The 122,714-nt window shown below is 48.7% G+C and overlaps 3 protein-coding genes and 1 long non-coding RNA gene across 11 annotated transcripts in view; 2 read left to right on the top strand and 2 right to left on the bottom strand.

Annotated features, from left to right (window-relative positions):
- Positions 1–8,782: 8,782 nt before the first annotated feature.
- Positions 8,783–93,670, bottom strand: CARMIL3 (capping protein regulator and myosin 1 linker 3). 6 transcript variants are annotated; one of them, XM_080979599.1, is made up of 41 exons: positions 92,964–93,664; positions 74,713–74,807; positions 70,257–70,307; positions 68,448–68,507; positions 67,403–67,524; positions 63,724–63,821; positions 59,028–59,098; positions 58,200–58,273; positions 55,743–55,818; positions 54,063–54,151; positions 50,567–50,661; positions 50,378–50,464; positions 47,970–48,079; positions 47,166–47,243; positions 45,825–45,901; positions 45,211–45,315; positions 42,534–42,603; positions 42,225–42,306; positions 41,344–41,440; positions 39,802–39,856; positions 37,576–37,748; positions 35,873–35,941; positions 35,343–35,436; positions 34,423–34,521; positions 34,103–34,231; positions 32,486–32,599; positions 30,315–30,490; positions 28,694–28,781; positions 27,607–27,735; positions 27,459–27,522; positions 26,079–26,293; positions 23,970–24,082; positions 21,621–21,948; positions 21,369–21,503; positions 20,410–20,476; positions 19,282–19,371; positions 17,710–17,843; positions 13,745–13,946; positions 11,308–11,418; positions 9,607–9,723; positions 8,783–9,488 (listed from the first exon to the last, which is right to left on the bottom strand). In XM_080979599.1, the coding sequence occupies exons 1-41, from the start codon at positions 93,001–93,003 to the stop codon at positions 9,361–9,363; spliced, it is 4,407 nt and encodes a 1,468-aa protein (XP_080835725.1). In that variant the 5' UTR covers positions 93,004–93,664; the 3' UTR covers positions 8,783–9,360. The 6 variants fall into 6 exon arrangements, with proteins under 6 accessions (XP_080835725.1, XP_080835726.1, XP_080835727.1 ...); XM_080979600.1 differs by having other exon boundaries at positions 13,802–13,946; positions 92,964–93,663; XM_080979601.1 differs by having other exon boundaries at positions 8,783–9,472; positions 92,964–93,662.
- On the bottom strand, positions 22,181–23,446 carry LOC308462430. The gene is made up of 2 exons (XR_013979155.1): positions 22,715–23,446; positions 22,181–22,362 (listed from the first exon to the last, which is right to left on the bottom strand). It is a non-coding gene; the product is annotated as an uncharacterized lncRNA (long non-coding RNA).
- An 8,486-nt stretch (positions 93,671–102,156) lies between the features above and the next one.
- LOC308462327 (dehydrogenase/reductase SDR family member 4-like) lies at positions 102,157–119,453 on the top strand. Of its 2 annotated transcripts, XM_080979983.1 has the most exons (9): positions 102,157–102,289; positions 102,524–102,698; positions 105,083–105,260; positions 107,440–107,541; positions 108,565–108,635; positions 109,784–109,835; positions 111,080–111,214; positions 112,347–112,402; positions 118,072–119,453. In XM_080979983.1, the coding sequence occupies exons 2-9, from the start codon at positions 102,565–102,567 to the stop codon at positions 118,184–118,186; spliced, it is 843 nt and encodes a 280-aa protein (XP_080836109.1). In that variant the 5' UTR covers positions 102,157–102,289; positions 102,524–102,564; the 3' UTR covers positions 118,187–119,453. The 2 variants fall into 2 exon arrangements, with proteins under 2 accessions (XP_080836109.1, XP_080836108.1); XM_080979982.1 differs by lacking the exon at positions 102,157–102,289 and having other exon boundaries at positions 102,296–102,698.
- A 43-nt stretch (positions 119,454–119,496) lies between these two features.
- JPH4 (junctophilin 4) overlaps positions 119,497–122,714 on the top strand; it is a 24,965-nt gene continuing 21,747 nt past the window's right edge. The window contains exons 1-2 of one of the 2 annotated variants that reach the window (XM_080979754.1): positions 119,497–119,630; positions 121,599–122,714. The exon at positions 121,599–122,714 is cut by the window's right edge and continues 652 nt beyond it. The gene's annotated coding sequence lies outside the window, so the exon portion shown is untranslated. The other variant, XM_080979753.1, reaches the window with a different exon arrangement.

Below are 122,714 nucleotides of genomic sequence, written 5' to 3'. Positions count from 1 at the left end.
AGTGTCCCCACCCCCATCGTTCAGCCTGGATACTGAGGTCCAACTCCGAGGGCCTTCTGGTGCTTCCCTCCCTGCGAGAAGTGAGGTTACAGGGAACCAGACAGAGGGCCTTCTCGGTGGTGGCGCCCACCCTGTGGAACGCCCTCCCAGCAGATGTCAAGGAAATAAACAACTACCTTTTAGAAGACTTTTAGAAGACCTGACTGTTTAGGGAAGTTTTTAATGCTGTGACATCACATTGGTGGGGAAGGAGAGAAGGTAGGAAGGACTCGAACCCACAACCCTGAGATTAAGAGTCTCCTGCTCTACCCTAGTCCCTGCATGTGAAAAAGCACTTTCTTTTATTTGTCCCAAACCTTCTGACGCTCAGCTTCATTCGGTGACCCGGGTTCGAGCGCTGTGAGGCAGGGTCTCCGGCATCCATGCACGCACATGATTCCTTAAGGCACCATGCGGTGCACAGCTCCTTCTTCCTCACCCTGCAGCCGCCAAGGAAGATTTTGAACGATTGAGAACCTCTTTCAGGACAACTTATGGTTTCCTGAGCATATCTGCCATGGGAGCATATTCACCCAGTGCTTTTCCAGCTGCACTGGCTCCCGGTGGACTACAGGGTCAGATTTAAGGTGCTGCTTTTGACCTTTAAAGCCCTTCACGGCCTAGGACCCTCGTACCTACAGGACCGCCTCTCCCGGTATGCCCCATGGAGGACCTTAAGGCCCATATATAGCAACATCCTAGAGGTCCCGGGCCCTAAGGAAGTCAGATTAGCCTCAACCAGAGCCAGGGCCTTCTCAACACTGGCTCCAGCCTGGTGGAACGCTCTGCCTCATGAGACCAGGGCCCTGCAGGATCTGATTTCTTTCCGCAGGGCCTGTAAGACGGAGTTGTTCCACCTGGCCTTTGGCTTAGAATCAGTTTGATTCCCTCCCCCTCTTTCTTTTCCCTTTCTCCTCCTATGAAGAGGCTGCATCCTAATGTTTTAATGTTGTATCTTAATCTTTTAAATTGTATTTTAATCAACTTGTTTTTATTATTGGTTGTTAGCCGCCTTGAGCCCGGACTTGGCTGGGGAGGGCAGGGTATAAATAAAAAAATATTATGATTATGATTATTATTATCTTTACCCAGAAGGGCATAACGCCCTACTCTTGGTTTTGAAGCTGGCAGGAGACAGGGCAAGCAGAAGGAAAACGAGAGCATTGTGTTCAGAGTCTTCCTTTGCACCTCTACAAAATCAAATTCAGAGGCTTCTGAATCAGAGCTGCTGAAAATCTCAGGAGGGGACATGGTTCCTGTCAGGGCCAGATTTAGGTTTGATGAGGCCCTCAGCTACTGAAGGTAATGGGGCCCTTTATATGTCCAGCTGTCCTTGTCAACAACAAATTGCCACTGTTTTTTTGTGTTGAACATATGCTATATGGTCATTTATGGACCTAACACGTATCTAAAGCCATTTGCACATAACAAAATATGTATTTTATCAAAGTAATTGTCGAACTGAAATACAATGAAGAAGAAGTATATTAATAGTGAAATACAATTAAGAAGAAGTGTATTAATAGTGAAATAATTATTGAGCTCTAACTGAAAATGATTTTTTATTCATAACAAACTTAATAATGCAAACGAATTGGCATTTGGCAATAACTTTCTAGGGGAAAGTGCACCTTGGTTTTGGAACACTTTGGTTTTGGAACAGACTTCCGAAACGGATTAAGTTTGAGAACCAAGGTGCCACTGTGTATAGCAATGAGCAAACCAGTGATATTTTAGGGAGCAGGCTAGCATGCGGGGCCCATGACTTACATCACAGGAGCCTGCACAACACAAAACACTGTTGCTGTATGTAGGTTTAATTTTATTTTATTTTTATCTTATATTTTGGAAATGTACATCCAGTTTTTTTTTCCTTTAAATTTTTGGGGGGCCCCAAGAGAGTGGGGCCCTAAGCTACAGCTTGTTTAGCTTATATGTAAACCCGGCACTGGTTCCTGTGCTCGGATCCTGTTGGCGAGTTTCCCACTGGAATATCCAGCTGGCTACCGCAAGAACAGGATGCTGGACTAGATGGGTCGTTCGCCTGATCCAGCACGCTCATGGTATGCTCTCATGTTGTTCCACCTCCAGTTTCAGAAGGGTCTTGAAAAATTCAAAAGCTCACTCGCTGCTGTGGCCTGGCCCAAACAAATGACCTATTTATTGAGCGTTCGCCCTGATCTGCTTGCTGAACTATATCACAGAGGCTTCATTATAGCTGCACGTTTGTTCTGATTTGTTCGTAGGGATTGTTATACAGCAGTGACAAAGCTCCCAATCGTCCCAAATTTGCCAGGACCACCACAAAAAGCCCTTAAGCCGCCAAAGCTACTTCCTCTGCCATAAGGTAAAGGTAAAGGGACCCCTGACCATTAGGTCCAGTCGCAGCCGACTCTGGGGTTGCGGCACTCATCTCGCTTTATTGGTCGAGGGAGCCGGCATACAGCTTTCGGGTCATGTGGCCAGCAGGGCTAAGCCGCTTCTGGCGAACCAGAGCAGCGCACGGAAACTCCTGCCAGAGTGGTACCTATTTATCTACTTGTACTTTGATGTGCTTTCGAACTGCTAGGTTGGCAGGAGCAGGGACCGAGCAACGGGAGCTCACCCCGTCGCAGGGATTCGAACAACCGATCTTCTGATCAGCAAGTCCTAGGCTCTGTGGTTTAACCCACAGCGCCACACACGTCCCTTTTCCTGTGCCTTCGGGTGTCCCAAATTAAGCTGCCCTTAAAGGGGCAATGGCAAAGTTGCTGGTGGCTTACAGTTTCAGCATGTTGTTGTTGAGTCGTTTAGTAGTGTCCGACTCTTCACAACCCCCTGGACCAGAGCACACCAGGCACTCCTGTCTTCCACTGCCTCCCGCAGTTTGGTCAAACTCATGTTCGTAGCTTCGAGAACACTTTGGCCACGTGAAAAAATGTTCGGGGACGGTGTGAAGCTGGATCGGTGAGGGGGCAGGGCCTGAGGAGAGAGGCTAGAGGGTGGGGAGAGTCCAAAGACCCAAATGGAGAGTTTTGGGGGCTGTGATTTTGCCCCTGAGCCTAGGAAATCTGACAGGAATGGGATATATGTTGATTTTTTTAGGGCCGGCTCTATGAGTGAGGCAGCCACCCCAGGCAGATGGTTTGAGGCCTCTGAAAGCAAAAGGCAGCAAATTGCTAATTATTGCTGTATTTGTATTTTCCCCCACCTGGGAGTGAGACAGGCACTTGGGGGAATGACTGGCGTCCCGGTGCCAAAATAACTTGGCCTGCCTTAGATATTATGCAACTTGAGTTTGTGCTGGAGAGGGAGGGGGGGTCACTTTGCTCCAGCGGCAAAATATCTGCCTATCTGGAAAAAAAAGTATCCAGATAGTTGAGGTGGGTGATTGGGAAGAGATTGTTGCAAGAGTGTCCCATTTCAGTCAGGATAGCCTAACTTTTTTGTGCATGTAACAACAGCTTCTAGGATTCTCAATGCACAAAAAATGGAAGGAAGAATAGGTGCCCAAGAAAGAAGAACAGATAAGTCAGGTGCTGGACTCTGCAAAATGGCTGAAGTTAACAGCTAAAATAAGAGAATCGAACAATGATTGCTTTGTGGAGGAATGGAAGACCTTTTTGGACTATTTAAGGAAATGCTATAGATCATGGGTAGGCAAACTAAGGCCCAGGGGCCGGATCCAGCCCAATTGCCTTCTCAATCTGGCCCACGGACGGTCTGGGAATCAGCATATTTTTACATGAGTAGAATGTGTCCTTTTATTTAAAATGCATCTCTGGGTTATTTGTGGGGCATAGAAATTCGTTCATATTTTTTCCTTCAAAATATAGTCCGGCCCCCCACAAGGTCTGAGGGACAGTGGACCGGCCCCCTGCTGAAAAAGTTCGCTGACCCCTGCTATAGCGTGATGGACTTGAGAGCAGGATTTGAAATATGAGCAACGGAAGGAATTAGAAAATACAGTATTGATGTGTCGGGATAAGGAAAATAAGGCATTGTGCAGCAGAGGGGGGAATTAAAACACTAGAAAATGGGGTAGGAACTCGCAAAAAGACAAATTTATTATGTATTAAAGTATATATGTTAATTTTTTGAGAATTCAATAAAAAAATTACGTTATAACAAAGGATAGTCTAATGTCTGTCACCCAGGTTCTGGTAACCTCTAGGTTAGATGACTGAAATGTGTTTATACAAAGTGCTGCCTCCGAAGGAGGTTTGGAAACTTCAGCTGGTGCAAAATTTTGCAGCTCACCGGAGCAAGACAGTTTGAGCATTTTACACCAATCCTGGTCAGACCACACTGGCTGCCAGTTAGTTTCCAGGGCCAATTCAAAGTGCTGGTTTTGACCTATTAAGCCTTAAATGGCTCAGGACCACAATACCTCAAGGGCCGCCTCTTTCCATATGAACCGACCGGGACTCTGCGATCATCTTCTGAGGCCCTTCTTTGTGTGCCTCCCCCACAGGAAGTTTGCCTTTAAAGCCAAATTGACCCAATTTGTGCTCTCCAAAACAACACAAGAACCAAAACGCAGCCTTCCTTCGAAATTTGCACTTATCCAAAATTTGCTGTACAGTTCTCCAGCCAACAAGGGTTTGCAAAAATGAATATATTAGAGGGAATGAAAGCATAAATAATGAACGCACTGAAGAAAATGTCACAGAAAAATATGCATTCTGTTAGGAGAAACTGCCTGTACAATGTGTACCTTGGTCAAAGCTGCATACGAAAAAAGGGGGTTACTAGAAGAAATCTGCACAGAAAGGCTAAAGAATTTTTGTGAGGAGTTTTTAGAAGAGAATTTGTAAATTGCCGCAATAATGTGGAGAAATGGGCTTAATACTGGAACAAAGAGACACGGAGAGAACGGAAACTGTCCCTCTGGACACCTCCTGTTCAAAGAATCAGTTTGCAGGTAGATTCGGAGAGAGTGACTGCCGGCCAGAGTATGTAATATGGGCCTGTACTGAGATCGCCTGAGGCCGTTTTCTCTGCCCCGTGATGGCCTGAGGGTCCCATGATAGAACATGTTTAAGAGTAAGTGGAGCAGAAGGAGAGAGAGAAAGAAAAAAGAGGAAAAGAGGAGATATCAAAGAGAGGGGAGAAAAAAACATGAAAGGAAGAATGCAGAACAAATTCTATGCCTTCCTTTTAACAATACCGCTCCTGCCACCTGCTGGCCATTTGGTGGCACTGCAGCCATGTTGTTTATCTCTCAACCAGCCTTCCCAAGCGCAGGGTCTTCCAGATGTTTGGGGCTGGAAGGAGCTGCAACCCCAGGAATCTCAAGGGCACCAGATTGGGGAAGGGTGCTCTTCTTTGGGGCCTCTTAGCTGCACTGACCCATGCACTCAGCAATGGGCACCGTGATGTTTAATCAAATGCCAAATTTGGGGGGAGGGGTTGGTCTCTGGGTCCCTGCTAAATTAGGTATGAATTAAGGGTGGCGCTGTGGGTTAAACCACAGAGCCTAGGACTTGCCGATCAGAAGGTCGGCGGTTCGAATCCCCGTTACAGGGTGAGCTCCCGTTGCTGAGTCCCTACTCCTGCCAACCTAGCAGTTCGAAAGCACCTCAAAGTGCAAGTAGATAAATAGGTACCGCTCCGGCGGGAAGGTAAACGGCGTTTCCATGTGCTGCTCTGGTTCGCCAGAAGGGGCTTAGTCATGTTGGCCACATGACCCGGAAGCTGTACGCCGGCTCCCTCGGCCAATAAAGCGAGATGAGAGCCACAATCCCAGAGTCGGCCACGAGTGGACCTAATGGTCAGGGGTCCCTTTACCTTTAGGTATGAATTAGATATGAATTAAGTATGCTGAATTAGGTATGAAACCCAGAGTCCTGCAACATGGATAGATTCAGAGAAGGGAGAGTCCCTCACAGGGGAGCTGGGCTGCAGACTTTATGGCCGGGCAATTCGCACCACAAGGTCCCTCGCAAGCAACCTTCCTTCCTGACCTGAAATGAGATCTATGATGCCCTTTCGTTAAAAAGGGTGGCATGGGATGAGAGGGGCAGAGTGTAGGTTGGACCTATGAGGGTTGCCATATTTTGAAGAGCACAAAAGAGGGCGCTATGACGACTCTCCTTTTAAATCCCCCCTACAATATGTAGGGGGATGTGGATGGCGCTGTGGGTTAAACCACAGAGCCTAGGGCTTGCCGATCAGAAGGTCAGCGGTTTGAATCCCCGCGACGGGGTGAGCTCCTGTTGCTCGGTCCCTGCTCCTGCCAACCTAGCAGTTCGAAAGCACGTCAAAGTGCAAGTAGATAAATAGGTACCGCTCCGGTGGGAAGGTAAACGGCATTTCGGTGCGCTGCTCTGGTTTGCCAGAAGCGGCTTAGTCCTGCTGGCCACATGACCCGGAAGCTGTACGCCGGCTCCCTCGGCCAATAAAGTGAGATGAGCGCTGCAACCCCAGAGTCGGTCACGACTGGACCTAACGGTCAGGGGTCCCTTTACCTTTACAATATGTAGGCGATAGAAGCTGTGATATATTGCTGAGGGGGGCAGGAGAAGAGGAGAGGAAAGCAAGTCTTCAACCACCAGTTATGTCTAGGTCTTACCCAGAAAGTATAGCCAAAAACATTTTGGCAAATATGTATATATAAAAAACCCACCCAGAAAGAAATTTAGCCCGGAAAAGAGGACCTGTCCTGGAAAAAGAGGACACATGGCAACCCTAGACCTACAGAGCTGGGGGCAGTTTACAATTTCCGAAAGTGGGCAGTACGACCCCCAACCTATCCCGGGGGGCAGTGGCATTACTGGGGGGAGTGCTAGGAGGCAAGGGGGCGGAATGGGGGCACTGGATGTGAGTCCCTCCCAGTGCATCAATCTCTTCCAGATCTAAAGCCTAGATCAGGGTTTCCCAGCCTTGGGTCTCAAACTGTTGTTGGACTACAATTCCCATCATCCCTCGCTAGCGGGACCATCGGCCTAGAGGGAAAAAACTTTTTCCTCCCTTTGTATTACCACCCTTTTCGTTTTCAAAGCTATTTCCTCTGGTCACATTGTTGCAGGAATTTTTATAATGATTTGAAAGGGGGGGTTGCCCCTCCAGCACGCAGTGTGTACCCCAACCCCTTTGTTCACACACAATGTCTCCTCAAAGCACCACGTAATGCACGACACCACACAATTTCCAGCAGTTGTTCCACTCAGGGAAAAGATGGCTACCGAAGGGGGGGACTGGGGGGACTGGGAAAAGACAACCATAATCCCTGAAACATAGGATTATGTACACAGCAGCCTCTTGCATAAGAGATACCGGTAATCACTGGCATCCTGGCAAATGGGTGCCAGACAGGTATAATCCTGTGGACAACAGTAAACCATCCAGGAATGGATTAGGTTATTGGTCGGGACAAAGAGGTGTGATTAACCAGGCCTGGGAAACCAGGAACTTGTAAATAATTTTTTTGTCTTACTTGATGGGTGTGAGGTGGATTCAGCTGCCTTGATAGCACAGTCAAGAAAGCAATTTTCTCGTTGTCGTTTGGGCTGGACTGTAAGAGGCCCACACTACCCAGAAAAGCTGTGCTGGACGGCACAACGGAGGCAGCAAAATATGCCTTATTTTCTGCCTTCGCTGCCACTAAGGAGGCTCAGGGATGAGCCCCCCCCCCAGTGTCCGATTGCTTTTGGCCAGAGTTTTCCTCCATGTTTTAGTTTGGAGAATAGGAGAGTAAGCAGCGACACGATAGAACTTTATAAAATTATTCGCAGATGAAAGAAAGCGTTTCTCCTCTTGTAAATACAAGGACTCGCACTCAGAGCCAGAGATGCTTCTGAATGCCAGTGGCTGGAGAGCGGTCTTGTGTTCGAATCCTGATTGCAGGTTTCCCACTAGATGGGCCACAGGCCCCGATCCTGCAGGGCTCTTCTTATCTTGGAAAAAGGAAACTGGGGTAGGCAGAATTTTTCTGTGCAGACTCCTCACCCCCAAGTTAGCTCAATAGCCATTTAATCAGCGGTCAGTGACAGACCTTGCTCAAAAGTAGAGGCCTTTGATTCAGTTTGCATCTCAAGGACACCAGAGCAACGTGCGAAACGACATACAGGGAACCTTTGAAATTTGCACCGGTCCGAATTTTGCAACGGCGTTCTCTGGCCAAGCGAGGCGTACAAAAATGTGTGTGCACAAGGGCAAAAGCGTGCCTGTCAATGCGCAGCTTCGTGGAAGCAGACGAAAAGGCAACATATCAGGGCGAATCGCCTTGCAAAAACGCCAAGTTGCATATAAAACAGTAGGAGAAATTTGCACAAAAAGACTGAGGGCGTGAGAATTTTTAAAAAAGTGTATGAATTGCAAACAGGTGCAAAAATGTGGGGGGCTGAAAAATGCGAAACTGAGAGAACCTGCAAAGGCAGGGGACTCTCCTTCACTGGAGGTTTTTAGAGAGAGGTTGGATAGTCACAGGCCAAGAACGATTCAGCTGGGAGTCCTGCATTTTAGGGGGTTGGACTAGATGACCCCGGGACCCTTTCCAACTCGACAATTCCATGAGAAACTGAATTTGGCATAGTGACCCACCCCTGCTCAAAAGGAAGTAAACTCAAATTATCGACCTGCCCACTGGACTTGCAAAAGCCTCTGTAGGTGACAAGGGGGCAGGGATATTAAACTCAGACTCGCGGCCCCACGTTGGGTGAACGATTCCTCACGGTCTTTTTCCAACGCTACCATTCTAGGGAGGGTCTTTTTCCTTCCCGGCGCGTTCCCCAAAGCAGGCAGGACGCCCCAGCAACACCCGACAAGCTTCTCACTTTTATTTATTTCCATATATAATTTATTATGATTCTTTTTCTCTATCCCTTTTGTACAAGCTTAAAATAGAACGGTAAGAATGTAGGGGAGGGGGGGAGGAGGCGCGAAATGCGAGGGGCCGGCAGATTATGAAGAGGACTTTGGAGGGGGGGCAGCAAAGGCGTTGGGGGGGCAGGGGAAAATGGTGCATATTTCACCCGAGTCTCGACAACACCCCAAGTATTATGGGCAAAAGGGAGCAGGAGGTGGGAGGGGGTGGTTCATTGTGGCTTTTCTCTCTCTCACCCCCCCCGATTTTCAAAAGGGGTGGCGGCGGTGTCCCTAGTCCCTCTGGGGCACGAGGGTCGGGGGTGGCTCCGACCCAGAAGCGAGGGAAGGATACAGGCACAAACGGAGGAGGGCGGGGAAGGAGGAAGGGTGGTTGGGGTCAGGTTCAGCAGCACTGGAGACCCAACAGGTCTCGACGGACAGTTTCTCTAGGGCAGGAGGTCAGCCCCTCTTCTGAGGGAGGGGGAGAGCTGAGGGCAGCGGGAGGAGGACCCCCCAAACCTCTGCCCCCCTCTCTCATGTTTCTTCACTCGTTCCACCAGGAGATGAAAGGGCATCGCAGCTTCCGGTGGTGGCGGCGACGTCGAGGGATCTCCTGTCCATCATTCTGTCCCAGATTCGGGAGTTCCTGAAGAAAGAGGGAGCTGTAAAGTTGTAAGGGGGAGAAGAGAGAGGAGTGGGGCAGGGGGGAAGAAAAAACCGAGCGTGAATCATTTTCGTCGGCCCCCACGCTACGGGCAAAGGAAGGTGCTGGAATCTTACCGACGGTCCGGTCCGGAGGAAGGAGAGGGTGGGAAACAGCGGGGCGGGAGTTCCAGCTGTGCAGGCCGCATTCAGGGGGGGCGGGAGGGGGGTCAGGCAGGGGTGTGTCGCTGGCACCTGGTGGGGGGGGAAGGAAGGTGGTGAAGGAGGACGGGGAGAAAGGGAGAGACGAGAGGAAGTTAGCCACGGGGACCAAGCGTTCTGCGCGTGAGCAGAGGAGGTTTTTGGGTCGCGTGGTCAGATCGGCTGTGCTGTGGGGGTGCCATGGCCATTCTGCAGAATGGAGTGCGAGAGGTGGGGTGTTTTAGCGTTGCACACGGCACCACTGCTATGGGAGAGCCCAAAGTTCGCCAGTGGTACGTGAGATATCGCAACACTTTAAAAATAATTTAAAGTGTCCTCAAGGGAGGATTCATGCAAGCTAGGGAGGAATAATAGTAATAACGATGATGATGATATAGAGCTATACCATGGTACCTCTGGTTGTGAACGGGATCCGTTCCGGAGGCCCGTTCGCAACATGAAAAGAATGCAACCCGCGGCGGCACGCCTGCGCACGCGCGGGTTGCGATTCACCGCTTCTGCGCATGCACATGACGTCATTTTGCGCTTCTGCGCATGCGCGAGCGGCGAAACCCGGAAGTAACCATTTCCGGTACTTCCGGGTCACCGCAGGACGTAACCTGAAAGAACGTAAGACGAAGCGGACGTAACATGAGGTATGACTGTATAGGGAAGTTTTTAATATTTGATGTTTTATGGTGTTTTAGTATTTTGCTGGAAGCCGCCCAGAGAGGCTGGGGGAACCCAGTCCGATGGGCAGCACGTTAAATAATAAAATCATCATTAATAATATCCCAACTTTCATCCAAGGAGCTTAAGGTGGCAGCCTGTATTGTTCTCCTCCTTCCCATTTTATTGCCACAACAACCCTGCGAGATTAGGTTGAGAGTAGGGATTTGAACCCTGCTCTCTCCCAGGCCTTAGTGCAGCACTCTAACCACTGCACCACACTGCCCTGCTCCCCAGTGACTAGCCCATGGACATCCCAGGTTCCCTCCCACTGTACCCACCCACCCCCAATTGGACTCCTGCCACTCTGGGCTTGCGGGGGGCGGCACTGCTCTTACACTTGGGCCCTGCTGGTTGCCTTTCCATTGGGGGTGCCCATTTGGCCCCCATGAGAAGTGGGCAAGTTTGGGAACTTCCGGGGTGGCGCCATCGGTAATGGCTGCTTCTCTCTAATTCTCTCTCTAAGTTTGGACCCCGCTTTGGCCTGCATCTGACCCCTTCTCCCGGTCCTGCCTCAGGGGGCTTCAAATGGGTACGTTGTGAGCAGAGTACAGAGGGAAACGGAAAGGCCTCTCCACAGCTAGCCTGGCACCAAAATGGAGCCTCCAGCTTCCAAGGCATTGTATCTGGCAAGGGCCGCTTTGGGAAAGCAAGCCGGCGAGAGTTTTCTTGCTTTCCTTCTCTCGGTGGAAGGGCCTCAATCTCCGAACGGCCTCTGCCAGATGCTTGGGGGGGGCGAAGAGCCATGCTCTAAATGTCCTTTAAGTGCCTGGTGTGTTTACAGCCCAGCAGAAGCAACAGGCAGACAGCGGGGGAATGTGCAGCCCCCCCTTTTAGCTCCCCCCCCGCTCCCCTTCCAGGTCCCATGCCAGGAAGCAGGATCCGTGCTTGTAGGAAGAAGGGCTTCACCTCCAGAGCCTGGGTTTCGGCCCCGATCCGATTCCAGCTTGTCGCACGACTGTGCCCGGCGCGTCCTCTTTGGTTTGAGGGGGGCTGCCTTCCTTCCCCCCTCAGGGTCCCCTGGAAGGGGAAAAAAACGGGAGGATCAGCAAGCCTTGCGTCTCCTGTCCCCCATCTCTGCCGCGCTTTCCAGAACCGCAAGGTGGGAATTGGGCCAGCTTACGGTATTTAAAGGCCGCCCCCTCTCCGGGAAAGACCCCCGGAGGAGAATTAGGAGATGTACTCATGGCGAACGTTGCCATTAATTTATTGGCTCATTGTATTTGCAAGAAATAAGCACACCAAGAACTCAGGCCGATGTAAGTTTCAGTAGTGGGAGTGGTCCCTGCTCACAAGTCAATAGTCAATAACAAAAACTAATCCATTCAAGGGTAGGGATGAGGTGGCGCTGTGGGTTAAACCACAGAGCCTAGGACTTGCCAATCAGAAGGTCGGCGGTTCGAATCCCTGTGACGGGGTGAGCTCCCATTGCACGGTCCCTGCTCCTGTCAACCTAGCAGTTCGAAAGCACATCAAAGTGCAAGTAGATAAATAGGTACCGCTCCGGCGGGAAGGTAAACAGCATTTCCATGCGCTGCTCTGGTTTGCCAGAAGCGGCTTAGTCATGCTGGCCACATGACCCGGAAGCTGTACGCCGGCTCCTTCGGCCAGTAAAGCGAGATGAGCTCCGCAACCCCAGAGTTGGTCACGACTGAACCTAATGGTCGGGGGTCCCTTTACCCTTTACTAATCCATTCAAAAGTATGTATTCTGACAAGAATTACAAACTCAAATAGAGATTACAAATTCTAACAAAGATTACAAACTCTAACTCATAAAGATATGTATAACACAATAATTCGTTACAAAGCTTTTCCCTTTTTCACACGACAATAATGTTGATCCTTATAATTTATCAGTTTATAGATGGAGACTCAGTTTCAATCATTGAACAGAAGACAGAAGCCAATTATGGATTAGAAGCCAGTAACGAATTATTGTGTTGTGAGTAGGGACCACTCCCACTACTGAAACGTACATTGGCCCGAGTTCTTGGTGTGCTTATTTCTTGGTATATTTAATAACAAGAACTCCAACTTATTTATCATTGTATTTGCAGCCTGACTTTTCTACCCAAGAGCTCAGTGTGGCGGGCGACGTTCTCCTTCTCCCCTTATTAATCCCAATAACAACCTGCGAGGCATCTCAGGCCGAGGGAGGCAGGGGCCGCCCCAAGGTTGGCCAGCGAGCCTCAAGGCTGAGAGTGGCAGAGTTAGAAGGGACCCCGATGGTCATCTATTCCAACCCCTGCAACGCAGGAATCTTTCTACCCAACGTGGGGCTCGAATCCACGTCTGTGAGGTTCAGAGCCTCACGCTCCACCGACTGAGCAAGGAGAAGGGGATTTGAGGCCTGGTCTCACAGAGGCCCTAACCCGACACTCTAACCCGGTCAGTCTCAAAAGGTTTTTCTCTGGGCCACGCCTTTCAGAATAAAATACATTGAACTTTGTAATTGATAAGCAATATACTGGAAAGCAAAAAACACACAACACAACGCAGCTGGTATTGTCCTCTGTTATCACTCAGTACTCTACTGTTCTCATTTGGAAAAAGGATCTATCCGTATTCTGCAAACAATAAAAACAAAATATTTTGATACGAAAGGTAAAGGGACCCCTGACCATTAGGTCCAGTTGTGACTGACTCTGGGGTTGCGGCGCTCATCTCGCTTTACTGGCCGAGGGAGCCGGCATACAGCTTCCGGGTCATGTGGCCAGCATGACTAAGCCGCTTCTGGCGAACCAGAGCAGCGCTCGGAAACGCCGTTTACCTTCCCGCCGGAGCAGTACCTATTTATCTACTTGCACTTTGACGTCTTTCGAACTGCTAGGTTGGCAGGAGCAGGGACTGAGCAACGGGAGCTCACCCCGTCGCGGGGATTCAAACCACCGACCTTCTGATCAGCAAGTCCTAGGCTCTGAGGCTTAACCCACAGCGCCACCTGCGTCCTACAGCATGCGAAAATGTTTACATGATTGTCCTTGAATCTTTCTGCCACGCTCGCCGTCCTCTCTGGCGCCACACCCTTTGCGAACCACTGCTCTAACCACTGCCCCACACTGCCACTCCAAAAGCTTTCGTGAAAGGGCTGCAGCTCGGTGGCTGCTTTTCAGGCAGAAGGCCCCAGGTCCAGTCCCTGATGGCATTTCCAGGTAGGGCTGGGAGAGACGGCCTGCCTGAAAAGCCCTGGAGAGATGTTCGCAGGAGCCCACTTTATGGCAGGGAGGGAAACAGCCACGGACCAAGCAGAATCCGTGGCCCCCAGAAGGAGTTCCTTCCGCCAGAAACTCCCAGGGGGAGAGGAGAAGGCCCAGTCGGGTCCTGCCACCCCAGTCTCACGTCACCTTCGTTCTCCCGCTCCTCAGCTCTGCGTCGGGGTTGGGCAATTGGGGGGGACGTACGTGTTTCCTCCGGGACTGCCCCTCCTCCTGCGCCGCCTGCTTCCTCGTTGCTGCGGCTCCTCTCGGGCTGGCTGGGGGGCTTCCGGCCCCGGGGGAGGGCGACGGGCTTGGGAGGCCGAGGGGCGGGCGGGGGATCCCTGAATTGCTGCAAAAAAAAAAAAAAAAAGGAGAATCGTGGAGTCAAACAGATCGTATTGTCAGAAGTGTATTTTGCAGAAGGGTTCTGTGAAACGCAGAAGCCTGCAGGGAATTCTGCCAATCTCAGCAGGGTCAATGTAAGGAACCACCACCACTACCACTACAACCACCATTATTATTATTATTATAGCTTTTTTCCTTTAAAAATGTTTAGGGGTACTTTCATTTTGACTCAAGAAAATCACCATCTTATAGTTCAAATTGGGGGAAAATGAATACAGTCAATGGACAAAAGTACAAAGGTTCACAAAATGTTTAGCGGTATGCGTACCCCTGTGTACCACCGGGGGGGGGAGGCACTGATTATTATTATTATTACTATTACTGTTATTGTTATTTGTTATTATTATTATTCTGCCCTCTACCTGTAGATCTCAGGGCAGTTCACAACATAAAAATTACAATACAGTGGTACTTCAGGTTGCGAATGGGATCCGTTCTGGAGCCCCGTTCACAACATGAGCAGAACGCAACCGGCATCTGTGCATGTGCAGGTCACGATTCGACGCTTCTGCGCATGCGTGTGACGTCATTTTGAGCATCTGCGCATGCGCAAGCGGCAAAACTCGGAAGTAACCCTTTCCGGTACTTCCAAGCCGCCCCGGGACGCAGAAAACGCTCAACCTGAAGCAAACGCAACACGAGGTATGACCGTATGAAAAAAACCACAGAATACGTAACGAAAACAAAGACAACTCAATAATCTTGCCTTCCACAACACATTTAAAAGGGCATCAGCCAAAGGCCTGCTTAAATTTGTGAGATGTTCCTGGCAGCCTCCTAAGCGGGGCTGGTGAAATCTGTGCCCCTGCAGTTGCTGTTTTATCCCCAGCAGCCCACACGGCCGATGGTCAGGGGATGATGGGAGTTGTAGTCCAACATCTGGCAGGCCGGGACCAGCTTCGGTTGGGTGAATTTTGCTGACATATGTCTTGCTAATAACTTTTCTGGGTGCTTCTAGGGAACCAGTTTGCTGAGTGTGGATGTTGATTGATCTGATGGGAAATTAGATGGGCTGTTTAAAGGGCATTTGTCGTAATTCCTTCATGGGGAGGTGAGAAGGACTTGCTTTGGCGTGCCACACTTTTGCCCTGCGCTTCCCCTGTTACTTTCCTCATAGCAAAAAAAAGAAGAAGCCCAATTTCTTGAGTTCGTTGTGCAGCAGCTACCAGTCAGCCCTCATGATGCAACCTGAGTCAGCCGATATGTGACTGAATCCGTCCCGAAAATAGCAATGGTCTTTGTGGAAGGAAGGTATTGATTTTACTGCATGCAGTGCACTTAAAGAAAATGTTATGAAAATGATGTATAGATGGTATTTAACACCAGCTACACTTGCTAAAATGTACAAGACAAGAACCAATGAGTGTCGGAAATGTAAAGAAAGGGAAGGTATCTTCTACCACATGTAGTGGACTTGCAAAGAGGTAAAGGCTTTCTGGGAAATGGTATATAACGAGCTAAAGAAAATATTTAAAAATACTTTTGTTAAAAAAACCAGAAGCCTTTTTATTGGGTATAGCGGGTGAAGAGATACCAAGGGAAGATAAAAGACTGTTTACGTATGCAACAACTGTGGCAAGAATTATTTTAGCCCCAAAATGGAAACAACAAGAAGGACCAACGAAAGAAGAGTGGCAGATGAAGATAATGGACTTTGCAGAACTCGCAAAGCTGACAGGAAAAATCCGAAACCAGCAAGATCAAGTAGTCCAAAAGGACTGGGGTAAGTTTATATGGTATCTAAAATATTATTGTAAGCAATTAACATCACTTTCAGGGTTATCCGAAGACTTGTAAGGAGAAGTTTTCTACCTTTCTATATTTATTTAAATTTTGAGTTACAGTGGTACCTCGGGTTACAGACGCTTCAGGTTACAGACTCCGCTAACCCAGAAATAGTACCTCAGGTTAAGAACTTTGCTTCAGGATAAGAACAGAAATTGTGCTCCGGCAGCAGTGGGAGACCCCATTAGCTAAAGTGGTGATTCAGGTTAAGAACAGTTTCAGGTTAAGAGGTAACCCGAGGTACCACTGTATTATGCAATGAGTGCAATCAGAATTGGGAAATGTACAAAAAGGCAATGACATAAAGGTTAATTTTGAAAGCCATGAGGCGGGAGGGAAGGAAGATAGGCTCTAAAGCGTCAGGGAGGTAAAGTGGATAAAAGAAAATAGCGATGGTGTGGAAACGCCGTCCACACCAGGTACCAGGATCCAGTTTCGCCTGTGACCCCCCCTCACAGGGAGGTGTGCTTAAACGTAGAGCGCAATGTGGCTTGAGATGGGAGCAAAGAAATTGCCTGCTAGCAATTCGAGATTGGTATGGAAATGAGAGCTGGACCATAAAGAAGGCTGATCGCCGAAGAATTGCTGCTTTTGAATTCTGGTGCTGGAGGAGACTCTTGAGAGTCCCATGGACTGCAAGAAGATCAGACCTCTCCATTCTGAAGGAAATCAGCCCTGAGTGCTCACTGGAAGGACAGATCCTGAAGCTGAGGCTCCAAGACTTTGGCCACCTCATGAGAAGAGAAGAAGACTCCCTGGAAAAGACCCTGATGTTGGGGAAGATGGAGGGCACAAGGAGAAGGGGACGACAGAGGACGAGATGGTTGGACAGTGTTCTCGAAGCTACCAGCATGAGTCTGACCAAACTGCGGGAGGCAGTGGAAGACAGGAGTGCCTGGTGTGCTCTGGTCCAGAGGGTCACGAAGAGTCAGACATGACTAAACGACTAAACAACAACAAGGGGGAAGGGAGGGAAGCCAACAGTAGATGGCGCCAAACTAGCGGCAGAGCCAACTCATTCTCGCTTGGCTCCTGTCCACCCGCTGCTGAGTTCTATGACGGCAAAAAACCAACTGAATTGGGGGTGGGGGGGGGCAAGGAGAGAAAATCAGTACTACAGGCCCAGTTCGCCTGCAGTTTTCACTCTCCCAGAGGGGACTGTTTTCAACTGTTTTCATCTGGCTGTCAGGCCTTCTTGCTGTTAATGTTGTGCCGTGTCTTTAATTTCCCTCACAGCATATTAGTGTCACCTGTGGCTAACTATATTATGTTCTTTACAACTTTATACTAGCATCAGTGACTACAGTATCATATGAGCACTGATTCAGAGCATATTTTAGTTGTACATATTGTATTATGAGCTTTATTTTATTCAGACGCAGGTTTCATCACATGTATATTGCAATTTCAGGTTGTTAATAATAATAATAAATAAATAATTTTATACCCCGCCCTCCCCGGTCAGAGCAGGGCTCAGGGCGGCTAACGCCAGTAAAATTACAGTAAAAACATAAGGGGGGGGGCAATTTTAAATACAGGTTAAAATGCAGCCTCATTTTAAAAGTAGCCCATAGATCAAAACCATAAGGGGAGGGAAGACATAAGGGTCAGACTGAGTCCAAGCCAAATTGAACTGCATCCTTCTCATATTAATTCTTACAAGTCTGGCTGACGAAGAATTGATCAAGATTGGCTGATGAAGCATTGAACGAAACAGATTGGTTATCCGGAAACTCTGTTCCGGCAATATTCGGCGACAGATTATGTATATATCCTATTTTGAATTATTCTACCGTGACTGGGGAAGAAGATTGAGAGACCTTGGCTGTATTTCTGATCATTTGTATTAGTCTATAAATAGCGTTTAGTGCCATTGTTATTGGCCATCGTGTTGTGTTACATTGTTCAGCAGGGCTGCTTGCCTTGGCTGGCGGCGTCGGTCGGTCCTTCTCGGAGGTCGGTGTTGCCACGGCAACGGCCCTTTCGTCCGTTTCTTCTGGGGGGGTGTCTCTGAGGGGTTCCTGTCCCCTGCTCTCCCTCAGCGAGCTTTCTTCAGCTGTTGGCGACCAGGAGTAGGAAAATGAGGTGCATGTGGCAAATCCTTTTTTAAAAAATATTTCCTTCTACCTAGTAGAAGCGTAAAGGGATGTCTGGGGGGGAAGAACCTGGTGGCAGGAGCTGCCCTGCCTTGTTGATTCCTGCATTGCAGAGGGTTGAGCTAGATGACCCTCAGAGGTCCCTTCCAACTCTACAACTTATGATTCCATGAATTCTGATTCAGGGCTGCCAGTTCTGCTCCTGGGAAATGGAGGAACTGCTTTTCATCAAGGGGCAAGATAGCTGCTGGCATTGGCTAACTAACATTGGCTGAAACTTAAGGAGTTGTGCTTCGGCTTGCTTTTCCTCCTCCCTCCGCACCCGCCTTTCCTTGCGTACTGTGTCTTTTTAAGAGACTGTGCGCCTGAGGGAAGGGGCTGCCTTAGAGCCGCTCTGAGAGTCTTTTTAGCTGAAGAACGGGGAATTAATGCTGTAAATATACAGGTGAAACTTGGAAAATTAGAATATCGTGGAAAAGTTCATTTAGTTCAGTAATTCAACTTAAAAGGTGAAACTAATATATGAGATAGACTCATGACATGCAAAGCGAGATATGTCAAGCCTTTATTTGTTATAATTGTGATGATTATGGGGTGCAGCTGATGAAAACCCCAAACTAACAATCTCAGAAAATTAGAATAGTAAATGAAGCAAAACAAGGATTGCAAATAGAGCAATATTGGACCTCTGAGAAGTAAAAGCATGCAGCTGATGACATGGCTCCCCAAATCTCTTTTCTGATGAGAGCAGCTTTGGCATCTCATTTGGAAACCAAGGATCCAGAGTCTGGAGGAAGAACGGGGAGACACACAATGCCAGATGCTTGAAGTCCAGGGTGAAGTTTCCACAGTCTGTGTTGATTTGGGGAGCCATGTCATCAGCTGGTGTTGGTCCACTGTGCTTCATTAAGTCCAGGGTCAACGCATCCATCCACCAGAAGATTTTGGAGAATTCATGCTTCCTTCCGCAGATGAGCTTTATGGGGATGCTGACTTCATTTTCCAGTAGGACTTTGGCAGCTGCCCACACTGCCAAAAGTACCAAAACCTGGTTCAATGCCCATGGGATTACTGTGCTTGGTTGGCCTGAAAGCCTTGACATATCTCGCTTTGCATGTCATGAGTCTATCTCATATATTAGTTTCACCTTTTAAGTTGAATTACTGAAATAAATGAACTTTTCCATGATATTCTGATTTTCTGAGTTTCACCTGTAGATACAAACACAGCACAGGAGACCCAGGCTAAGGGGGCTCTGGACGAGGGAGCTGCTTGTTTTAGGGGACAGGGTGAGGCCGGCTCCCTAAAACAAGAACCAAGCATCACATTGAAGAGCATCACATCTGAGCCGTCGGCAGTGATCTTACCCAGGAAACTCACAAAACCTCACATGCCCACCTATGTCCCAGCTGGCTTCTGCCCGGCGAATGGTGGCAAAGCTTGGCTTGGTGCTCTGCAGTGGGGGGTGAGGTCTCCACCCCGCTTGCCCTGTGGGGTTCAGAAAACAGAAAAGTCCATCTTTCTATCTCAGCCAGAGCTGCAGTCCTGCACGCACACACTTAAAACATGGGGCCGAAATTGCAGTTGTAGGTATTCTAGATCCAAATACCGAATTTTTTGCTCTGTAAGACACACTTTTCCCCTCCTAAAAAGTAAGGGGAAATGTGTGTGCATCTTATGCCTGCACAGCTATCCCAGAAGCCAGAGCAGCGAGAGGGATCACTGCGCCCCCTCTTGCTGCTCTAGCTTCTGGCTTAGCCACGCTCTGTCCCTTCCCCCACCTCCCGGAAAAGCCCCCAAGAGCGTGTGTGCGGCTCTTGGGGGCTTTTCCCTGAGGATGGAGAAGGGCTACCCATTAGTGACGGGCTGTGAAAGGGAGTGCTGAGCAGAGCCTGGGATGCATACAGACTGCTCAGTGCTCCCCTTAAAGAATTCCCCCCCCCTTGCATTCCCCCTCTAAAAACTAGGTGCGTCTTACGGTCAGGTGCGTCTTATGGAGCGAAAAATACGGTACATCCCCTCCCCAGTTCTTCAAGTTGTTCAAAGAATTCCACCACCACCACCCCGTGCAAAATAATAATAATAAATCAGATCATTCTAAAACCTGTGGTTTTGATCGTTTTTGGGGGGAAGGGGGAAAGGGTACACACATTTATTTATTTTGCAAGCAAGACTAAAATTCTTGGGGCACAATTCAGCCTAGTTTGCGCACCTTTGAGTCCCCATGGGCTGCTCAGCTCCCTCACTGAGCTCGGTAGGACCCCCAGAGGGCTTAATTTTGGCAGAATCGTGCCCCTGGGATTTAAAGCGCCCCGAGAAAACTGAACTGGAGGGGGGGGTTAATATTGAAACAAGGCAAATTTCAAGATGCATGAAACGTCCCGACTGATGCAGAAGGAAGCGTCTTCTGCTCAGTCCAGTTCATAGCATCTTATTAAGATTTTTGCTTGGGGGGGGGCAGTGGGAGGGGGACGAGGAAGGAGCGAAGATCGATGGAGAAGGGTTGTTGGGTTGTGGGGTGCTGACCTGAGTCGTCCGAAGAGCGCCTTCTTTGCTGCTCCCTCATGCTGCCTCCTCGCCCCAGGTCCACGCTCTAGAACCGGAAGAGGAAGCAGGTGGGTTAAGAACGTCGGAGGAGGCTGGTTGCTGGATCAGGCCCAAGGGGGAGGGGAGGGGTCATCTAAGTCCAGCATCCCTGTTCTCACAGCGGCCAAACAGGGGTCCCAATGGGAAGTTCGCAAGCAGAACTTCAGGGCAACAGCGAAACTCTCCTTTTTGCATACTAATTATTATTATTATTATTATTATTAAAGCCTTTTTGAGACAGACAGATTTAAAAGGGGGAAATGATAAAAAAGAGAAGTGATGAGAAAGAAAGAAAGAAAGAAAACAGAAGAAAAGAAAAAGGGCTTCCAATTCTGTCTGTTGCATAAAATGAATTATTCAAAACATTTTCTCCACGACAACAACAACATCCAACTACTCCACTTTCTGTAGAATGTTTTATTAATCTTTTCATACGCTTTCACAATAATCTTCATATCAAATAATTATATTGTTCCGCAAGACGACTTCCCGTACCCATCTCCACAGTGTTTTTCCTCAAACCTTTCCTTCCCAAACCTTTATATCTTTATCCATTACAAAAACTTTCTCTGTTATAGTTATTTTATCATTTTCCTTCTGCTGCTTTCATCTCGAATCCTGCCCGCGACCTCATTTGACTCTAATACTATTCCACTTCCCATAGACCGGTATTTTCCCAGTCATCAAACGCAACTATCACATGCTGATCTCCCGTTTTCACACAAAAAATTCCCCAAAAGGGGTTTCAATTGATGATATTGATAGAAACAGCGACACTCTCCCTCTCCTGGGGACTGGGCATTCAGAGGCAAACAGCCTCAGGTTGCTAAAGTGGCCGGCAGCCACTGACAACTCGAATTTGCCTAGCCCCGCCTCCTCCCCAGTAAGCCACCAATTACCTCCAGCTTGGCATCCAGGCTCCACCCCTTAGCACGTCCCATTCCGGGCAGGGCCACGCCTTGGACCCGCGACGGCTGCAGGAGCTCCGCCCCTTTGGAGTCTGGCTCCGCCCTCCCCGTGTCAGGATTGGAGCTCTTTTTGCGGCATGGGCGGGAAGAGAAGAGAGCAGAGCGAATGAAACGCAAGAACTCCTTGGACAGCCCCCTGCTTTCTACCCTCCCGCCATTCCCGGGAGCAGAGACTTCCTTTACCTGCTTAGCCCTGCTGGGCAGACCCTTCACCCCACTTCTGGGGCCGAGGACCCCCATTCCCGGAAGGGGCACAGCCGTCCCCAGGCCATCCTGCCCCAGCCGCCTCTCCTCCTCTTGGCTGCCCGAGGGGCGCAGGGGGGGCTTCTGGTCGTCCCCACCCGTGGGTGGCGGGGGAGGGCTGGGGGGCAGGTCCTCGGGGTCTCGCTCCCCCTTGATGCTGCGATGTTTGCGGAAGTGGAAGAGGCCCCTCCTCCTCTTCTTCTGGAGGGGCGGGAGAGGGTCGGAGGGTCCCGGCCTCACCCCACAGCCCTTGGGCGTCCGAGGGTACCTGCGAGAGGGAAAAGGCGAAGGAACTGAGGGAGGGGAATCTCAGCTGCAATTCCTGCATTGCAGGGGAGTTGGGCTGGATGACCCTCGGGGTCCCATTCAGTTCTATGATTCTTGAGCGCTGCAGTGGCTGCAGAGGGGAGAGCCACGGGGCCCCCTGGACTAGCACTTTTCCAAAATTCTCCATTGTGGAGGTGCAATAAAAAGGACGTCTGGGGCGTCTAGATTGCAAATTCTGATACGATACGATAATCTTTATTGTCATTGTCCCATACAGAACAACGAAATTGAAAAAAATCTACATTGGACATTCAAAAACCAACAAGCCTGCTATCCCAGCTATCCCAGCCTGGTTAACCCCCCTAAAAACTCTGATACCTCATAATTAAATACAATATACTCCCATAGAGACTACCTTAAGGTAAAGGGACCCCTGACCATTAGGTCCAGTCGTGGCCGACTCTGGGGTTGCGGCGCTCATCTCGCTTTATTGGCCAAGGGAGCCAATACAGCTTCTGGGTCATGTGGCCAGCATGACTAAGCCGCTTCTGGCGAACCAGAGTGGCGCACGTTTACCTTCCCGCTGGAGCGGTACCTATTTATCTACTTGCACTTTGATGTGCTTTTGAACTGCTAGGTTGGCAGGAGCAGGGACTGAGCAACGAGAGCTCACCCGGTTGCGGGGATTCGAACCGCTACCTTCTGATCGGCAAGCCCTAGGCTCTGTGGTTTAACCCACAGCGCCACCCACGTCCCATAGAGACTACCTTACACTGTGTTTAAAACCCAAACCGCATTTGGGTAGAAACTGTTTCCTAGGCGGCTAGTCCTAGTCTTTATAACCCTGTACCTTCTTCCTGAAGGCAGAAGCTGAAAGAGATCATTTCCGGGGTGCGCACTATCCTGCGCTATCTCTGCAGCTTTCTTGTGACACCTGGAAGCATAGATTCCAGGGGGTGGGGAAGGGGGCGATGCCTAACTACTGTTGTCTATGCTCTGGTAACCTCAAGGTTAGATTACTGCAGTGCGCAGGGCTGCCTCTGAAGATGGTTCGGAAACTTCAGCTGGTACAGAATTCAGCGGCCAGGTTGCTCACCGGAGCAAGACGGTTTGAGGATATTACACTGATCCGGGTCCGACTGCACTGGCTACCGATGAGTTTCTGGGCCCAATTCAAAGTGCTGTTTTTGACCTATAAAGCCTTAAACGGCTCAGGACCGCAATACCTCAAGGACCACCTCTCCCCTTATGTACCATCCTGGACCCTGAGATCACCTTCTGAGGCCCTTCTTTGTGTGCCTCCTCCTCGAGAGGTCCGGAGGGTGGCAACACGAGAACGGGGCCTTCTCTGCAGTGGCTCCCTATCCGTGGAATGCTCTCCCCAGGGAAGTTTGCCAGGCGCCTTCATTATACACCTTTAGGCGCCAGGCAAAAACATTCCTTTTTAACCAGGCCTTTGGTTGATGTGATTGACATCCTACGCCCTTTTAAAATGTGTTTTTATGAGGGTGGGGCTATAAGGTTGTTGTTTTTATTTTTATTCGGTATTTTGTAGTTTTATATCTTGATTTTGAGACCTCCAGATAATAATAATAATAATAATACATTTTTAATTATACCCCGCCCTCCCCGGCCAGAGCCAGGCTCAGGGCGGCTAACACCAGTAAAATTACAATAAAAACATAACAGGGGGGGAAAGAAGAAGAAAAAACCAATTTAAAATACAGGTTAAAATGCAATTTCCAATGCAGCCTCATTTTAATAGTAGTCCATAAATCAAAACCATAAGGGGAGGGAAGACATAAGGGTCAGACTGAGTCCAAACCAAAGGCCAGGCGGAACAGCTCCGTCTTGCAGGCCCTGCGCAAAGATGTCAAGGCCCGCAGGGCCCTAGTCTCTTGTGACAGAGCGTTCCACCAAGTCGGGGCCAGTACTGAAAAGGCCCTGGCCCTAGTCAAGATATAGGGCGGTATATAAATTAAATTAAATAAATAAATAAAAACTAATAATAATGAGGCTCACCCGGTGTTGTCGGCAAGGACCCTCCTGTTAAAAAATTCATCGAGACCCTCGTCCAGTCGGGGCACCGACCCGTTCTCCTGTTCTCGGGACTCTATAGAGCCCAGGATTCGGTTCTGAAATGGGGAAGGACGATGAATGCCTTGTTATCTTGCACCGCCTAGTTCACAAGGAACATCTCCTCCTTATTCATAAGTCTAAAGGGAAAGAGGAAGTCCCACCTTCAGTGGACGAGACTTCCTGTCTAGGAAGGTTTGAAAAAGGTACATCCGATTTGTATTGTTCTAAGAGTTCGGTTTGGTTCAAAGGGTGAACGAACCGAAAGTTGGAAAATGGGAATGAGGAAGAGGAAAAAAGTGCATGGATTTGTTAAAAAGAACACATAGAATGGGAGAATAAAGGTAACAAGAAGGCAACCTACAGAACCTACAAATGGGCAAATGAATATAAAATGGGAATAAGGCAGAGGAAATAAATGAGGTGGTGGTCTTGTGTGATAGTCTTGTAATAAGGTGAAAGCTTACTGGGAAATGATATATAATGAATTGAAAAGGATGTTCAAAATAACCTTTGTAAAAAACAACAACACCCAGAAGCTTTTCTTTTGAGAATTATAGGGAGAGAACTACCTAAATTGTAAAGAAATTTATTCATGTATGCTACTACAGCGGCAAAAATTCTACTCGCCCAAAAATGGAAAGAAGCAGAAGTCCCAGCAAAGGAAGAATGGATACAGAAATTTGTGGAATATGCAGAAATGGTGAAACTTACCGGAAGAATAAGAAATCAAGATAACAAACTTTTTTAAACAAATGAATGGAAATGGTTTATGGAATATTCACAGATAAATTGTTGACAGATAAAAAAACACTGGCAGGATTATTGTAATAACCTGTAGTTTCAGAAGAGTATATATTTAAATTAGATCATTAAATGAGCAAATTAAATGAATTTGGATACGCGGAAGGTATTAAAAAATAAATTTAAGGAGCCGCAGAAAGAGGGGGAAGGAAGTCAAACTATGAAAGGTTAAAATGATTGTAAAATTAATGAAATGTATAAACTCAAAAAGTATAAATAAAAACTTTTTTAAAAAAGGAAGAAATGAGGGAGCTAAGTGAGTGGAAAGTGGGGTGAATTCAACCGGTTGTGGACAGGAAACGAGGGAGGTGACAAAAAGAGAAATTGAGAGACCTTTGCCTCAGGCTGGTGTGTGTGGATGGGGCAGAGATGCCCCTCTGCTGGGACTCTTCTGCCAGCCGAATCCAGCAGAAAGCCCCCAAATGCGGGCTTCAGAGGGTGGGAAGGCGGGGCTGAGCTGGGATTTGAGCCGCCACATGAATTGAATTTTATTATTTCGGTCACAGACCAGTTCCAGCCCACATACAATATCAAGGAAGTCATAAAACACGATAGGGATACATTTGAATTTGCAATTAGGTATAACAGGGACAATATAGATATAGCAACAATTAAAAAATATATAAATTAAAACTTAGTCACTAACATATTTGCTCTATAAGACTCACTTTTCCCCTCCTAAAAAGTAAGGGGAAATGTGTGTGCGTCTTATGGAGTGAATGCAGGCTGCGCAGCTATCCCAGAAGCCAGAACAGCAAGAGGGATCGCTGCTTTCGCTGCGCAGCGATCCCTCTTGTTGTTCTGGCTTCTGAGATTCAGAATTTTTTTTTCTTGTTTTCATCCTCCCAAAACTAGGTGCGTCTTATGGTCTGGTGCGTCTTATAGAGCGAAAAATACGGTAGCCTAAAATTATCATTTAAAACCTTGATCATTATGATAGCACAGCTTGTTCCCTAAGTTTTATGGCAATCGCACAGAATTTGCCTACCCTTAACGTGATCTCGGGATCCTTGTCCTCTACCAGGGATTTCAGACATTGAAGTTTGCCACCACATGATAGCATTAGGCACGAGATCAGCCAAGTTACAAAAGGCCTTAAGTAATTGTGCAGTCCCACCTCTCACATCAAGAGGCCAAATTTGCGCCCAGCAAGGATGGGAAAGCAATGGGGGGAGAAGCTTAGCAAGCGGAGGAACGGAAAGGCGGACAGGAGAGCCGGAAGCCGCAGGGGCTCGTGTGCAGGATACTCACATTGGGCCGGAACCTGCCCTGCGGGGCGGCACGGGGCGGCCGGGGGCGGCTGCGCGTGCGGTGTTCCAGCCGGGCCCCTTCCGTCGGCAGGTCAGAGAGCGCTTCGAAGGACGTGCTGCGGGAATGCAAGTATTGGCTGCTGCTGGCCAGCGAGATCCAGCCCAGCGGGGAGTCCATCCTGGGCACAACCAGGTCGCCGTCCTGCTCAGAACCACCTGCAAAAAGAGGATGGGGGTCTGTCTGGTTGGAAAGACTATACCACTTAGAGGGGAGGGACGGGGGGGAAGCATGCCTTGCAACAGGGTGGGCATTTTCAGATGCAATGGAAGAAACAGTGATGGGCTTCGGCTACAGCAGCAGTTCTCAAAGTGGGGGGTAGTGGAATTACCTAGGGGGCATGCTGGAGGTTGGAAGCTGCCCAGAGTGGCTGGAGAAACCCAGCCAGATGGGCGGGGTATAATAATAATAATGATAATAATAATAATAATAATAATAAATTTTATTTATATCCCGCCCTCCCCAGGAGTTGCCGGGCTCAGGGCAACTAACAACAATAAAATAGTACAACATACCAAAATCATTCATTATAAAATTAACTCAAATCAAACTGATGGTATAAATAATAAATTATTAATTATTATTATTATTATTATTATTAAATGACTATCGGGTGTCAAAGAGCTGGAATGACCGCATCAAGTTCATTAGCTTTGGTGAATTCGTTAAAGATTTTCAATTGGATTTCAGGGGGAAAAGAACATGCAATTAAATGTTTCTGTTCTGAATTTTATTGTGTTGTTATATTCCACAGTGGGAATATATATTTGGCCACAGAGAGTTATTGATGAGGTGGAGGAATAAAAAGATATGATCCCCTTTAATCAATGGATTGATGACAAGACGACACTCACAACACATGAGCGGACTGCTTATAGATGCAGACTTGGTTGGGGGGAAATATATAGACATTTGGAGCGGGTTCAACCTTGGGTTCCGTGACGTTGCTTGGACTACAACGACCATCGTCCGCGGACCGCTTAGCCAACGGACATGGATGATGGGAGTTGTAGTCCAGTGACTGGGAATCTGGGGGTACACCAGGGGTAGCCAACGCTCCAGATGTTGGGAGCCAGATCTCCATCAGCCCCTACCGGCACGGCGAACAGTCAGGATGCGAGCTGGAGCCCCCTATCTTCCAGAGGGCGCTGTGTTGGCTACCCCTGGCCCACACTGGCCAGGGTTTTCCAGCCCCAGCTGGCATCAATGGGAATTGAGACTGCATGCAAAAGAGACACTCTACCACTGAACTACGGCCCATCCCCAGAGGCGAAATGTATGGTTGGGAGGGTGGCGTTCGGGGCAAGCAGCTCCCGCACTCACTAATGAAAGCAGAAGCGGGCCGGATCCTGCGGCAGTTCTTCCGCCTCTTGATGGCCATGGTGTCCTGGGGCGAGACGAGAGAGTGGTCAGGCGAACCCTTCCAGGGCTAGATGGGAGCCTGGGGCCTCCCCAGAGCTCACCCACTTACAATGCTGGAGCCCAGCTCGTCGTCCGTGGTCTCCTCGTGGTCGTGGAGACGGGGTTTCCCAACCTGCTCCAGGAGGGCGGCGTTGTCTTGGCCCTCGGAAAGCCGGCGGAGGTGGCTGATGTGCTGGGCCTGAGGTTGGGGAGGAGATTGGGGAGGCATTACGGGCTGAGAGAGGAGAGGGAGGCCTCCCCCATGCAAGAGAGAGGAAGGCCTGCAGGTGAGCGTCAGCATATGCCTGAAGGCACGTCTCCACTCCCATCATTCAGCCCGGACACTGAGGTCCAGCTCTGAAGGCCTTCTGGCAGTTCCCTCATTGCGAGAAGCAAAGCTACAGGGAACCAGGCAGAGGGCCTTCTCGGTAGTGGCGCCCGCCCTGTGGAACGCCCTCCCACCAGATGTCAAAGAGATAAACAACTACCTAACATTTAGAAGACATCTGAAGGCAGCCCTGTTCAGGGAAGTTTTTAATGTCTGACATTTTAATGTATTTTTAATCTTTGTTGCCTGGCGAGACCCAGCCAGATGGGCTGGGTAAAAATAATAAATTATTATTATATTATATATAGGTGGCATCTGAAGTTATTTTCAACTGCTCTTTTCACACACTGAATGGCTTTTGATAATGCCAAGGTCGCGGGTTCGATTCCTGCTGCATATCCCTGCGTTTGAAGGGGGTGGGACTAGGTGACCCTCCCTTCCAAGTCTATGATTCTACAGAGAAATCGCTTGAGATACTTTTAGGGGAAGAGACTTGTAAGTGGAATCGATTGAACCCATACATATAGGACACAATTACAGCGGGTTTTGCGGTACACTTGCCTGAATTCGTTCCCTCTCCTGATAAGATAGTGAAAGGGGCATTGTCCCTGCTAATTCCGGGGCGGGGGGAGGCTTCCATGCGTTGGCTTAGCGCTATTGGCCAAGCACTCTGCACATGCCCTGGGGGGAGTTGGTTAGGTAGCAATTTGCAGAGGTCAGGGCTGAGGCCTGGTCCAATGCCCCCTCAGCACTGTTTCTAGCACTGAGCCCTGGATTAAATGAACCCCCGGGGGGGTGTAATTAGGGGCGGAATGGGGCTTGCTCTCACCAGACTCTTGTGAGCGTAGTACAACTCCTGCAGCAGCTCCTCCACAATGGTGTTGGTCAGGTAGGTCACCACCGACAGCTTGACCTCGCTGGGCGTGGGATCAGAGATAGAGAGGGTCAGAGAGGTTCGCGTACCCCCCTTCCAAACCCCTGTGCCAGTCCCAGTGACAGATTTACATATAAGCTAAACAAGCTATAGCTTAGGGGCCCCAAATAAATTAAAGGGAAAAAAACCTGGATGTACACTTCCAAAATATAAGACAAAAAGCAAATAAAACAAAACCTACAGTGTTTTGTGTTGTGTAGGCTCCTATGATGTAAGTAATGGGCCCTGCCCATTAGTTGACTACTATGGTGACATTGATATTATATAAAAAATGCATTGTATTAACTACAATTGCATTGTACAAGTTATAACACACTTCATTTCGTATTGATAAAGCTAATTATAATTATTACTAGTTTGCATCATATATTTACACCTATTATTATTTCACGTTGCAGCAAGTTTCTAGAGACTAGATGATGAGGCTTTGTAAATTGTGTTTCTAAAGGAACTTTTGTTATTGCCAAATGCCAATGTGTTTGCATTATTAAGTTTGTTATGAATAAAAAATCATTTTAAGTTAGAGCTTAATAAATATTTCACTATTAATATAGGTAAAGGTAAAGGGACCCCTGACCGTTAGGTCCAGTCGCGGATGACTCTGGGGTTGCGGCACTCATCTCGCTTTATTGGCCGAGGGAGCCAGCGTACAGCTTCTGGGTCATGTGGCTAGCATGACTAAGCTGCTTCTGGCGAAGCAGAGCAGCGCATGGGAACGCCATTTACCTTCCCGCCGGAGCGGTACCTATTTATCTACTTGCAATTTGACGTGCTTTCAAACTGCTAGGTTGGCAGGAGCAGGGACCGAGCAACGGGAGCTCACCCCATCACAGGGATTCGAACTGCCAAGCTTCTGATCGGCAAGCCCTAGGCTCTGTGGTTTAACCCACAGCGCCACCCACGTCCCTACTATTAATATACTTCTCCTTAATTGTACAGTGGAACCTCTACTCATGTACGGAATCCGTTCCGGAGGTCCGTCGTGAGTCGATCCGGGTCGCCGGGAGAAGCGCCGTTCTACACGTGCACGAATCGTGGCCAACCTGGTATTTACTTCCGGGTTTGCCGCAGTCACAAGTCGGATTGTTCGAGAGTAGGGGTGGTGGTTAAGTCAAGGTTCTACTGTATTTCACTATTAATATACTTCTTCTTAATTGTATTTTAATTCAACAATTAATTTGATACAATACATATTTTGTTATGTGCAAATGGCTTTGGGTACCTATTAGGTCCATAAATTACCATCCAGCATACATTCAACACAAAAAACAGCGGCAATTTGTGGTTGACAAAGGACAGCTGGACATATAAAGGGCCCCATTGCCTCCAGTAGCTGAGGGCCTCATCAAACCTAAATCCGGCCCTGGCCAGGCCCCACTTCAGATAGCATGACTGCCTCCCCCCCCCCCCCAAGCTTGTGGGGCGGTAGCTCAGTGGCAGAGAACCTGCTTTGTCTGTGAAAAGCGCCATTCTCAGTCCCCGCATGGCATCCCCTCTGTGCCCTCCTGCTCCTCACTTGAGCTTATTCTGAATGTCCTGCCCAGCCTGCTCCAGCAGAGCCCCCCGGATGAAGTTTTGGGGCACGGTGACGCGCTCCGAAACGGCCGCCAGCATCTTGTTGTGCTCTTCCGCCGCCTGGACGGCGTGTGGGCACAGCTCCTGGGTGAGGGAGACCATGGACTCCAGGATCACCTGCAGAGGGGAGAGAAGAAGCAGGTGTGATGGCCTGGGACTCGGGCTCGGAACCAGAGGAGTCTCAGTCTGCACCGGATCCTTTGCCCCAGGCGGCATCTGAACCAAGTCTGGGGCTTTTTTCTGAAGAGCCGCAGTCTGCACAGGTTCCCCCGCGACAAGCATCAGCTGGGTCAAGTCAGGGGCCTGAGTCTGCCCTGGCTCCAGATGTGGGGATGACCTCGTTGCCTTCAGCTGGACCATCACTTACAGCTGCTCCACTACCGGTTGGGTCAGGAGAGGCTGAGGCAGCCTCTGGGTCTAGTAACCCACCGACGTCTCCCGAGCTGCAGAGACTAAGGTCTGAGAGAAGGAGAGACCTGAGTACTCGCAGGAGGAGTGCTCGCCTTCGGGTGAAACAGGGAGGTGAGTCGCCAGGGGATCAGGACCGACCGCTAAGCCGACGAAGGTAAAAGGCTGCCGGACCCTGCCCCAGGTTGCGGGAGGAACATTGCTGTTTGCCAGAACCTGCCTGAGATCCTGGCCTTGCTTGGTTTTCTGCCTTGTGTCCTGCCGTGGCCCTGTTGGACTGACTTCTCGCAGAACCCTTGGATTTGGGACTGGACCTGGACTGCGTTACTCGTGTTATCCCCAGTCCCAGCACAGTAGGGCAGCCGGCTGGGCAAGAGAAGAGCATTTGGGATGCCTTGATGCCAACCGCACGGCGGGTGTCTTTCTCAAGAATCAAACCCGCCCTTTCGCACAAGGCGACAGGCGTTCCTGCAGAGGGCTGACCGGTTCCCAAAGGCCCAAGGGGCCTTCTCCTCCATTTATTTGGTCACCATGGCAACCACTGGCTTCTTCAAGCCTCTTGGTGTGTTGAACCAATGGTGAACCGTTCCAAAAGCTCTGCAAACACCATCTTGGTCAGGCATAGGCAAACCCGGCACTCCAGATGTTTTGGGGCTACAATTCCCATCATCCCTGACCACTAGTCCTGTTATCTAGGGGTGATGGGAGTTGTAGTCCCAAAAACACCGGGAGGGCCGAGTTTGCCTATGCCTGATCTTCGTAGTCAAAGAGAACCCCACAATTAATCGGTAGCAGTTGCAGCAATGAGCTCATAAATGGTTATATTCCCTTGCTTCAATATGCTCTGGTTATCTCACGTCTTGGACTACTGCAATGCGCTCTACGTGGGGCTACCTTTGAAGGTGACCAGGAAACTACAATTAATCCAGAATGCGGCAGCCAGACTGGTAACTGGAAGAGGCCACCGAGACCATATAACACCTGAAAGACCTACAATGGCTCCCAGGACGTTTCCGGGCACAATTCAAAGTGTTGGTACTGACATTTAAAGCCCTAAACGGCCTCAAAGGCCCAGTACACCTGACGGAGCGTCTCCACCCCTATCATTCGGTCCAGACACTGAGGTCCAGCTCCAAGGGCCTTCTGGCGGTTCCCTCCCTGCAAGAAGTGAGGTTACAAGGAACCAGGCAGAGGGCCTTCTCGGTGGTGGCGCTCGCCCTGTAGAACACCCTCCCCTCAGATGTCAAGGAAACAAACAAAGGCATCTGAAGGCAGCCCTGTTTAGAGAAGTTTTTAATGTTTGATGTTTTATCGTGTTTTTAATATTCTATTGGGAGCCTGGATCAGAGGGTTGGATTAGGACAGGCTTCCTCAAACTCCCGATGTTTTGAGACCACAATTCCCATCATCCCTGACCGCTGGTCCTGCTAGCTAGGGATCATGGGAATTGTAGGCCAAAAACATCTGGAGGGCTGAGTTTGAGGAAGCATGGATTAGGACCTGGGTTCAGATCATGGGGCACTCGCTGGGTGACCTTGGGCCATGCACAACTGCTCAGCCCAATCTACCCCACAGGGCTGTTGTGGAGATAAAACAAGGAGTGGGGAGAACAACGTATGCCGCCCTTGAGCTCCTTTAGAAGAAAAGTGGGGTTTTTAAATGCAATAAATGAACAATAGAAAAGCAAAATGAAAACAGCAATACCTGCAGTTCCTTGTCGACTGCTTTTGAGACCTCGTTGGCCACTGATTCTAGCCTGTGCCGGACTGGACCGTCGCTGGCCAAAATGTGCCCAAGCTCATACAGGCTGGGGAAGAGCTAAGAGAGAAAAAGAGAAAGGATGCTTTGCAGGTGCTTTTCTCTCTCTCTGTGTTTTTTATTCAATAAACTGCAGTAAAAATATCATCATTAAAAAGCACACAAGGAACACACCTACAGAGATCTTTCTACAGTTTGGGTTTGGATACAGATTTTCACAGAGAACGTTTGGGAGAGAAATTTAGTAAAGGTAAAGGGACCCCTGACCATTAGGTCCAGTCGTGGCCAATTCTGGGGTTGCGGTGCTCATCTCGCTTTATTGGCCGAGGGAGCCGGCGTACAGCTTCCGGGTCATGTGGCCAGCATGACTAAGCCACTTCTGGTGAACCAGAGCAGCGCACGGAAATGCCGTTTACCTTCCCGCCGGAGCGGTACCTATTTATCTACTTGCACTTTGATGTGCTTTCGAACTGCTAGGTTGGCAGGATCAGGGACCGAGCAACGGGAGCTCACCCCGTCGCGGGGATTCGAACCGCCGACCTTCTGATTGGCAAGTCCTAGGCTCTGTGGTTTAACCCACAGCACCACCCGCATCCCTTTAAATAAATAAATAGCTGACAAGGCGAAGAAAGGGTGGTGAATACAGCACAAGATATTATGGGCTGTCCCATGAATCCGCTGGATGAAATAGCGGAAGAACGTTGCCTCAGGAGAGTGAGGAAAATTCTCAGGGATGATTCACACCCTGGCCGGCACTTTCTTGATCTCCTGCCCTCGGGCAGAAGATATAGAAGCGTGATTAGTCGCACCAACAGGGTAAAGAACAGCTTCTATCCATGGGCTGTTAGGCTGCTGAATGAAAAGATAACAACAGGGCAAATGACTTTCGGGTTTGGTGGGTGTGCGTCAGTAAAAGGTAAAGGTAAAGGGACCCCTGACCATTAGGTCCAGTCGTGACTGACTCTGGGGTTGCGGCACTCGTCTCGCTTTATTGGCCGAGGGAGCCGGCATACAGCTTCTGGGTCATGTGGCCAGCAGGACTAAGCCGCTTCTGGCGAACCAGAGCGGCACACGGAAACGCTGTTTACCTTCCCGCCGGAGCGGTACCTATTTATCTACTTGCACTTTGACATGCTTTCGAACTGCTAGGTTGGCAGGAGCAATGGGAGCTCACCCCGTCGCGGGGATTCGAACCGCCGACCTTCTGATTGGCAAGTCCTAGGCTCTGTGGTTTAACCCACAGCGCCACCCGCATCCCTTGTGTGTCAGTAAATGTGGGGAATTAAGACTAAGAGAGCTGAGTGGGGGGTGCTCGTGTAATCTCACTGTATACAAGTTGTACAAGTGACTATAAAGTATTTCAATTCAATTCCAATATGAAGTTATATCAGCCACAAAACTCCCCGGGTGACTTTCGTCCAGTCACTGCCTCTCAGTCTAACCTACCTCACAGGGTTGTCGTGAGCATTAGATGAGGAGGGGGAAATGAACCACGTGCACAACGCCTTCAGATCCTCGGAGGAACCGTGGGGCTAGGAATGTAAATAAATAGATGAAGCTCACCGCCCGCGAGTTCTTGGCTTCCTTCATGAGTTCCCGGGCGTAGAGCACTTCCTCCTGGATCGGGTCGGCGGAGCAGGTCCGCAGCAACCGCACCTCTTCCTGGACCCTGACACAGAGGCGGCTCATCATCTAGGGAAGGGGCAAGACACAGGGGGCCATTAGCTCCTGCCCCTCGCCAAGGCGCCAAGTCCCGAACCCGCTGGCCGGCCAATCACAGCAGCCCCTCTGGGCGTGGGGCGGACAGGCCCCGCTCGTTCCGCACGGGAATTTGCAGGAAGGGGTGGCAAGTGTGTGCCGAACAGGGAGATGGGAACGTTTACTTGCTCGGCGCTATTGGTGACGATTCCCTGGTGGAGGCGGAAGGCTTGGTCCTGGGGGAACTTCTGCGAGTGGTTGTTCCTGAGGAGACACCACTGGATCTGAAGGGGAGAGAGGAGGGGGGAAAGAGACAGAGAAGGGATCATGCCAAAGCTGGGATTTGCACGCCAGCAGAAGAAGTGGGCATTTCTCCAGCGGTCCAAATCCATTCGTTTCAAGTTTCTCCTCTACAACTGCCACAGATGATGATTTCTAAAGAAATCCTCACAAAAACTTAATTTTTCTCTTGCCCTCAATTTCTGTATGCTGCTCCACCCAATACAGTGCATAGCTGTCAACTTTTCCCTTTTCTTGCGAGGAATCCTATTCGGAATAAGGGAATTTCCCTTTAAAAAAGGGAAACGTTGACAGCTATGATACAGTGGTACCTCGGTTATCGAATGTGTCCATTGACAGACGTTTCAGAACTCGAACGCCGTAAACCCAGAAGTAAATGCTCCCGTTTTCGAACACACCTCAGAAGTCGAATGGCTTCCGCTGAGGTACTGCTGTATTGTTCTCAATTTTCTCTGTAAATTTGCAGACCGCCCTTTGCGCCTCAGGTTTCGAACATTTTGGATGTCGAATGGTCTTCCGGAACGGAACCACTTTATACACAGTTTCTCAAGCAATTCTCCCTCATAAAACGCCCCTTGCGTGTTATTTCCGCCGATAAAGGCTTTTATAGCCAGACTTTCTCCCCATATGTCCATTTTTTGCACACATTACTCGGTTGGGGGGGGCAGCAAGTGCAAAATTCGGAGAAGTGCAAGTGCTGAAGGATCGTTCGAGAGGAACGAGTTGGGTAGTTTCTCGCTAAAATGCAAACGGGACCAAATTATTCCCCTCATCCCTAGGCCCGTAGAGAAGGGGCAGGGCTCACCTTTTGCCACACCTCGTCCGTCCTCTCAGGGGCGTTTCGGTAGGCCGCCGTGATGTCACTCATGGGGAAGGACATGAACTTGAGAGTGTAGTTGCTGCAGAAGAGGCCGTTTTATTTATTTATTCGAAAGCATTTATAAACCAATTAACGTTTCAGAAACCTTTAAGCCACGTACTCTCTTTCTCTCGTGAAAATGTGAGCATGAGAAGCCATGTCTTTTGTTGTTGTTGTTTTGGATTTGATATCCTGCTTTATCACTAACCGAAGGAGTCTCAAAGCGGCTAACATTCTCCTTTCCCTTCCTCCCCCACAACAAACACTCTGTGGGGTGAGTGGGGCTGAGAGACTTCAGAGACGTGTGACTGGCCCAAGGTCACCCAGCAGCTGCATGTGGAGGAGCGGGGAATCGAACCCGGTTCACCAGATTACAAGTCCACCGCTCTTAACCACTACACCACACTGGCTTTCGACTCCCCCCACCCCCCTATTCCCTCGAGGAAAAGGAGTACAAAACCGCTCTAGTTACTCACTTTTCCAAGGCCCTGGCGATGTCCTGAAAGCCTTGTGCAGTTGTATTGTTCTTATCCCAGGAAATACTCCTTGAAAGCAAGAAAGGGGTGGGGGTCGGTGGAAGAAGATTGGAAGAAATTTAAAGACTACTTACAGAAATATTGTAAAATTAATGAATGTTAGAATGATGTCGGATTGAAGTTAAGTGGTTTCTAGCTGTAATGGTATAAAAAAATATGGAAAAATTGGTTTTTAATACGTAAAAATTTAATGTTATAATATATCAAGATTAAAGATCAGGATTAAAAAGGAGGGAAAGGAATTGCTGGACTAACAAATTGAATTGGAATACAAAAGAGGGTGGTATGAGGAGGTCCGGGAAATAAGTAAATGTAAGAGAAGTGATGAAAAGATGGAATTGTTTTTAACTGTTTTTTCTTTTTTTGTATTTTGTATTTTTCTTTTTTATTGTTAATTTTCTTATTAATGTAATTTCTTTCTTTTCTTTGAAATTTTAATAAATATCATTTAAAAAAAAAAACAAGAAAGGGGTGGGGGAACAGGTAGCGGTTGTGATCCCATCTCTTGTTTTGACTTATCAATTCCTGACCCGCAACAAGCAATTGAGTTCCTTCCCTCCCTGGCTGCCAAACAGCAGTTATGTGAAGCAGCCTCCATTAGCAACTACTCTATTCCGAACTTTAAAAAGGGGAAGCGTAATGCTCGTGGTCAACAAAAGAGGTTTAAAGACTCTCTCAAGGCAAATCTTAAAAAATGTAGTATATACACCGACAATTGGGAAACACTGGCCTGTGAGCGCTCCAGTTGGAGAACAGCCTTTACCAAAGGTGTCGTGGGCTTTGAAGACACTCGAACTCAGGACGCAAGGGAGAAATGTGCTAAGAGGAAGGCACGCTTGGCAAACCCTCACCATGATCAACTCCCACCCGGAAACCAATGTCCCCACTGTGGAAGGACGTGTGGATCCAGAATTGGCCTCCACAGTCACTTACGGACTCACTGATAAAACTGTGTTTATGGAAGACAATCTTACTCGGCTATGAGTGATCGCCAAAGAAGATAGGAAGACACAGTACACCTGACCAGGAGCCCATTCTTAGAATACTCCATTACATGTTCCCTTCCCTGGTTTCCTATTTCATCCCCTACTTATAACCTCCAGGTTGTGGGATCGAGCCATACATTGGGCAAAAGATTCCTGCTTTGCAGCGGGTTGTACCAGATTACCCTTGCAGTCCCTTCCAACTCTATGATTATACAAACCTCCATACTATTGGGGATTTTTTTGGGGGGGGGGTAGGGTTGCAGCCAACACCGCACTACCCTAACTGAGCATCCCTCAGCGCAAGGCTATTGCCATTGGACTTCCCCACCCCTTCTCCTCCTCCGCAAATTCACCCTCTAAATCTATTATAGGGGGTTCCCTCAATTTGCTAGTGCAGATCTGGGGAAGAGAAGTGATCCCAGCGTTAATCCTTGCACGGATCCCATTCTGCGAGCAGCAATCCTTGTGCTGATGGGGAGCAGTTGGAGAGAGCGCTGAGGTAAATTTCCTTCCCTCTCAAAGAAGCCCAGTCAGGCATTTTCAGGTCCGTGTGGCAAAATTGGGGGGGGGGGGCAAGCGTACCCCAGATATCCAAAGGCTAGGCAAACCAACCGGGAAGCCCCTGCCCTGCCTGACCGGCCAGTTTCCCCCGCCCACCTCAGCGTGCTGTTGATCTGCAGTGCTTTCGACAGCATCTTGGCTCCGATGTCCTCCATGCAGTTCCCACTCAGGTCCACTTTGGTCAGGCAAGTGTTGCTGCCCAGGGCGTTGATCAGGATGCTGGTGCGGGTTTTGAGCCGGGAGTCGGCAACGGAAAAAGACTGCAGGGACTTCGGGGTAGCAGGCAGGAGGAGAATAAGAAGAAGAAGAAAAGGACAGAGTGAGCGAGCATCTCATCGTGGCACAGGGCTTAAGAGTGCCAGATTAGGACTAGGGGCGGAGAGCGGCCAGGGTTCAAATTGCCACTCAGCCACGATGCTCACAGGGTCAGCGTGAGCCAGTCACCGCCTCTCAGATTATCCTACCTCGCAGGGTTGTTGTGAGAATAAAAGGGGAAGGGAAAGAATTGCCTGCGCCATTGTGGTACCGATATATATTGATAGATAGCCTAAGATACACAGGCAGTAAGAGAAAGTGTGAAGAAGATGTCGTGGCGCCTTCATTATACAGTGGGACCTGGGTTTAACAACAGTCCTGTTTACAGACCACCTCTCCTGGTATGCACCCAGAGGACCGTAAGGTCCATGAATAATCATAGTTAACAGGTCCCGGACCCTAAGGAAGTCAGACTATCCTCCACCAGGGCCAGGGCCTTCTCGGTGATGGCTCCGACCTGGTGGAATGCTCTGTCCCATGAGACTAGGGCCCTGCAGGATTTAACTTACTTCCACAGGGTCTGTAAGACAGAGCTATTCCACCTGGCTTTCAATTTGAACTTAGCCTGATCTTTTATTCCCCTTCCTCTCCCCCCCCCCCTTTTTTATGAAGATTACCCGCTCTGGGATCCCACAGCTAATTCTCCCCTTGTCTCCTCACTGGCCCAAGTAGGATTAATTTAGCCAGCTAGCACTAGTAATCATCTAATGTTTATTGAATAGATTTCCCCCCTAAATTGATTTTTGAATTCTAAATTTATTGTTATTCATGTTTTGTATTTTATGCTGTTTTTTGTTGCATCAATTAAGTGTTTTAAATTTGTTGTTAGCTGCCCTGAGCCCAGTTTTCTGAACTGGGAAGGGCGGGGTATAAATAAAAATTTATTATTATTATTAGTATTATTACTATTATTATTATTATTATTACAAACGATTTGGTTTACGAACTCCGCAAAACCGGAAGTAGTGTCCCGGTTTGCAAACTTTACCTTGGTCTAAGAATGGAATCCGAATGGTGGAAGGGCACGGGCGGCAGGAGGCCTCATTAGGGAAAGTGCGCCTCAGTTTAAGAACGGTTTCAGTTTAAGAACGGACTTCCGGAACAGATTAAATTCGTAAACCGAGGTACCACTGTATACTTTTAGGAGCCAGACGAAAATGTTCCTCTTTAACCAGCCCTTTGGCTGACTGAAATCCGATGCCCTTTTAAAACGTGTTGCGGAAGGGTGGGGCGGATCACTCATTTGTTGTTGTTCTCATTTTTGTTATGTATTCTGTGTTTTTTATATCGTCATTTTATGTTGTGAACCGCTCTGAGGTCTGTGGATAAAGGGCGGTATACAAATTTAATAAATCAACGACAATAAATAAAGGTATGTTTGTTTTAGAAGCCAACCTCGTTTATCTTTAAAACCTATAAAATACAGGCCCCAGCATTCGTGGTGCCAAAGGGACTAACAGTAGATTTGTGTGTCTGTGTTGGGGGTCCATTTAGATCAGGAAAAAGCAGGGCGGTGGTTAAAATCTACCCTGTCCTCATCTCTGTTTCCCTGTTCAAATTGGGGAAAAAACCCAAGCAAACTCCACTAGTGGAAGTAAAGAAAACATGTTGCGCAACCCAGTCACAGAGATACCCACACTGTCGCTCTGATTTCCCCCACAGGTTTCAGATTGCAACCCTCCACCTGCCCCACTCTTCAGTCTACAAACCACCACACCACTTTTGCACAGCAAAGGACTTACACTATGGATAGGCAAACTAAGGCCCGGGGGCCGTATCTGGCCCAATCACCTTCTCAATCCAGCCCGCGGATGGTCCAGGAATCAGCGTGTTTTTACATGAGTAGAATGTGTGCTTTTATTTAAAATGCATCTCTGGGTTATTTTGGGGGCACAGGAATTCGTTCTTTTTTCTTTCTTTTTTTCAAAATACAGTCCAGCTCCCCACAAGGTCTGAGGGACAGTGGACCGGCCCCCTGCTGAAAAGGTTTGCTGACCCCTGACTTACACACTCCTCTTCCTGGATCATCTGCACAATCTTCTGGAGGATTTCCTCCAAGGTCCTACAGAGAGACAACAGGGGGAACGTCAGACTGAGGAACAAGAGCAACGTGGGCATGTCAGGGCAGTTTGTTTACAGTGGTGCCTCGCAAGACGAAATTAATCCGTTCCGCGAGTGTCTTCGTCTAGCGGTTTCTTCGTCTTGCGAAGCAACCCTATTAGCGGCTTAGCGGATTAGCGCTATTAGCGGTTTAGCGGCTATTAAAGGCTTAAAGGCTTAGCGGATTAGCTGCTAAAAGGCTATTAAAGGCTTAGCGGCTTAGATAAAGGGGGGGGAAAGCGGAAAAAAAATCTCAAGACTCGCAAGACATTTTCGTCTTGCGAAGCAAGCCCATAGGGAAATTCGTCCTGCGAAGGAACTAAAAAACGGAAAACCCTTTCGTCTAGCGGGTTTTCCGTCTTGCGAGGCATTCGTCTTGGGGGGCACCACTGTATTTGATTCCATTTACGAATTGCTCCCTATAAGGCACCGTATTTTTCGCTCTATAAGACGCACCTAGTTTTTAGAGGAGGAAAACAAGAAAAAAAATATTCTGAATGAAACAGTGGATGTATGATTTTTGTGGTTCGTGCTGTGGCTACAGACATGTGATTTGACGGTGAGTTTGGGGTAGCCCAATGCAAAAATCTTGAGAATCCATGTGGATCCGTGCTTTGCAACCACATTTTTGCGCCATTGCAGCCCTACGAAACAGTGGGTGCGTGATTTTTTTGGTGCAGGCTGTAGCCATGGACGTGCTATGTGATCTGATGTGAATTTGGGGTGACCCAATGCAAAAATCCTGAGGATCCATGTGGATCTGTGCTTTGTAACCACGTTTTTGCACCATTGCGGCCCCACGAAACAGTGGATGCGTGATTTTTTTAGTATATCTTGAAATGATTCCGCTGCAGAACTGCTCCATATGTTTGCATATATCACCAGGGGCTTGTGGGGCTTCTGATTCTTCATGAATAAACTTAATAAGATAGAACCAAGCTTGCCTTTTTGCCTTAATAAGATGGAACCAAGCTTTAATGACCATCAACTTGTGCATATTTCTTTTTTAAAACTGTGGATTTCAGCCGCACTTTATCAACATCTCGTACATCAATCAGAGATCTCTATGGTCAAACGGTTCACAAACCTTCCAAACGAAGAAGCAACTTAAGTGCAGCGCCCCCTAGTGACTAAACTACAGCATGACACCGTCGCCCTGGATAGTCCTAGATCGCCCAACCAAGGGGCATGGCCCAGGGACGTAATTTGGGCTTTAAAATTTCAGTGGTGCCCTTTGTGACACCAACATTCAGCACCCAAATGCCTCTCGTCTTCTGTTGCTCGTCATTATTGCAGTGTACCCTGCGGCTCCCTCTTGGCTCAGCGCCCAGTGCGAGCCAACCGTTTGCGCTCCCCTAAATCCGCCTCTATGTAACCCAGGTTTTGTGAAACACCCTGAGACCTCCGGGTATAGGGCGGTATATAAATTCAATATATAAATAAACCCACCGGGATTTGACGTTGAAGTTCTTGCCCAGCCAGAGGTGCTTCAGAGACTTGTTCCTGCCTAGCGCCGGGACGAGAGTCAGCAAGTCGGCGTCGAAGCCTGGCGTGAGGAGGAGGAGGAGGAGGGAGTGGCAGGATAGGTCAGGAATGTTAAGTACAATGCTTTAATTGACACAGAAATGAAAAATGGCTGAAGGTATATTGCAGAAGATTTAACAAGGGGTTTTTCCCCACCATGGGGCTATATTAAAGCCAAGGAGAGCACTCTGAGCTTTTGCTAAGTTACTGAATAACTAACTGATTGTTGTTTCTCTGGTAGCTAACACATAAGGGTTGTAACCTTAGATCATATTGTGAGAGGTATTGGGTTGCAAATCTCCATTTTGAAGGGAGCTGCCTTTGTGAGTCTTTTCTCCCAAACTCAACCGTGAAGATGTAAAATGAAGCTCTCCTGAAGGGAGAGTAAATAGCCTGGAGGCTGGAATGCAAGCTGTGGACGGAGAGAAACCTTTGCTTATAGGTCTGTTTCGATTATTTCGTATTTTGCAAGATGCTGAGCCTGTGCTGGAGAGCACAAGGCATTGTATGGATATTTCGGACACATGATTTGCTTTATTCTGTTTTATTTTAAAGAGATCTGCTAGTAAAAGTTTGAATATTTTTTTAAAATGGGTCTGGACAATGATTTATTCCAGAAGGAGTCAGTTCTTATGCTTCTAGTCACTTCAGACTGCACAATATCTGCAACAAGGAAGGGCAAACACCATATTTTACTGTTGTTAGCCGCTCTGTGCCCGGTTTCGGCTGGGGAGGGCGGGATATAAATAAAATATTATTATTATTATTAAGGCAGGAGCAGCAGCTGGGGAGCATCATGGTCTCACCATTGTCAGAAAGATCTAGACTACTCAAGGCGCTGATTCCAGACAGCTGCTCCTGAAGGACGTGAGCACCCGGGGAGCGCAACTAGGTAGGAAGGAAAGGAAGACGGAGAGAGAGAAAGAGAGAGAGAGAGAGGGGTTTAATGAGTGACTCAGAGAGGAAAGGGAGCTCAAGAGGCCTATCGTATCAAATGGATGCTGGGAAGCTCTGAGGTAAATCGCCTCACACGGAAGCAGCTCGGACCCCAACGCCTCCTCTCTGAGAAGACGTCTGCACAAGAAGCCCACCCCATTCGCCCCACCCCGATTTACCTCACATCCACTCAGGTCCAGGTGGAGATCGCTGAGGTGGGTGTTGGCCGACAGACCTTGGAAAAGAGACCTGAGCGAGGAAGGCAAGGACATATTGTAGTTTGAACAAGCGAACTAGGGACATCTGAGTGAGCGAAATCCTGGTCTGCATGCAGAAAATTCAACATCAACTCTTTCTGCTGGCGGTTCTCAGAAACCGGTATTCTGTGGCCTACCGCGAACCAGAAGAGGCATGAAAGGGGAGGAGGAGAGGTTGGCTACATGCAGGCGCAGTCTCCGATTCCTTGGGGGAAACCCCTGAGGAGGCGGAGAGGACTTTCAATCTCAGCAAATGATTTCCACGGAGGAAGACCACCGGGAACGAGCAGCTATGCTCATGAGGCCTGACATTCAACCAAGTCTGTGGAGGTTGTATTTTTGCTGATGAAGAGTTAACGCCATCTTTGGACTGTCTGATTACTGACTGCTCCTTTGACGCAGAGGGAGAGAACAGCCATTGTTGTCACAGGCCAGGAATTTGCTTCACCTGCTGAGCAGCAGCCTGAAGGGGCAGGAAGCAGAGTGACTCCACCTGCCGCTGATCAGCCTTCTTGCTCCTGATGTGAACCAGCTGGTTCTTAAACAGGGCTTCCAGCCTCAGTCAGTTGCTGGAAATGACGTTTGTCGTTCCTGGCCAGACCTTGCTGCTTCTTGCAACCCTCAACTTTCTTGACCCCCGGATCTTCTGACTAAGTGAACTGAGATACTCCTGGCCTTAGGACTGGACTGGACCTTGTATATAGACTCTGCCTCCAGCCAAGTACACCCCCCCCAAGACTTGGCTGACCTCTCCTGCCACTGAGCTCTGCGCAAGGGACGACAACCATTGTCACCAGTGACCGCTGAGACCCTTGTTCTGTGTGAATTTGTCTAACCCTCATTTGTGTTTCTATACAAACAGTATAATAAAGCATTGTGCAGCAATATATATACAGTGGTACCTCGGGTTACATACGCTTCAGGTTACATACACTTCAGGTTACAGACTCCGCTAACCCAGAAATAGTACCTCGGGTTAAGAACTTTGCTTCAGGATGAGAACAGCAGCGCGGCAGCAGCAGGAGGACCCATTAGCTAAAGTGGTGCTTCAGGTTAAGAACAGTTTCAGGTTAAGAATGGACCTCCAGAACGAATTAAGTACTTAACCCGAGGTACCACTGTACACGGTAAAAATCTAACAACATTAAAAACAGTACAAAGTTTAAAGCTTTCCGAGGCAATGGCTATCACTCAAATAGCCGGGGCCTCCCTCCAGCAGAGGGCAGCAGAGCCCATGGACGTGGCACTGGAAGCTTGAACCAGTCTTAGGCTTGTCATGGCAATCATGTGAGAATGTTGCGGGAAACTGTAGTTTCCCAGAAGTCCTGGGAGCTAGCTAGCCTGTTACCCTACACCAGCTATCCTCACTCTGGCAATGTCCACGTGTTGAAGGTCCCATCCGCACTATGCATTTAAAGCAGTATCATACCGCTTTAAACAGAAATGGCTTCCCCAAGAGAATCCTGGGAAGTGTAGTTAAAGGTGCTGAGGGTTATGAAGAAGCCGCTACTCCCTTCCCAGAGCAACAGGCAAGGCATAGAAATGCTCTCATCCTCCAAGGTCTTTGTGTCTCTTCTTCGTTCAGCCTGGACACTGAAGTCCAGCTCCGAGGGCCTTCTGGCAGTTCCCTCACTGCAAGAAGTGAAGTTACAGGGAACCAGGAAGAGGGCCTTCTCGGTGGTGGCGCCCAACCTGTAGAACGCCCTCCCATCAAGGAAATAAACAACTACTTGACTTTCAGAAGACATCTGAAGGCAGCCCTGTACAGGGACATTTTTAATGTCAGGTGTATGTCTTACTGTGTTTTTATATTTTGTTGGATGCTGGCCAGAGTGGCTTGGGCAAACCAGTCAGCTAGGCAGGGTACAAATATAATAATAATAATAATAATAATAATAATAATAATGATGATGTCATTGTCCTTACTACTGGACCACATTCCATGTATTAGGGTTTTGCTTTGTTTTCTGTCTTTTGTGAGATGGTGGCCCCATGACATCCCCCTTGACCTGAGGTCACTACACCCCATCTCATGAGTCTCAAAGACAGCTCAGGGATAGAGCTTTGCACGCAGACAAGTTCCAGGAGCTGGGAACATCCCCTGTCTGAAACCCTGGGCGCCTGTTGCCAGTCAGTGTACGAAATGCTGAGCTAGACAGACCAAAAGATCCGACTCAAAAAGGAAGCTCATTCTTGTTTGAATCCTATAATACTTTTTTCTTCTTGCTTTACTCATAAAATCAAAGAGATCTTGTTCAGTGTTGCAAAATCCTCCATTTTGATTTGCCATATTTAATAGTCTATATTATTTTAATGAATGTTGAATGTTATTTTACTTGCATATTGTATTATGCGTATTGTCTGATTTTTATTATGTTAGCCACTCTGAGCCCGGCTTTGGCTGGGGAGGGCGGGATACAAATAAAATTATTGTTATTGTCAACCTTAAGGGGTCTTTCTGTGTTCCAGAGACCCGGCAACCCGAGAGAGGGGGGCACTCAAAGTGTCCAGCTGGAAAACCTAATGGCGGAATAGAGTCTTAACGCACACATGCACAGTGTTTTCGGAACGACAGGGTGCAGGGCGGGCAAGTGCTCACCTTAATGCCTCCACGGGCATTTTGATGCCTGACAGGTTCACATAGGTGAGGGAATAGGCACTGCAGAAAAACTGCTTGAGAGATGGCTGCAGTCCCTTTCCTTTCCTGCAGAGGGAGAGAGAGGAATAATAATAATAATAATAATAATAATAATAATAATAATAATAAATTTTATTTATATCCCGCCCTCCCCAGCCAAGACCGAGCTCAGGGCGGCTAACACCCGATATAAAAACAATTGATTGAAATACAACTTAAAAACAAGATTAAAAGACAACATTGAAACATTAAAACCCAGCCTCATTTCAGTGGAAACTCAAATCAAAAACTTTTGGGGGGATGAAAATGTCAAGTCTTCACCAAAGCTAACTATCCAGACTGGTCCTACGTGGGACAGAAAAAAGCCAGGGAAATCCCCAAATAGGAGTTCTATCACTGAAGGGGAAAGGAAGAAAGAAAGAGGGGGAGGGAATCAAATTGATTCCAAGCCAAAGGCCATCAGAGAAGCCATTTAACCCACCCCCACCCCGCCACCGCCGCTCTGAGCATCCAGAAGTTGATCCGACCGGAGGGTCTCCCGGAAAGAGGGTAGAGAGACGAAGGGAGTTCCTTACCTGTGGGAAAAGGTGTTCCGTGCCAGGTTGAGGTAGCTAAGCCGTGGGCAGCAGCCGTGCAGCAGCGCCCCAAAGAGCTATGGGGACAGATAGACAAGAAGAAGAAGAGTTTGGATTTGATATCCTGCTTTATCACTACCCGAAGGAGTCTCAAAGCGGCTAACAATCTCCTTTCCCTTCCTCCCCCACAGCAAACACTCTGTGAGGTGAGTGGGGCTGAGAGACTTCAAAGAAGTGTGACTGGCCCAAGGTCACCCAGCAGCTGCATGTGGAGGAGCAGAGACGCGAACCCGGTTCCCCAGATTACGAATCTACCGCTCTTAACCACTACACCACACTGGCTCTCTGACAAGATAGACAGACACCCAAACAGACACTGACTGACAAGACACTGACAAGACAGACACTGACAAGATAGACAGACACCCAAAAGGAGGAAGCATTTTTACTTGGCATTGTAGGAGATGATATAAATAGACAGGATCGTAAGTTGTTTTTATATGCAATGACGGCAGCAAGAATATTATTGGCACAAAAATGGAAACAAGAAGGATTACCGACGAAAGAAGAATGGAGGATGAAACTGATGGACTATGCAGAGTTACAGATAGGTAGCCGTGTTGGTCTGCCATAGTCAAAATAAAAAAAATCCTTCCAGTAGCACCTTTAAGACCAACTAAGTTAGTTCTTGGTATGAGCTTTCGTGTGCAAGCACGAAAAGTATCTGAAGAAGTGTGCTTGCACACGAAAGCTCATACCAAGAACTAACTTAGTTGGTCTTAAAGGTGCTACTGGAAGGATTTTTTTTATTATGCAGAGTTAGATAAATTAACAGGAAGGATTCAAAACCTGCGGGACCAGAGATTCTTAGAAGACCGGAGTAAATATACGAACTATTTGAAAAGTAATGGTAATGAACAGACTACACCAGTAGGATTGCAAGAAGTTTTGTAAGGAGGATTATTTGAAATATTGCAAGAAGGACTATGAGGAGAATGATTAGTTAATGATATTTAAGAGTAATAGAGAAATTAAGAAATGCAGAACAAGTGATAAAAACGGAAAATCATCAGAGGAGTTGACGGAAGTCAAAAATATTGTATAAGATAAGAAATTATGTTATATGAATGTTGGAAATGATATGTTAAAAAAACTAATAAAAAATATTTTTTTTAAAAAAAGGACACCCAAGAGGAGGAGGAATAGTGAGTAATTATCCCCCAAAGGGCTGGGGCCATCCCTCTTTCCCGCATCGGCACCTCGTAACCCGGCAGGCTTTCCACGTCACCCTTGCCCCCGCCCCCCCCGCCCCCGGAGTCTGCGGCTCTCTTAAAACCTTACAGCATCCACGGCGCAGTCTGTGGACGAGAGGTCCAGGTGAACCAGTGCGTTGGGCTGGGCCAGGAAGGAGTAGAAGCCCTAAAAAAGAGGGGAAAGGAAAGGGGTGAGAGGGGACGAAGCACGTGGAGCGGTGGTGACACCAGGCAGAACAACCACGTCAAACCCGGAAGTGCGTGTCCCTTTTCTTGGATTACAATCCATTTTTTTTTTGGGAGGCCCCATTGGCGAAAGCGCGCCTTGGGTTACAACCTGTTTTGGTTTACAACCGGACCTGCGGAACAGATTATGGTTGTAAACAAAGGTACCACTGTATTTTATATAGCTAGCCATCTAGCTATATCGGTATTTTGCTGTATTTGATTCCTTTGCTATGGCTTGTGGCTGATGCAAATAAAGATTTTTATCTATCAATCTTTCTTCCCCCAAAGCATCCCGGAAGCTGTAGTTTAAGGGGGCCGAGAGTTGTGAGGAAATGCCTATTCCCCTCGCAGAGTTACAATTCTCAGAGTGTCTTAACAGTCGCTCTCTTCCCAGGGAACTCTGGGAATCGTAGTACTGTGAGGGGAATAGATGTCTCCGAACAACTCTCAGCACCTTCACTGAACTACAGCTCCCAGAATGCTTTGGGGGACGCCTAGGACTGCTTAAAGCAGTATCATAGAGCACTAAATGTATCGTGCAAATGTAGCCAGGGTGATAACACTAAGGAAACTAAGCAGAAAAACTAGGAAAGCAGAGCTATGTGTGGCCGTCCAAGACAAATGCACCACAATTGCATCACCACAAAAGTTACAGGTCACTCACGTTTGCCTCCTCCGTCCCCAGTAACCCTGGGTTTTTGCTCAGGTCAAGATGGCGGAGGGAGCTGGTGAAGGCTGGGTTGGCTCCAAAGGTCTGGCACAGAATGGCGAGTCCTGGGAAAGGAAAACAGGCCCACAAACTGTCACTGCCGTTCAATTTATGTAGCTCTTTGGACGCTTCCCCCATTCACAACTCGTGAGGGAAGTGGTTCGTGATTATTACTTTAAAAAAAATAAACCTTATCAACATTCCTCAGTATTTGAGTCTGAATTTCTCCTTATAAACCTGTTCCTTGTACACAATTTTGCCTAATACACCCCATATAAATGCTATCTTCACAATATATGCATTTTTGTGCTCATTTTACCTCATGTCTATGCATATATTTTTTTGGTACAAATTATTCGGCCAAAGAGCTCCACTGCAAAATTCAGAGATAAGCCAATTTTTGAAGGATGGCTAAATTTCGGTTTGCATATTATTTCGCAAAGTGCAAATTAGGTTTATCCTTAAATAAGAAATGAGTTTAATTTGTCCCCCACCCCTAATAGTGAGTCAGTCTTACTGGGGAATTCAGTGCAGCTTACTTATGAGGAAACATTCCTGGGACTGCACAGCCCTAGGCCTCTGGGCCTCCAGATGTTACAGGACTACAACTCCCATCATGCCTCATTCCAAGGGCCATGTTGACTGAGGTGCCTGTGCCCTAGGTGCCTGGTTCAGTTTGCCTCACATTGCCTCTGCCTGACAGCTGCATGAGAGGCAGAAACCCAACTGGTGAAGCCTCTCCCCAGGTCAGATAAGTCTTCTTTGGTTTTTTTGGTCATGAGGCAGCCGGTAAATGTCAAAAACATAATAGAACAAATACACAAACAAATGAATTTTGACTTAATGCGTCAATCTACTAAATACTGCAGCTATTAATAATATAGGAACCGCCTGAGGCTGCCTTTAAATGCAAACTGGACCAAAAGTGCTGTGAACGCTCCTTTTTTCCTGTTCCCACTCTGCCCACTGAGCTTGCCACATTTCAAAAAGTGAAAATCCAGACACACAAGTTTTTGAGCCATTTTTTAGGAAGTTCCCCCCAAAAAACCCAGCTCTTCCAACAAAGGTTGCCATATGTCCGTGTTTTCCCGGACATCTTCACCGATTTTGTAATTTCTGCAATTTCCAACAGATGAATCCCAGATATTGTGGGATGTGATCCATGAGAGGCAGTCAAGTACAACATTCCTTGAAATGCTAGAGGAGACATGCGAGGGAAAGTCTGGTTCAGCCAGTCGAAACTTCCTGTTCCTCCTGGCTGGAGCATCCTTCCTTTTGCATGTGATAGAAGGTGGGCGTGACCTAACCTGTCCAGGTAACAAAAGGACGAGTCACGCAGCAACCTTTCCTTTTTTTGACTTCCTTCTTCGTTTGACCAGCTTTTAGCTAGGACTGCTTTGCTAGCAGAAGCACTGGGATTATTCCCCCATATGGGGTAGATCCACATGTACATATTTGTAACTAAGTCTGCCTTCAGGAATCCAACTGTGAACTGATGTAAGTAAACTTCTTTTATTGACTTTGAATAAGATTCTGGCGTCGTTATTCTTTTAAGAGGGATTCAAGGGAACTTGCCAGGAACGTACAATTCAATCTGAGACAGACTGAATTGTATAATAGCGAGAGGCTCGCACGAGCCTGCAACCAGCTATCTGCTGTGCATGTAAAAAGGGGGAATGTAACTCTGCTAAGTAAAGGAACATGGTAGCGCACGTTAGGAAGGATATTAATAAACAATATATCCTCTACTGCCACCCTGAACATCCCCACAGATATGTATGGGAAATTCTGGACGTATGGAATCTCTAGCTTGCCCATAGCTGTCAACTTACAGATTTGAAAATAAGGGACCAGCAGCCTCGAAAATAAGGGATCAGCAGCCAAAATAAGGGATTTTTTGGGCACAGGTATGTTCAGCTTCTGAGCCCCTCCGAGCCAAAGGCAGAAAGCCCAGCCAGCAGCCAAACAAAGCCTCAAGCGGTGGTTCCCACAGCGCAGCAACCCGGCAAAGGGGATGCAGCAGGGAAAACCGCCGTCACCTCTCCACTGGGAAGCGCTGAGCAAAGGCGAGTCCCCAGGCAACGCGGCCGATTTGATCGGCACAAGGCATGCAAGCTCCACCCCCCAGTCGTTCTTAGACTCCTTATTGGGTGAGCAACGCAGCCAAGCAACACAGTTGGAGCCTCCCTCCTCCCTGGCCGGCAGGGAGGGAGGGAGAGGAGCTGCTTCCTTTGAAACCCGGGAAATTTAAGGGACATCATCAGTAAGGGACAGCAGCGGGACACAGCACTGGGATAAAGGGCTTTCCCGCCAAATAAGGGACGGTTGACAGCTATGAGCTTGCCCACCCCTGCCAAGCGTACCTTTAGCAGTGATGCTGGTCTTGGAAAGGCAAAGTTTGCTGAGGCCTTTGGGGAAACACAGAAGCTGCTGGCTCAAGGCGCAGAGACCTGTTCAAGGGGGATGAGAAGCAAAGTGGGGTGAAGATGAGCAAAGAGCAGAGAAGCTTTTTTTACCCCCAAAGGCCTTGTGGGTTCAGGATCCCTCCTCACCTTTGTCCTCCAAGGGGTTGTGGGAGAGGGTGAGGGCATGGAGGACGGCGTTTGGGTTCTCTGCCAGGACGCAGGCCAGTTTCAGGGCGAAATCTCTGCAAATGGACCCGGAGAGATGAAAACAAGTGAGAGGAAAGCTCCCTAGCAGGGAAGTCACAGGGGAAGCTGAATTGAATCAAGGGTCGCAGGGCCAAGATGAGACAGGAGTGAGATCTCCTTTCATAATTAAGATGGTTGCATTTGTTCATACACACCCTTGTGCAAATTAATTGAAACAAAGCATGTTTTCTATCTTACCCATAATCCTGTACTCAAAACAAACACAAAAAGCCAGTTGATCATTATGGTGTCAGAAGCCAGCATCCAAGATGGAATGATGCGCTCGCCACAATATATTGAGGTTCTACGAGAGTTACAGTGGTACCTCGGGTTAAGTACTTAATTCGTTCCAGAGGTCCGTACTTAACCTGAAACTGTTCTTAACCTGAAGCACCACTTTGGCTAATGGGGCCTCCTGCTGCCGCCGCGCGATTTCTGTTCTCATCCTGAAGCAAAATTCTTAACCTGAAGCGCTATTTCTGGGTTAGCGGAGTCTGTAACCGGAAGCGTATGTAACCCAAGGTACCACTGTACTCCAGAGATGGAAAAGAGTTACAGTGGTACCTCGGGTTACATACGCTTCAGGTTACATACGCTTCAGGTTACAGACTCCGCTAACCCAGAAATATTACCTCAGGTTAAGAAATTTGCCTCAGGATGAGAACAGAAATCGTGCTCCGGCGGCGCGGCAGCAGCAGGAGGCCCCATTAGCTAAAGTGGTGCTTCAGGTTAAGAACGGACCTCCAGAACGAATTAAGTACTTAACCCGAGGAATTCTGATGATAATGGGGCATTGCAGCAGGACCTAGCCCCCTGTCACACATGAAAGTGATGAAGAAATTCATGACAGAGCAGCAAATACAGGTACTTGATTGGCCGGGGAATTCCCCGGACGTAAATCCCATTGAAAATTTGTGGGCTATGTGCAAAAGTCGCCTCCGTGCTGTAGACTGTACGACTATAGAGAAGCTCATTCAGGCACTGATTCAAGTGTGGCACAGGGCTCCGAAAATCAACAGTAACTGTTCAAAACTAGTAGACTCCATGCCAAACCGTGTTCAAATGCTGCTTAAAAACAGCGAAGGTCATATCCGTTACTAATGTACGTATATGTGAGTTTTATACATGTATAAGTGAGTTTTGTACAATAAACTACATTGTTTGTTTCAATTAATTTGCACAAAGGTATATAACAGCTTCTTTTTTGAACACACACACATGTACCACCAATCGCTTTCTTGAGATCCGCTGAACTCAAGAGCGCAAAGGCTCCCAGATGCAAAACTGCACACACGATTCTAAAACCAGGTTTAACCCTTCCCGAATTAAAAATTGTCACCAGGGGTGGAAGAAGGTGGTGGGAAAGGACGGCTTTCCGTCAGGATCACAGCTGGCGAACGGAAGGGTTAAACCTCCGCTTTCTGCGTGCTGAGTTCCCGACGAAAATGGGGATATGAAGCAAAATAAAAGCAGATTAATCTGTCCAGAATGCAATGAGGGTGCTTCCGGATGAGAGTATATTTGGAATGGGTGTCATTCAGGCATTGAAAGGGGTCGTCCCCCCCCCACCCTGTGTCCACGTGATGTTGTCATCGTCCAAAGGCCAGCCAATATTTTTCAATGATATTTAATGAATTGAAAAATATGTTTAAAATAACGTTTGTAAATAATAATAATAATAATAAGCTTTCCTTTTGGGAATTATAGGGACAAAACTACCCAAACTGTAGAGAATTGGCGAAAAATACCAGAAAAACAAGAAATCAAGGTAACAAACTTTTTATAAAAGAATGGAAATGATTTATCGAATATTTACAAACAAACAGTATACAGATAAGAACATTGGCAGGATTATTGCAATAGCCTACCATTTTATGTGAGTACAGTATATATTTAAAGTAAAAAAATAAATGAGTAAGTTAAGTTAATTTGTAATATGCATAAAATATAAAAAAAAATATTTAAGGAACCGCAGAAAGAGAGGGAAGGAAGTCAAGTTTCAAAATGTTAAAACGATTGTAAAATTATTGAAATGTATAAAAATGAAAATCATAAATAAAAATTTAATTGCTGCTTAAAATTTAATTTCAGGCTTAAAAAAAAAGCTCTCTTGCTATATTGTTTCACAGCAGCCTGAGGGAACCAACTGATACTCACAGCCGCATGTGGAAGATGTGCTTGAATCTCAGCATGTTTAGAAGGGAGTTACACATAGAATCAGAACGACAGAACGGCAGAGTTGGAAGGGACCCTGGGGGTCATCTAGCCCAACCCCCTGCAATGCAGGAATCTTTTGCCCAATGTGGGGCTCGGACCCGTGACCCTGAGGTACAGCTGTGTGTGTGTGTGTGTGTGTGTGTGTGTGTGTGTATCAGGCATAGGCAAGTTCGGTCCTCTAGATGTTTTGGGACTACAACTCCCATGATCCCTAGCTAACAGGACCAGTGGTCAGGGGTGATGGGAATTGTAGTCTCAAAACATCTGGAGGGCCAAGTTTGCCTATGCCTGGTGTGGATGGATGGATAGATAGATAGATAGATAGATGATAGATAGACAGATGATAGTGGAAGTCTTATGTCAGGTGAATATCACCCTTCCACAAGGTCTCAGTACTGTTTTCTTTTTTTTTCAAAAAGAAAGAAATCACTATCTCCCCTCGCAAGGAAACCAGAATAAACTTCAATTTTGCCCATTCCAAACCATGGTAAACAAGGCTGCTAGTATACACAACTGATATTCATTTTACAGGTTGTTTCCCCCCCTTAAACCCATCTTTTAGGGTGTACACACCTTTGCAAGGTGGTATGCTTTTATTGCGGCAATGCAGCAAAACCCCAGAGTATTCAAAGAATTGTGGGATTGCAGAGTTGGAAGGGACCCTGAGGATCATTTAGTCCAACCCGCTGCGATGCAGGAATACGCAGCTGCCCCATATGGGGAGGAAAACCTGCAACCTTCAAATGACATTACTGGGAAATTTGAATTATTTCTTTGAAAAGGTGTGAGTGCGCAGGTACAGAAAGACCTGCATTACGTGCCCAGAACAGGAAACGTCAGGGGATACCATCCACAAGCCCCTCCCATTCCACCAAGCCCCTCCCATTCCACCAAGCCCCTCCCATTCCACCAAGCCCCTCCCACCGGTGCAGACTGCAAGCGATGAAATAGCAATAGAAATAGCAACAGGCTCTCTGTGACTGAAAGTACAGCAATGTGCAGAAAGTTCAGTGCTGAAGGTGCACACCGCAAAAATTGGACCCGAACTTTGCGGCATACCCTCAGCATCGCGCATGGGCTTGGCCCCGGCCGAAAGGAACCTACGGAAACCGGAAGACTCTCTCTCCCCCGCCCCCAATCCGCATGCAGCGGCGCAAAGGTGAATCTAGCAATGCCTCACGTTTTTAACCCCGCATTGTCCAGCACCAGCTCCTCTAGGTGGTGGGATTTGCTCACCGTGTGAAGAACCTGCTCAGCGACCTCGGAGCCCTAGGGAGGAAAGAAGAGGTGTGGGTGCCAGGGAAGGTTTTGGTGGGTGCTTTGAACGGGGTGGGAAGGGAGTAAACGGCGGGAGGGCAAACCTGGACCGAGCATCGCTGCTGCCTTCTGTTGGAAGCCGCCCAGGGTGGTGGCAGAAACTCAGCTAGATGGGCAGGTACACATACAGTGGTACCTCGGGTTACATACGCTTCAGGTTACAGACTCCGCTAACCCAGAAATAGTGCTTCAGGTTAAGAACTTTGCTTCAGGATAAGAACAGAAATCGTGCTCCAGGGCGCAGCGGCAGCAGGAGGCCCCATTAGCTAAAGTGCTTCAGGTTAAGAACGGACCTCCGGAACGAATTAAGTACTTAACCCGAGGTACCACTGTATCAAATTATTATTATTATTACTATTATTCTTATTCTTATTCCTTATTATTATAAGGGAGTTAACGGTGGGAGGCGACGCTAAGGGCAAACCTGGACCGAGCATCGCTGATGCCTTCTGTTGGAAGCCGCCCAGAGTGGTGGCAGAAACCCAGCTAGATGGGCAGGTACACATATTAAATTATTATTATTACTATTATTATTGCCAAAGCTGGCAGCCATTCCTCTGAACCGGCACCTGTGCCTCTAAGACTGGCGGAGGAGCAAAAATCCCAGGTGTGGGTTATCCTAAGATTGAAGGAAATTCTTTGTTCCGTGCACCCACTTGGTTCCTTTCAGTGGAGGCAATCATTCTTTTTAAAATTTATTTTTATTTTACTGCATTTTTACCCCACCTTTCTCCCTCCAAGGAGCTCAAAGTGGTGTACACAAGTTCTCCCTGCTCATTTAAATTCCCACAACAGCCTTTCGAGGTAGGCTAGGCTGAGAGGCAGGGACGCGGGTGGCGCTGTGGGTTAAACCACAGAGCCTAGGGCTTGCCGATCAGAAGGTCAGCAGTTCGAATCCCCGCGACGGGGTGAGCTCCCGTTGCTCAGTCCCTGCTCCTGCCAACCTAGCAGTTCGAAAGCACGTCAAAGTGCAAGTAGATAAATAGGTACTGCTCCGGCGGGAAGGTAAACGGCGTTTCCGTGCGCTGCTCTGGTGCGCCAGAAGTGGCTTAGTCCTGCTGGCCACATGACCCGGAAGCTGTACGCTGCCTCCCTCGGCCAATAAAGCGAGATGAGTGCCACAACCCCAGAGTTGGCCACGATTGGACCTAATGGTCAGGGGTCCCTTTACCTTTGCCTTAGGCTGAGAGGCAGTGAGACTGACCCAGGGTCACCCAGTAGTGAGCTTTGTGGGCCAAGCAGGAAATTGAACCCTGGTCTCTCCCAGATCCTAGTCTGGCACGCTAACCACTACACTGCACTGCTGTCGGCCAGCCCCCAACTTGCCTTCCTGCTTAACAACCAGTCCCGGGGTTTTCATTGGCTGTCAGAATTCCTCCTCCTTCGTCTCAAGAGTGGCCTTTGCAGGACTCGGCAGATAGGAGGACCAAACTTGAATTACTTGGCTCTGCCGGTTGTAGGCTCTGGTGCCACCTAATGGTAGCCTCCTTGCCTCCAGACCCAATCAGCACCCAGCCGCCTGCCCACGGTTTGGGAGACCTACCAGCCGCAAGTCCTTGCAGTAGAGTTTGGTGAACCACTGGTTGTATGCCAAAGCAGCCACGATCAGAGCCAAGTCCCTGCGATGAGAAGCAGAAAGGGGGGAGAGGGAAATGGGATTAGGGGAGGGAGTGGCAAATCCTTGCCTGGACTGACTCCAGCTGCAAAAAGCTAAGGCTGCTGAGCCAGTCTTGGCTGCCTCTCAGTGCAGACTCAAGTCACGGGGCCCGAGCTTCTGCAGCCGCTTCTGCCCACCATGAACCACCATCGGCGACGGCAGCAGATACCTTCTATTCCGATTTTATTCTCTTGCTAATTGTGCCGTTTGAAATGCGTGTTTTATATCCGACTTCCCTTAGCAATGTTTCGTTTCGACCTCTTTAATATTTCAGTGCCCTGTTAATTATGTTGGCCCAACAGGGCTGGATTTAGGTTTGATGAGGCCATCAACTACTGAAGGTAATGGGGCCCTTTATATGTCCAGTTGTCCTTTGTCAACAACAAATTGTTGCTGTTGTTTGTGTTGAATATATGCTATACTTATGGACCTAATAGGTATCTAAAGCCATTTTATTTGTGCTTTATCTTGTATTTTGGAAATGTAGATCCAGGGTTTTTTTTCTTTTAATTTTTTGGGGGGCCCTCAAGAGAGGGGGCCCCTAAGCTATAGTTTGTTTAGCTTATACATAAATCCGGCACTGGCTGTACACTTAACGCACATCGCTTCCCCTCAGGGGAAGCCTGGGAACTGCAGTTTGCCCCTGGCCCAAGCTACAATTCCCAGCACCCTCCACAAACCACAGCTCCCAGAATTCTCTGGGGGAAGCCGTGTACTTTAAATGTATGGTGTGGGTGACCTGGGTGCTTCACAAGGCAATCTTCACAACAGCCTTCCAAGGTAGGCCGGCACTATTAGACCCATACTGCAGATAATAATAATAATAATAATAATAAATTTTATTTATATCCCGCCCTCCCCAGCCGAAGCCGGGCTCAGGGCGGCTAACAACAATCAAATAATCAAAAAATCAAATAATCACACAATCTAAAAATATTTCATTATAAAAATTAATTAAATCAAATTGATGGCAACCAATTAAGCAAAGTTCTGTGCAGGTTGCCAGAGGAGGGAGTCAGGCTGCGCCCTGATCAAAGGCCTGGCGGAACAACTCTGTCTTGCAGGCCCTGCGGAAAGATGTCAAGTCCCGCAGGGCCCTAGTCTCTTGTGACAGAGCATTCCACCAGATTGGAGCCGCAGCCGAGAAGGCCCTGGCTCTGGTTGAGGCCAGCCTAAGCTCTCTGAGGCCTGGGACCTTGAGGATGTTATTATTTGCAGACCGTAGGTTTCTCTGTGGGGCATACCAGGAGAGGCGGTCCCGTAGGTACGAGGGTCCTAGGCCGTATAGGGCTTTAAAGGTTAAAACCAGCACCTTAAACCTGATCCTGTACTCCACCGGGAGCCAGTGCAGCTGGTATAGTACCGGATGAATGTGATCTCGCAGCAAGGACCCCGTAAGGAGTCTTACCGCAGCATTCTGCACCCGCTGGAGTTTCTGGGTCAGTCTCAAGGGCAGCCCCACGTAGAGCGAGTTACAATAATCCAGTCTGGAGGTGACCGTCGCATGGATCACAGTGGCTAGGTCAGGGCGAGAGAGATAAGGGGCCAACTGCTTAGCTTGGCGGAGATGAAAAAATGCCGCCTTTGTTATAGCTGTAATCTGCGCCTCCATAGAAAGGGAGGTATCGAAGATTACACCCAAACTCTTAACGGACGGTGCTGGCACTAATTGCACCCCCGCAAGAGATGGGAGTTGCCCCCTCAATCCTATATCGTCCCGCCCCAGCCAGAGGACCTCTGTCTTCGAAGGATTTAACTTCAACCGGCTCCCACGTAACCATCCAGCCACAGCTTCCAGACATCTGGTCAGTGTGTCTGGGGCCGAGTCAGGATGGCCATCCATCAACAGATAGAGTTGGGTGTCATCAGCATACTGATGGCAACCCAGCCCAAAACTCCGGACAAGCTGGGCGAGGGGGCGCATAAAGATGTTAAAAAGCATCGGGGAGAGAATCGCACCCTGAGGCACTCCACACACCAAGGAGTGGCGCGATGACAATTCCCCCCCAAGCGCTACCCTCTGTCCCCGACCGGAGAGAAACGAGCGCAGCCATTGAAGGACTGTGCTCTGGCGAAGATAGAAGGGGGAGAGACTGAGGCACTTGCCTAAGGTCACCTAGTGAGCGCATAGCAGTTTGAGGATGGATTTGAGGTCTGTGGGGCTACATGGAGGGTGGACCAGGGTAGGGTAGGGGTAAGCGAGTTTTTAATGTTCAAAGCTGCCCAGAGTGGCTGGGGAAACCCAACCAGATGGACGGGGTAGAAATAATATATTATTATTATTATTATTATTATTATTATTATTATTATTAACAGAGATGGTTTTACGTGGCTTCTCCTTACCGGCTTTCCAGGTGACAGAAATCGAGGAGGTTGAATTCCCGGTTGTCTTCGGAATGGTAAATTGTGTCAACGTCCTACAGGATAAGATGGTAGCCAGAAAGAAAAGAAATCAGTTGATGATTAATATAGTTTCCCTTAAGGAGCTCAGGGCAACATAAGAAGGTTTTCTCCTCCTGTCCTGTCCCCCCACAACAATCCTGTGAGGTAGGCTCAAGATGAGCCAGTGAGTTTCAGAGTTTTGAATGGAGGAAGAGGTAAACCCACCACAAAAACCAAGATAATATATCCATCTTCATACACCCACAAAACACACATGAAACCATTCTGCTGCCAGATCTTCTCCACCCCCCAGGTTCTCTATTTCCAGCCCAAACTTCCCGCTACAACCCCCCCCCCAAAACACACACACACACACACACACACACACACACATTTTTCCAAAGCTGCCATCATCACTGACTGTGGCCTGGATTTGCCTGTCACATTCGCCCAGAAACCTCCCAGAGCAGATTTGCATATTGTTTCTGAGCAGAAGAGCAGGAAACGAGGGTTTCGGAAACCGAGCGAAGGTGTCTCGATTTGCACCAAACCCCTGGGCGAGGCGGAAGGGGGGGGAACTGCCACCCTGTGCGAGTTGCTCCACCTAAAAGGCCTTGTGGCAAGCAAGGAGGTGAGAAAGCCGCAAAGCAGCCACATCCTAAGCAATTGCTACTTTCCTGGCGGTTTCTTTTTCAGGATACAATCACTAACCCCCTTGCTCTGGCGAAGGGGGTCTCTCTGCTCAAGGTTATCGGAGAGGGCACCTCAGAATCGGGTCCAACGACTTACCCACTGCACCTCCTCGCGGCAAGAGTGTCCGTTGTAGTCGCAGAGAGCCGCGTAGGTTTCCGAAAAGCCTCCTGAGGAGAAGCAAACATGCGCATATTATCGCTCAGGATCCTCCATACGAAGGCCTCGTTCTTGTAAACATTCTCATCTTTCAGCTAACTGTTACTCCAAGTAGACCTACTGGAATTCACAGGCCTGAATTCGCCACGGCTGTTCAACCCAGCGGGTGTGCTCTGAGTGAAAGCCAGTGGAATACAACCCAAACGTCTGGCGTAAGTCCTACTCAGAGAAGACCCACAGAAATCAATCGACACGGCCAACTTCTTTGTATCTTGTATTCCTATTTCACCTTTTTTCTCCAAGGAACAAAAAAAGTGGCGGACATGGTTCTCCCCTCCTGGTGAGGAAAACTTGAATCCAACCCAATGTTTTCCTTTCCCTTTATTTTTTATTTTTTTAAAATATGAAAATCATTGTCGTTGTGAAAAGATAATAATTATTAAAGCCACTACAATAAAAGCCGATGGGTAATAGGAATATTTCATCCATTGTGCTTTAAATTTGTACATTAATATCAGCAGTCTAAAGAGATGTCTAAACGAAACAGACAGGTGTAAACAGGTCAGATTTTCATCCAACCAGGACTGCCTTTCCAATCTTGCAGCATAAGTCTCTTAACTGGTTTTTATGTCCATCTGTTAAGTCCTATGAAGCTGCTGCAGAGACTGAAGCTTCCCATAGCTGCCTAAGTCCCCTTCTCTCCAAAGTTTCCCCCAAGAAATCTGAGACTGTGCCTGCGTGACACTACTTCCTCCTTCGCCCTCTTCATGCCTCTCTTGGTTCTTCCTCCCTGCAAAATGCATTTCTTTCGCCAAGGTGTGTGGGAAATTGCAGTCAACCATAACTATGCACGAGTGCTAGTTAATGCGTGAAGGGGTTAAGACCACAGAGGCCGATTCCTAGACTCAGCTAGGTCACACCCCCTTTTCTCCAGTGAGGGGAAGTGAAGCCTTCTCTTCCTGTTCCTTCCTTTCTGTGCCATGTCATCCACCAGGGAGGACGTTTTCTCCCTGAGAAACACATGCTCGGAGCATGTGTTTGAAGATATCTTTCTGTATTTTCTGCCCAAGAATATTCTGCCTGTGTTCTCCTTGCTGCTGCTTGGATAAATGCACAAATCTGACTTTTGGAACATTTAGTAAGTAAAGCATTTTAAGTTTACTAAACTGGTGTAGTCTGATCAATGCTTGGAGGGGTAGAAAATGGGGAGTGCTGTATGCAACTAAACGGGATATGAAAGGGGTTCAAGAGGCTGCGTTCTCCACGATACTGCTGCTTAATGTTGTGAGTTTAAATTCTGCTGCTGGGGCTCCTCTTCTGCTAAAGAGTGTGTAAAGCCCAGCATTTTGAATCTAGACACCCACCGATTCTTTGGTTATTCACCCCACACATGTGGGTCACAGGATCATATATCCCCCTACCCACCCACCCAATATCGACTGCTGTTAAATAGCTGGTGTGCTATCTTTATCTTGGTCGGCTGCAAGCATGCTGGTTTGCGCAGGAGAAGCAAAAGGAAGCCTTGCCCCATGCAAAACAGCATGTGGAACTCAAAGCCACAAGACGCAGCGGCAAAGGCTGGCTCGGAAGAGCTTTGAAAATCTATCAGACTAGAGGTTCCCAAGCTGTAGTCTGTGGACCACCAGCAATCCACAAACTTCATTCAGGTGGTTTGTGGATTTGGTGTTTGGAGACAGGAGCGGCACACCCGTCGCATTCAAGGCTCCTATTGATTTGCAATTAGATCTTTATCACTCACATTTGGTTTTATTGTATTGCAATTTGGATTCTGCGGGATTGAAATCGCAATACAATAAAATGAAGGGTGTGAGAAATAAAAGGAGTGATAAAAACAAGATTAAGAAGCATTAATTCCCTAGCACAGTATATTACAAATGCTACCACAGGTAGAAAAACAATTTAAGTGGTCCGTCAAGACCCTTAGGAATTTTGAAGTCATCCGTTGGGGGGGGGGGATTTGGGAGTCACTGTCAAATTCAATCCAAACCTCCCCAAAACCCCTATTTGTCACAGGCAGCGAGAAAATGGAATCTCTTAGGCCAGGGGTCAGCAAACTTTTTCAGCAGGGGGCCGGTCCACTGTCCCTCAGACCTTGTGGAGGGCCAGACTATATTTTGGGTGGGGGGAATGAATGAATTCCTATGCCCCACAAATAACCCAGAGATGCATTTTAAATAAAAGCACACATTCTACTCATGTAAAAATATGCTGATTCCCGGACCATCCGCAGGCTGGATTGAGAAGGCGATTAGGCCGGATCCGGCCCCCGGGCCTTAGTTTGCCTACCCATGTCTTAGGCTGACATGGAGATTCCCTGTCTTCAGTCGTTCTCAACCAGTGTGCTGTGACACCCTGGGGTGCCTTGAATGATAGTCAGGGGGGGCCGTGGGCAGTACTGGCCTCTGTCCCTCTAATAATAATAATAATAATAATAATAATAATAATAATAATATATTATTTATACCCCGCCCATCTGACTGGGTCTCCCCAACCACTCTGGGCGGCTTCCAACCAAATTTCAAAAACAATACAGCGTCAAACATTAAAAACTTCCCTAAACAGGACCGCCTTCAGATGCCTTTAAAAAATAAAATAGTTGTTTATTTCCTTGACATCTAGTGAGAGGGCATTCCACAGGGCGGGCGCCACTACCGAGAAGGCCCTCTGCCTGGTTCCCTGCAAGCCCACTTCTCGCAGTGAGGGAACTGCCAGAAGGCCCTCGGAGCTGGACCTCAGTGTCTGTGTTGGACGATGGGGGTGAAGACGCTCCTCCAGGTCTACTGGGCCTTTGAGGCCGTTTAGGGCTTTCAAGGTCAGCACCAACACTTTGAATTGCGCCCGGAAACGTCCTGGGAGCCAATGCAGGTCTTTCAGGTGTTATATGGTCTTGGTGGCCACTTCCCGTCACCAGTCTTTCCTTCCCTCCATCCTCTGACGCCCTCTCATGTCTCTGCCCCCCAAAGGCTTGCACAGCTGTTTGTTGCAGCAGCCCTGGCTACAAGCTCTGCAGGCAAATGGTGCCTCTGGGGCTGGCCAGGGGGGGCTGGTTGCCAGCAGCTGAGGCGGCCTCAGAGTAAGCAGGCAAGTGGGTGAGGGAGTCCGGCCAGTCAGTCTGCCAGCGCTTGCTGTTGAGAATGGACAGATAGGTGGGAAGCTGGGCAGGCAGGCAGGCAGGCAGGCAGGCGCTGTGCTGGCCTTTCTTGGGCTTGCTGCATGCAATGCCTGCCTGGGAGCTGAGTGCCCAGTGCTGAGGGGGAGCCTTTCCACCATGCAGGCCTGGCAGGGTAAGGTGCTGGCCTCAGCCCTTGCTGTTAATAATAATAATAATAATAAATTTTATTTATACCCTGCCCTCCCTGGCAGAGCCGGGCTCAGGGCGGCTAACACCAATAAAATTACAATAAAACGCAATAGAAAAAGAGAAAAAACAGTTCATTAAAATACGAGTTAAAATACAATTTAAAATGCAGCCTCATTTTAGTAGTAGCCCTTTCTCCTCCTGTGATGAGGCTGCATTTTAATGTTTCAATGTCCTAATGTTGTATTTTAATCTTGTTTTTAAGTTGTATTCATTCAACTTGTTTTTATTATTGCTTGTCAGCCGCCCTGAGCCCAGCCTTGGCTGGGGAGGGCGGGATATAAATATTATTATTATTATTATTATTATTATTAATCAAAACCATAAGGGGAGGGAAGACATAAGGGTCAGACTGAGTCCAAACCAAAGGGCAGGCGGAACAGCTCCGTCTTGCAGGCCCTGCGGAAAGATGTCAAGTCCCGCAGGGCCCTGGTCTCTTGTGACAGAGCGTTCCACCAAGTCGGGGCCAGTACTGAAAAGGCCCTGGCCCTAGTTGAGACCTTGCGACCTGAGACCTCCAAAGTGTTGTCGTTTGTGGACCTTAAGGTCCTCCACAGGGCATACACGGAGAGGTGGTCCCGTAGGTACGTGGGTCCCAGGCCGCATAGGACCCACGTTGGGAGTGGACAGGCAAGTCCCAGGCCCCTGTGGGGCAGTGTGAAGAAGCACCTATCTATGGGGCATGGGGGGCAGCTCAGAGACCCGGAACGGCTGCCCAGAGGACTCCCAAGGGGGGGAATCCGAGAGAAGGGCGTTTGAAAAGGGGTGAAGGGCAAGGGGTAACATAACTGGGCTCCTGAGCCCCACAGGGGTGCCGCAGAAAGAATGCAGTTGATCAAGGGAGCCGTGGACTCAGAAAGGCTGAAAACCTCTGCCTGCCTTGATGCAATATACCTTTGATTACCCGTTGTTAAGAGGCAGGCTTGAGAAGATCCCTCTGGCCGCCAAGCCTGGGTTCTGGGCCTCTGAGGCCAATTTGGCTGCTAGCCCTGGAGACAGAAGGCTGGGCTAAATGCACTTTTCTGCCCGATCCAGGAAAGCAATTTGTGTTTTCTTCAGGACACCCCTTCCGGGATTCGGGTCAGTGGGTTAAGTGCATAATGCAGCGGCTGTAATTAAAATTTCATATAATTTCCTGTGAATGAAGATCGCACCACCTGCCTCTCTGGGACGCGAAGGGCGCTGGGAAGCGGGAGGAAAACCCTGGCAGGTTCCGGAACATTCCCCCTCCCTCGCCTCCCCATCTTCCCCCCTCACCGCAAATGCTGTGCGTCGTGGAGCTGGAGCTTTCAGAGTTGGGGGACATGTCCCGCGGCGTCTCTGGGGTCTCCACGGTCCCATGGCGTATGAGGCAGCTGCGACAAGGGGAGGAGAAGGAAGGCATTGCCTGACTTATTTTGTTATCGTTTATTCGATTTATATACTGCCCTTTATCAAAAGATCTCAGTGTAATGGTGTACGACATTAAACACACATTTTATGGAGCATAGTACAGTGGTACCTCGGTTCTCGAACGTAATACGTTCCAGATGACCGTCCGACTTCCAAAATGTTTGAAAACCGAGGCGCAAAGGGCTGGCTGCAAGTTCAATTGGAAAAATTGAAAAACATGCAGTGGAAAAACATGTTCGACTTCCAAGGCGCGTTCGAAAATGGAAGCAATTACTTCCGGGTTTTCGGTGTTTGAAAGCCAAAACGTTTGGCTTCTGAGAAGCTCAAAAACCGAGATACCACTGTAATAAAAAAGCACAACAACGGACAGCATAACAATAAAATAATCATAGTAACAGTCCCACCGCCACCAATCTTCAACTGATCTGATAGTCTTGTCTAAATACTGCATCACACAAGCACGACAAGTTATTGATCCACTCATCCATTCTCCAAGGAGCTTAAAGTAGTATCCATGGTTTCCCCCCTTTAATCCTCACAAAAATCCACACCTTTCAACATTTCTCCGATGAAAATAGGGACATCCTAACCCGGTGAGATAAGTTAGGCTGGGAAACTGTGACTGTCCCAGGGTCACCCAGTAAAGATTCATAGCTGAGCAGAGATTTGAACTCCTAGGCCTACTCTCCATAAACCACTCTGCCACACTGCTGCACTGAAAGTCCGAGGGATATGCGCACACCCCTGAAAATTTGGGGGTCGCCTCTTCCCTAACGCAGCGGTGGGGGACCCTTTTTGGTCCCTCCGGGTGTTGCCAAACTACAACTCCCATGAGTGCCGGCAAGCACTGCCAATGGCCAGCGATGACGGCAGCTGTAGTTCAGCAATGTCCGGAGGGCCAAACGTTTGCCCGCCCCGACCTAACAGCTTGTCGCCTGTTTGCCTGCCTCCTCCTTCCACTCTTTCAAAAAGGGGTTTTTTAAATCCCCCTGCAAGAGAACTCAGCTGTCTGGGTCAGGAAATGGAGCCCTACAAGTTGCTGGGGATTGCAAGCAGGGAGAGAGCTTTGCCACTGTTCCTGTTTTTGGGCTTCGCGCTGCGGCTTCTGTGAGAACAGGATACTGGACTAGGTTTCCCACCCCGCACTCTTAGAATCATAGAATTGAGAAGTTGGAAGGGACCCCGAGGGTCATCTAGTCCAACCCCCCTGAAATGCAGGCATCCTGCCCACAGCCGCCCCTGGTGGGCTCGAACCACCAACCTTCGGGTCAACAGCCGGATGCATTGCCTATTGCGCCACAGGGGCCTTTGACCTGTTCCAGCAGGGCTCTGCTTATGAGACACCAGCGATGGGGGGGCACCAGAACAACCATGGAGTCAGGCTTTCTGGGATTAAGGGTGAGGCATGACAAAATAATAATAATAATAAATAATAATAATAATAATAATAAATTTTATTTATATCCCGCCCTCCCCAGCCGAAGCTGGGCTCAGGGCGGCTAACAACAATAAAACAGTACAACAGTACAACACAACACAACACAACACAACACTCTAAAACCATTCATTATAAAATTAATTCAAATCAAACCAACAGCAACCATTGGGCTAGATGTTCTGTGAGGATTGCCGAGGGAGGGAGTCAGGCTGTGCCCTGGCCAAAGACCTGGTGGAACAGCTCCATCTTGCAGGCCCTGCGGAAAGATGTCAAGTCCCGCAGGGCCCTAGTCTCTTGGGACAGAGCGTTCCACCAGATCGGGGCCACGGCCGAAAAAGCCCTGGCTCTGGTTGAGGCCAGCCTAACCTCTCTGTGGCCTGGGACCTCCAAGATGTTTTTATTTGAAGACCGTAAGTTCCTCTGTGGGACATACCAGGAGAGGCGGTCCTGTAGGTACGAGGCGGGGGGTGGCTTTGGGGGCCAAGCCATCTCCGCCACTGCAAGGATGTTGTTAACCCCAGAAGATAGAAATCAATTAGTGTGAAAACAATTTGGGGGGTGGGGGAGAAACCCCACTGTCAAAAGCTATATTTCTCAGCAGGCACAGGGTGGTCTCTCTCTGTGCCAACCTTTTCTAACCTCCAAATCAAGTTGAACTACAACTCCCAGCGCCCCTGGCGCCTGGCTGGAACAAACAGGAGTTGTGGGGCGCACAAGAGGGAGTCAAGTGCATTCCGGGAGTTTGGAGATTCGCAGATATAAAGTGGTCTGAAGCACTCTCACGCCCTAGCATTTTTTTAAAAATCCACTTTAAAAAAGAGAAAGACTTTTTGTGGCTTGGAGAATGATGGGCTATGGATTGCTTAATGGGGAGACGTCTAAAAGCATGAGAAGAGACTGGCAGCTGGATCAGGCCAGGGGCCCATCTAGTCCAGCAGCCTGTTCTCGCAGCGGCCAAGCAAGGAAAACCCGCAAGCAAGACCTGAGGGCAACAGAAACACGGCACTCCCCCCTCCTGCGGCTTCCAGCAACTGGTTTTCAGAAGCACCTAGCCATGGAGCTATTGCGTAAACACCCTGCAAACAAATCAGAATTAATGCTGGGTGCGCAATTAAAGCTATGCACAAGCAGATCAGGATGAAAGCTCAAGAAATTGGATGTCTGGAGGGTACCGGGTGCGAGGGAAGGCTGCTAGTCTAGCCTTTAGCATCTCTGTGGTGAAAATCCTATACATTCCACATTAGAATTTAGAAAGGGAAGTCAGTTCCACACAGACAAGAAATAAAATAATAATAATAATAATAATAATAATAATAATAATAATAATTTATTATTTGTACCCCACCCATCTGGCTGGGTTTCCCCAGGCACTCTGGGCAGTTTCCAACAAAGATTAAAAATATATTAAAATGCCACACATTAAAAACTTCCCTGAACTGGGTCTGCCTTCAGATGTCTTCTAAATGTCAGGTAGTTGTTTATCTCTTTGACATCTGATGGGAGGGCGTCCCACAGGGCAGGCGCCACTACCAAGAAGGCCTTCTGCCTGGTTCCCTGTAGCTTTGCTTCTCGCAATGAGGGAACCGCCAGAAGGCCCTTGATGCTCCTTCAGGTATACTGGGCCGAGGCTGTTTAGGGCTTAAAAGGTCAACACCAACACTTTGAATTGTGCTGTGTGACTCTGGTCTTTTCTATACAGTGGTACCTCGGGTTAAGTACACTTAATTCGCTCCAGAGGTCCGTTCTTAAGCTGAAACTGTTCTTAACCTGAGGTACCACTTTAGCTAATGGGGCCTCCCACTGCCGCCGGAGCACGATTTCTGTTCTTAGCAAAGTTCTTAACCCGAGGTACTATTTCTGGGTTAGCGGAGTCTGTAACCTGAAGCGCATGTAACCTGAGGTACCACTGTAGTTTATCATCATCATCATCATCATCATCATCATCGCCTCCATGTTTTCCACAACACGGAAGCACACCTTGGTCCTCTGCTCACGCCCACACACACAAGTTGTCGTGAGAGGCGCTGTTATGGCGAACGACTGAATTTGGCAACCCCGCCACCCGCAGCCAATGTTCTCCCCACCCTACAGCTTCTTCATACTCACACAGAGGCTGGGCTAGGGAAGATTTTGGCTAAGGAAGTGTTGACATGCCTCGTGACCTGGTCAGCGCTTTCCGGGGTGGGGAATTTCAAGCTGTAGTTGGCCTTCTCCGTCTCCACCAGGATCTGAATGCGGAAGGAAGGCAAAAGGCGTCAGCACCCGACAGACACCAATGTCGCCATCATGTGTGGTTTGGGAACTACACGGTCCGGGAAAAAACAATGCTGTCCAGGGTTGTAAAGACTGCAGAGAGAATAATTGGGTGCACTCTTCCCACCTTGGATCAAATCTATGCTTCCAGGTGCCATAAGAAAGCTGCAGAGATAGCGCAGGATAGTGCGCACCCCGGAAATGATCTCTTTCAGCTTCTGCCTTCTGGAAGAAGGTCAAGGTCAAGGGACCCCTGACCATTAGGTCCAGTCGTGGCCGACTCTGGGGTAGCGGCGCTCATCTCGCTTTATTGGCCGAGGGAGCCGGCGTACAGCTTCCAGGTCATGTGGCCAGCATGACTGAGCCGCTTCTGGCGAACCAGAGCAGCGCACGGAAACGCCATTTACCTTCCCGCCGGAGTGGTACCTATTGATCTACTTGCACTTTTTGGCGTGCTTTCGAACTGCTAGGTTGGCAGGAGCAGGGACCGAGCAACGGGAGCTCACTCCATCACGGGGATTTGAACCACCGACCTTCTGATCGGCAAGTCCTAGGTTCTGTGGTTTAACCCACAGCACCACCCGTGTCCCTTATCTGGAAGAAAGTACAGGGTTATAAAGACTAGGACTAGCCGCCTGAGAAACAGTTTCTATCCAAATGCAATTTTGGTTTTAAATGCAGTGTAAGGTAGTCTCTGTGGGAGTATATTGTATTTAATTATGGGGTATCAGAGTTTTTAGGGGGTTAACCAGGCTGGGATAGCTGGGATAGGAAGCTTGTTGGTTTTCGAATGGCTGATGTAGATTTTTTCAATTCCGTTGTTCTGTATGGGACAATGGCAATAAAGATGATTGTATCGTAAGAGCACCCCTTTGCGGGAGATGCCCCTTGCTCCTACCTGGTTGTGATGCAGGGCGTTTAAGGCTCGGATCTCCAGGACATTGAACGAGCATTCGAGCTGTGCAGGAGGGAAAAGAAGAGTCACTTTTTGCGACGCGACAGAAGCGAATGTCGCGCCCACGGCGCACGTTCAAAGCGCATAACCTCCCCTGAAGAATCCTGGGAACGGGAGTTTTAAGGATGCTGTGAATCGTAGCTCTCTGAGGGATAAACAACCGCCTCGCAGGGTTGCTGTAAGGACGAAATATGGAGGAGGAGAGCCAGAAGCCTAGAGATCCTTGGAAGATAAAGGTGGCTATATAAATGTAATAACAAATAAATAAACTACAGTTCCCGGGATTTTCTGGAGGAAGCCATGACTGTTAGGCTGCATACGCATCATACTGCTATAGGTTTGGGGAGGGTCTGTAGGAGTGCAAATATCCAGAGTGTGGGGTCAGGTGGGATTACCATGAGGAATTATAAAATATGCATCAAGCCATTGTGTCCACGATGAATGCATTGTGTTGACTGGGTTTAATTCATTGACAATAATTTCTGATCAAATCCCACAACCCTCTGCATCTCTGGCCATTTTCTCTACTGCCCATTTCTCTTTCTTGACCAGTCACGTATGCAGCCCAGTTGCTTCCAGTTGCTTGCCAGGAAGGCATCCTGGGCCATAAAGATAGTGGGCAAGTTTCATTGATGTAGCTTTTCCGATATGTTAATCTTAGGATGTTAATCTTAGGGCCAGGAAATAGATCTCACCTGAAGGTGATAATGATCGCTGTCTTCCTGGCCATCCTTCTTATCATGTGTATTGCTTGTTTATGACCTCAGGGGTTGCCAAATGCACCTCTTTGTAGTTCTGTTTTGTTTACCCCAGAAATATGTGTGCTTAATTAGTTTTGGTAGTTTAACTCTGTCCCCACATGGGGTTTGTTGAAATGCTCAGAAGAAATCTGATTGGCTCTTACGAACACTCTGTAAAAAGTTCTTTTGTGAATAAAACGACCTGGGACGGAGGGTGGAGACAGAGATGATTATATGCACCCTTCCCAGAGTCTTGCTGGTTCAAGCCTCTGTGTGTATTCTTATTAATCAGAGTTCAATCCTTCCTTCACTTTGGGAACGCCTCAAGGGTCAGTCTGGATGACACCCAGAGGTCCCTTCTAAGCCTGTGATCCTGTACCCGTGAGGTTAGAATGGATAAGAAGAAACCCAAGCCAGTTCCTTTGTGAAGGTAACGGCTTTAGCTGGCTAGTTAAGTACCGCCATTTACATGTCCAAAGAGGTTGCCCTGTTGCCATGGAGACGGGCCTTCTCCCACCTCACCCGATGGAGAACAATAGGCCAAGGTGTACGTTTTTTTGGCTGACACTCGAAGCCGGAGACCCAGAGGCTTCTCTTGCTGTGTGCTAGATCCCAAAGGGATCTATTTGGGGCTTCCCTGAGAACCTAATGGGGAAGCAAGATCTCTGGGAGTGAGCCAGGTCATGTGTGTAAATAAAACCGTTTATCTTAAAAACACCATTGTCCCTAAGGACCTTCGTCCCAAGGAAACCGAACTCTGGGGTAAGCACTGGGACCCAAAGAGTCTCTCACTGCTCAGAGATAGGATTGTACACAATGATACATTTAAAGCACTTTATTTCCCAAAAAGAATTGTGGGAACTGTAGTTTATCCATCACAGAGTTACAATTCCCAAACAAAAAACTGTACTTTGTTGTGCTTTAAATTTACGGTGTGTAAAGAGGTATAAATGTATTTTAAATCACACACACACACACACACACAAAATCTCTCATTTGTTCCTCCACTCACCTTGGCTGGTACCTTTAGCCCAAAGAGATAGATTCGCCAAGTGGTGAGCACCTGTTGGAAAAAGAGCGAAGCACAGAAGACGTGAACGACAGCACAATCCTTTTCTGTTTCCCTTTAAGACACAATCCTGATGTGGATATTGCATTGCTTTTTCTGCCTTCTGCTATCTGTGTCTCTCCAGACCTGAATTGGCACCACCTCTCTCCAAACATGTCTTCCCAACCTGGATCTTCTAGAATACTGATGAGCGTTGAACTTGTTTATTTTGGAAGACATTTTGCCTCTGACACAACATTCTGGCAGGGAAGCGTTCCATTTCCCCAAGTCTGCCATTTGGCCTTTTAACAATTAGTGTCATTATTACCTGCCCTCCAACCTGCGGGTCCCAGGGTGCGTGGCGAAAATTTTTGAAAATTCAGAATTAAAATATTACCATGTGCAGTGGCGGTGAAATGAAGGTGGTGGACTCTCGTTCATTAGATGTTTTTAAACGGAGGTTGGATGGCTGTCTGTCCTGGAGATTCCTGCATTGCAGGGGGTTGGACTAGATGACCCACAGGGTTCCTTCCAACACTACAGTTCTATTATCCTGTTTATTACAGCGCATGAGCTCTCAACAGCTTCACGAGTAAGTTGCGCAAGAGCTGCTAACCTAGAGAAACCTTTAGCAAGCTAAAAATTATGCTAGTTGCTGGAAATCACATTTGCAATGTTGGGAAGTGAATTACTGATTTCCCAGCCTGCCAAGTCTTTCTCGCTCTCCTCCTCCATCTCTAAGCCATGATGGTAAGATCCGCACTCAGGGCACTCCAGAAATCAGGGGGTCACAGCAAGGAAACAAATGTGTAACTTTGTGCCAATCGGAAAAAAACAGAGTGCGTATGTGCTAGTACATGGGTAGGCAAACTAAGGCCTGGGGGCCGGATCCGGCCCAATTGCCTTCTAAATCCGGCCTGCGGATGGTCCGGGAAACGGTGTGTTTTTATATGAGCAGAATGTGTCCTTTTATTTAAAATGCATCTCTGGGTTATTTGTGGGGCGTAGGAATTTGATCATTCCCCCCCCCCCAAAAAAAAATAGTCCGGCCCCCAACAAGGTCTCAGGGATAGTGGACCGGCCCCCTGCTGAAAACGTTTGCTGGCCCCTGTGCTAGAACTTAACTAGGGGGAAAACTCACACTGGCTCTGCTCGCTCTCCAGACCCGTAAATGGGATCACCACATTTCGCCTTAAATCACAGTGTGGGGCAGAAGGTGGAAATTCAACAGGTGCAGCGTTTCAACCCCGTGGCTGCACCTGTTGAATACTGGCCTGTAGCAAAGCTTTAAAGGCATGGATTTCCGGTGTTCCTGGCACCCACGAGGGGAGGGGAGGTGGCAACCTTTGGGGGGGCTTCCTCTGATTCAGTGATTGGAAGATCACCCTGTTGCCCCTTAGCTGAGGGGGGTGTCCTGTCCCCTTTTGCCCTAGAAGTTAACTGCTCCTGATGCCCCCTTAATTTCAACCCACAGCCTTCCCCCCACCAAACCTCCTCATCGCTTGGCCACCCGCAAATCAGCTCCCTCCCACCTGGGAGATCCTTTGGCCTTTATTCTGTATCATTCAATCACAACACCCTTGCGAGGCGGACCCTGGCCTGGCAAATTCACACACAGGCTCAAGACATCATTGCAGAAAGTTTGGCCCAAACCCCATTTTTGCCCCCGAATCCTTGTGGGGGATGGGGTGGGGGAAAACTATAGGCTCTTTTTGCATCAGCCGATGCAAAGTTCCCCCCCCCTCCTTTCCGCCAGCCCCCTCCCCTGTCTGCTCCTGCCTGCGACCTCCACTTTTGCTGCCAGCAGCAAATTTGCAAACCCTGACCTAATTTGCGAGGACAGGATTCGAGAGCTGGAGAGTTCGAGAGAAGAGAAGAAATGTTGGGCGGGGGGAGGAATAGGGAAGAAGGGCCGTGAGTCGCTCCCCAAGGCCATACCACTGGGAGGAAGGACAGGGGCCAGTGTGAGTGGCCCCCAGAACGATTTCAGAAACTTCCCACTTTGTTTAGAGGGTCTTTTACCCTTTCCGTCTCTGTTCCTCTGGTTTGCTTAAGGGACCAGGAAGCAGCGGTCAGAGGGAGCTGAAATAGCGCCTGGTGTCACCATATTATTTAAAGCGCAGGACTTCCCCCAAAGTATCCGGGGAACTGTAGTTTGCCCCTCACAGAGCTACAGTTCGCTGCACCGTTCCCCAGACACTTAAATGCCTGGGGTGTATGTAGCCCAAGACCAGGAATTTGGAGAGGCCTGGGTTCAAATCCTTACACCAGTCACTCTTCCAGCCCACTCTACCTGACAGGGTTGTCATGTAGATGAAATTTGATTTCTGTTTGACATCCTATGTCCTTTTTGCGGGGGTCTATTGGGTTGTTGTTTTTATTTTTATTGTGCACTTTGTTGTTTTATATCTTGATTTTATTCTGTGAACCGCCCTGAGACTCCCGGTATATAAGATGATATATAAATTCAATTAATAATAATAATAATTTTATACCGCTCTTTCTTTCTTTCTTTCTTTCTTTGTTTCTATAAACTCCTTTGTTCACCACATAGATATTATTTACAATCAGTGGTGTAAAGATAAATAAAGCGGGGAGGAAGATGCACGTATGACATTAAATAAACTACATATTTGGGAGTATATCTGAGAAGGGGGGAATTATCTCTGGGCTGGGGGGTGTGAGATGAGTGAGATGTGGAGTTAACCTACGATTTGTGGCCCAGGGTCCCTCCCTTATTTATTTCCCCCACCTCAGAACAAAAGATATCAGTGTGATAAATAAATAAGTATAACAGAGAATCTTAAAACTGTAGAACTGGAAGGGAGCATGAGCGTCTTCTAGTCCAACCCTCTGCAATGCAGGAATCTTTTTGCCCAGTGTGGGAAATCGAACCCACGTCTCGTGCTTTACCAACTGAGCTATCCCACCATGGGAATTATCAGTGATCTTTTCCTGGGGGTACGCGGGGGTACGCATACTCCTAAACATTTTGTGAATCTTTTTACTTTTGTCCATTTACTGTATTTATTTTTCCCGATTTGAACTACAAAATGGTGATTTTCTTGAGTCAAAATGAGAATACCTCTAAACTTTTTTTTTTAGTAAAAAAGCACTGGGAATTATAATAAAAGAAAAGAAAATGAATTAAAATAAAATAAAACAATAGAATAAAAACATTAAAGTAAGATAAAACAAAAACATAAAAAGTAAAATGAAATAAAAACTTATAAAATAAAAACATGACATAACATAATAACAACAGCAGCTTCTCCCCCTGAGCCGCCCCCCCATCACCTCGCCCAGAGCAAGTGGCAGGTGGTTCCAAAGGTGAAAAGGAGGAAGCGGGTCCAAAGAGCTGGGTTGGGTGGGGGGGCCTCGCTGCAGATACCTGTCAGAGCAGAGCCTTGGCACCAGCAGCCCAGGGCAAACCAGCAGCTTGCAAAGCAGTCCAGCCACCACCGGGTTTACCGTATTTCCCCATGTATAACACAACCCCGTGTATAAGACGACCCCTATTTTGGGGGAGCCCTCAGCAGTTGTTGAGCTTCTTCTGTAAGTTCACTGAGCTGTTGAGCAGCTTCTCCACGATCCCCCCACCACCCCGCTCCGGCTGACGGAACTGGTGCCGTAATACACCGCATACTGGCACTCATGAAAAACTTTTCCTAAACCGGGAAGAGTGGGTAAGCAGCCTCCCCTCCAACATTTCCCTGCTACCACCGCAGCACCAGCCCTCACTTTTGTTGTTTAGTCGTGTCCGACTCTTCGTGACCCCTGGACCAGAGCACACCAGGCACTCCTGTCTTCCACTGCCTCCCGCAGTTTGGTCAAACTCATGTTCGTAGCTTCGAGAACACTGTCCCACCATCTCGTCCTCTGTCGTCCCCTTCTCCTTGTGCCCTCCATCTTTCCCAACATCAGGGTCTTTTCCAGGGAGTCTTCTCTTCTCATGAGGTGGCCAAAGTCTTGGAGCCTCAGCTTCAGGATCTGTCCTTCCAGTGAGCACTCAGGTCTGATTTCCTTCAGAATGGAGAGGTTTGATCTTCTTGCAGTCCATGGGACTCTCAAGAGTCTCCTCCAGCACCAGAATTCAAAAGCATCAACTCTTCAGCAATCAGCCTTCTTGATGGTCCAGCTCTCACTTCCATACATCACTACCAGGAAAACCACTGCTTTTTAAGATGCTGTCTAGGTTTGTCACTGCTTTTCTCCCAAGAAGCAGGCATCTTTTAATTTCGTGACTGCTGTCACCATCTGCAGTGATCTTAGCATATTAACCCGTGTATGACGACGACGACCCTCAATTTATCACCCCAAAAAAAATAAGGTTGTCTTATACATGGAACAATACGGTATTTCACCACCACCACCACCACCACCACCACCTGGTCCCCAAACCCCCCCGGGAGTCTCTCACCAGCACCCTGTCTTCACTTTTCTTCGGCTTGGTTTCTAGCTTCACCCTCACCAGCAGGTGGATGGGAGGCCGGTTCAGGAACTTCCGGATGCTGTCTGGAAAGGAAGCGTAGCAGGTTAGGATCTGGAGGCTGGGACTCAATGGGGCTGGTTGGGCAGAATGCAAGGAGGCAGCCAGTAGGGGGAGCCAGAGCCTATAAGCCCCCGCTGTCCAGTGTCAGGAAGGAAGGACAGTCGCTGAGTTGCCCTGTCTGCCCTTCCCTTAAGTGAAATTCAGGTCAGCTTTCCAAAGAAAAGCAAGGGTCTGGGATTTTGGGAACGAATAAATGAGAAGGGTGCCACTGAGCTTGTGCAGAGTGGCTTTCCCTCCCCCACCAAGGTAACCGCTGCCTCTAAACGTATTTTTTCATGTCTGCAAAAAGAACTAAGAGACTGATCCGTTCTCCTAGTTTAGAGTTTTCAGGGTTGCCTGTGAGGAATCCTGGGGTATTCCAGGAAAATGTTTACGCAACTGCTTAAAGCATTTAAGCTTTTCAAAGATTGAGTCCTGAAGCAAAAATTTTGCAACATTTCCAGAACATACAAATGCCCTACTGGATATAAAGTTAGAATCATGATTTCAGCCTCTACACACCAGGGGTAAACGAAATGTGACTGAGAATCTGGAGAGATTATGCACTCCCCCCAAATTACATCCTTTTAGCCCTTTCCTAACCCAAATTCAAATAGCCACACAGCTATGACGCTGACTAGATGACATTAAACCAGCCACTTTCTTAAGCCCAACCTACAACACAGGGTTGTTGTGAAGATAAAACAGGAGGGGGAATAAGAAAATCTGGATAAGAATGTACGGTAAATAAAATAATAGTGGTCTCTTTCTTATCAGGCTTTCAAGCATTCTGGGCCCCTGCCTTTGTAGCAAAAACTTTAAAAGAAAGAGATTCTGGGGTTAATTATAATAAATAAATAAATAAATAATCTTTATTACGGCACAGAGACCCAAATAATAATAATAATAATAATAATAATAATAATAATAATAATTTATTTATACCCCGCCCATCTGGCTGGGTTTCCCCAGCCAATCTGGGCAGCTCCCAACCGAATATTAAAAACCACAATACAGTATTAAACATTAAAAACAGGGCTGCCTTCAGATGTTGCACTCTTGATCAAATTAAACCCTACACATAGTTTCTAAAGGTCCTGGGGGGGTCAAGGGCTCCTGCAAATTACGTTCCCCGATCCGGGGGTCCCAAATGTGTTAAGGAGCGACGTGGAGTAGAGGAAGGCCTTCTGCGCATGCCCAGGGGAACTCTCTTCATGGCATTGCTCCATCGCGTTGTCCTGGGAGCTGAAGGGAGGACTTTTCAGGAGCTCGGATCGACCCGCCAGAGGCAGGCAGGCACCATTCAATCAATGGCTTCGCTCCGGGTAGCTTCTCTGCTTCAGCCAAGCAAAAGCGTACAGGATGAAACCGTCCCCCACTACCGCTTCTTTCCGACTCACAACGCCTCGGGGTAAACTGAGGCCACCGGCCGCCTCTGTCTGGTGTGAGCTGAGAGAAAGAGAATGAGTGTGTGTTTGTGTGTGTGTGTGTGTTTTGTGTGTGTGGTGTCCTCGGCTGGGTGTGCCGGGAACTGGGGCGAAGCATTGGAGGTGACAGGCCTGGCGGCCGAGACAAATTGGTCCTGACAGCTGAGGAAGGGAGGACCCAGTTCCTCTGGAGAAGGGAAAGAGGCTTCGAGGCCTCCCTGAGGTTTTCCCTACCACCACCCCTCACACACAGGCGTTGTGAGGCCCACAAAGCTCCCAGGTCGGCTATGTCTTTCTGAGATGATCAGGGCCGGTTGAAGCCCCCTCGGTCGTGTCTAAATGCAGGTCCGCAATTCACACGCCATACTAGCTCCCCTACCCGATCGGCCCAAACCAAAAGGAAAAAAACGTGGTGGAACGGAGCAAATAACTACAGGCGACTCGTGCCATCGAGCCAGGCTGCGTGATGCATGGCATGGCGGTTAGTGTTGGACGAGAGCTTGCAAAGGTAAAGGTAAAGGTAAAGGGACCCCTGTCCGTTAGGTCCAGTCATGGCCGACTCTGGGTTCATCTCGCTTTATTGGCCAAGCGAGCCGGCGTACAGCTTCCGGGTCATGCGGCCAGCATGACTAAGCCGCTTCTGGCAAACCAGAGCAGCGCACGGAAATGCCGTTTACCTTCCCGCTGGAAGACCTATTGATCTACTTGCACTTTGGTGTGCTTTCGAACTGCTAGGTGGGCAGGAGCAGGGACCGAGCAATGGGAGCTTACCCCATCGCGGGGATTCGAACCGCCGACCTTCTGGTCGGCTCTGTAGTTTAACCCACAGCGCCACCTGCGTCCCGAGCTTGCAAAGACCCGGGTTCAAATCCACACCCTGCCATGAAGTCCATGGCTGTGTTTCAGATGGCCTCTTGTTTTGGAAAGAATAAATTAGGTAGGGTTGCATTTAATAAATAATAATAATAATTTTTTATTTTTACCCCGCCCTCCCCGGCCAGAACCGGGCTCAGGGCAGCTAACATGAATAAAATTACAATAAAACATAATAGGAAGGGGGGGAGAAACAAGAGAGAAACGAAACAAATCTGTGCCCCACATCCCTGCTAGTGAGTCAGTCGGGCTTACTAATGGGCCTTATTTAAGATTGCCCTGCCCTGAACTACAACTCCCATAATGCCTTACTCCAATGGTCATGCCGGCTTGGGCGGACAAGAGTCCAACAAGTGGCTCAGTCTGCTTCATGTTACCTCTACGTAGCAGCTGCACGACAGGCAGAAATCCCACTGGTGAATCTTCTCCCCTTACAACATTTCCACACTGGGTGGGGTTCCCCTCCCCCAGGATGAAAACGACAAAGAGAGAATGAGCGGATTCCGACTCAGACTAAAGCTTGATTGATTAATCCGCGCAATATTGAGAATAATAATGATAGCTAAATACCGCTAACGACAATGGAACAATATAAGATCATGGAAAGCTACCTTACACTAGCTCTAGTTTAGTACTGTCTGCACTGACTGGCAGCCGCTGTTGGAGGTTTCAGGCATGGCTCTCTCCCAGTCCTATCAGGGACTGAACCTGAGACCTTCTGCTTGCAAAATAAGATGCTCCATGCTCTGAGCTAAAAGCCCTTCCCCATAGGGAATGAATGAATGAATGAATGAGTGAATAATAATAATAATAATAATAATAATAATAATAATGACAATGATAATATGCCTCTGAGCAAATGCAGAGTTCTCCCCTTCCCCGCAGAGCAATGACTGTTTGCCATCTGTTTTAGAGATGACATGAAGATCGGACAATACACCTTCTGCTAAGAAATTAGCCTGCGATATTACTACAGTCTGATTCCTCAGCTTGTTATTTTGGGACAAGATCCAAGCCAGTGTGGTGGAAAAACTAATGTTACCCGAGACGGCTTCTTACGCTCCAGCAATATCAAGCCCGCTTCCCCCCTGGGTGGTTTCCCCATCTTAGGGAAAAGGAAACCAATATCGCTGCTGGCGAGGCTTAGATGGGAAATCAAATTTGGCTGAAGACCATTAGGGAGAGTGTTGGCAAGATCAAGGAATATAAAAGGCAAGTAGCAGCACTAGGAGTGGCCATTTTCCTCACGGCTTTTCAAACTGGCCTAAGTGTCGTGGCTTCCACCAATAGACCAGGCCCCCAGCATAGGAGTGCGCAGCTCCAAGGAAGCCAGCAGGGTCCCCTCCGGACACTGTTGAACTACAGTTTCCATTCTCCCTGACCATTGGGGATGCTGACTGGAGCTGGTGGAGGGCATGGCAGACTGTTTGAAGGAGCAGAAGAACCCGGAGGAGACATCTGCACAGCTTGAATTGAGAACTGAGATTCCTGTATTGCAGGGGGTTGGACTAGATGACTAGATGAGTTGTTCCAACTCAACCATTCTATGAAGCCCCAAGATCTTGGGCAGGATGGGAATGTGGCCCTCCAGCTCTCTCTATCAGGCCTTCGGGAGCCTCCCCGGGTGTGTGACAATGCCTCTTGCTTGCCTGAATGAAGAATGGGAGAGATAAACATAGGGGTTGTAGGAACCGCTGGCCTTTTCATGGCTGCACAGTCACCAACTACACGAAAGAAAGAGATGCCTCTGTCATCCCGCCCACTTTCTGCCTCTGGCCCCGCCCACAACCCGAGGGCTGCTCACCATGGAACACAGTCCTCAGACTGAAAGAGGTTCTCTGCACCCTCCAACCGCTGGTCAAAGAGGAAGGCAGCAGCTCTTTACTTGGCCCAACGCAACTCTCAGGGGGCACAGCCTCAGTCAGTAAATGCATAGCTCAAGGCCTCTGCCAGTTGCTCTGCTGAGACAACATGCATGCCTTACTTCTGCTGCAGGATCGCTGGCCATGGTCCTGAAACTCACACCTAGATCGCTCTCCAAGGTGCTGATCCCTGCCTTCGTTTACCCCTTCTAGTCTGCCTGGGATTCCCGAACTCCTTCCTCTTGCCTGGGCAGTCACTGCTCTGCAGTTATGAGCATCCCCATAGATTAGGATCAGTGCCTTCCTTTAGCACACCCTTTCTCAACCTGTGGGTCCCCATATGTTGTTGAACTACAACTCCCACCACCCCTAGCTAGCAAGGCCAGAGCTCAGGGATGATGGGAGTTGTAGTCCAACAACATCTGGGGACCCACAGGTTGAGAACCGCTGCTTTAGCACAAGATCATACTCATGGGTTGGCAAACTAAGGTCCGCGGGCAGGATCAGGCCCAATTGCCTTCTAGATCCAGCCCACGGACGGTCTGGGAATCCAGGCAGCCAGCATAGTGCGCGCACCATGGTTTTTGCGACTCAGCCAGGCTTGGGGGTCAAAAGTGAGGAGGACGGCTGCTTAAGACAGGCACCTTCTCCGTCCGTCGCACTCGCACAGCAATCTTATCTTCCAGGGTGGGGAAGAGGGGAAAGGAGCCACAGTTCGGATTTCCACCATGGAGCTGTGGGCGACTGACCTCAGGAAGGGCAGCTGCGGCGACAGGGGCTTGGAGGCGCCTCGGGAGCAACGCCCGCTGGTGTCTGTGGTGGTGGTGCTCCCCACCAAAGGAAGCAGGGAGCGCCTGGGCGGCTGCACTCCCAAGCACTTATGCGCTCTGCTGGGGGGGGGGCGCTTGTTAGCTACACGGTGTGAGCCATGGAAAGGTAAATAGCCGCCGCCTCGTCTTCTCTCACACAGGGAAAAGAACGTTTTTGCTTGAGCGGCGCCGGTCTGACTTAGCGTGGCCAACGGCTTTTCCCTTCACCCACACATGTGTGCACACTTTCCAGGGCTGACGGGAATGGCGCGCTCACCTCAGCCCCCCACCCCTCCTTACGAGAGATATAATAACTGTCAACGCATAAAACGCAAAGGAAGCAGCCTGGGTGTATGAGAGAACACCCCCGCCCAAAAAAATATCGCTTTCGGGCAACATTGGGGTTGGTCCCAGTAAGTGTTTTTGCCAAAAATGCAGGTCATAATCATGGCAACATATAGTCCGGCCCCCCACAAGGTCTGAGGGACAGTGGACCGGCCCCCTGCTGAAAAAGTTTGCTGACCCCGATCATATTTTTGTACTGAGAGCTCACGACAACCACCTAGCGCCATTCTCACAACTGTTCATCTGAAGAATCCCTCATTCCATCCGGCCGTAAGTAGCCAAGAAACCCAGGATTCATCTCCTGAGCACACGCAGAGTGGACAGCAAAAAGAGTGCCTCTGAGCATACACAGCATGGCCTTCCCTCAAGAGGGAGACGGGCCATAGCTCTGCAACAGGCCACTGGGCTTCGCACGACAAGCGTCTAGGGTCTGAGGCACAACCCCTCCAGTATATCTAGGTGTAAGAACGTGAGAATAAATTTCTCTGATCCTCTTTTCGCCTGAAGTTGATGGCATCACCACACCATGTGGGAACCAATTCCATGATCGACCTATGCACTGGGTGATCTTTGGCTTGTGTGCTTGGCAGCCGTCTGTCTCCAGAGACAATGAAGTGTGCCTCCAGGGGTGAAATCACAAACAGCCGCACTAGCAGCACGAAAGTGACCTCCCTGGCACACAAGCCTGGCCAGGGTGTATGGAGGTCCTGGGCTGCCCAGACGACAAGACCACCCCCCCCGCCAGTCTCGCTGATGTGGTCCAAAGGAAAGCAGAGCAAGGCGTTGGGCACCAACTCAGCTGCAGGAGTTGCTGGAAGGAGGTGAACAAGGCACCATCCAACCGTCTTAAGGACTCCGGATTTGTGTATGGTTTACTGAAGGAGCCTCTCCACCCCATCGTTCTGCCCGGACACTGAGGCCCAGCGCTGAGGGCCTTCTGGCGGTTCCCTCGCTGCAAGAAGCCAACTTACACGGAACCAGGCAGAGGGCCTTCTCGGTAGTGGCACCCACCCTGTGGAACGCCCTCCCACCAGATGTCAAAGAGAAAAACAACTACCAGATTTTTAGAAGACCAGATGTCTTCTAAAAATCAAGGCAGCTCTGTTTAGAGAAGCTTTTAATGTTTAATAGGTTATTGTAGTTTGATATTCCACTGGAAGCTGCCCAGAGTGGCTGGATAAACCCAGCCAGTTAGGCTGGGTATAAATAATAAATTATTATTATTATTATTATTATTATTATTATTATTATTACTCCTGAGACTTTTCTTCTCCCACAAGTCAGCAGAGGTCTCCCGCAGCAACTGCTGTTCAGAGGCATCTTGCTTCTGATCGCTGATGTTTTGAATCACCTGGTTTAGCTGTTAGCCAACGATAGCCCATCTCTGCCATCAATCTCTCGAATCACCAGCTACTTCCCAAACTGTGTAATGGGTATTACGGGCACCAAACACCCGTCCCCAGGGGAAGATGGCTGCTGAATCTGTGTGATTCATCGGTCTGACTCGGCCTCTTTCAATACCCCAAGCCGCTCACATTCATTCTCTCAGCCCAGCCTGAAGTGGGGGGGGGGGGGGAACCGTGCACTTTCCCCACAGCTCCTTGGAGGCAGGGCCAAGCTCAAGAAAGTGGTGTGGTGAGACTATTGCCAGGGTCTGCCACCCTAAGGGTGCAACAATTTCCACTTTACACAGAGAATCAGAGGCGAGCAGGTGTGGCCTGCTAGGTGCCAGCTCTCCCAAAATAGGAATTGAGGGGATGCTCATCAAATTTGCATGTGGCACCAAACTGGGTGGGGTAGCCAACGCCACAGGAGACAGAATCAGGATTCGAGGTGGCCTTAATAGGTTGGAGAACTGGAGCCCAAACGAACAAAACGAATTTCAGTAGGGACAAATGTCAGGTGGTTCTGCACTTAGGCAGGAAGAACCAGGTGCACAAATATAAGATGGGGGACACCTGGCTTGCCAGCGGTACATGTGAAAAGGATTCTAGGGGTCTTGGTGGACCACAAGCTGAACATGAGTCAACAGTGTGATGCATCACCAAAATAGCTAATGCTATTCTAGGCTGCATCAGCAGAAGTATAGCGTCCGGATAAAGAGAAGTAATAGCGCCGCCCAAATTCTGCCTTGCTCAAGACCACAGCTGGAACACTGTGCCCAGTTCTGGGTGCCAGGATTGAAGCTGGAATGTGTGTGCAGAGGAGGGCAACCAAGATGATGAAGGGTCTGGAAACCAAGCCTGATGAGGAACGGTTGAAGGAGCTGGGTATCTTTAGCCTGGAAAAGAGGAGACTGAGAGGAGATACGACAGCCATCTTCAAATATCTGAAGGGCTGTCATGTGGAAGGTGGGGCAAGCTTGTTTTCTCCTGCTCTGGAGGGTAGGACTCGAACCCATGGCTTCAAGTTACAAGAAAAGAGATTCCAACGAAACATCAAAAAGAACTTTCCGGCAGTAAGGAGCTGGCCTCCCTCGGGAGGTGGCGAACTTTCCTTCCTTGGAGGTTTTTAAGCAGAGGTTGGGAGGCCATCTCTCATGAATGCTTTAGTTGAGATTCCTGCATTGCTGGGGGTTGGACTAGATGTCCCTTGGGGTCCCTTCCAAGCCTATCGTTCCATGAGTCTATGATTCTATACCCCATCAGAGGGTGCCAAGCCCCCTCCCCAAATCCTGGCCCCAGTGCTTCTCAGCGCGAAGGCGGGACAAATAGATCGCAACAGCAGCAACCCTCACAGTGTCCTTTTTTGGGAAGAAGAAGAAGCATCTAGGATTGGGGTGCTGTGACCTAATTTCTCTCGTGAGCAATTATGCTCAGGGAAAAGGGGAAACGGTGTTCATTTTTAGATTTCCATGTCTTGGCTTCTTCCTGTCTGAACTGTGCTATGTCTCAAGAAAAAAAGGGGGGGAGAAGCAACCCATCCCACACCCCCACAAAAAAACACACAAAAACACCCAGAGAGGCTCTTGGGCAACAAAACCTCAAGGCGGGAGGAAGTTTTGCCAATGCATATCGTAAGGCTTGAGGCAACAAACGCCCCTTTGCTTCACACCGAAAGCCCTGGCAGATGCCTGCAGCCTTTTAATAAAAAAATATACACACAGCAACACCAACCTGCGGCGTGTCCTTTTAGTGATTTGGTAGGGTCACCTTTGCAATTTTGTTTTGAGCCGGATTAGGGGATTTAAATGGGCGCTTAGAGCTGGTGTGCTTTGGTTAAAAGCAGCATTAGTGCTGTGCATGTGAGACGGGGGTGGGGGGTGATTTGAGATGGATTCCTATTTGCTCTGCGCCGCAAACATCTGCATTTTCCTGAACGCTCTTTAAGAGCCAGTCCCAGCAGAGAGGTCCGTGTTTTGGATTACTGATGGCATCTTTATAAATTATTCCTCCGTGCTGGCGCATCAAGGAGCAGCGTGGGCTGAGACATTTTGCAGGTCTCGGGATTTCAGATGTGAAGCTGTAAGAGCCGAGACTCTTCTGGCGGTGATAGCGATCTGGTTTCAGGGGCAATCCTCTCTGCACGCCAAACCATGGTTTCACAAGCAGGAATGTGGCAGAAGCTTGCAGGCTCCCCTTTCCTCTTCCCACCTAACATGCAAATTCCCCTTCTCCCTCCCATAGTTTGCTATAACCACAGTTTACTGTTGCATCTGCACTGAGACTAGCCGGCCCTGGATGCCTTGAGACCACGGCTGGTTCGCAAACCACGGTTTCCTGGTTCGCTTTAGGAAATCCTCGACGGGAAAGAGAATTTGGCAGGTCAGAGGAGGAGTGAGGAGCACATCGAGCACAATTCAAAGTGTTGGTGCTGACCTTTAAAGCCCTAAACGGCCTGGGTCCAGTATATCTGAAGGAGCGTCTCCACCCCCATCGTTCTGCCCCGACACTGAGGTCCAGCGCCGAGGGCCTTCTGGCGGTTCCCTCCCTGCGAGAAGCCAAGTTACAGGGAACCAGGTAGAGGGCCTTCTTGGTAGTGGCACCCGCCTTGTGGAACGCCCTCCCACCCAATGTCAAAGAGAACAACAACTACCAGACTTTTAGAAGACATCTGAAGGCAGCCCTGTTTAGGGAAGCTTTTAATGTTTGATGCATTTCTGTATTTTAATATTTTGTTGGAAGCTGCCCAGAGTGGGTGGAGAAGCCCAGCCAGATGGGCGGGGTATAAATAATAAATTTATTAGTAGTAGTATTAAGCAACTGAGGCCGGCTGCCCTACTTTAGACAGGCGCTCCTCTATCTGAAAGGCTGTCCAGTACAAAACCAGTACAAAACCCTAAGAGGGGAGAGCAAAATTGCCCATCAACAATTAGCACTTCAACAACAAACATAGCTTCCCCCACTATGATGAGATGGATCACACTTCTATCTAAATTACAGCAATTCTTTCTAAACTTGCATATGAATCAGAATATACAGATTTTACACAAATCTAAACCCTCTTTTATCCTGTTTTCGGATGGTGTGTAAGTTGCCTCTCTAGCATCAGTCCATCACAGACACAACATCCATTTAGAGCGCTCTTGTACCACTTTGTCACAGCTTCTCTACGTCCCGCAAAGACTCCTGGGGACTGTAGTTTGTGGATGGTTGCTGACCTCACAGAGCTACAATTCCCAGCAAGGTTAACAAACTACACTTGCCAGGATTCCCCAGGACTGCTATGACCGGGTTTTTGGCTCATGGTGCAGGTATGACCTAAATTACCTCTTATACCTACTGTGAGTAGGAATACTGAATCGGAAAAATAATTTGAGCCCTAAGGTAAATGTAAAGGGACCCCTGACCATTAGGTCCAGTCGTGGCCGACTCTGTGGTTGCGGCACTCATCTCGCTTTATTGGCCGAGGGAGCCGGCATACAGTTTCCGGGTCATGTGGCCAGCATGACTAAGCCGCTTCTGGCAAACCAGAGCAGCGCACGGAAACACCGTTTACCTTCCCACCGGAGCGGTACCTAGTTATCTACTTGCACTTTGAGGTGCTTTCCAACTGCTAGGTTGGCAGGAGCAGGGACTGAGCAACAGGAGCTCACCCCATCGCGGAGATTCGAACCGCCAACCTTCTGATCGGCAAGTCCAAGGCTCTGTGGTTTAACCCACAGCACCACCCGTATCCCACTAATTTGAGCCCTGCGGAAGCACAATTCCACAGTCGCCCAACCAGAATTCTAAGGGCAATCTTGAGATGGAGAAGGAAACCAGAAAGGTGTCAAGATGAATGGAAGTAGTTGAAACTGCAGTTGCAGTATAAGGGACTGGTATTTTGACTGGGGTGTAATTGAAATTTATAAGATTTTGGAACGCAGAAACAAAGAGAATAATCAAATCATCAATTCTAGCACATGGGGGGGGGGCACCGAAATTGTATAATTTGGCAATGATCGGCATTACTAATTGTATTATAATTTGGCATTGTTATAATGAGGATATTATTGGATTGTTGTAATTGAAAACTAATAAAAATTGTTATCGAAAAAGAAATGCGTCAAGAGAAGAAAGTGATATATTAATTCCGTATTTTTCGCCCCATAGGACGCACCGGCCCATAGGACGCACCTAGTTTTTTGGGGGGGAAATAAAGGGGAAAAAATTTATCCCCCCCCAGCCGCGGATGTCTGCCCGAAGCGCGGGGCTCTTTGCTTCAGCGCGCCCCGCGCTCTGGGCAGCAGGCTGCTATCCGCAGCCTAGGGAGCCCTGTGGGAACTCCCGCGGGCTCCCCAGGCTTGCTGATAGCTTCCTGAAGCCTGGAGAGTGAGAGGGGTCAGTGCGCACCGACCCCTCTCACTCTCCACGCTTCAGCGAAAGCCTGCATTCGCCCCATAGGACGCACACAGATTTCCCCTTCATTTTTGGAGGGGAAAAAGTGCGTCCTATAGGGCGAAAAATACAGTATGTTGCGTACTGCCCTGTGATCTTTGGATGAAGGGCGGTATAAAATTTTAATTAATAATAATAATAATAATAATTGAAGTAGCACCTAGAACCTGGTATGAGATGGGCATATCGTTGAACCGAATGGAAGCAGCAACCAGCAATGCAATTCAACACAAACGCAAGCAGACAACAGCCAGATATGATTCCAAGCACAGTCGCATTTGACTTCAAAAGAATAAACTTCTCCAAAATGAGGGAGGCGATAGAAAGAAAGCTGAAAGGGGAGATAAAGCCAGTAAAATCTCTCCAAACTGCACAGAGCTTATTTAAAACCACCCTAGTAGAAGCTTAAGCTAATTTTTTTTTTTTTAATGCTGTCAAGTTGAAGCGGATGCCAATGTGGTTAACTAGCAGCGTCGAGGAAGCTATGAAAAGGGGAAGAAAGGCTTCTTTCAAAAAAAACTGAAGGCTTGCCCAACTGTGGAGAACAGAAAAAGAAGAAGCACAAAACCTGGAGAAGCAAATGTGATGTTGGCGAGCAAGGAAGTGAAGAGGAAATCTGGGCAGCATATTGATAAAGGTATTAAGGCCAACCAAAACAGTATACCGTATTTTTTGCTCCATAAGACTCACTTTTTCCCTCCTAAAAAGTAAGGGGAAATGTGTGTGCGTCTTATGGAGCGAATGCAGGCTGCGCAGCTATCCCAGAAGCCAGAACAGCAAGAGGGATTGCTGTTTTCACCGTGCAGCGATCCCTCTTGCTGTTCTGTCTTCTGAGATTCAGAATATTTTTTTTCTTATTTTCCTCCTCCAAAAACTAGGTGCGTCTTATGGTCTGGTGTGTCTTGTAGAGCGAAAAATACGGTATTTAAAGCATCAGGGGCTGGGGTGGCTAGACCACTAGGCAGCAAGGGAGCGAAAGGACAGGACATGGAGGTTATAGAAAAGCAGGATTAATCTGTGTCTAATTTAAGATGATGTAGGGGACACACACACACACACGTCTGAACCCATTTTTCTGTGGGGTGGGATCTGAAAAACCGATTTTGTGTCAGGTAAGCAGAGGTTTGGCAAAATGAACAATTGACAAATCATTCCATAGAGATACATAGCATCCACCCAAGAACTTGAATGCAAAACTGCTGATCCTCTAACAAAAATATGTTAACTTGATCCTAGGTCTGTCTTCATATCAGAGGACTGGAAAGTAGCCAATCTAACACTGATTTTTAAAAAAATTTTTAAAGGAGATCTAGGGAGCATCCAGGAAATTACAGACGAGTTAGCTTAATGCGGCGTTCCAGGTAAACTGGCAGAAGGCCGCAGATGATCAGGCACGAAGAAGAACAAGCCTTGCTGAAGAAAAAGCAGCATGGCTTCCGTAACAGGAAGTCCCGCCTCTCTAACATTTTGGGGTTATTTGAGGATATCAATAAGCACGAGGAGAGTGTTGATTGGGTAGACATTGTGCACTTGGACTTTAAAAGAGTTTTCAACAAGTTCCAAAGGTTTTTTCGTAATCTTAGGAGCAACCGAGTGAGAGGATGAGTAGGGATGGAGAACTAGCTAAAGAACAGGAAGAAACAGATCTGGACCAAATTCACAGTTCTCACAATGGAGGGAAGTAGGAAGTAGGTGTACTCTAAGGATCCGAAGGGGGACTTGTGCTTTTGAACTTGCTCAACTTAGGGGTCAGCAGTGAGGCGACCCACGTTTGCAGGTGACACCCCCCCCCAAAAGGATGGTAAAGGTAAAGGTAAAGGGACCCCTGACCATTAGGTCCAGTCGTGACCGACTCTGGGGTTGCAGAGCTCATCTCGCTTTATTGGCCGAGGGAGCCGGCGTACAGCTTCCGGGTCATGTGGCCAGCATGACTAAGCCGCTTCTGATGAACCAGAGCAGCGCACGGAAACGCCGTTTACCTTCCCACTGGAGCAGTACCTATTTATCTACTTGCACTTTTAACGTGCTTTCGAACTGCTAGGTGGGCAGGAGCTGGGACCGAGCAACGGGAGCTCACCCTGTCGCGGGGATTCGAACCGCCGACCTTCTGATCGGCAAAGTCCTAGGCTCTGTATATTTTTATATTGATGCATTACTGTATTTTAATATTTTGTTGGAAGCTGCCTAGAGTGGCTGGAGATTCGAACTGCCGACCTTCTGATCGGCAAGTCCTAGGCTCCGTGGTTTAACCCACAGCGCCACCCGCGTACCTAAAAGGATGGTAAAGGTAAAGGTAAAGGGACCCCTGACCATCAGGTCTAGTCGTGGCCGACTCTGGGATTGCAGCACTCATCTCGCTTTATTGGCCGAGGGAGCCGGCGTACAGCTTCCGGGTCATGTGGCCAGCATGACTAAGCCGCTTCTGGCAAACCAGAGCAGCGCACGGAAACACTGTTTACCTTCCCGCCGGAGCGGTACCTATTTATCTACTTGCACTTTTAACGTGCTTTCGAACTGCTAGGTGGGCAGGAGCTGGGACCGAGCAACGGGAACTCAACCCGTCGCGGGGATTCGAACCGCTGACCTTCTGATCGGCAAGTCCTAGGCTCTGTGGTTTAACCCACAGCGTCACCCGCAACCCTAAAAAGATGGTAAGATGCTCCAAAAGGATTTTTCTAAACGGGGGGGATGGGGGTTAAAATGGGAAAGGAAATACAATGTAAATGTAAAGGGATGTAAACCCCCCCCCCCAAATATGCACTGACAGGGGCCTGGGCTAGTGGCGACTGCCCAAGAAAGGGAACTCAGGGTCACGGTGAATAGCTGAATGAAAATGCCAACCCAAAGAGGGGCAGCTCTGAAAAAGACGGACTTCACACAGGGAATCATTAGGGAAAAGGCCAGAAACAAAACTTCCAGTCTTTTCAGAGCATTCTGTTTAGGTTGGGCCAGAGCCGGTCCTGTCACTAGGCAGAGGAGGCATGTGGGGTGGTTGAGGAACCCCCCGTCAGCCTCAGTCGTCATGGCTGATGGGACAACAGAAGGGACTTAGCTCCAAGAGTTATGCGTTGGAAGGATAAGCACCCGCCAACTATCACACAATGGTCTGAGGGCCTCAGCGCTTCGGCGACTTGTTTCATGTAGACATCAAACTTGTTTGGATCCCTCTATGGCGCCTGGAGGGCTGATGTTCAATTTAAGATCCGTGTCTGGATGGTTGCTGTGTCCGCAGGGCGATTTAAGAAAATAAGGAAGGCTTGCTAGATGAGGCCTATGGCCACCCCGAACCCAGTACCCTGTTCTCACGGCAGCCAGCTAGAAGCCTGTGGGGAACCTGCAAGGAGGATTTGATCACAAGATCCCTCTCCTCTCCTGTGGCATTCTGGCATTCAGAAGCATTCCTTCCTCTTAATATTTTACTGCTGTAGTTAGTACTTTTTTTGCATATTATTATGATTGCGTTCCCTTTCCCTTTTCTTTTTTAATTCACCTCGTTTCTTCGTTTTCTCTGTCCCTTGTTAAATGTGCAAGCGATAAATTAACAGTGAATTTCTTTTAAAGGAATGATGGGGAGGGCTCCCTTCCTGGTCTAGGTCCGATTCAGGAATATAGTAAGTTACCTTAAATAACATTTTGGCCGCTATGTGCCCCACAGCTCGGGGACGATGGGAGTTGTGGTCAAACACGCTTCGGGGGGCCACAGCCTCCCCACCAATGAGCCATGGCTTCATGAAGCATCTTTTGGGTGTCATGCAACCTACTGGATCCCCGGATGTTGTTAGACTACAATTCCCATGATCCATGACCGCTGCCGAAGCTGGCTGTGGATGATGGGCTTTGTAGTCCAACAGCGTTTTTGGACCCAAGGTTGAAGAACGGTGGTGTAGACCTACTCAGCTAGGTGGACCAATGGCACCTTCCTGTGTGTTTGGGGGGGGGAATAGAATAGCAGCACCCCCTCTCTGCCAAGTGAAGTGACACAGTCTGCTCTGCCATCGCCTTGAGTTCCACCCGCTCATTTTGAGGGGAGTTGAAAGCAGCCATTTAGACACAGCAGTCATGTGTGCCCGCCGCTTTAAATACAGGAGACTCTATTCATTTTATTTACTATCTGGCAGGCTGTGTGTGTGTGTGTGTGTGTGTGTGTGTGTGAAAGTGTGTGTGAGAGAGAGAGAAATCCCAGGAAGAAGTGTGACATCGCCTTTGCACCTTCCAAGTGTGTCATGCCCTACTGCCTGGTTTTTATGAATGCAGAAGGCGAAAGCAGCAACACGGTGTTTACTGAACACCTGCTGCTGGGCTCTGCGCAGTGACTGCAAGGGGAGAGAATGCCTCTGAGCACGTGCAGAGAGCACCTTCCGCCTCGCCACGTGGCCGAGATGGGAAACTGGATTTCTGAAGTCGTAAGCATAAGCCCCGGAAGCTCTCCTTCTGGAGCGAAGATGTGTTTTTTCGTTGCTGTTGTCGTGAAGCAAAGCGGTTGCATTGTGTGTGTGTGTGTGTGTGTGTGTGTGTGTGTGAAGATGCCGAAGGCGCTCGCAGCTTCTCCTGCTATCATCTAGAACATTCATAAGCATCACATAAACACACACACACACAGGTTTTTTCGCTCTCTCTTTTTTGCAACTGAAACTGACCAGAGAAAGCATTGTAAAAAAGAAAAAAAAGGATAAGCTTCCTTCAATTTGTTTCCTTTCGCACACTCAAGAAACAGATGGGATTGGGGGCAAACTGAGGCCTGTTCATTTCAATGGGTCTCCTCTGAGTAGGACTAACATCGAAGCCCGGCCTTTAAAAGACAGGCTGGCAAATGGAAACAGAGATTGGGAAGGAGGGAGCCGACCCCTGTGAGTAAACTGTGGGTCGCTTGGGCAAGGCCAGATTATGTGGATATATGGGTCACGGGGTGGGTGTTTGGAATGGCATTTGTTGGGCTCTGATCTATTTGGGGAGGGGCCCATTTCAGGCCCCTCCAAAGGTTCAGAGACCAGGTAATAATGGGGGGGGCAGAAAGACCTCTCTCTCTCCCCCCCCCCCCGCCCCACCTGACACCCTGGAAAAGAGCTTTCAGCCAGAGTCCATAATCCTGGGCTGGAGGGGGGCAAGCAGTCTGAGCTGCTAGCAGCCAGCTTCTCCTATGACCCACCACGGCTCAGCGGATCAAAGTAGTAGATAGGCAGATGAGAAATTCACTTGAACTTTGGGTGTGTCAATGGTGTTTTTCATTTTCAAGTGGGGGGGTGCAGAATTGCGTGCATGGTTTTGCATGCTTCTCTCTGACTCCTGGGGAGATCCTTGGTGTGTGGGTGTGTGCACACGCATGCACACAAAAGGGATATGGCAAAACACACACACACACAAACACACCATCCCAGTTGTGTCTCGACACCTTCTCTTCCTCTCTGTTCCCAGATATCCAAGCAGGGACATGCCAGGAGTGACAACAGCAGGAAGAGTGTGTGTGTGTGTGTGTGTGTGTGTGTGTGTGTGTGTGTAGAGAGAGGCACACCAGAGCCTATACAGCCTCAAGAGACAACCCATTAACCCACAGGCAGCCTTCAGCAATAAATCCACTATTATAGCAAGCAGGAAGTGTGAGCAGATACAGAGAAACAGCTCCCTTTCCCAGCGCGGAAACCCAGGAGTCCTGGATCAGGGCCACCCCATACCTCCCACCCCCACTCTACTCTACCCCTGGAAAGAACCCAGGAGTTCTGGCCCTCCCCCCTCCCCAGGGGAGACCCAGCTATCTCCTGAAGAGCCATTAAGTGATACAGCCTGCGAGATTGAATGTTATGTGTGAGAGAGAGATGGGAAGGGGCTTAAGTACCAGGGAAGGGGGTGGGCAGGGGAAAATCCAGGCCCCTGAACAGGGAATTGTGCGGGGGGGGGGGGCGTTTGCAGAGAAATGAATTGCAATGGCCATAAAAGCAATTGCAAACGGGGGGGGCATTCCCCTTGGATGAGAGCTTGCAGGAGATTGGAGGGAGGGAAGGTTTGGGGTTGAGGGAGGCATTTTTCAAGGGGGGGGGAGGAAAGAAGTGGGGTGATGGGGGGCAGGCAGGATTTACACACTGCTCCCCACGGACTTTTGGATTATCCCTGGAGCTGGAATGACAGGAAGGTGATAGGTAGGTTGGGAAGACGGTGGGTTTTATTGGGGGGGGTGTTGAGAGAAGCAGAGAGACAGCTTGGAGGTTCAGCTGGGGGGGTGAGTATATATGTGGGGGGAGCCTGCATCACAGTGGTCACATCCTAGGAACTGGGTTGGGAGGCGACTGAAGGTAAAGAGGGGGTGTCTAGGTGTAGAAAAGGAGGGGAGACCTTTTCCTTGCACTGAGGGAGGGGGGGATCTTGACCTGGGTGGGGCAGGGGCTAGGAGCCTTGGAGCGTCGTTATGGGGGGGGGAGAGAGAGAATGGAGCAGTGCCCCTCCATCCATGGGGGGCAGGAATAATAATAAGAGGAGCCAACATAGTTCCCTGTGATGGGGTTGGGTACCATGTGGGGGGGGGGCGTTTCTGGGGCAGCAACCATTTGCTCGCCCTGAGAATTAGGGGGGGGTGCTTTGGGAAGAGCCAATTCACCTGTTGGAGAGAGGGGGGGAATGAGAGGGACGCAGGTAAAGGGGGGGTATATTTCCAAACCCGGGGGGGGGAGAGAGATTTCCCCGGGGAGGGTGCGAACTGGGGAGGGTGGCCCTAAATTTTTATGGGGCGCTAGAATTGGGGGGGGGGAGGCAGCGTGCGGGAGGGGGGGCCCACAGGTGTTTTAAATGGGGGGGTGGATTTAACCCTTTAGACCATTTCTCCCCGGGGTATTTGGGGGGTGAGGAGTGTTGCTGGAGGGATGGAGAGAGGAGGAGGGGGGGTCGCCAAAGATTGTGCCCTGGATGGTGCTGGGGGCTGCGGGGATGAGGATGGATGGGGAGAGGGGAAGCCCTGCGGGGGGGGGGGAATCTCTCCACTCCATCCCACCCCCCACCCCCAAAAAGGCAGGTCCCTACCTTGCAGCTCCCGGGCGACCTCCCCTCCGGCCTGGGCCATCACGGCTGCGGCAGAAGCCGGCACATGCCCGGCTAGGGCGGCGGTGGCAGCGAGCGCGTCTGCGCAGCCTCCCCGATCTCCCTCTCCCTCCGCCCCCCCTTCCTTCTCTCTCCCTCGGGGGACCAGCTGGGCGGGCTGAAGGCAGACTCCCTCCCGCCCCGCCCTGCTCCTCGGACGCCTGGGTCCCTTCCACCCCCACCCCAGTACCTGGCCAAGCGCCTTCTTCCCACCCCACCCGGAGCGAGAAGCGGGTTTTCCTGAGCAGGTAGCCGGGGAGGGGGAAAAAAATCTGTAGAAGCTGAGGAGGGACCCCCCAAAGGTCTTCTAGTCTGACCCCCGCAATCCCACCTTCTTATTTTCGTTTCTATGGGGATACACGCTCGGTATTTATCACTCCTGTTATACAAAAATCTCCAAATGGGTCCGAACTCCAATGTCTAAAACTCCTGGTAGAGGACAAGGATCTAGAGACCACGCTAAGGGTGGCCAAATTCTGGGCGACTGCCATAAAACTTAGGGAACAAGCTGTACTACCAAAATTATAATTTTAAAAGTGATAATTTTAGGTTATATTTTAGTGATCAAGATTTAATAATTTTTTAAACCGCTGCTATATCTGAATTGTCTCTGTTATACCCAATTGCAATTCAATGTATTCCTGTTGTGTTTTATGAGTTTCCTGATATTGTAAGTGACCCGGAACTGGTCTGTGACCGTAATAATAAAATTCTATTCTATTCGCCTTCTTATTTTTAATTATGCATCGTGTGTGTGTGTTTAGGTTGTGAACTGCCATGAGATCTATGGGTGCAGGGCAGTATACAAATTTTAGAAACAAGCAAGCAAGTAAGCAAACCAAGGATGGTTTCACTGGGATCCCTGCACTGCAGGGGGTTGGACTAGATGACCCTTGGGGTCCCTTCTGACACTATAATTCCGTGAAACCTCTATTAGATAGGTGCATGACTACACCTGTAGATGTTGAGCTGGTTCATCGGAACATCAGGAGCTGCCATAGATTATGCTAGGTCATTGGGGCCCAGCTAGCTCTTAAGGTCCACAAATGACAACATTTTGGAGGTCCCAGGCCGCAAGGTGGTTATATTGGTCTCAACTAGGGCCAGGGCCTTTTCAGTACTGGCCCCGACTTGGTGGAACGCTCTGTCACAAGAGACCAGGGCCCTGTGGGATTTGACATCTTTCTGCAGGGCCTCTAAGACAGAGCTGTTCCGCCTGGCTTTTGGTTTGGACTCAGTCTGACCCTTATGTCTTCCCTCCCCTTATGGTCTTGATCTATCGGCTACTTTTAAAATGAGGCTGCATCTTAAATTGCATTTTAACCTGTATTTTAAATTGGTTCCCCCCCCCCCCCTTATGTTTTTACTGTGATTTTATTGGTGTTAGCTGCCCTGAGCCCAGCTCTGGCTGGGGAGGCCGGGGTATAAATTATTATTATTATTATTATTATTATTATTATTATTATTATTTTCTCTACACTGATTGGCAGCAGCTGTCCAAGATTTCAGGATTTTCAGCAGGAAGTTACAGGACAGGCACCGATCAGAGTGACCGCCTCCCAAACTGTTGCAGGTACAAACAGTAATAAAAGGATTGTGTGTAACCACCCTGAGTGCAAACCATCACCAACGCAGAGTTTAAAAGAAGGGTGGTTGGGAGGGCCTTCATTCTGCCTAATGGTGAGGTGGTTGTGTGGTGTAGTGGTTAGAGCATTGGGCTAGAACCTGGGAAGCCAGGCTTCAAACCTATACTCAGGGATTCAAATCCCCGCTCAGCCAGGAAGCTCAGTGGGTGAAATTTGGCCCAGTCACCATCTCTTAGCCTGAGCTACCTCACAGGGTTGTGACAGGATAAGACAGGAAGAAGGGGGACTATGTAGGATTCCTTGAGGAACCTGGAAGAAAGGTGGGATATATATGTAATAAATAAATAAAGCTGGGGCCAGTTCACAGCTCTCCACTTCCTCAGCCAGGCAGAACCACTGAAAATCACTCAGGAACTTGCACCCTGCATGTTAAAAACGCGTGCAGGTCTGTCCGATCAATGTATTTCCTTTTTAAAAAATCAGAGCTGATGCAATAGCCATCTGCAAATATTTTAAAGGCTGCCACCTGGAAGATGGAGAAAGCTTGTTTTCTGCGGCTCCGGAGGGCAGGACCCAAACCAAAGGGAGATTTCGACTAGACATTAGGAAGAGCTTTTCCGAACGGTTTGGTAGTGGAATGGACTTCCATGGAAGGTGGTAATTTCTCCTTCATTTCTGGGTTGTTGTTTTTTATAAAACAGATATAGGATAGGGACGTGGGTGGCGCTGTGGGTTAAACCACAGAGCCTAGGACTTGCCAATCAGAAGGTCGGCGGTTCGAATTTCCGCGACGGGGTGAGCTCCCGTTGCTCGGTCCCTGCTCCTGCCAACCTAGCAGTTCAAAAGCACATCAAAGTGCAAGTAGATACATAGATACCACTCTGGCGGGAAGGTAAACGGCGTTTCTGTGCGCTGCCCTGGTTTGCCAGAAGCGGCTTAGTCATGCTGGCCACATGACCCGGAAGCTGTACGCCAGCTCCCTCGGCCAATAAAGCGAGATGAGCGCCGCAACCCAAGAGTCGGCCACAACTGGACCTAAGGGTCAGGGGTCCCTTTACCTTTACCTGTCAGGGATTCTTTAGCTGTGATTCCTGCATTGCAGGGGGTTAGACTAGATGACTCTGGAGGTCCCTTCCGATTCTACGATTCTATGAATTGCAGAGCTCAGCATGTTCGTGGATCGCTCACAGAGGGTGGGGCTCCTCTATGTACAGACACACTTTCATTGAGCTAACAACACCCCATCACAATTGCGCAGACACTTTCGAGACGGGCTTCCCTCCCTCGACTGGAGAAGAGGAGGTTAAGGGGTGATATGATAGCCATGTTCAAATATATAAAAGGATGTCACATAGAGGAGGGAGAAAGGTTGTTTTCTGCTGCTCCGGAGAAGCGGACAGGGAGCAATGGATCCAAACTACAAGAAAGAAGATTCCACCTAAACATTAGGAAGAACTTCCTGACAGTAAGAGCTGTTCGACAGTGGAATTTGCTGCCCAGGAGTGTGGTGGAGTCTCCTTCTTTGGAGGTCTTTAAGCAGAGGCTTGACAACCATATGTCAGGAGTGCTCTGATGGTGTTTCCTGCTTGGCAGGGGGTTGGACTCGATGGCCCTGGTGGTCTCTTCCAACTCTATGATTCTATGATTCTATGACTAATCTGTGCCTGGGATGGGGGAACTAGAGGCCCTTCAGAGATCATCAGGCCTATGACTCTCAAGCAATGGCACACATTTCTCTATTATCTACACTAGGCATAGGCAAACTTGGCCCTCCAGATGTTTTGGGACTACAATTCCCATCATCCCTGACCACTGGTCCTGTTAGCTAGGGATGATGGGAGTTGTAGTCTCAAAACATCTGGGGCGCGCGCAGAGTTTGTCTATGCCTGCTCTACACGCCATACCCCCCTGCTGCTGATATACCCCTATGTTAACATTACAAACAGAAGTGAACTTGTTCAAAGGTTAATTTGCTGATGTGATCACCTACGTGTTTTCTGTTGCATAGGAGGAAAGTCAGCGTCAGGTGTGGGGAGCACATCTGCAAGTAAGGGACCCCTGACCATTAGGTCCAGTCGTGACCGACTCTGGGGTTGCGGCGCTCATCTCACTTTATTGGCTGAGGGAGCCGGCGTACAGCTTCCGGGTCACGTGGCCAGCATGACTTAGCTGCTCCTGGCGAACCAGAGCAGTGCACGGAAACGCCGTTTACCTTCCCGCTGGAGCAGTACCTATTTATCTACTTGCACTTTGACGTGCGTTCGAACTGCTAGGTTGGCAGGAGCAGGGACCGGGCAACGGGAGCTCACCCTGTCGCGGGGATTCGAACCCCCGACCTTCTGATCGGCAAGCCCTAGGCTCTGTGGTTTAACCCACGGTGCTACCCGCGTCCCATACATCTGCAAGAGAAACCCCCCAAAAGGTACACAGAAAGGTCCGGTCTGGATGCTTAAGAACAGCTGCCCTACACTTAAGATGCAGAGAGAGAGAGGGAGATGGTGTGTCCAGATGACCCCTAGTGGATGTTCCTTTTAAAATCCTGCTCTTGCAAGGAATGGGAAGTATTTACGTATTGCATATCTATCAAAGCTTTGTATACAAGTTGATACATCAGCAGGATTCTGAAATACATTTGCAATATTATGGTGAAAGATAGAGTTATATTCAAATAGATGGAGAATACAATTTGGACATGCATGAACTAATAATGAAATAACGGAACCATGGAGAGGGGAGAGGGAAATCAAGGGATTTGAGAAATCCCACATTTTAATATTATATTAGTTATATAAATAGCATGAAAAGTGTTACAGTTGTTTTTTAATTTTTAAATTTTCTTTTCAATGTTTATTTTTATATGATGTTTGTTTTAATTAAAACTAATACAAATATTTTAAACAAATAAATAAATAAAATCCTGCTCTTGTTTGAGGATTTGCTAAAAAGTACAGTGGTACTTCAGGTTACATACGCTTCCGGTTACAGACTCCGCTAACCCAGAAATATTACCTCAGGTTAAGAACTTTGCTTCAGGATAAGAACAGAAATTGGGCAGTGGCGGCGCAGCGGCAGCAGGAGGCCCCATTAGTTAAAGTGGTGCTTCAGGTTAAGAACAGTTTCAGGTTAAGAACAGACCTCCGGAACGAATTAAGTACTTAACTCGAGGTACCACTGTACTCTAAATCACCCTCTGCCACCCCAGTGCCTTGCAGATGTTTTGCACGGCAACCGAGGGGAGTTGCACCCCAGAAGCAGGTGTGCTGGCTGCGTGGTGATGGGAATTGTAGTCCGAAACAGACCCCCAAAAAAGTGCTCTAAATCCGTTAAGGGCAGAGGACCAACGAGACTTTCCCAAGGTTATGTCTTTATTGCCATTTGGAGGGGCAACTTCTGCACTGTAGTGCAGCAAAAGTGGGACAATTTAAAAAAAACAACAAAAAACCCAGAATATTTGCGGTATGAAAAGGATCTCAGCAGGAAGTTATGGGGCATGCACGAATTGGAAACGAAGCAGTACGTCTGCCCCAAAACGTTTGCAAGCACAAAAAGTATTGGAAGTAGGATTAGGTGAAAACACCCTTCTAACTATCATGAGCACAAATTGCATTGAATGAGCGGTGAAAAGGATCTCTGGAGTTCTCCTGGATCAGGCCAGTGGCCCTTTTATTTTATTTTAATTTATTTTAATTTTTATTGAATTTTACAAAAAAAGAAAAAGAGAAACAAAGAACAATACATAACACTGTAAACACATTTATATACAAGTTTTCCAAAATGCAAACTAAAAAAAAGACAAAAGACAAAAAAAAATACTTTTCATAACCAATAATATTACCAAATTCATGCTTCAAACATTACAAAATATAAATCCTAGTTAAAATATTATAAAAGACTTCCACCGCATTTACCATAACCATCTCTTAGTTATCTTGCTCGCTTTTACATCTGTTCTTCCATCATTTCCCTTCCTTAGGTTCTTTCACAATCCATCAAATCTTCATGTTCTCTGTAGTCTTCACAAGGTTAGTCTAAGCACAACCAAACTTTCATATTTGAGCCCTGCCTGTATAAATATTCATTTAAGCATTCCCATTGTTTCTGTATGCCAGTGGCCCTTTTAGGCCCAGAATTCTGCTCCCAAATTGGTCACCCTGGGGCCTCTAAGAAATTCCCAATCACAAAAGCCCTCTCTCCCCTCCTGTGGTTTCCGACAATCAGTCCCAACACTGGCTTCTGGAAGATTCAGGGCAGAGGATAGAAAGTCACTTGCACAAAGTGCATAGTTAAAAACTGTGGAACTCACTGCCACTTGAAGCATAGCTGTCAACCGTCCCTTATTTGGCGGGAAAGTCCCTTATCCCAGCGCCGTGTCCCGCTGCTGTCCCTTATTGATGATGTCCCTTAAATTTCCCGAGTTTCAAAGGAAGCAGCTCCTCTCCCTCCCTCCCTGCCGGCCAGAGAGGAGGGAGGCTCCAACTGTGTTGCTTGGCTGCGTTGCTCACCCAATAAGGAGTCTAAGAACGACTGGGGGGTGGAGCTTGCATGCCTTGTGCCGATCAAATCGGCCGCGTTGCCTGGGGACTCGCCTTTGCTCAGCGCTTCCCAGCGGAGAGGCGACGGTGGTTTTCCTTGCTGCATCTCCTTTGCCGGGTTGCTGTGCCGTGGGAACCACTGCTTGAGGCTTCCTTTGGCTGCTGGCTGGGCTTTCTGCCTTTGGCTCGGAGGGGCTCAGAAGTTGAACATACCTGTGTTCGGAAAATCCCTTATTTTGGCTGCTGATCCCTTATTTTCGAGGCTGCTGGTCCCTTATTTTCAAATCTGTAAGTTGACAGCTATGAGCCTCCATCACCAGGAACAATACACCTTTGAATGGCTAGTCCAGCCCTGTATGTTAGGGCTGCCATACATAAGGAGTTTTAATCGGACTGTCAAAATGGGCGGATTTCCACCAAATTAGCAAAATGGCTGGGAAAACCCAGATATATAGTTATAGTAATAGTTATTGCGTAACAACTAGTAATAACGTAGTAATAGCTATTGCATAAACACCCTGCAGACAAATCAGAATTAATGCTGGGTGCGCAATTAAAGCTATGCACAAGCAGATCAGGATGAAAGCTCAAGAAATTGGATGTCTGGAGGGTACCGGGTGCGAGGGAAGGCTGCTAGTCTAGCCTTTAGCATCTCTGTGGTGAAAATCCTATACATTCCACATTAGAATTTAGAAAGGGAAGTCAGTTCCACACAGACAAGAAATAAAATAATAATAATAATAATAATAATAATTTATTATTTGTACCCCACCCATCTGGCTGGGTTTCCCCTGCCACTCTGGGCGGCTTCCAACAAAGATTAAAAATACATTAAAATGTCACACATTAAAAACTTCCCTGAACAGGGCTGCCTTCAGATGTCTTCTAAATGTCAGGTAGTTGTTTATCTCTTTGACATCCGATGGGAGGGCGTTCCACAGGGTGGGCACCACTAGCAAGAAGGCCCTCTGCCTGGTTCCCTGTAGCTTTGCATCTCGCAATGAGGGAACCGCCAGAAGGCCCTTGGTGCCGGACCTCAGTGTCCGGGCAGGATGATGGGGGTGGAGACGCTCCTTCAGGTCTACTGGGCCTTTGAGGCCATTTAGGGCTTTAAAGATCAACACCAACACTTTGAATTGTGCTCGGAAACCTAGACATAGGTTTCCGAGCAACTAGGGCGATTTTTTAAAAAGAAAAATGCTTTGAAAATCCAGAAAAAAACTTATTTTTATTTGGGAGATGTCCCCACCCCCAAAACACTGAACAACTTTGTCCAGATTTTTACTTTTGGGAATATGGCAACCCTACCATATGTGGCTTTTCAATAAGCATCTCAGGTTGGTGGGATTAGATAGACTGTTGGTTTTGGGTTCTTCTCCCATTTTTATGTAAGAAAGAGTAAGAATTAGGCACAGGACTGCTCAGATGGGACCTGACCCGCCTGTTTTTCTCAGTGTGCCAATAATGGGGTTGCTCCACTGGACTAGAAGAAGCAGAGCAGCAACTCATCCAGAGATGCACAAGGCAGCTTCCCCCTAAGGGGAAAAAAAATTGTGTTTTATCTCAGGTCTCAGCATCAAGACCCTCAAATAAGTATCTACTTAGATCTGCTTTTAATTATTATTACTTAACTGCTTAAGTGCCTTATTGACACTTTTTAAACTGCTCACTTCAGAAGCCAGATTTTTAGATTGCCGACACTCTGTGTTTCACAGCTGGTTTTGCACAGCACAATTATTTATTTAGTTGGGGGGGCTAAATAAATGAGATGGTTTTGTATGTTTCGTGGTATTTTATGCATTGTGACTTGCCGTTATTTTCACTGATTATAGTTTAGTGATTCTATATTGTAACTGATAAGTGTAAACTGTTTAATTATTACTTGCTGATATTTAATTTTACTGTTTACTATTATTTTCTGATGGGTTATCGAACATTGCTTTATTTGCTGTAAGTTGTTTATTTTAAAGTAGTAGTAGTTGTTGTTGAGTCGTTTAGTCATGTCTGACTCTTGGTGACCCCCTGGACCAGAGCACGCCAGGCACGCCTGTCTTCCACTGCCTGATTTCCTTCAGAATGGAGAGGTTTGATCTTCTTGCAGTCCATGGGACTCTCAAGAGTCTCCTCCAGCACCAGAATTCAAAAGGATCAATTCTTCGGCGATCAGCCTTCTTGATGGTCCAGCTCTCACTTCCATACATCACTACTGGGAAAACCATAGCTTGAACTATACGGACCTTTGTTGGCAAGGTGATGTCTCTGCTTTTTAAGATGCCGTCTAGGTTTGTCATCGCTTTTCTCCCAAGAAGCAGGCATCTTTTAATTTCGTGACTGCTGTCACCATCTGCAGTGATCATAGAGCCCAAGAAAGTAAAATCTCTCACTTTTAAAGTTACTGTGACTTTTTTTGTATTGGATCAGATTGCTATTACGTGTGGGATCTTTGCTGTCTATGTCGTTGTTTCTCCAGTTTGAAAAACCGCCTTGTTTATAATAACATAGAAGAAGAATGAGAAGAAGAAGAAGAAGAAGAAGAAGAAGAAGAGTTTGGATTTGATATCCTGCTTTATCACTACCCGAAGGAGTCTCAAAGCGGCTCACATTCTCCTTTCCCTTCCTCCCCCACAACAAACGCTCTGTGGGGTGAGTGGGGCTGAGAGACTTCAGAGAAGTGTGACTGGCCCAAGGTCACCCAGCAGCTGCATGTGGAGGAGCGGAGACGCGAACCCGGTTCCCCAGATTAGGAGTCCACCGCTCTTAACCACTACACCACTCTGGCTCTCCGAAAGGCGGTATACAATTAAAAAAAATTGCAGGATGCAATTTTTCCCCTTTCCTTCCCGAATTACAGGGAATCCGGCGTGAGCAGAGACTCTTTCAGAGACGCGCCGGTTACCCTCCTCCCGCTTCGGGGAGCCTCACCCGCTGAGTTATCGCGGTGCTAGGAAGGCCTCCTCTCGTTCGCCCCTCCCTCGCCTCTCCCCTCGGGCCCGGCCGCGGCTGTCGGCCGCCAGAGGGCGCTCGCGCGCGCTCCCCATTTAAAGCGAAAGTGCTTTAATAGGGACAAAACCCTCCCACTTCTTAGCCGCCCTCGGTTGCTTAAGTGGGCGCTCCCCTTCCTGTTTCTCCCCACGCGGGTAGAGGATCTCAGGTGAGGAGTTGGGGGGCGGGGCGGCGATCCTTTGTTGCAAAGGAGTCGACGCACAGCCGGAAAGCGAGCAAAGGGCAGATTTGAGCCCTGATTTGGGCAAGAGCCCAATGTTGCAATGCAATGCAATGCAAACGCAAACGGATCTGTTGCAATGCAGGCGGTGCTAAGTTAGAGAAGGAGGAGAAGAGGCGAGGAGGCTGGATTTGGACGCTCGCCACTTTGGACTTTTTGCAGGCGCCAGAGTCCACGGGAGGCGGGACCCACGCGAGGCCAGGATGTTGCGCGCCCTCGCCAGCTCCGCGCAGCCCAAGCAAGCGCTCGGTCGCCTCCTGAGGATGAATAGCACCGGGGCCAAGGCGCGGGGGACCCTCGCCGACAAGGTGGCCTTGGTGACCGCCTCCACCGAGGGGTAAGCTCCGCTGGGGCTCGGCTCCTTTTCTGGAAGGAGTTGCTTTTTTTTTTTTTGCAGGGGGGAACTGGGTGCCGGCGAGGCAGAAGCACTCTGCGCGCTCTCAGTGGCACTCTTGCCCCGGCGCATCTTTCGCTGGCGGTGGAATTGAGGGAGGGGAAGTCTTCACGGCTAATCTCCGAGTCGCGTTAAGCCCTCGGGATCGGGTTTGAAGAGGAGACAAAAAGAGGATTCTTGCCGCTCTGCTTAAGGGATAAGTGTGTGTGTGTGTGTATTGTTGCTGAACGGGAACCCACCCGAGTTTTAACGGAGATTTTTAAAACCCTCCAAAGCATCCGATTCAAAGTCTTTATAAGATAGTGTTTCCTAAAAGCCGTATGCAGCTCTGCTTCTAAAGATCAGTATGCTTAGCATTTTTGTTTTAATCGTGTGTTTTCAATGAACAAAGTTTTGCACCTTCCATTAAGAGTCCTTTCCTGAAAAGATGAGCAGTTGTTTCCCCTGAAAAGTGCCTGGATCGGGTCTCTTAAGATCATGACTGCAAACGCATCATGCATTTTAGCTGGTGTTCATGCACACACCGAGAATCCCTTTGAGAACCGGCCCAGGCATTAGGCAGGTGGAGACCACTGCCTCAGGTGGCAGAGAAGCAGTGTTGCCACTGGTGCTCATTTTGGGCACAATTGTATCAATTTTGGTCGAGACACACTACCCCTGATCCCTGAAACTGGTTTAAGGATGCTGGGAACTGTAGCTCTGTGAGTGGTAAACTACAGTTCCCAGGATTTGGGGGGCTGGGGGGTTCAGGTCCATGGTGCGTACACAGCCATGGGTTGAAGGTTAATGATCCTGCTGAGATTTGACCCAAGGGCTTTCAGCAATTAACCAGTGATAAACCCTGTTGAATATAATGGAACTTCCTTCTGAGTAAACATTCACAGGATTAGGCTGTTGGCCACTAAATTACAACCAGCTCTCAATGATTAACTAATTAGAGGGAACATTTTTAAACCACTCCGGAAACTGTAGCTTTGTGTGGGGAGTTGGGGTCGCCTAACAGCGCTTGGCACCCTTAAATTACAGATCCCAAGATTCTTTGGGAGTTTAACGTGGTATCACAGCACTTTCAGTGTATGGTGTAAACAGGCCATAAGATAGAATCATAGTTGGAAGGGACCCCGGCGGTCCTCTAGTCCAACCCCCTGCATTGCAGTAATCTTGCCCAATGTGGGGTTCAAACCCACGACCGTGGAATTAAGAGTCTCATGCTCTGGCAGCTGAGCTATCTGTAAGATTCAGCTGCCAATCTAGCTGGCTTCTATACAAGGAACAGAAAGGCGGGGTATCTTGTCCTTTGCCTCGGTCACCATCTTGGACTGGCATTGCTTCTCTTCCCTTCCTATGAATTGCAGACACGCACACACACCATGTTGAACTATAGATTGTAATCTCCTCAGGGCAGGGACCTAGACCGATTCTCCAAGTCTTCTGCACATCAATAGTACAGTGGTAGCTTGGTTTGCAACCGTTTTGGATTACAACCACGTCAAACCCTGAAGTGTGTGTCCCTTTTTTTTGAATTACAACCCTTTTTATTATCATTACAACCCATTTTTTTTGGAGGCCCCATTGGCGAAAGCGTGCCTTGGGTTACAACCTGTTTTGGTTTACAACTGGACCTCCGGAACAGATTATGGTTGTAAACCAAGGTGTTGTTGTTTAGTCGTTTAGTCGTGTCCGACTCTTCATGACCCCCTGGACCAGAGCACGCCAGGCACTCCTGTCTTCCACTGCCTCCCGCAGTTTGGTCAAACTCATGCTGGTAGCTTCGAGAACACTATCCAACCATCTCGTCCTCTGTCGTCCCCTTCTCCTTGTGCCCTCCATCTTTCCCAACATCAGGGTCTTTTCCAGGGAGTCTTCTCTTCTCATGAGGTGGCCAAAGTATTGGAGCCTCAGCTTCAGGATCTGTCCTTCCAGTGAGCACTCAGGGCTGATTTCCTTCAGAATGGAGAGGTTTGATCTTCTTGCAGTCCATGGGACTCTCAAGAGTCTCCTCCAGCACCAGAATTCAAAAGGATCAATTCTTCGGCGATCAGCCTTCTTTATAGTCCAGCTTTCACTTCCATACATCACTTACTGGGAAAACCATAGCTTTTACTATATGGACCTTTGTTGGCAAGGTGATGTCTCTACTTTTTAAGATGCTGTCTAGGTTTGTCAAACCAAGGTATCACTGTACTATATAAACAGCAGTAATAAATATATCCAGCTTTGTGCTGAAAACCAGGGTAGGCTTAGGTTCCCAGCTCCTTTTCTGGGGAGACAGTCCCCCCCCCCCCCGCCTCCTTTATTTCCTCAAGAAACTTATGCATTCTTGACAGAATTGGTCTAGCAATTGCCCGCCGCCTGGCCCAAGATGGCGCCCACGTGGTTGTGAGCAGCCGTAAGCAAACCAACGTCGACCGGGCCATCGCTGAGCTACAAACGGAGAACCTGAGTGTGTCGGGGTTGGTGTGCCATGTGGGGAAGGCCGAAGACAGACAGCGCCTTATCAACGCGGTGAGAGCCAAGGATTTTTTGAGGGGGTGGGGGGGAAAGCATATTTAAAGCACTGAATGATTTCGCCCCAAGGAATCCTGGGAACTGTAGTTTGGAGTACTGAGCATTGTTCCCCTCACGGAGCTACCGTGGTTTAGCAATCGTTTCTCTGGGAATTGTAGTTTTGTGTGGGGAATTGGGGGGGTCTCTTAATAATTCTCAGCACCTTTCATAAACTTCAGTTCCCAGGATTCTCTGGGGGAAGCCACGACTGCTTAAAGCAGTGTTTCCCAACCTTGGGCCTCCAGCTGTTTTTCGAACTACAATTCCCATCATCCCTGACCACTGGTCTTGCTAGCTGAGGATTATGGGAGTTGTAGTCCAAAAACAGCTGGAGGCCCAAGGTTGGGAAATGCTGGCTTAAAGTACTATGATTTCAATTTATGGCACGGATGCGGCCTATTTTCTTGTTTATGGTGGCCCGCCTCAGAATGAGAATGGTGGGTTTTGAACTGCGCCCTCCAGGGTCCCTTCATAGGATGACCAGTAATGGTGGACGCCCACCATCCGTCTCCGTCTTCTCCTGCAACGTGCCGCTCCAAGACTCTTGGGTGCCCTCCAGACGGGTGACGGCAAAGCTAATGGCTGCAAGCAGAGTAGGCAGCCTAGAAAACTCCCAGAATCCTCCAGGCAGCCATTTTGTAGGTCTCGCACAGAGGCAGCCTGGCCATGTTGGCCCAGAGAAGCCGAGGCTTGCGCAGGAGAACGTTCTGGAAGATTGCACCTTGATTAGTCGAAAGCTCTGTAGGTTTTCCCACCCACCCACCGACCTCAGGCACCAAAATCTCTGGGGCTGAGCCTTCCCTACACACTCCCTTTTCTGTTCCTCTTCTCCCCGATTCCCCAACCGAAGAGGGTCAAGTTTATTTTAAGTTAATGTATTACGGTATTTTAATATTTTGTCGGAAGCCGCCCAGAGTGGCTGGGGAAGCCCAGCCAGATGGGTGGGGTATAAATAATAAATTATTATTATTATTTTATTATTATTATTATTATTTATTATTTTATGCTATCCTGAAATTCTCCTCTGCTCTGATTTCAAGAGAGCAAATGGCCTTTCTCTCTGCGGCGGGTGGAGCTCCTACTTTGACCCCCTCCAACTCTCAGGAGGAGTTGGACTATACAAATCTCTCTTTAAAGGGGACTTGCTGGCTCTCGTCTCCCAAGTATGGGGAAACAGGAGACCTATAGATTCCCAGGAATGGGGTATCCCTGGTTTGACTGGCACTGATAAATGACTCTTTGGTTTCAGAATCAGGAGGAGCAGGGGGAGGTGGCTGTGCCCTATGGCAGCGTAAGCGTTGTACGTTTAATAAAACACATTTGAAGCATGGGGCTTCTTCCAAAGAATCCCGGGAACTGTAGTTTGTTGAGGGCGCTGGGAATTCTAGCGGTACAGCTTCCAAGATTATTTTTGCCACATGCTTTTGTGCACATGCCTTTTCCAACAGCTCCTATCCAAAGATATCTGTCGCTAGACCTGTTTTTCGGCTTCTGCTTGCTCCCAGGCAAGGAGAAATTTCATTGCGTTACAAACAGGGCAGCTCTGTGTCAGATCTGCATCCCGTAGGATTGAAATGTTTGTCGAGGGGTGGGGTGCTGCGAAGCGGGATGTTGCGTGTATTATTAACATTGGTTTATTTACTGTATTCAGCTTATAGCCCACCTTTCCTTCCGAAGGAAACATATTCATAATAAAACAATTTTTTTCCAAAAACAAAACTGAAAACACTTAAAAACATCCTAAAAACTGCCACTTCAAGGTCTCTTTCAGACAACATCTGGTTGGCCACTGTGAAGACTGGGTGCATGGCAGGGGGTTGGGCTGGATGTCCTTTGGGGGTCCCAACTCTATAATTGTATGGTTCTGTGACTAGAAGGCAGCCAGGCTCTCCTGATGTTCTGTGAAGGGCTTGGTTTTTAAACAGAGATTCCCTGTTTGGGGAAGCTTTTAATGTTTAATAGGCTTTTGTATTTTAATATTCCATTGGAAGCCGCCCAGAGTGGCTGGAGAAACCCAGCCAGATGGGCGGGGTATAAATAATAAATTATTATTATTATTATTATTATTATTATTATTATTATTATTGATTATATTCGTAGTGTGTTCGCATTGCTCATTCTGTGCCTTGTGCTGCAGGCCCTGGAGCGCCACGGAGGAATCGACATACTGGTCTCCAACGCGGCAGTGAATCCCTTTTTTGGCTCCACTCTGGATGCCACAGAAGAAGTCTGGGACAAGGTAAGGGGTTCGGGGCGGGCGGAGGGAAAGGACTGAGGTGCTGAGGATGAGCCCCTCGGGGCAGGAAAGGGGCATGAGCTCGGCCAGTGGGGTGAAGCGGCACAGTTGGCATAGAGCAGAGGCTTCTGGGAAACACAGTGTTGCTCGAACCAAGGCTGGGATGCAGGAAGCTGCCTCATGTCGGGTCCCATCCATTCACACTCGCTCTCAGCTTAAGCCTACTTTGCAGGGCTGCTGTGAGGGTGAAATGGGGAGGAGAGCTATGTGCCTTGAGTTCCGTGGAGGGGAAGGCTGTGTGTAATAATAATAATAATAATAATAATAATAATAATAAAGGTAAAGGGACCCCTGGCCATTAGGTCCTGTCGCAGACGACTCTGGGGTTGCCGCGCTCATCTCGCTTTACTGGCCGAGGGAGCCAGCGTACAGCTTCCGGGTCATGTGGCCAGCATGACTAAGCCGCGTCTGGCAAACCAGAGCAGCGCACGGAAACGCCGTTTACCCTCCTGCAGGAGCAGTTCCTATTTATCTACATGCACTTTGACGTGCTTTCAAACTGCTAGGTTGGCAGGAGCAGGGACCGAGCAACAGGAGCAAACCCCGTCGCGGGGATTCGAACCACCAACCTTCTGATCGGCAAGTCCTAGGCTCTGTGGTTTAACCCACAGCACCACCCGCATCCAATAAATAAATAAATAAATCCTGGTACTCCATTGCCCTGTGGGGGACTGGATGGCCAGTTCATCCCTCCTGATCAGGGAGAGAAGACCTCTCTCAGCTCCTTGTTTCAGAGAGCAGGGTGGGTGGGTGTATGAAGTATGGTTGTGAATTTTTTCTTGATTTTATTGCCTTTAGCTTCCTGTAAACCCGCTTTGAGGGTTTTGTTGTTGTTTTTACAGCCAAGCGATATATAAATTATACGAAAACAATGAAGGGGGAAAGTGATTAGGCAGTGGGTGGGAGAGGTTTGCAAGCGACCGGTTTTTGAAAAGTCTTTTCCACCTTCCTTTTATCTTCGATTAGATTTTCGACATCAACGTGAAGGCCGCAGCCCTGCTGATCAAACTGGTCGTACCTCACATGGAGAAAAGGGGGTGAGTTTTTGTGCTTGTGTTTTGTGGAAGAGGCAACTTGGCGGTTGGGCAAGGGGTCTTCTGTGGCAATGATAAATTTCTTGTCTATATTCCGGTCGCCGATCAAGCAGATAACCACGAAGATCTCCTTGCAAGTCCACCTGTTTTGTGGTGAGCTTCTGGCTCCTCGCCTAGGCTCCATGTCACACTTCATGTCTGCTTCAAGTTTCTGGTCCTCATTGTGAAACTTCCCACTTCTGTAGCCCTTCCTGTGTCCACCCACCTTCTATTGATGGGGAAAGGCCTCCATTCTGTTGACCTGTGGGACTTGCGGAGAAGGTCACCTTTCATAAAGGCGGGCCAGAAGCTATTCAGTGGCTTGGCCACTGACATTTGGGGGGAACTATGGAGCACATCTGAGGAATTATTGGGAGGGACTCGGTAGCCCTTCATCTGATACAGAGTTGAGGCCATGTGGCTAGACCTCATGGCCAACACCCTTGTTTGAGACTTTTTCAGTCCCTCTGTGGGTTCAGGGAACAGTAACCACCAACCATTTTCTCAGGTGATGTTGTTGTTGTTTAGTCATTTAGTCGTGTCCGACTCTTCGTGACCCCATGGACCAGAGCACGCCAGGCACTCCTGTCTTCCACTGCCTCCCGCAGTTTGGTCAAACTCATGCTGGTAGCTTTGAGAACACTGTCCAGCCATCTCGTCCTCTGTCGTCCCCTTCTCCTTGTGCCCTCCATCTTTCCCAACATCAGGGTCTTTTCCAGGGAGTCTTCTCTTCTCATGAGGTGGCCAAAGTACTGGAGCCTCAGCTTCAGGATCTGTCCTTCCAGTGAGCACTCAGGGCTGATTTCCTTCAGAATGGATAGGTTTGATTTCTCAGGTGATAATGGACCCCAAAGCACTCAGTGAGTTACATGGCGGAGCGGAGATTTGAACCCAAGACTCACTGATCCATGGCCAACACTTGAACCACAAGCAACTTTTCTGAGGTGAACTCCACCCCTCTCCCTGGTCCTGACACCGTCACCCTTCCTCAGGGCTCACTTCTGCAGCCGAATTTTCCTTTCAGATGTCCGCCTCACCTTACGTGGTCCCCATCATGACTCCTCTCAGCCTCCATCCTCATTCGCTCTTGTTAACCTGCTTTTTTCTTACAGAGGCGGCTCCATCGTTATCGTCTCCTCCATCGCTGCTTATTCCCCGTTTCCGGTGAGTCAGCTGTTTTCCATTCCTCTGCCAATGTTGTCCTTGTCCTTCTGGGTCTAGACCTTCCCCATCCCTTCCTGTAGTAAGAACATTAGGAGATCCCAGCTGCTGGATCAGGCCAGCGGCACATCTAATCCGGCGTCCTATTCTCACAGTGACCAACCAGATGCCCCAATAGGAAATAGGTCACAATATAGATTTTAACCTCTGGGGAAAACTCTGGAAAAGTGACTTGAAGTTTACAGCATCTTGTTCTTTGAAGGAGAACTACCTGAAAATTATTTACAGATGGTGTTGAACTCTGAGTAGGCTTGCTAAGATGTATAAGACTGAATCAGATAAGTGCTGGAGATGCAAAGAGGTGGAGGAAATGTTCTTTCATATGTGGTGGACTTGTAAAAGGTTAAAAGAGTACCGGGAAATGATCCATAACAAATTGAAAACAATGTTTAAAAGTGCTTTCCCCCCAAAAAACCAGACAGAGTCCTTTTTGTTGGGGATAATTCAGACTGAAATTCCCGGGTGTCACAAAAGGTTATTTATGTATGCCACTACTGTGGCCCGTGTTTTGTTAGCCCAAAAATGTAAAACGAGTGAGGTCCCAACTAAAGAAGAATGGCAACTTAAGTTGACAGAATATCCACAGCTTGCATACTTAACATATAGAATAAGAGAACAAGAATAACATATGTTTAGAGAAGATTGGAAAACGTTTATTGAATATACGGGAAATAACTGTGTACAGCTGAAAACACCGGCAGCATTAAGATAAATTCAACAGTGTAAGTTAGTTATGATGGTTGTTATAATGGAAAACTGAAGTTTCTGTAAAATATGCAGGGATTTATGATATGTAAAATGAACCATGGAAAGAGAGGAAGGTAAGTCACTGGTATCTTAAGGATGTATAAATGAATACTTTAAATTGTAAGACAGAAAATTTAATAAAAATTATATATTAAAAAATGCAAGCAGGACATCATTTCACCAACGCCATCCACTCTTGCGATTCCCAGCAACTGGTTCCAACTCAGGAATGGCTCTGCCAAGCTGGAGCTATTGCTAGTAAACATTGATAGCCTTCTCCTCCCTGAATTTTGAAAGCCATCCACATTGATGGCCTGCATCCCTTCCCCAAGGAAGAGGACAGAAGTTGCGGTGCAACAACATCTGGGTGCCCATGGTTGAAGAATGCCACCTTAGGGGAACGGTCTTGTCAGCCTCCTGAAATCTCTTCCTCCTCTTAGGGATTGGGCCCCTACAACGTCAGCAAGACAGCACTCCTGGGCCTCACGCACACCCTGGCTTCTGAACTCGGCCCCAGAAACATCCGCATCAACGCACTGGCTCCCGGCCTGATCCGCACCAAGTTCAGCTCAGCTGTGAGTATCGGGGAAGCTGTGGACGTAGGTGCCTCCTGTGTTTATTTACCGTATTTTTTGCGCTATAAGACTCACTTTTTCCCTCCTAAAAAGTAAGGGGAAATGTGTGTGCGTCTTATGGAGCGAATGCAGGCTGCGCAGCTACCCCAGAAACCAGAACAGCAAGAGGGATCGCTGCTTTCGCTGCGCAGCGATCCCTCTTGCTGTTCTGGCTTCTGGGATTCAGAATATTTTTTTCCCCCTCCTCCAAAAACTAGGTGCGTCTTATGGTCTGGTGCGTCTTATAGAGCGAAAAATATGGTATTTATCCCTTGCCTTTCTTCCGCCATCACAGAACCCATGCTGCAGTGTGCGTGCGTGCTTCTTGTGAGAGATCCTGCCCACCCTTTGCAATCTTTCACATGTCCCACCTTTACCTGAGGTACCCCTGGCTGGGGCATGGGGGGCGGGGAGAGAGAGAGAGCCGTCTCGTGTGTCAGTGACCAGCTTTTGGAACTCCCTGCCTGGAAAGATTATGTTTATAACCACATTTATTACCAGCTGTTCATCAACCGTTCCCAGGCTGGGTTGCAACAGTTAAAAATGTAAAGCAGTCAGAACAGATCACAATCGCAGGAATAGGGTGGGTTCTGAAAACGGATCGTTTCAAGTGTCAAAGACCGAGGTGAAGAGGTCTGTTCCACTTCATTCCACCTGACAAGATATTCCTGTTTCTTGGGGGTTTTAATGAGATTCTTTATCTGCCCCTTCTGTCTGTTTTAATTTTCTGGTTTTTTATTTATTTTATTCTATAATGTATTATTTTTTAAAGCGTTTCACTTGCACCCTACCCTCTGACGGCATAGATTTCAACGGGAGCGAGGTGTAACTAACTGCAGCTCTGATCTTATACACACTTAAAACTGGGAGCGAGCCTCGTTGAATTCGGGCTGGACTTGGACTCCCACGAAGACAGAAATTTTTAGAGCAGTGCTGTCTGTCTGAATCCAACCCAAAGTCAACAGAAGTTGAAATCTGTCGTAATTGTGCTGGGTTTTTATTTTTATTTTTTTTATGTCTTCACCTACAGGCACAAATTCAGGGTATTGGTTTTATCATAGAGGCAAACTGACTGGGCATCTTCTCTTTCCAGCTCTGGCAGGACAAAACCATGGGGGACAAATTGATGGAAACCATGAGGATACGGAGGTAACGTTCACTACACAAACAAACACCCACCAGTCAGCAGGTCTGTGGGCCAGCTATGGATCTCAAACGGAATCCGAGGGGACTGTACCACAGCACTTGAATTGGCTGCCGGGCCCTGAGGCCCCTTTAAAAGAAGCCCCTCGCCCACCCACTAATGTTGGGCACAAGCCCATCCAAGCCGTTGTCTCTGGAGCCTGCCTTCTAACCACAGGGGTGGTGAACCATTTTTGGCCCCACCCACTTGACATATGCAACATCATTTGCGGGCAGGTTAAAAGGGGGGGCTGGGCCAGGTGGGTGGCTGCGCCCCCTTCTCAGATCTGACTCTCCTGTGGGGCAGGATGCAGAGGGGCTGGGCTGCTGGGGAGATACCATTCCCCACTCTTGTTCTAGGCGTTCTGCAGGTGGCACTGTGGCCTAAACCACTGAGCCTCTTGGGCTTGCTGATCAGAAGATCGGCAGTTCGAATCCCCGTGGTGGGGTGAGCTCCCATTGCTCTGTCCCAGCTCCTGCCAACCTAGCAGTTAAAAACACACCAGTGCAAGTAGATAAATAGATACCACTGCGGCAGGAAGGTAAACAGTGCGCTCTGGTTTCCGTCACGGTGTCCCGTTGCGCCAGAAGCGGTTTAGTCATGCTGGCCACACAACCCGGAAAGTTGTCTCCGGACAAATGCCAGCTGCTTTGGCCTGAAAGTCAGATGAGCGCTGCAACCCCATAGTCGCCTTTGACTGGACTTAACCATCCAGGGGTCTTTTACCTTTACCTTCTAACTTTTTTTCTAGTGGAATGCATCTGAGGAATGGGGCTTGGCTGTGTCAGAGGGGGTCTGATCTGTATGCCAAAAGTCCCACTTCTGGTCGCTGGTGTCTCTCTAGCTTTATTTATTTATTTATTTATTTATTTATTGGGTTTATATGCCACCCTTCATCAAAAGATCTTGGGGAGGTTCAGATTATTTAAAAAAACAACAACAAAAACCCCAAGATAAGAGCACAAGTAAATGATCAAAACGGAAGCAACGAAACCCCACCTCCCACAAACAAATTTAAAAGCCTGTAGAATATTAAACAGCAAAAGGCATGGTTGAAGAGGAATGGTTTTTTTGACTGGTGCCTAAAGGTGTATAATGAAGGCGCCAGGCGAATCTCCCTGGGGAGAGCATCCCACAAACAGGGAGCCACCACAGAGAAGGCCCGTTCTTGTACAGTGGTACCTCGGGTTACATACGCTTTAGGTTACATATGCTTCAGATTACAGACTCCGCTAACCCAGAAATAGTGCTTCAGGTTAAGAACTTTGCTTCAGGATGAGAACAGAAATCGTGCTCCGGCGGCGTGGCAGCAGCAGGAGGCCCCATTAGCTAAAGTGGTGCTTCAGGTTAAGAACAGTTTCAGGTTAAGTACGGACCTCAGGAGCGAATTAAGTACTTAACCCGAGGTACCACTGTATTGCTGCCCTCTAGACCTCTGACGGAGGAGCCACATGAAGAAGCGCCTCAGAAGATGAACACAAGAATCTGTGTCAGTTTATATGGGGAGAGGCGATCCTTGAGGTATTGCGGTCCTGAGCCGTTCGGCGTTTGTTAGGGGCAGAATTGGGGAGCCGTTCTCAAACCGAGAGCCGCATTCTTTTGTGGAGAGCCTTCCGGGGCCTACCGCGGATGGGGCCCCAGCTGGCGCGCTCGGGTGCACATAGCACACCGCTGCATGCAGAATGTGCTGTACATCCAAAACCACCTCACCCTGAGTCAGCCCTATAGGGGGCCACCTAACTCAGTATCGTCAACTGTGGCTGGCAGCCGCTCTCCTGGATTTCAGTCCGGGAACATTCATTCCCAGCCCTATCTCGAGGTTCGGTATGAAAGCGAGTGACAAAACGTTAATACATTGTGCGATCTTTATTATTATTATTATTAAACGAGCTTATGATAAGCCTAAAAACCTTGAATTGTGTTCAGAGCGGGGGGGGGGCGCTCTGCTGCCAAACTACAGCCCCTCCCCAGACGCACGGATTCACTCGCTTCCTGCCGCCACTCCAAACCCACAGCAGTAAAGGCTGGGGAAAAGGCTATAAATGCATGGAAGTGGGTGGCGGGGATGATTTTTACGGAGCGCACAGTTTGACAGAGGAGGTTTAACCCTTCCCTCCTTTCCCCAGCTGCACTCTCTGCAAGTATCGTGGAAACCCGCCTGCTGCAAACACGGAGCCATTAGGTTTTTTTGGAAAAGTCTCCTACAAAAACCATTTTTTTGCAAGCCTGATTGCAATGTGGAAATGGGGCGGGCAGTTACTGGTGTGTGTGTGGGGGTGTCACAGGTCATGGGGTGCGGAGGTTTAACCCTTTCCTCCACAGCAATGAACTCCACCCTAGGTAAAGGTAAAGGGACCCCTGACCATTAGGTCCAGTCGTGACCAACTCGGGTTGTGGCTCTCATCTCACTTTATTGGCTGAGGAAGCTGGCGTACAGCTTCCGGGTCATGTGGCCAGCATGACTAAGGCACTTCTGGCGAATCAGAGCAGCGCACGGAAACGCCGTTTACCTTCCCGCTGGAGTGGTACCTATTTATCTACTTGCACTTTTGACGTGCTTTCGAACTGCTTGGTTGGCAGGAGCAGGGACTGAGCAACAGGAGCTCACCCCGTTACGGGAATTCGAACCGCCAACCTTCTGATCGGCAAGTCCTAGGCTCTGTGGTTTAACCCGCAGCGCCACCCGCGGAACTCCACCCTACCCACCCACAAAAAGAACCCCAACACGCACACACTGCAATTATGCTTGAAGAGAGCCCCTGTTCTGGAGCACACGGTCCAGCCCTCTTGCCTACCCCCTCCTCCCAACCCTTAGAGAGCTGCTGCCGCCTAGAGTAGACAACACTGAGCAAGATGGATGTGGAATAAGGCCCCACAGTATCCCACGGGGTGGCTTAAACTGCTCCAGCTAGGCTGAGTCCTGGCACAACCTGCAGGCCATTTATTTATTAAATATCTATACCACCTGTCATCTGAGTATCAAAGAGCAGTTTACAATATAAAAACACAAAAAGTACATGACATGACAAGCAGCAGTTTTTTCAAACCCTGCAAGGTTTGAAAGGCCATAGATTGGCTATTTAAACAAAGATCTGGGAGAAAAGTCAAGGTATGTAAGGAAGGTGCCAGGCAGGCCTTTCTGGGGAGAGCATCCGACAAGCAGGGAGCCACCGCAGAAAAAGCCCGTTCTCATGTTGCTGCCCTCCAGGGCTCTCACAGAGGAGGCACGCAAAGAAGGGCCTCAGAGGATAATTGCAGGGTCAGGGTCATATGGGGAGAGGTGCCCCTTCCTCGTATGGGCTCTCGGTGCTGGCAACAGTGGTGTGAGAGGCTGGAGTCGAGGGCCGGGGAATGGGGTTGCAGGAGTTTGACCCTATAGGTGGTGCTGTCGCCTAGGGAAATTCATCTGGGAGCCAACGGCCACCCGGTGGACTCTAGAATGGGCAGACGGATTTGAGGCTGGTTGAAGAAGAGCAGGAGGAGATCTCTGTAGCTGGATCAGGCCAAGGGCTGATTTCACAGTGGCCAACCTGATTCCCCTAGGGGAAACTTGCAAGCAGTTTGATCGCCTTATTCTCCCCATGAATTTGTCTCATTTTTTGCATCCATCTGTCTCGAAAGACAATGGAGTGTGCCTCCGTGGGCAGAGTCGAACCACTGGAGAATCGCAACACCCGCTGCGGCTGCAGAGACCCGCAACTTGTAACTGCTGCCTCCAGCATGGTTTCTGCTGCGTTAGCAGCAACCAAAATGGCCTCTCTGGGGCGCAGGCCTGGGTGGTGTGTCTGGGGGTCCTGGGCTGCCAGACAACAAGACCCCCCCTCTCAGCCTGGCTGATGTGGTCCAAAATAAAGCAGAGCAATATGTTTGGCAGCAGCCTGGCTGCAGGAGTTGCCGGAAGGAGACTTACAAGGCGCCATCCAACCCCCTTAGGAACTTCATTCCAGATTTGTGTCGGGTTTACTCCTTAGCCTTTTCTTCTCCTGAAGATATCCCACAGGGCCGCGGGTAATGAATTTTGTCTAATCCTCTTTATTAGCTATTCAAATGGGTGGCCGTCGCCACCTCTTGCGGGCAGGGGGCAAAATTTCAAAGTTTAACTGTTCATTGTGTGAAAAAGTAATTCCTTTTGCCTGGCTGTGAAGCTAGCAATATTCAGCTACGTTGGATGGTCGCGAATTCTAGTATTATGAGTGAGGGAGAAAAACATTTCTCTATCCACTTTCTCCAAACCGTGCATAATTTTTATACACGTCTGTCATCTCTCCTCCCCACCACCCTGACATACCTTTAAACAAACTAAAAAGGCCCAAATGCGGCCTCAGTTTTTCCCCTTGACTTGAACCCATGCAGGTCCAGGTGCGAAAGACATAACATTTTGAATTAAAGATCACGGCACCCTTAAAAACATCCTCAGCTTAGAGGTAACCAAGACTGAACAGTTCTTTCTTCCAACAAAGTTCTCTCTGCTGCTTAGTGTCTGGCTAGTTCCTGGGAGACCAGGGTTCAAATAATTAAACTCACTGAGTGATCTTAGGCCAGTTATTCCCTCTCAGTCTAACCTCCCTCACAGGGTTGTTAAAATGGGGAGGGGGAGAAGAACTTTGAGCTTCTTGGAGGTAGGATGCAAATGTAACAAATTAATTGGGAACCCCATGGGCTGGGATTACAAACTTCATTCCGCTCACAACTGAAATGTCTCCTCAGGCCTTGAGGATTTATAATAACCTGACTCTGTGCATGGAGTACTTGGCAATCTTACCATGCTTTCATTTTTAAAATTTTATTTCTGTGTTCTGCTTGGCCCACTGCGCATGTGCACATGCGTGCTTCCTGCCCCCCCCAAATGCGCCCCAGCACATTTGCGCATTGGTTTAAACAGTGCACGAAAAGCAAGCATCGTTATTACATCAGGGTTCTCAGGCGCTTTAGTTGCCTAATTAAAAAAAAAAAAAGAGGGAAGAGAGAAAAGAAGCAAACTGACAACTGCAGAAAATTGCACATGTGGCAATTGTGGAATTGCTTCTGGAAATTCTCCAGGTTACGCAGGAAGGCAGAGCAGAGCAGGGCAGTGGTGGTGATGCAGAAACTTACAGAATGATAATGAAATGGAACGAGGGACATCCAAGCGTCCCAAGACTTTAGAGTGATCTGTCAGCTCCGGTCGTTCCGGGTTGAACAACAAAGAAATCTAGGCCTGGATTGGGGGTTGGTTACCCACAGGCCTTGTTGGCACCATCTTCTTCCTCTTACCTAGATTCACCTTTCTCCCTCCTGCCTCCAATTCCTCGGCCTCATCTCCTTTCCCCACTGGGCTCTGCCACCTCCTTTTCCCCGGCCCGGCCCTTGGACAACGGCTATATTCTGCCTCCACTGTCAGGAGGCCACAGAAAACCACTCGCTGGGGAATGTCATGTGAGCAGAGTGCTGTTGCGCTCAGGTCCGGCTTGCAGGCGTCCTAAAAGGCATCAGGTTGGCCGCTGTGAGAACAGAATGCTGGACTAGATGGGCCCTTGGCCTGATCCTGTGGGCTTGTTTCATGTCCCTCCAACTAAGCCCCATCCTTTCTTTGCCTAACTTCCTCCAGGAATGCCCGCTAACCGGATTGTTTCCCTTTCCTCCCTCTCTTCCTTAGGATGGGAGAGCCGACGGACTGCTCTGGCATAGTCTCCTTCCTCTGTTCCCCGGACGCCGACTACATCACAGGGGAGACCGTGGTGGTGGCTGGGGGGGCCCCATCCCGTCTCTAATGGGATGGGGGGGTCCAGCCTGCCTTCCTACTCAACTATGTGAACGACCAGATGGATGGTTTTGCATTGCCCACTATGCACCCCAGGAATAAAGATGGGATGTTGACTGAGGGGGGAGGGGGTGCTTGGCTACTGGAAGTGGGGGGCACAGTTGCTCCCCCAGAGGAGAGATGACAGGGCGAGACACAGACGTCTCTCCTAATAAATGGGAAGATGGCAAGGGGGAAATTGATCTCTGGGTCTCATTTGAGATCGTATGTGTTTTTTAAAAATACCGTATTTTTGGCTCTATAAGACTCACTTCTTCCCTCCTAAAAAGTAAGGGGAAATGTGTGTGCATCTTATGGAGTGAATGCAGGCTGCACAGCTATCATAGAAGCCAGAACAGCAAGAGGGATTGCTGCTTTCACTGCACAGCGATCCCTCTTGCTGTTCTGGCTTCTGAGATTCAGAATATTTTTTTCCTTGTTTTTCTCCTCCAAAAACCAGGTGCGTCTTGTGGTCTGGTGCGTCTTATAGAGCGAAAAATACGGTATGATGGTGGTAATTATGATTGGTTTATTACCCACCCTTCACCCTAAGGTCCCAGGGTGGTTCACAATGATTTAAATGAATTAAAACAAATTAAAGGGAGTTATAGGGACACAGTCCATCCCTGGTCCAGGTTTGTTGGAAGACGTTTTGGTATCATCTAGATCAGTGTTTCTCAAACTTGGGTCTCCAGGTGCTTTGGGGCTACAGTTCCCACCATCCCTGACCATTGCTCCTTCTAACTAGGGATGATGGGAGTTGTAGTCCAGAAACAGCTGGAGACCCACTAATCTCTATGAAGTTCATCAGGTAGCACAGTTCCCATTGGGATGGGGAATGACCCAAAGCAGTCTTTTCCAACCTGGGCTCCCCAGATGTTTTTGGACTACAACTCCCATCAGCCTCTGCTGGCCGGGGCTGATGGGAGGTGTAGTCCAAAAGCATATGGAGGGGCCCAGGTTGGCAAAACCGGGGCCTTACAGCCTACAAATGCTTCCCTGTGTAACTGGGGGGCCCTTCTGGAAGAACAAAATCTCAAGAACTGGAAGAGGTGTCTCTGTGTGTGTGTATTACGGATTTTAGGGGTCACTTTTGCAGAAAAGTATCGGGGTGCAGGAGTTCTTTTGCGAGGGGAGGGTCAGGTCTGTGGCTCCGGTGGCGATTTTCCATCTCTTCATTTCCCAGTGTGCCTTATTTTTATGTTGACTTTCACAATAAAGGTGTGTCTCTGACTGAATCCTTTTGTGGGCACCTCTGTGCGGAGGGAACCCCAACCCCCCAAGGAAGGGGTTCTCAGCAAGGGTGGAGCCTGACTGAAGCACAGCCTCTCTCTCTCCCCCCCCCAAACTATACGCTGCGAAGCCACCCCTCACATCGATGAGGTGGGGGGGCAGGCAGTGGAAACGACGTCTTGGTGCGTGGACTCCCCCTTTTAGCAACACAGGCCACCCCCACATCCCTCCATCCCTGAAGGAGCCTTTTTCCGGGGGGAGGGGGAGACTTACGCCCACGTTTTCTTGGGAGGCTTCCCCCTCACCATCTGGATCCTTTCCCTACCCACCCCCCTCGCCATTTCTTCCTCTTACCACCCCCGCCGCCGATCATTTCCCATCTGACAGTTCATCTCCCTTCTTGGCGGGGGGGGGGGGAGAATTTCACATGTGCTCCTTTGAACATTGCTTTCTGTGGCTTCCCCCCACCCCCTCCCTCACCCCACCAGATATATAAATATATATACTACTACTATTCCTCCATTTTGGGGGGAGGGGGTTATATGGTCCACAGCCTGCCCTTCCCTCCCCCCCCAATGTCTGGGTGAGGGTTAACCCCCCGCCAGCTCCCTTGCCTTGCATTTGTTCATCCTCTGACATTTCCCTGGCACCTGAGGTCCTCTCTGCCTTCTGCCATCTCCATTATCCTGGTTCCTTCTCCTTCTCATGTTCCGTCCCAGCTGACATTTTCAGCCTCTCCTTTCCTGGATTTCCACTTGCTCTCCACTCGCCTGCCTTCCTCTCCCTTCCTTCCCACCCTCCCATCCTCTGTGTTTCATACTATTCCCACCTGATCTCTCCATTTGGAGTCTACCTCTTTTTTTTGCCTCTGGCTGGGCTTTTCACATCTCTCTCTCCCCCCCCCCCCCAACTCCTTCCACCAGCCTTTATGCTGACACATTTTAGCACTGCTGCTCCTACCGCCGCTTCTTTTTCTCTCTTTTATCCCTGCGGCTCATGTTTCCAGTGGCTATTTTTCTACACAAACCGTCTTCTCTGCCTTCCTGCTACGCTGGGCTGCATTACCTCTCCGACACGGCCAGGCGGTATTCCCAGCTGAGATTCCTTCCCTGTCTATGCGCCCGCTCAAGGCTTGGGTGTGTCTGTTATCTTATCTCGCTTTTCTAGAAGCGTGTGCCTCTTTATTTTCCTCCGCTGGCTCCAGAATAAACTCATGGTAAGTGTGGGAAGTGGCCCTGCAATATTCTCCCGCTCTCTCGTGTATATATCTAGATAAATCTATTCTGTGCATCTGCAAGCTGTTGTTCCCAATTCCTTTTTCTGCATGCCGTAGTCGTGAAATAAATTTGAGACCTGTTCTTTCCGTTTGGCAGGGCTGTTTTCTTTGACATTTCGTAGCCAAGGCTTGGTTTGTGCATGTTGTGCATAGATGGGAATCTGCTCCCCCCCCCTGCATCTTTTTGTGGGTCTCTTTTGTATGCTGTTTGTGTCCATCAGAAGAGTAGACTGTGTGTGTTCCTGTGTCTCCATATCTGCAGGCTACTAAATTATTATGCACATGTCTTTGAGCAGCCAGCTAATAAGGAATGCTGGGGGGGGGTGTACAACAACCCCCCCTTCTACCCCCCCCCGTGCTAAAACAATGTTTTGCGTGTCCACATTTCTGTATATGTAAGGTGTGTGCATGCGCACATAACGCTGACTTAGCGTGCAGTAGTGGTCCCTTCTGCCTCTCGCCTGCTTAGGGGTTTTGAGTGCCCTGCTTTTCCCCCTGAGATCTATTTGATCACCTGTGTGTACCTTCTGTGTCTGCGATTTTCCGCTTTTCTGCTAGAGTGATGTCAACTTGGCTTCTGCCGCGAATACGTTCTGCTCCTAACGGAACGGGCTTTCTGGTTCTTGTTTACAAAAATGACCCTACGGTATGTGGCCGGGGTGTGCATGCACAAAGCGGTGCAAAGGAACGTACGTGTGTGTGTGTGTGTGATGCTTATGAGATTGATCCCAATACAGAGCACCAAAGTTAATTCAGTGTACAAACCTTTACGTGCTAAAAGGCATCTCTCTAAGGCTGCCTGCCTGCCTGCCTGCCTCTCCCTCCCTGACAACTTCAGTTATGTTTGCCTAAAACCATGTGTCTCTTGGTGCAGGTTGTTCCCTACCCGCTGTACCATGTGGTCTCCTTTGGCAGCCCTGCTGCCTTTCCTTCGCCCTGGGAAGAGGCTCCCCGGTTCCTGTGAGCGCCTCGATTTTCTCTGAACAGTTCCTGATGTGCCCAGCTGGGCACTAAACAGGGAGGCCTGCAGCGTCGCCTGTTGCAGCCGATGCCTGTCGCCCGAGAACCCCAGCTTCTCCATTCACACGTGGCCTGATAACCACCGCCAAGAACCAGCCGAGCCCTCCAGAAGGCTCGCTGACCGACGCCAGTACCACTGCCTCTTCTCGTCCACCAGGTCCTGGGGAACACAATGTCAAAGCCGCCTGTCAGCTCCCAGACTGTCTACTCTCTGTTATAAGATTCCAAGGAGTTCCATCGACCCGGATAACTCCACAATTCCTAACCACCGTATATGCCTGTAAACCGAAGGCCTCGCGGCCCTCCCATGCCTGTAATGGCAAGAGGGCCCTTTTAAGCTCTCTTGTCCAAACCGTGACACCAGCTGGGGAAGGCCGGGAAACAGTCGATTTGAGTGCTTATCTCCTGTTGCCGAAGACCTCTAGGAAAACTGTCTCCGATGACAAGGGACCTCTAGGAACTCTGGCATGTTTGGTGCTAGCCAAAGAAATCCTTTTGGTTTCAGAGCCCTCCTTCTATGACTGCAGTCCAAGAACAACTTGAAGACCCCATAGCTCTGTACAGTCAACACCAGCTCGGGTCTTTCGCTCCCAAAGCACGACAGACCACTAGCGGAAGAACGCTGGGTTTTGGTAGGTGTGACTTTTTGTATGCCTACAGCCGGAGATCTCTCTGAGTGCTGGTGTGCTTGTAGTCAGAAAGCCGTGGAACGCCTGTAGTGTTCTTGCATCTCTACCGGCAGAAACAGCAAGACCTCCACGCTTCTGTAATTAAAGACGACCCCCAGGTTCACCTGCAGGTAAACCAAAGGCTTTGGGGACTCCTGTAGCATGAGGAGTGCTAACTTTTAATACAGGTGTTGCTCTACTGCATGCCTCATAACCACTAAACCTTGGCCTTTTCCTGCAGCCAGCTGCTCTCCTCTGTCCCAGCAAACGGAGAAGCCTCGTGAATCTCTGGTCAGGAAGCC

This window comes from Podarcis pityusensis (assembly GCF_964106645.2).
Source record: "Podarcis pityusensis genome assembly, chromosome: 13".
NCBI lineage: Eukaryota > Metazoa > Chordata > Lepidosauria > Squamata > Lacertidae > Podarcis > Podarcis pityusensis.
The sequence above is the reverse complement of the archived record's forward strand: the minus strand, read 5'-3'. Positions and strand labels throughout refer to the sequence as shown.

Excerpts from the sequence above, each read along its gene's own strand:
- CARMIL3 (XM_080979599.1), bottom strand. The coding sequence starts at position 93,003 with ATGGCCCAGGCCGGAGGGGAGGTCGCCCGGGAGCTGCAAG. Across the intron at positions 58,274-59,027 it reads GCCGCGAGGAGGTGCAGTGG|GACGTTGACACAATTTACCA; the intron begins GTAAGTCGTTGG and ends CTTATCCTGTAG. Across the intron at positions 21,504-21,620 it reads TGCCCAGCAGGGCTAAGCAG|AGCTCCAATCCTGACACGGG; the intron begins GTAAAGGAAGTC and ends TGCCGCAAAAAG.
- LOC308462327 (XM_080979983.1), top strand. The coding sequence starts at position 102,565 with ATGTTGCGCGCCCTCGCCAGCTCCGCGCAGCCCAAGCAAGCGCTCGGT. Across the intron at positions 109,836-111,079 it reads CTGCTTATTCCCCGTTTCCG|GGATTGGGCCCCTACAACGT; the intron begins GTGAGTCAGCTG and ends TCCTCCTCTTAG. Across the intron at positions 112,403-118,071 it reads GAAACCATGAGGATACGGAG|GATGGGAGAGCCGACGGACT; the intron begins GTAACGTTCACT and ends TCTCTTCCTTAG.